Source organism: Wolffia australiana, chromosome 11, assembly GCF_029677425.1.
Source record: "Wolffia australiana isolate 7733 chromosome 11, ASM2967742v1".
Lineage (NCBI taxonomy): Eukaryota > Viridiplantae > Streptophyta > Magnoliopsida > Alismatales > Araceae > Wolffia > Wolffia australiana.
In genome coordinates, this window is record NC_135845.1 from 11,546,930 (window position 1) to 11,689,895 (window position 142,966).

At 41.5% G+C, this 142,966-nt stretch overlaps 11 protein-coding genes and 1 pseudogene across 18 annotated transcripts; 6 read left to right on the forward strand and 6 right to left on the reverse strand.

The window, feature by feature from the left end:
* The first annotated feature begins 5,615 nt into the window (after positions 1-5,615).
* On the forward strand, positions 5,616-8,189 carry LOC144709429 (mitogen-activated protein kinase 4-like). Its single transcript, XM_078582979.1, has 3 exons — positions 5,616-5,881; positions 6,575-6,998; positions 7,307-8,189. The coding sequence occupies exons 2-3, from the start codon at positions 6,579-6,581 to the stop codon at positions 7,994-7,996; spliced, it is 1,110 nt and encodes a 369-aa protein (XP_078439105.1). The 5' UTR covers positions 5,616-5,881; positions 6,575-6,578; the 3' UTR covers positions 7,997-8,189.
* A 25,010-nt stretch (positions 8,190-33,199) lies between these two features.
* Positions 33,200-35,787, forward strand: LOC144709142 (SNARE-like superfamily protein). The gene is made up of 4 exons (XM_078582566.1): positions 33,200-33,419; positions 33,965-34,051; positions 34,224-34,292; positions 35,562-35,787. The coding sequence occupies exons 1-4, from the start codon at positions 33,279-33,281 to the stop codon at positions 35,694-35,696; spliced, it is 432 nt and encodes a 143-aa protein (XP_078438692.1). The 5' UTR covers positions 33,200-33,278; the 3' UTR covers positions 35,697-35,787.
* Positions 35,788-35,853: 66 nt separating this feature from the next.
* On the reverse strand, positions 35,854-39,911 carry LOC144709138 (polyadenylate-binding protein-interacting protein 9-like). 2 transcript variants are annotated; one of them, XM_078582561.1, is made up of 10 exons: positions 39,267-39,911; positions 38,975-39,082; positions 38,851-38,895; positions 38,479-38,551; positions 38,284-38,396; positions 38,145-38,204; positions 37,238-37,285; positions 37,081-37,152; positions 36,211-36,272; positions 35,854-36,126 (listed from the first exon to the last, which is right to left on the reverse strand). In XM_078582561.1, exons 1-10 carry the CDS (start codon positions 39,564-39,566, stop codon positions 36,069-36,071), a joined length of 939 nt encoding a protein of 312 aa, XP_078438687.1. In that variant the 5' UTR covers positions 39,567-39,911; the 3' UTR covers positions 35,854-36,068. The 2 variants fall into 2 exon arrangements, with proteins under 2 accessions (XP_078438687.1, XP_078438688.1); XM_078582562.1 differs by having other exon boundaries at positions 37,081-37,149; positions 39,267-39,910.
* Positions 39,912-40,024: 113 nt separating this feature from the next.
* Positions 40,025-54,315, reverse strand: LOC144709140 (mitogen-activated protein kinase 1-like). The gene is made up of 6 exons (XM_078582563.1): positions 53,950-54,315; positions 53,742-53,871; positions 43,513-43,650; positions 43,025-43,357; positions 42,195-42,375; positions 40,025-40,361 (listed from the first exon to the last, which is right to left on the reverse strand). Exons 1-6 carry the CDS (start codon positions 54,171-54,173, stop codon positions 40,189-40,191), a joined length of 1,179 nt encoding a protein of 392 aa, XP_078438689.1. The 5' UTR covers positions 54,174-54,315; the 3' UTR covers positions 40,025-40,188.
* Positions 54,316-54,598: 283 nt separating this feature from the next.
* On the forward strand, positions 54,599-56,126 carry LOC144709141 (uncharacterized). Its single transcript, XM_078582564.1, has 2 exons — positions 54,599-54,828; positions 55,560-56,126. Exons 1-2 carry the CDS (start codon positions 54,739-54,741, stop codon positions 56,016-56,018), a joined length of 549 nt encoding a protein of 182 aa, XP_078438690.1. The 5' UTR covers positions 54,599-54,738; the 3' UTR covers positions 56,019-56,126.
* Positions 56,127-63,862: 7,736 nt separating this feature from the next.
* LOC144709218 (G-protein coupled receptor) lies at positions 63,863-92,841 on the reverse strand. 7 transcript variants are annotated; one of them, XM_078582683.1, is made up of 19 exons: positions 92,723-92,841; positions 92,066-92,134; positions 91,890-91,981; positions 91,772-91,810; positions 85,526-85,579; positions 84,629-84,703; positions 81,546-81,611; positions 81,353-81,395; positions 70,535-70,583; positions 69,492-69,585; positions 69,334-69,386; positions 69,151-69,235; positions 68,354-68,456; positions 68,178-68,270; positions 67,965-68,031; positions 67,810-67,876; positions 67,668-67,721; positions 66,380-66,474; positions 63,863-63,999 (listed from the first exon to the last, which is right to left on the reverse strand). In XM_078582683.1, the coding sequence occupies exons 2-18, from the start codon at positions 92,130-92,132 to the stop codon at positions 66,385-66,387; spliced, it is 1,191 nt and encodes a 396-aa protein (XP_078438809.1). In that variant the 5' UTR covers positions 92,133-92,134; positions 92,723-92,841; the 3' UTR covers positions 63,863-63,999; positions 66,380-66,384. The 7 variants fall into 7 exon arrangements, with proteins under 7 accessions (XP_078438809.1, XP_078438808.1, XP_078438802.1 ...); XM_078582682.1 differs by lacking the exon at positions 63,863-63,999 and adding an exon at positions 66,190-66,326; XM_078582676.1 differs by lacking the exon at positions 63,863-63,999 and having other exon boundaries at positions 66,239-66,474; positions 92,723-92,839.
* A 2,080-nt stretch (positions 92,842-94,921) lies between these two features.
* Positions 94,922-99,360, forward strand: LOC144709666 (uncharacterized). The gene is made up of 7 exons (XM_078583275.1): positions 94,922-95,316; positions 95,878-96,020; positions 96,746-97,017; positions 97,322-97,476; positions 97,563-97,825; positions 98,010-98,072; positions 99,077-99,360. The coding sequence occupies exons 1-7, from the start codon at positions 95,061-95,063 to the stop codon at positions 99,311-99,313; spliced, it is 1,389 nt and encodes a 462-aa protein (XP_078439401.1). The 5' UTR covers positions 94,922-95,060; the 3' UTR covers positions 99,314-99,360.
* Positions 99,361-118,011: 18,651 nt separating this feature from the next.
* On the forward strand, positions 118,012-121,587 carry LOC144709406 (gamma-glutamyl hydrolase 2-like). The gene is made up of 9 exons (XM_078582955.1): positions 118,012-118,434; positions 118,502-118,588; positions 118,655-118,744; positions 119,122-119,216; positions 119,312-119,372; positions 119,523-119,612; positions 119,696-119,758; positions 121,222-121,310; positions 121,396-121,587. The coding sequence occupies exons 1-9, from the start codon at positions 118,096-118,098 to the stop codon at positions 121,550-121,552; spliced, it is 1,071 nt and encodes a 356-aa protein (XP_078439081.1). The 5' UTR covers positions 118,012-118,095; the 3' UTR covers positions 121,553-121,587.
* Positions 121,588-123,922: 2,335 nt separating this feature from the next.
* Positions 123,923-124,726, reverse strand: LOC144709405 (transcription repressor OFP2-like). The gene has a single exon (XM_078582954.1). It carries the CDS (start codon positions 124,657-124,659, stop codon positions 124,054-124,056), a length of 606 nt encoding a protein of 201 aa, XP_078439080.1. The 5' UTR covers positions 124,660-124,726; the 3' UTR covers positions 123,923-124,053.
* Positions 124,727-125,183: 457 nt separating this feature from the next.
* On the forward strand, positions 125,184-127,380 carry LOC144709403 (U-box domain-containing protein 17 pseudogene; annotated as a pseudogene).
* A 459-nt stretch (positions 127,381-127,839) lies between these two features.
* LOC144709404 (Peroxisomal membrane 22 kDa (Mpv17/PMP22) family protein) lies at positions 127,840-134,544 on the reverse strand. The gene is made up of 5 exons (XM_078582953.1): positions 134,233-134,544; positions 133,992-134,147; positions 133,762-133,894; positions 133,645-133,684; positions 127,840-128,119 (listed from the first exon to the last, which is right to left on the reverse strand). The coding sequence occupies exons 1-5, from the start codon at positions 134,488-134,490 to the stop codon at positions 128,032-128,034; spliced, it is 675 nt and encodes a 224-aa protein (XP_078439079.1). The 5' UTR covers positions 134,491-134,544; the 3' UTR covers positions 127,840-128,031.
* A 499-nt stretch (positions 134,545-135,043) lies between these two features.
* POLD3 (DNA-directed DNA polymerase) lies at positions 135,044-138,808 on the reverse strand. Its single transcript, XM_078583354.1, has 8 exons — positions 138,543-138,808; positions 137,539-137,594; positions 137,330-137,454; positions 136,993-137,152; positions 136,633-136,919; positions 135,759-136,160; positions 135,388-135,466; positions 135,044-135,285 (listed from the first exon to the last, which is right to left on the reverse strand). The coding sequence occupies exons 1-8, from the start codon at positions 138,609-138,611 to the stop codon at positions 135,132-135,134; spliced, it is 1,332 nt and encodes a 443-aa protein (XP_078439480.1). The 5' UTR covers positions 138,612-138,808; the 3' UTR covers positions 135,044-135,131.
* Between the last annotated feature and the right edge of the window lie 4,158 nt (positions 138,809-142,966).

Here is a 142,966-nt window from a genome sequence, read left to right on the forward strand (position 1 = left end):
ACATCCTTCACCAATGATTATCGTTTAAAACCCCTATCTTAAGTATTCTTCTTGTCTCATTACACTTCTTTTGATGACCAAGTCGAATGAAGTGAGGACCTATATTCTCTTCATATTCTCTCATCTCTCTTACCTCCCTCTTCTCAATTCTTTACCCTTATGACCTCTAATGATGTACCCTTTTATTGAGAAAGGACATCAATAGAGATTATCCCTATTCAAACTCGGAGACTTGAAGTTCCCTATGATCATATCTAATCAAGATTAAATATATAAAAACTCCATTATAATTAGCTTAAATTAAATCCTTGAACTCTGCTTCCTTGAGGACGATCCTCTACCTTCATTTACATATTAATATAGAAGATTCATTATAAATATTATTATATAATTTTATTACAAAAAATGATAGTAGCTAACCTAGTTAACTACTTTAAAATTAAGCTTAGCATCCATTAAATAGCACATTTGAACAAGACATCTAAGACATGACAGGGCGGATGACAAGTGGTGATGAACAAAGCTGTGATGTAAGTTTACCATGTCTTCCCTCCCATAACTCTTTCCAAGATTTTTAGAAAATTTGCACACTTGCATCACACGTCACGATCTGTCACGACCCATTCCCATCACCAGATGACGACCTTGTCACACGGACATAATGTTTTGTGAACATTTTTTTTGCGTGTGTATCTTGGTCTCTCTTTCTGGAGCACACAAAAGTGGAGACAAGGAAGACGATGATGGCATAGAGGAGGCAATGGCAAAAGTGAGAGACATGACAATGACGACAGTGCAAAAGATGATGACGGTGAGAAGCACGCTAGTTATAGGCTAGTGAGTGCAGGTAGAGATAGCATTACCACGATAACTTGGCATGACAGTTGCAACGACAACGAGGACTCTTTCTTGAATTCTTCTTCTTCAAAAAAACTTGTAGTTTTATGGATGTCACAAGAGGGTTTTTATACCCCATTTGACGTCCTTCTTTTAAAAAAGGGAAAGTATGAATAAAAAAAGGAAAGAACACTTGATAAATGAGCCTGATCATAATGCTCGGTTATGATCAGTCTCGGTCTCTCTTTTTCTTTTCTCTTCCAATCTCTCTCTCATGGTCTATCTCTCTCTCTCTTTCTCTCACTCTGTCTCTTTTTATCTTTCTCACTCTCTATCCCTTGGCCACTGTCTATCTCTCTATCTCTCTTTTTCTCTTCTCTCTCGCGTTCTCTCTCTTCCACTTATCTCTCTCGGTCTCTCTTCCTCTCCTTTCTCAAGGTCTCTCTCTCTCTCTTATCTATCTCAGTCTCTCTCTGATGCAGGATCACAGGTGATGCAGGTTGATAGGACTAACCGGGTAGGGCAGGCTAACTTGACTAGCGTAGGATAAATTAGACCACAATTCACACGATCGAATTCGAAGATTTAAGTCTGGTGTAAATAATGATGGTGCAGCACCTTTCCTCGTTCAAGGGCGGGAGTACTATCTTTCAACCACAATGGTTAAAATAAAGCAAAAATTTCAATAAAGCGAACAATCGATCACGAGAGGATTCAAAAGTCTAATCAACTAATCACGAGAAGATTCAAAAGCCTAATAAACTAATCCGACGGCAGTGGAAAAATAATCGAAGAACACAAGAGGAAGAACACTGACACCAAAGAGGGTAGAATGTACCTCGGCACTAAAATAGTGCGAAGATGCGATGTAGGAAATTCTTGATGCGTCGTTGGCGAGGGCGAGTGACGTGCGCTTTGACAGGGTGTCACGGATCCAACTACGTAGTCAGTTGGCAGGGGGCCAAGGGGGGAGTCGCTCCCTTGAGAGATTCGGGGTAGCACCCTGAAACCTCAACGATATATGGGGCATGCACTTGCAGAACGAGGGTCTGAAGCCCCTAGATATTGAATGCGGCAGCCGCTTGGGTTGGCAACCGCGTGGGTGGACGGCCGCGTGGGCGGGCAGCCGCAAGGGGGGGCAACTGCAAGGGCGGGCGGCCGCGTGGGCAGGCAGCCTCATGGGCGGAAGTCCGCGATGTCCGCATGGGCAGGCAGTTGCATGGACGGACGTCCGCGACGTCCGCATGGGCAGGCGGCCGCATGGGCGGATGGCTGCATGGGCGAGCGGCCGCGTGGGTGGGCGGTGTGCGGCGACGATACTGGAAGGAAGGCCTCCTCTCGACAGTGATAGCGACAATGGTGGCTAGTAACGGCGAAGTTGGAGGTGGAGAGGAGACTAGGGCAAAATTTCTCTTAGAAAGAAAACTTTAATTCCAAAGGAAAATTCACCCAGTCTTTCTTACAACATTGGCCTATGTATAGGCGTCACACGGTCAAATCTCGAGCTAGGTTTCTTGCTCAGAATTGGCATGTGCCGGCCTCAATGCTTGGAGCAGAACACTGAGCAGCCTTGATCTCTTGCAGCGGAAGCTTTTGCAATTGCTTAAGATAGCTAAGAAGGGGTTAGAGGAGATGGTGGTGTTAGGCACCGTCAGCAAATAGGGTCATTGCATTCATATCATAAAGAGTACATCATCATTGGGGATAATTACATGGGGGAAGACGAGGGGTGATACAACGAACGAGATGAGGCGCCTTGCACCGAGGTAATGTCGCCACACCGCCTCAGGGCCGTTGCTCTGCGCGCACGCGCCCGCTCTACCGCTCCACAAGTGCGCCGAGCCGGGCGTCGCGCGTCCACGGGCCTGGCGATCACACATGCCACCCCTGCCTTGACGATCACACACGCCACCGACACCCGTGTCGACACTCTAGCATACAGTCTGCGCGACGCCGCCGCATTCGACGCCCCTGAGCTGGGCGCTGCACGCCCAGCACTACCCGCAAGAGCGCTACGCACTCGCTGTGTCGTCTCGGCGCTCTCAGTGCACCACATGCCTTAGTCTCCTGGCGGGATGTCTCCCAGCCCCGCGGCCCGCACACGCAATGTGCGCGCTGCCCGCGCGGCCGCTGCGCGGCACCCCGCACAACTCCGTACGTTGCAACCGCGGCATGCCACCCGGCTTGCGCGTCCCGCACCCGCGCGCAGCGCTCGGTGCTGGCGGGTAGCGTTGGCGCCCGCGCGTGGCGCTTGGCATTGGTGCACGGCGCTTGGCGCGCACGCGCACACACTGTTCAGCCCGCGCGCCCAGCACGCGCGGACCGTACCTGATCCGTCCCGCCTTGGGCGCGGACGAGCACGTGCATAGTGTGCCGTGAATCAGCACCGACAGTGGCAATGGCCTGAAAGATCAAGTATTGGGCATCGCTGCCCATTATGACTCAATCCTTAAACTGTCGTGAGCCGAAATACAACGGACACGCCCTCCCAATAAGCACACAGGCCTCTGGGCAGGGAATGCCACCTAGTTAGGGGCCTAACAATAGGCCTTGGAGGAAAGAGAAAATAAGATAACCGTTAATTTAAAAACCTAATATTATTTGATGTTGGCAACGTGTCGACGTGTCACGTCAAAGGATGGTTCTGAAGTTGGCATTGACGACGTGTCATGATGCGGGATGTCTCGTGTGAAGGTGGAGGCACGTCCGGTACTCTTGCCCTCTTCTCTCTCCCAATTTCTCTATGTTTCATCATTTAAAAATATGTCACCACCTTCATCCACAACAGTCGTCCAGTCACATGACATCTGAGATCTTCCATCAATGTCGCATCATCCGTCAACAATATTTTGTGACATCATCTGTCATGTTCATGCCCTTTTAAAATGGCATATGTCATCGCCACATCATTTGTCACGCCTCTATCATCGCAACAATGACGTGAAAGATGACGTTTCGCTATAGGTTGACATCATTCTACTTGTTTATATGTTCTCTTTCCTAGGGCAAGAGAAGGAATATGATAAACTTTGACATATTATTTGTTAATCTATTAGTGTAGAAGTTCTGGAAAATTCTGTGTTCCATACAAGGTGATGTGATCATCTAAGTTCATTAGATTAATTATGAATCAGTTTCCCCCATTTCTGATGCATGGAATATGATATTGAGTTGTCAATCAAAGACATAAAAACCAACACCTTCATCTAATTTAGAGAAAACTGATATTTTATGGCACACATCAAATACAAATATAAACTAGTATTGACTACTTCGTTGGCTAAATAAAATAAGGATAAAGCACCCATCACAGATGATAAACTATGTATATAGAAGTCTGACACTATAAAGACATGTAGATTTTCAAAAGACTATAGAGAGGGGTAATCATTTGCAAAATATGAGTAAAGACACAATAATCGAAGAGAGCAGGACCTTTTCACCTATCTCTAATCATACTATTATTTTCCCATCTTGAGTTGGATATTGTGTTCAAATATCAATAAATATGATGTACTCAATATTGGAATCAGGAAATCTGTTATCAAATTTTAATTACATCCAGGAATCAGATGTTGATATCATATATTTGATACTATCACACTATGATCCATTTTGATATCAACATCTGCCCTTGTCTCAAGGACTAGATGACAATTGTGGAAATCGATATCAAATATCTGGCATATAAAATGAAACATATAACTATGCCATCAAGCTATTTGGTTTTCATATTCTTATATAGATGGATTAGTTTATTCATAGTCAATCTGGTGGAACAGATTGTAATTGTTGGAGGAATACCGAGTGACAAAACAATCATTAATCGTCAACATCAACAAGGAAAATGATTAGCCTTGCCTGGGGCCCAAACATATTATGTATCACAAGCTTTAAGTAATTGTCAATGAGTCATTCATAGCATACATTTGTATTTATACTCGATACTGTTCTATTATTTTTTAAATCAATTATGTATACAACAATTTTCTATTATTTTTTTAACATGTGGGATACTGTCTCCTTATAAAAGTAAACCAGTATATGAATATTGTTGTTTAGTGGATCCGATTTCATCTACCCCTTCAGCTCTGTACTGATATCTGATATTGGTCAAATGTTTGATATTATATTTGATATCTGATACCGGCATCTGGAATCGTCTCAATTTTATGCGGATATTGGATATCTTACCCATCACATCTGGTGGTCAATTCAATATAGAATAAGAACACAGTAAAAGTGTAGGGAATCCACAGACAAATGACGTTGACATCAATGTCAGCATCGTCGTCACGCATCGTTGTAGTCCAGACGCGCCGATCACTAATCCTCGGTAATCCTATCCTACAAGTAATACAGATTTTCCAGGAATGATCCCTTATCCATGGTAATTCTATCCTGCAAGAAAAACAAATTCACCGAAGAATATTCCGTCCAATGATTTTTAAATGATTGCATAAAAATGATTTTTAAATGTTTATTTATTGAGAAGGGACGAATTGAGACGCGGAAGAGCGTACACGGGATTTTCCAAAACTTATACACAAATATAAAAAATACATAAAATATTATATCAAAATTTTGTCCCCAGGAACAGACCCGAAATGTCGGGTCCGTCCCTACCCGTACCCGTTATCCGGTTGTCGGTCGGGTCCGGGACGGGAAACGGGAACGAGAACGGGGGGGGAAATCCCGTTCCTTCTCCTACCCTAAGACTCTAAGAGAGAGCAGGGAAACCAGTAGAATGACGTCAACCTATAAATAGGGATCATGGATGAAGAAGAGAGAGCGAGAGAGGGAGAGAGTTCTATTCGAAAGGATCGATCTTGGAGCGATTTTGAGAGGTGGGTTGCACGGTGCCGGGAATTTGTCGAAAAGTTTGGAACAGTGATGGGACGAGAGATTGGTTCTGGGTTTGACTGGAATCCCATCTCGGATTCACTTTTCTACTCTTAAATCTCGCAGTCGATCGAATTCCGAGCTGACCGACGCGGCCTATCGGTTTGTCTTCCCAGAGAACGATTTGAAGCTGAGATCGGAGGTTTGCGTTTCTAGGCTGAAGGAATTTGGGGGTCTCTCGGATTATTCAATCCCGATTTTCTCGAAATTTTTCGTGAAACTGTTGTCTTGGGTTTTGGAGTTTTTCTCTTTTTTCTTGTTATTAAGATTCTCTCGGGGTCGTATCTTATAGACTCTGATTCTTCTTTCGGGATAATTTAACTTCACTTTCTCCATCTTACAGTAAGACGGAGCGATCTGCTTTGAGTTTTGTTGACTAGATCTTCCATGTTTTTTAGTATGGTCATCTGGTTTTCATTTACCGGATCAAATTTTTTTTGCCGATTACGAGGACTGCTCATAATGAGCGCACAGCTCGCTATTAGGATTTTTAAACTGTTTAATTCTAAACCGTTTGTGATCATTAACCGAGTTCTCAAAAATATAGCCGAGTATATTACCTTTTTCTGCTCTCAAACAGAGATTTTTATTCCGTCTCCATAGATAAAAGCCAGAATGTGTATGAGATTCTTATGCACGAACTTAATTTCATGCGAATTTCACTGTTGAAAGTTCCTTTTTGGAAAATTCCAGGGAGGCCCTAAAGTAAAATTCCAGAATGTGTATCATAGTCTGATGAAAGAAATCAACTTCATGCAGGAAAAACATATTCAAGAAAATATGTCTTGAGTCTTTTCAATATGAATGATTCTATTTTGAATAAAATTACTTGCAGAATCATGGCCATGCCTGTCAACCCTCCAAATGGGATCCAGATAGAAGGGAAGCATTATTACTCCATGTGGCAAACACTATTCGAGATTGACACCAAATATGTCCCAATCAGGCCAATTGGGCGAGGTGCATACGGCATTGTCTGCTCCTCTGTGAACCGAGAGACAAATGAGAAGGTCGCCATTAAGAAGATCCACAACGTCTTCGACAATCGCGTGGATGCGCTAAGAACTCTTCGAGAGCTGATGCTGCTTCGCCACCTCCGCCACGAGAACGTCATCGCCCTGAAGGATATCATGATGCCCGTCTCTCGGAGTTTCAAAGACGTCTATCTTGTCTATGAGCTGATGGACACAGACTTGCACCGGATCATCAAGTCTTCTCAAGTTCTCTCCAACGATCACTGCCAATACTTTCTTTTCCAGGTATTAAAACTTTATAATTCAAATTTTTTCCTCATGATAAACGTCAAAGGTCTTTATTCCATCAGTCATCTGTCCTGATCTCGGAATGGAAGGCAGAAGGAGATGCATTTCGGCCTTCCATTCCATCATCTATCACGGCATTTTTTTTTTCAATTATGATCTGTTTGTTCCATCATCTGTTCTGTTTGGCTAGGAAACTGCATAATTTGTGATAGATGGCTGAAGGAATTTCAGTTTAGTACTGCTTTTTCCATTCAATTTCGTTATCCGTCATCTGTCTGTGAACCTAAATTCTGAGCCCTGCTCAGCTTCTAAGGGCGCTCAAGTACTTGCACTCGGCCAACATCCTGCACCGAGACCTGAAGCCCGGAAACCTTCTGGTCAACGCCAACTGTGAGCTGAAGATCTGCGACTTTGGGTTGGCCAGAACTGGTAACAGCAAAGGCCAATTCATGACCGAGTATGTGGTCACCCGCTGGTACCGAGCTCCGGAGCTGCTCCTCTGCTGTGACTCATATGGCACTTCCATCGATGTCTGGTCCGTGGGCTGCATCTTCGCCGAATTATTAGGCCGCCGGCCCATCTTCCCCGGCTCTGACTGCCTGAACCAGCTCAAACTCATCGTCAACGTCCTCGGCACTATCGCTGACGCGGACCTTGACTTCATCGACAATCCCAAGGCTCGCAAGTACATCAAGTCCCTCCCGTACATGGCGAGGGCTCCGTTGACCAGGCTCTTCCCCAATGCAGACCCTCTAGCCGTTGACCTGCTTCAGAAGATGCTAGTCTTTGACCCCTCAAAGCGGATCAGTGTTGACGAGGCTCTTCAGCACCCTTACATGGCCCCGCTGTACGATCCCAAGGCCTGCCCTGCCGCCCTTCTCCCGGTTGACCTTGACTTGGACGAAGACCTCGCTGAGGACGCCATCCGGGAGCTAATGTGGCGCGAGATGCTTTTCTACAGCTCCCACTCGGAGGCTTCTCCTGTTGCCACGTAACCTCCCTCCCTGTACATAGCTCAGTGTTGTATCCAGAGTTTGAACACGCATGAGAATTTCCCCTTGAGATTATTGTCCGTCTCCTAGTACTTTGAAGAACTTCCTTTAGATGAAACCTTGAAGTCTTCTGCATTGTAAATTGTACGTATGGTATATATTTTGTCTGCAACAATTCAAAATTTCAGTTTGTTTATGTCTTGCTGCTCTTTGACCCAAGTTCTGGATTTTGATAACTACCAATTATTGAGCTTTTGCAATCTCGAATTTGTATGTTATCTTAGTTTGCATGATTGGATTAAAATTTTAAAGTGTGGGCTACGAGACAAGAACTGGGAAGGGAGGGGCCGGGTGAAGTCGCTCTCTGGATATTCTATGACTGGATCCGTTTTTGACGGCTTACAGAGAAGATGTGCACTCTTATATGACATTAAGAACGGCTGGCCCAGTGATTTATGGTGACAGCTACGTTAGTAGTGCGTATTCAATACTATTCTAGCAAATCAAGAATAGACCAGCCAGAGGGAAGAACGAGGAGAACCACAAACTACTTTCTTTTCCTTGATCTTATTGCTCTGCTGATTAAACTAATCCTCTCTCCATGAAAGTCAACTTTCCCCTCACAACATAGATTTTGGAGCGCACTTTTTCTCTCCACTAGCTCAGTCTGGTTCTCTTCATGAAGACAGCCCAATATTTTTGTATGGGTATGGGATTGAATGAAATAAATTGAGTCTTTTGTCATTTTCCTCTGCGCGAGATATTTATCACGGCGCTGAATTTCCTGCAACCTTATCCCCCCTCTCTCTATATATATCTTGTATGTGATATACGAGTGTGTGTGTTTTGTGTTCATATTCTAAGATATCTATCTATCTCTCTGGGATGTTCTTATGAGTGCAATCAAACGTCCAATCACAAAGAAAGTTTTGTTGTCATTTTCCACCACCTTCCAACGTCATCATTACTGCCTTTCTCTTTGTCTTCAGATGCCACGCGTATAAAACATTGTCTTATCTATCGTCTTATCTGGCACCCATTAAAGAACCGGTCATAATCCCATCCAATCCTTTGATCATTATTCGATCCTTGGACCCAGTTTTTCTTCTTTGGATGACTCTGCATTAACCTCTACTCAACCATCTTTCAATGTTAGCAGTTGCGGGTCAATACGGTTCTTTATCAGCCAATGTGCTCGGCTGATAGAGGCAGACAGCCACGGATATATTAAAGAGAATTCATGAACAAGGGAGAGAGAACATTGAAAACCAGTGCATTCTTTATGACATTCTACATTTTGTTATGTATAACCGTTAGTTTTCCTGACTGCAACGTTGAATCTTGAACCTTAGGTGCGTGTTGTCCTAACTACTTGATTTGAGCATATCCCCCAGATCGTGTTCCTTATCGACATTGAATCTACCGCTAGAAGTGACGGTTATGTTATCCGATGTCCGGATGAAATCGAGATGATTCCAGATTTGATATCAAAATGGTTGCCTGATATTGGATTGTGGGAATGCCAAAGGGGTCTGGGCGGTGGCGGATATGATGGCACAAGATATCAGATATCGAAAATTGTACCGAGTACCAGTATCCTGATATCAGTTTATTTTTAGAAGGAGGCATTACCCATGTGTAAAAAATGAAAGGAAAATGTCATATAAATACTTTCTTTAAAATTACGTATTGCATAAAAAGCATCACTCATAAATACGCATTTATACTACGAATCACTTGTCAACAATTATTTAAAGCTTGTGATATATAATATGTTTGGGTCTAAGCTAATAAATTTCCCTGTTGACTTTGGCCATCAATGGATTACTTTCTGTATATCAATCTTCCTCCAACGATTTCAATCTGATCAGCTTAGTTTACTATGAATTCGCTAATCCATAGAGAGTAAGAGGGAAAACAAATAGTTTAATTACATATTTATATGTTTCAATTTATATGTCAGACGTCTGAAAAAACAATATCTGACTGTTATATGTGATATCGTCGTCTGAGCCCTGAGACAAATGCAGATGCTGATATCAGAACCAAAAATGATGTCAGATATCAGTACTAGATCAACCAAGATCTGATATTGTCATCAGATATTTGGATATCAGTAAAGCCGAACATCAGATTTTGCCATTTTTGGTATCCAGTACAACATTCATCCAGATATCTCCATCTCATATCTGAATCCAGACATGCGAACATTACATGTTTCGGAGGGAGGTGAAAACACCCCACTCTCTGCCATCCTTGAAAGTTTTTTATCCATCTTTGCAATTGACCACCACTCTTGGTAGTATTTTGAAAATATATGCATCTTTATAGTGTTGGTCTTTTATTATAAGTAGTTTATAATCTAAAATTGGTGCATTATTCTTATTTTATAGTTGAGTAAGAGAAATGATAAGGTAATGTAGAGGACAAGTAAGTGTCGAGTAGTAAGATTTTAGGAAGAAATTGGGAAAGGTGGAGGTAAGATATTTATAAGATATAATTTAAAGTATATTATTATTATATTTAATATTGTAATAGATATTAGAGATATTAAATAAGTGGACGAATAGAATTTATTTATAGTATTTAATGAAGGGATATATAAAGACAGGTAGTGGAAGAGTTTTTTATATTTTTAATGAATATTTAGGTGTAATAAGCTAGAGAGATAATAGTTAAGGAGAAATTCTTAGTGGAACATATTTTTAATATGATTATTTATTTTAATTAATATTAGGTTAAATGTAAGATAGGAGAAATAGATCTAGTGAGCAAAACAATACTGAGATTTAAGGAGATAGGCAATATATTTATTTAATTTTTATGTAGGAGTTAAGAGTTTGATGATAGTAATAAAGAGTTTATTTCATTATATTAAGATTAATGAAGTGGAAAATGATTTAATATAAGATGAGAGCTTAAGATTAAGAGAGATGAGAGAGTTGAGTTTGAATATAATAATTTAGAAGAATATAAGAAATTTGGTGTAGAGTTAGAGCTAGAAGATGATGGACAATAATAAGGATTAATTAGGGTTTAAAGATATATACAATGATTAAGGAATACAATATATTAAGATAAAAGGCTTTATAAGGTTTAAATACTTAATTGATATTTTTTATTATAAATAAATTTGAGGGGAAAATAAGATAAAATCGTAGAAAATGCCTAAAACAGGCTGGACTACTAATATTTGAAGAATTCAAACTCTACGAACAATTTTAAATCAATATTATGAATCTAAGACTGATAAAAATGTATAGATCTAACAAATAGAGTGTACAAGTTCATCTGAATCTCCTCAATTCAAGCAGGCGGAAAATGAGGACACCAATATCTGCCCCCTTTCTTCGATGTGCATCTCTGCCCACCTTCCTTCATGCTCGCATGAATCCAAGGTGATCTTGACCTCCTATGGGACCTTTGAGAGCCAAACAAGCCTCTCTGGAGCTTTCACAGAATCCAATTTGGCTGGAAAAGATGCCGCTGTCCAATTACATTGAGAGATATTAAAATTGGGATGGAAGTGACATATTTGGAGGGCCCTCATTTGCCATTTATGGCATGAAACGCCCTTGGGGGACCTTCCAGGGCTGTCAGATATCCTGTGGTGGTCCCCCTTAGTTGGCAACTGCATTCTAGCCAAAAGAGGGTGACGACAAGGCACACAGATGAATGTATCTCCCCACGATTGTTAGACCTTGCTTTAGGAGGAGTTAACAGCTGTGATCAAATCATAGCCGTGGACCTTGTTAATCTATGGCTCATCGTTGTGCCACATCAGTGGCCCCAATAGCTGCAATGTCAGCTGCCACGTCAACAACTCATACTTTGGTTTGTTTATTGAGGAATACCACTGCCCCTGTCAACGTCCCATTGTTAAAGAAAAGACCCATAAAATAAATAAAGATTCCTGAAATTATCTATTTTATATATCACAATCCAATCTTATTTAAGAAGATTGGATGGCTGGGAGTATATCATCATACCTAAATCGGTGCAACATGATCTGGACCAGGCTGACTGTTAGCACGGTCAGATTTCCTTTTTGTTTGTTTACAACCCAGCTGTTGGGCTGTTATTCTTCTATTAATCTCACTAATCCGGAGAAAATTATGTGGTTCTTCCCCTTGCGTGTGAGTGAGCCTCGGTGTCCCTTTATGTTGGGCCTTTTGTGTGGGCTTGGGATTTATGGAGTTTTATGGGCTCCTTGTTGTTCCATTTATATTGTGTCCCTTTATATTGTGTCCCTTTATATTGGGCCTTTTGTGCGGGCTTGGGATTTATGGAGTTTTATGGGCTCCTTGTTGTTCCATTGTTCTGCTATGATACTAATGCACATGCGCTCGCCGGCCATGGCGGGCTCGAGCAATGTGTGCTCACTGGCTTGTGGATAGCTTGAACTGATCTTATGTGCCTAACTGGTCAGCTAAATCCCCACTTTTTCTTCTCTCATTTTTCTATTTGTTTCTTTTAAACTCAGCCTTTTAAAATTATAAAGCAATAAACTAGAGAGAAAAATTAATCAAAAAAATATTTTCCACCCCATTAGTACTCACAATGTAAAAAACATTTTGCATGAAAACTACTTGGGCTTGTAAAATATCTAAAAATCCTAATGAAAAATGTGTAGTTTTAACATAATGGTGCGATTAATTCATTAATTGCAACTTCCCCAAAAATGAGGATAATATCAATGAGGGGTGTCAAAATATGTGGTAATTTATGCATCAATTTAGATTTATCACCCATCTATATCCTGTGATAAACAGATTACCTATATCCATGAAAAAATGATCTTAGAGTTGTTGCTACTTTAGTTGGTTGATTCAAAGAAAGTGATTTTGATATACATCGAGTTTTCTTGGTGTTCGTGATTGATCACATTTAGACAAAGTGGAGGAACTTTCCACTTTAGACAAAGTGCCTTGATCTTGGTGAAGTATAAGGATCTATTGTGATTCTTCTTGTGCTTACATTTACTTCTTTTACTCAACATCCAATCATCCCTCCACATCCATCTGTCTGAATCTTATCATACAGATCTATCCATCTCAAAATATTCATTGCACCTACTTATTATTTTTTATAAACATTAAATACATTCATAATGATATATTCATGTATCATCGTTTTCATCTCTAAATATTCAAATATAAGAACATATTAATTCTCATTCCATAACTACCATTTTAAAGGATTTAAATCCCTAACGCACATTTCTTGTGGAAACAAACCAAGCTCATATCTAGGTAGTTACATTCTTTTACGAGTTAAGGTTTTGTAAATTTTATTGATTAACTCAAATATCAAAGACAGATTAACACCCCGAATTTCAGTTCATTAGCCCTAAAGTATCTCACGTCCGTGACAAAAATCATATCATTCAATACCTCTGAGATATGGTGGGACAAAATTATGTGAACTTAAGAAAGAATACTTTCAAGAAACTACACTTGGGATCAATTTGTCTGATATGAACTTATGAGATAGGGATAAAGGGATAGAGGGATAATGAACCTAATGAGGCAGTGTAACACTCCCCCTCAAGCTGGAGCATGTAAGTCGAACATGTTAAACTTGACACACAAGACGCCATAAGATAGTTCACAAAGCCCTTTAGTAAAATCATATTATGGCTGAATAGAAAAATCTGCATGTGGAGTCAACGTGATGCATTGTAAAACCTTTGTACGAAAATAATGATAACCAAACTCAATGTGCTTTCGATGCTCGATCAAAATAGGGTAACCTACAATAAAGATAGCCACCTGGCTTTCACGATGCATATGTGTGGGTACCAGTGAAATGAAGGCCAACATCTCTAGTAAGGAAAATCATAATAATTTCAAGTGACGGCTCATAATTACCACCATATTCAACTTCAGAACTGGAGTAAGATACTACCCTCTACTTTCACGAGTGCCAAGTGAGCATATTCCTATTAACATTAGTGTAATGACAAATGATCAACTTTTGATGTTTTTTGTCTCCATTGTATATAAAATAGGTTTATGCTTCCCAAAATAAATAACAAGTGTTCCTATCAATGAGTGATAATCACAATGAACATGCTACTATTACTTGTAATTACATGTATTTTATGATCTTTTTCTCACTTAAATGATCACAAATGCATATTATCAAAGCTTAAATTAATTATTACCATTTTATAGAAAAATAAGAATTTTCTTAATATTATGGTATTCTAACCTAACTTTATGAGTAAAATGATTTTTGAAATCATAAAATATTTATGGGTAATGATATTCTGATTTTATTAATACTTTAAATGGATATTTAAACTTTTCCACTCTCAGAATTACCTGCCTCACTGGCAATCCGCCGCACAAATCAGAGGAGAGAGAAAATCAGATGACTCATGTTTCTCTCCATCCAAACAATGATATCTAATGATCCAGAAGGCTTTTTGGGCTGAAATTGGAGGGCAGTTCCATATTTACCTCCTCTATCCATCCACCATGGATCTATAAATAGTGTCCCCCCTCCTTGTAAAAGAGGCACCCTTGGCTTTCCTAATTACAATTAGTGGTGTTATTTGCTCTTGTAAAATCTTTTTTAGATATGTTCTTGCATTCTAAAAGCAATGGATTGAAGGGATAATGGTCAAATCAAGACTCGTGAATAAAAAGCACCACTATGCCCCCTAGGCATGCATTAGCGAGTGTGATATTCATCCTTTTTAAAATAGTGTTTCATAATTTTTTCAAGTAATCATCACTTTTCCCATCAAGCATGCCACCTCCAACTCCACTTCTCATCAGCACAATCCACCTCCATATCCTTCACGCCAATGATGGTAAAATCATCACTCATCTGACCATTATCAATCATCACCTGACACTCTCAAAGCTCTAACTAAAGCATTTTGATTATAATTAATTTGTATGTTCAATTATAAAGTTCTATAAACTTTCTGGAGTTATTCTATAAAATTTGAATAAAATTGATTTTACAACGATTAAAATTTTCCGACCTTCCTAGAACTATTTTGATTTGATATTCACTACTTTGCTTTTGTTAACTTGGCATTAATTCCTAGAATAAATAAACAAACAAATCCATAAAATGAGATGTTAAAGCTAAATTTCACTTATTTCATACTCGTCCCTGGCGGATTCAACCTTTGCTCCCCAATGCACATAAGATAAATCATATATTTTTTTATAAACTAGAAGCCTTAAATGACATGTTTAATCCCAATATCTGGTTTATCAGTGACTCCCTTTCCATGACGTCCCATGATATGGACAAGTACTTGAAGGGCACCTTTCTAATGTACTTGGAGAGGTTTCTAAATGTATCCTCCAGGGACTAACTAAATAAACAATATATGGGCAAGTAATGTTGAAGTAAATCAATGCTGCCCAAAATTATCAAATAAATGTCGGCATCATCTAGTATCAGTGCTGTATGATAACATGCAAATGATTGGGTAATAATTTGAAACTTTCCATAATTTTTACACTGGATTAAATATATATTATGTCATCAGTGCAAAATGATTGTGATATTTTAACCATTCATAATCAGAAGATATTTTTTATGATTTGTTGGCATTAATCTATATGGGGTTGGAATATATTTCATTATTTTATTAAATTTCCTAAGTTGATATTTATACATCCATTTTTTAATTGACTGATTTATTCTATGGGTATTATTCAAATTTTTTGGTCCTATTTTCCCTCCTTGCCACATGTCGCCATTTGTTTCACTCGAATGGCAGCCTATCACGACTTTTGGTAATGATTAGCACATCAAAACATGGTGAAAAGGCACCATTATGGAGTTGCACATTGTAAACCATAACGATCACTGATTGGCCGATGCAAATTACTTATTTTAATCCATAGGCAACGTGGATGAATTGAAAAAAGAGGTGATTAAAATTGCAATAAACGCGCGTAGAGACTGAGAAAAAAATCAATATTGTTATGCACTTTTTGAAGAGTAAAAGATGATAAAAATGGCACATACGTGGTGACGCACGGTGACACACGCTTGTCAAAGAACCAATAAGTTGTGTGATGTGGCACATAAATCCACATGGATGTGTTATTGCCACGCGAGTCAATAAATGATGCATTGCCAAGGCATACAATGACTGTGATTTTTTGTCTTTTTTTTTAAGGACACATGGCACTCTTGAAGTTATCATTTTAAAAAGTGAGGAAAACACTCCAAAGATTTAAAGATGAATTTAACGGGATTCTATAACTGGTAACATAAAATGATGAACCAACAACAACATTGACAAGGAGAGGGAAAATAGATGATCAAGATTTCTCCAACTTAAGAGATTGATATTTGACAATCCAAAAGGCTGATTAAGCTAAAATTTTGAGTGAAGATTTGTATTTATCACCTCTAATCATTCATGACTCTGATCTATAAATTGAGGCATGCATCTTTGTAAAAACCATCCTTAAATTTTCTTCCTACATGTGATGGATGATTGGAAGAGAGTGAGTTTCTGAGATGCATCAAACTCATCCTTGGTGTCTTGAGTGTTTGAGAAGAGGCAACACATAGGAGGGGGAGCTTACCTACACTCACAAATTGTCATGATCCTAACAGAATTTAATGAACTATGGTAAGCATCATCGTTTTATAGAATAATAAAGAATCTTCTCAAAAAAAATTATAATGATTTATTCTATGTGATAATGAGAAGGCAAGATGGAATGATTTAATCAATATTTTCTTGGATACATCTCACAACTCACATCACCCTTCTTTTACATCTTACACTTTTACGTCAACATGTCTTCATTATCTTACAATCATCCCACTAACATGAATCACTCTTTCATCACATCTCTATCTATCTACTTGCCTTCTTGTCTCATTCTCAGCACTCCCTTTGTTGTCCAGCTTGTTCTTCTAATATACTCATTTTCACTGTCCACTATCTACTATAATCATATTAATCTTATTAATAATTATCACCCTATAACATTACATTTCCTCGTCTCTTGGCATTTTGTTTTATATGTATCTCCCTCGTCTCTTTAATCACTATTTAAAGAATATTAAATCATAAATTAGTGATCCTTGTGGAGATGGTCCATATTGATCACTATCTTGGTTGACCTAAATTAGTACTGGTTCACATGTTTATTGATTTAACTCAAGCACCAACAACAAATTAGAACCCTATTTTGAGTTTATCAATGTCTTTGGGAAAGATTTTGATTTGCATGCAAGAAGCCTTATCTCTTGAAGTAGATCAAGATGATACTTTTATTGTGATAAGAAAACTCAATCCCAAGTAATTTGAGATATTGCCCTTAGTCTCACATGATGAAGTCTTAATTCCAAAATGACTCTCTCCCGAGGAGATATTCCTTGTAGCTGATATTACTAACCTCATCCCTACAGGTAATAAAAATATCATCAACATATCCAAAAATGAATTAGAGCTCCCAAATGTTGTCTTTCACATCACAAATGTACATGGACTAACGCCAATGAATTAAGAAGATGGGTAGACTTTACAAACCATGCCTGCAAACTCTGTTGGGCTCTATGGACTTGATCTAGATTAGTAATTGAAGACTGAGAATGGACTAAAAAAGACATCGTTAAAACATTGAATTGATCCACTTACCTTTATTGATCATGTGTGAAGACTCTAGACAAATCCATGTCATCAATGGCACATCACATCTCCTCCCTCACTGTGACGAGCTATGTTAACTCTACATCGGTGTTGTTATGTCGTTCCGATTGCATCGGTAATGAACAGGAGCTATTAGTCTTCAAGAAAGATCCATGAACAATTATATCCTTGGCGAATTTCATTCAAGGCCTTCTATTTTTCTAAGTGGGTCTTTTTCATAAGACCCCACAAACTTTATGGACATGTTTTGATGTCCTAAAGACCATTTTCATGTGACCTTCTCGACCCATGTATTAGTCTAGTTAACGACTCCAATGACCTAATAACCTTTATTGATCTTAAAAATTAATTATATCATCATATAGATTAATGTCAGATCTATATAATTCAATCGATAGGTCTCAAGTCGTCAGCCTGAGGGGTGCCAAGTTACACCTCTTTCTCTAAAAGATACAAAGGAGTGTGTATCGACTCACTTACGGAACATGTCCATCATAATTTCCTGTATGTCAAGTCCATCAAATGATTCACACTTCTAGGATGACTTAGGGCTATGGTAAGCATTCAAACCTTAATCAGTCATTCGAATTAGTACTAATGCATTCAAAGATCATTGGCGAACTCTTGATGGAGAGAGCACTCCATCGAAAACGTCATCAGAGCCATCAACCTCATCATCGACAGCCCAGTCGAGTCGTGTCCAGCCTGGTCACACGCCAAGGTGAAGACGCCCGGGTTCAAATCCCTCGAGTACGGCCTTCCCATATTTTGTTTTTTATGTCTGTTTTTGGATTTAAATAGGGGACACTCATTCTTAATAGGCCCCCATAATGGACCTAATCTAAAGGGCCCATTATCTTCTCTATAAAAGGTGAAGATGAACACTTTAACTTACTTAGAAATAAGCGGAAAAGTCTTTGTTGTTGTTCCTCCTCATCGTAGCTTCTTGAGAGAAGAAGAAGAAGAAGGAAGAAGGAGGGGAGGGAGGGAAGAAGAAAACCACTACCATTGCCGCTTGCTTGCCACTGCCACTTGTCACTGCGCCATCGCAGTGCCCGCAACATTGATGATTGCACCACCACTCAACACGCAACGCCCGCGCTGCACCTCACGCACTACCAACGCTGCACTACGGGCGCTGCACCGCGGGCGCCGCACACGCGTCTGATAACATGCATTTTTAGTGCCTTATATTATTATATCTATGCGTCTTTATGCATTAAATTACTCATATTTGCATGTTATCAAGCTTAAAATGATTAAATCTATTTTTAGAACAAATTTCTGAATTTTCTATATTTTTAGGATTTTTCTAATAGTATATTCTAATTTTTTGAGAAATAATATGATTTTTCTGGAATTTTTGGATATTAAATTTGGAAAGATATGATTTTTTTGATTCAAAATATATATTTATACGTATTTTTTGGGCTTTTATTTGATTTAATATGAAATTTTAAGTATTTTGGTTTTTTTATGGCATAGTGTGACGTGGCATGCGGATGCGCCACCACATCAGCGTTGAGAAAGTGATTTTTTCTTTGTTTTTTGTCCTTTTGACATGTACATGTGGCACGGAATATGAAAAGTCGCGGAATACGAAAAGCCACGGAATACGAAAAGCCATGGAATATGAAAAGCCACGGAATACAAAAAGGCATGGAATATGAAAAGCCACGGAATACAAAAAGGCATGGAATATGAAAAGCCACGGAATACGAAAAGCCACAGAATACCAAGTGCTTTGACTTCTTAACAGGCACAAACTGATGACATTGATGAGGAGAGAGAAGAAATTAAAGGCTAGGATTGCTTCAACTTCCAACGGCCATAACTTTTCATCTTCCCCTCTTCTTTCTATCCATACCCTCTAATCTATAAATAGAGGCCTGGATCATTGTAAAAACCATCTTGAACTTGCTTCCCACTTTTGTGGGCTGATTGAAAGAGAGTGAGTTTTGAGATCCATCAAGAGTGTTCTTGGTGTCTTGGGTGTGTGGGAAGAGACAAAAGAGAAGAGGGGGAGCTTACCGGCACTTGCAAATCGCCGTGATCCTGGCGGAACGTAAGGATCTAAGGTAAGTGTCTTCGCCTTACGTTGTTTCTCTCCCAACATCATTGTTATCATAGTTCTAGTTTTTATTATCACCGTTTCATTTATCACTTCATACGTTCCCATTCTCTCATCTCTCCATCCGTGCCATCATATCACTCCATATCCCACCACTATCCTCATCCATCCCATCGTTCATCCTCATATCCATCACAATAACTTACTCTTTACTTTAAGTTAAATTAGCTTATAATTACGTTTCTTTTATCTATATCACTAGCTCACGTCCTCAAATCTTGCTTTCGTCGATCCTCTCGTCCATCATTACTAGTATAAGAAAGTAAATCCTTAATCGTCATTCCCTGTGGAGACGATCCGTACTCATCACTAACTAAGTATTTTTAAGTACGGTTAAATATATTTTTATTGAATAATCTCAATCACCAACGACAAATTTTAACCCTAAAATTGAGATTATCAGCATCCCGCACGCTCAAGCTGCACCGCTCGCCTGCTCACACCACCGGTGATGCCCTTGTTGTCCGTGCCATGACACCGCTGCTTCGCGCCGCTGGTGTCGCCCTCCAGCGATTCCTCACATGCCTTGTTACCAGCCCCTGCACGCGCGTACCCACCATGCATCCGTGCCGCTCGGGCGTCTGCGCCCACGCGCTTGACACGCCGCTCGTCCGCTTGACACCCGCGCTGCTCATACCTTGACGCCGGTGCCCCAAACCGCTAGTGCCGCCCTCGGGCAATCCCCAACCGCCAAGTTACTTGCACCCCCGCGTGCCCACTTCCAACGCCCGTGTGCCCAACTTGGGCCTGCGCTGCTTGACCGCTTGCGCCCATGCGTTTGCCGCGCAACTCGGTCGCATGCACCCGCTGCGAGCCTTTCCACTTGCACACACGCTGCTCAGCCGCTCGCGCCCGCACCGCATTGTGCTCTACGCCGGCCACAACTGCCGCCGGTCACGCCGTTCTACTGCCCGTGTCCCCGAGTGCCTGGCGCCCGCGTCACCCTGTGCGGTGATGCCCCATTTTGCTGGCGTCCATGTGACTCTGCATTGTGCCTGATAACACCCTAATTTTGGTCTTTACTTCAATCAATTTAGTACAATTTTATGCATTTAACGAGATTAAGAGGGTTCGTTATCATATATTTACATTAAATAATATTTTCAAGTGATTTCTGATTTTTCTCTAAATTTCTGTTAATTTTACGAATTTTAAGGGATTTATTTGAGCTTGAAATAATTATTTCAAAATGAAAATGGCAGGTTTAATATTTAATTTTGAGATTTATTAGTACGGGGATGAATTACTGAATTCTCTAGGATTTTTTAGGATGTTATTGGATTTTTCTGAGATTTATTTGAGGAAGAAATGCATTTTTTATTAAGAAAAGGATATATTTATAAGGTGAAAATGAGTATTAAAGTTATTTTCAAACTTTGAGAGGCTTTTTGTAAATTTAAGTTGCAATTATGCCCTCAAAAACAGCTCTCGGGCGTGTATGCAGGCATAAAGCTATTATTTAAACAGTTACAGGGTTTTATTGCAATTACTTAGTATTTTTTAATGGTTTTTATGAGAAATCAGAGGAGAGAGAATGCACAAGGGGTATATACACAATTACTTTTGGGCGGCGTCAGACAGCAATTTCATATTTTAAAAAGGCTTTTTATGCAAAATGTCCAATTGATTTTTCGGGAGTCGACGTGGCCTCATCTCGACCGTTGGATGAGAACCCGACGGCGCTTGATGAGGAGGTCCACCGGGCAGTAAGTTCACCGCGTGCGTTGACGTGGCACCTTTCTACTCGTTAACACTACATTTAAAAGCATGTTAATCGCATTTTGAAATGTACGAGACAAACTTTTTTGATCTTTTCTCTTTGTTTTTATTTTTCGCCAGGGTGTGCATGGAGCTCAGTGATTGAACCCAAAAAAGGAATTCAAAATGCGCCTGCCAATGAGAAGACCAGACATCATGGTGTGTTTCAAAAGAATTTTTTAAATAAATGGATTTAAATCTAATGGTTAAAATTGGTTTAAATTCATTTATTAATAACTTTTGATCCTGAAGTCCAATTGAGATGATTTTTTTATGGATTTTCTCATTTTGATCCCCTCTTTCTATTGTATGTTAGATCATTCCGATCTGGCCTACATTGATGAATAAAAATTAATTACTAATTAAGGGTAAAATAGTAATTTTTACAATTTAGCCTAAGTATAAAAGCCAAATTTCAAGAGGAGGGGGTCATTCTGATGTTACACGATGTTCGGAATTCGATATGCCGTGTAGTGTTTAGAGATTAGGCCCTAAATACAATGAAATAATGTGAAAATTCAACATAGTTGATTTCGAGAAATTTTAAATCGAGAAATACTACAATCTTCAAAAGACGAGAGTGGTAGGTCAGTTAGACGACACGTGACGGGTTAGTCAGATAGAGGGGACCGACAGAACCTGGAATACTAAACACCGCCAGATCAGGTGGTCCGGTAGGGCCGATTGCAACAGGAGAGCGATAGAAAGATTCCAGCAAAATCACAGTGGAGATTGATCGCCAGGTGCAGACAGTGGAAATTCATCACCAGATCGCAGAAAGCATTCGTTGTCGTTTGAGAGAAAGACTCAAAACGCCATCAATCGCACGATAGAGAAGATTCCAGGATTGGTGACCGGGAACAGAGTGGAGGACAATCCTTTGTTTTCCAGAAAGAGCAAGTAACACGGGCGAATGGGCAAAGTGGAGCACGAACAAATGAGAAGAAAATCGCCCACAAAAAGCCGTTTTTTCCGACGACCGTAGGTGGGAAGTCCGATCAGCGGCCTTTCTTTGAAAAATTGAGGCTAGAAGATGATTCTCGACTCCTCTGGCAACGTCAAACATGGAGAATCAATAGTACGGTGATCCTCGATGTTATCCCTCTTTTTTTTTGTATCTTGAGGAAGGAACATCGAAGAGGAAAATTGCCGTCGGTAACACTCGTTGATGGTGGAGGGACTTCGTCAATCACAGAGAATCCAGCAGAAGGGTCGAGCATTCATCAGACGAGCGGTCAAAGTCGACGCCGTCGGGGGAGAAACCGCTCAACCAACAGGGTAATTTGATAGTCGCGTGATGCAGTCCAAAGAAGCACCCAAATGATACGACGACAGTTCGATTCTGATACGGTCGAGAAAACAACAAATCTTCTTTGAGAATTGAAAATACTCACGACGGTGATGCAGCCGACAGCAATTAGAGTCCTGGATCGAATTGCAATTGGCTGATGGCTCTTCAATTCTCACAATGCACAATCAACACCTGTTTATTCAAACAGCGCAGAGGGGGACCTCGATGAGGGAAATGAACTCCTAGAACTCTTCTCGATAGAAACACGATCAGTCTTCCTTCTTCTCCTGCGATGATTTCCTTCCTCTTCCTCAGAAACAAGGTAGAACGATGAACATAAATAATAACTGTCCTGATGACAACGAGATCTAAATTCTCCAAATACAAGTGACTTCTGCCCTCTCCACGTCCACTCTTCCCTTCTTATATTGGGGAAGTGGCAGTTGTGGAGGGGTGGGCCTATTGGGCCCCTCCTCTTTAAGGGAGAGCCTATTGGGCTTCCCTTAAGAGGATTCTTTAGGGGAAGAGAAACCCAACAAGGCTTTCTTCCCCTAAAGAGGACAATACATCAAACTCAAATAAAGAAAACATTGAGGAGGTAGGTACTCGTGCAGGAGGGGCCTCCCGTCAGTCCAACAATGATGAAAACAGAAAACAGGAAAATTACATCTAGATGTAATTGACACGTATCGTGACGATGATGTCGCTTCTCAAGCTTGGTAGTGGAGTTGTAGATTCTTCACGTCCGCTTAGGCTTCACGACGTGGCTGGTGACGGATCTGGGCGTGATCGAGTGGATGGTCCTCCATCACATTCTTGATGGTTCTCTATCACAATTGTAAGACAGAGAAGAGCTCCAGCTTGGATCAACTTTTTTAGTACTTTTTCCTTCATTGTATTTGAATTTTTTGGTGTATTTTGGATGTTTTTAGTTACATCTCTTAATGGTTGTTCTTAGTTTCTGATTGAACTTCTAAATCGCTTGGCTTGAGCGGCATGTACAAGCCTTGACTGGGATTGAGAGGAGTAATTGAGAGATTTATCTGGCTATTCAAGTGCATTTCAAGAAAACTACAAAAAAAACATAAAAAGGGTTAACTTTCTAGGAGATTGAATTTCTCATTCCATTAGTTGATAGAGTAGTTATTCCTGAATTATCAAATCTACAGAATCAACCAAAACAAATCCAAATCTTCTTCTTAATCTCTCTTATTGAACTCTTTGATCCTTTCAATTGGATCAATTAATTTAAATTAGAGCCCCTTATTTTTTCTACTCCTCTCATCTCTTCTACCTCCCTCTCTAACCTCCTTGTCTAATTAGGTTGATTTGATCTTCATTTAAGATCAAACAAACTCTAATTAGGGTCAAATTACCAAGAAAATCATCAAATTGAATTCCTTACTGGCTTCCCTTGGACGATACTCGTACTTACCATTACACATCCTAAGTAGAGTTTTTATAAATTTTATTGTATAAGCTGAAATTGACAACGACAAGGGTTTAAAATTGCATACAATTTACCCCTATTTTTAGCTTATTAGTGCCATCGTCAACCTGTGTCATGTCGCCCGCGAGCCTTCACCCCCTTCCTTCGTCTCCTCTCCCAAGTGTGCGTCTCCTACGACGTGTCTTCGTCGCCAGTCGAGCAACGTCGTGCTAGCTTCTGGCACTCCTCCACTGGGTCTGCCCCCCTAGGTACTACATCAAAGTGTACGAAGACATCGGGATGCCACGGCCCCCCAGGTACACTGCTCCCTCGCTCATCAATTAATTTATCTATTGTCGTATATTTTCTCGTCTGCAATCCACCAAGCTCAGATTAGAATAGGTGAGAGGATAAAACACCTCGAGAGATTTTACTTGAGTGATTTCTTAGGTACGGGACTAGCCCATCTGTTACTTGTGAGCCCCAACAGACTTAGTCCCCTCAGTGCCATAGTCGTCATTGTTGCTTAGACGAGGGTCAGGAGTTCACTGGCATCGTCAATGGGCACTCATTCGGAGCTTGGGTCTCGGCAAAACCCCACGAGTCGGGGCCTACATGTACTTCCAACGAGGACATTGCACCACGTAATTACATCTCCATAGGTTACTACCCGTCGGATGACGTCTCTAATGATGTCCAGCATCAACTCTTCTCTAATATTTCACTACTAGCCAAGGATCATCACATCCTCTTCCTTGAGATATCTCCTCTTATACCAAGGGTGGATGACCCCATCTCGACCACATGTTCCTCTTCGTGAACTTCTTGATGCACTTAAACTAAGATTGTTTTTAATTCCTTGATTAAGATCTCATAGGCCATAGTCAAAGTACTACCATCCATCCACAATACGTCTCTAGTGTCTCAGGTCTAAGAACCACTTACACAAACATGACTCGGATCAATCTGATTAACAGTTTGGTATAATACCATTAAGGGAATCATACAGATCAATTCAGTGAACTCTTTCTACTAAAGAGCACCCCTTACATATCCTTAGTATCTCCACACTAATGACTACATGACCGATCATACTCATCATATGACTAAGGCTAGATAGTGATATTATATCCAGATACTTCGATGTATCCTTTGAATAGGAATATTTAGAAGACATGATCAAATACTTCTGATTTTCATATTATGATCTAATCATATTTCACTAACTCTGATCATGTATTCATGGAATTCATTATAAGCATCACATGTGCACTATATTGAATACATTGTATTAATCTACATGAATGAGACATGGAATGTGGGATTGGCTCAATGGGCACATATATTTTCATATAATTCTTGATATAATGCTTGAGATCATATAATGCCTAACATGCCAAGCACACTTGACAAAAGTGCCACTAACAAATGAACATGTTAATAACTTTGGCACAAATATTCATATTGTTGACTTCTGAAAATCTGGGTCACAAGGGGGAAAGAGTTCACTCGTGCCTTTTATTCTTATTTCTGAAGAAAATATGTTCCTCTATAGTCAACAATCAAACAAAAGAAAATTGTTTCCATAGCCAGACTTGAATAAGATGAAATTTCACATAGTATTTCATAATACAGCGATGACATACAATCATCAAAATAGTGTTAAAATATTACAATTTTCAAATAATGATAATTACATAAACTTTAAACTTTTTAAGGGTATTGAGTTTCTTTGGCCACCATCAAACTGCTGATCGTATTTTCATCAAGGTCTGGCCACATTCTTGACTTTGTTTTCATTTACAACGATTTTCATTTTCATTCACTTATTCAATCTTTGATATCTTACAAACACATAAACATATGAATTGAATCATATATATGGTAGAACTTTATTCCGTCATTTATATGGACATATTCCAAAACCATTATTGTGAAAAATAGACTTCCATTAAGACGCCAAATTTTCCCAATTTAAATAAAACTTTTTAGGTACAATAAGGTGATCACCCAAAAATTATGGCCAAATACATTGTTGAAGGCTTCTAGTTTATACAAAATACTTATAATTTTCTTTAATAGCATAAGGAAAGTACGTCTTATGTTACATGTTTATTTACGTAGAGAAAATATTGAATTATTGAATTTTAGCTTAAAATTTTAATTTTTTGGTTTTTTCTAATTTATTTTATTGATTTAACCAAAATAAATAAATTCAAACTAGAGGAAATTAAGTTATAAAATTCTTAGGAAATAGTTATCCTAGTTAACCTAATTTGCTTTAAGAAAATTTTAAAGAATTTTATGGTAGACAAATACTAATTAAATATAAATACATATCTTTAATGATGCTTCCACAGCGTCAGGTGTTGATTGAGGGGGGTGTGTGTGACTGGAGTGGAGTGGTTAAAAAAGGATACAAACATTGATAGCAAGAGAGATGGTGGCGGATACATCATGAGGAGCAGCGGAGTGGGGTGAGTGACGACAATTTTACATCACTGATGTGACGAAGATGGAGGCAGATATGCATCGACGAGTTGCAGAGTTGGAGGTGGCATGCATGATAGTGAAAACCTTGACTATCAACAATGATAACCTAAAAAAAGGATGAATACATGAATTAGAAAGACATGAATATTATGCTAACCTTGTCTTCACGAGCCCAACAGGCCGAATGGCAATATATTTTCATGTGTCTTAATTTGAAAGTCACTTCTTCAATAGTTCTCTCTTTGAGTATAATAGCACAGCCTACTGATATTTTGAATGAGTAAATACCCCGCTAATCATAAATTAGGAACAAAATACAATGGTAACTTTTTACAAATATGGGGGATTTCTATTTATGGATTCAAGATGATGGATGGATAGAGGAGAGAAAGATGGAACTGCCCTCAAAATTTCAGCCAAAAATCCTTCTATATCGTTAGATATAGCTCTTTGAATTAATAACGGTCTAAACCATTTGAGTGTCTCTCTCCTTCAATTTTCACCCTCCAATTTTCCCTCTCCTCAAAATTTTGTATCAGATAGCCAGAATGGAACACCCTTCTAGGAGCAGAAAAAGTCCATGAACCCATTAAAAATATTTCAATAAATTTAAAATAATTCATGAAAAAATTTACAAATTTTTATGAATTATTTGTAATTTCAGACCCTTAAAGCATTTGTTTTTATTGATTTTAGATATTTTAACATAGTTTTCTGACATTAATTTTACGAATAATTTTATAAAACAAATTCAAAAAATATTTATTAATATTGATTTAAATGTTTTAAGGGTTTATAACTTTTTAAAATGATAATACTAGTTTTCGGGTTTTCTGGATTTCTAATATTTTTATGGAATGTTTTGACATTAGATTCATAAAGAAAATAATTTTACCAGTCATAAACTATTATTTTAGCCATACTAAACGTGCAATAAATCATTTTAAGCAGTATTAGCATGTATTTGTGGTTATTTTAATGAAAATAAGCACATAAAATGCATGATGATATAAGTATAAGTAGCATAATATTTGTGATTGTCATGAGGTGTGGTAGTGTTTTTCTGAAAAAATAGAATATTTTTTATATTTAATATTTTTTATAGTGAGAAACTTTGAAAAATCATGAAAATTTGGTGAAAGAAGGATAATATTTCTTCTGTAAATTTTTTTATTGATTAAAGTTACCTTCACATTGCAAATATGTTGACATCACATGGAAATTATGAAATTTATGTGTTGGGTTATACACAAAGAAAAAATTTCCACAATGATATTTACAAAAATAATAATTTTAATAAATTTTAAGACATGTAGTACATAATTTATACAATGCAATAATTAATGAAATCAATATCAAAGGTGTCGTTTAAGTCTCGATTGAATTAAGTGTAAGATATTGATGCCAGACGACGACAGTGTCTTCGTCCGTGCTGATATTGAGACAATCTTCTGACACCAATTTGATGTCGGACGTCATCTAGGACGTCATCCGGTCAGTACCGAGTCAATCGCTCCATACCTAGATAGTGATGTTAGACGTCGACGGTGTCATCATCCGACAGATAAATAACCCTAAATGGGGTATGTGTAACTACGATGCAAATGAATGCATCCTACGTGTTGTAATTGCAGGCCCGACTAGAGGAAGATGCTGAGCTCTGTGCTCAGAAGGGTTCGCCGGGTGACGGCTACGGTGGCCTCTTAAACCTCGCCAAGGCAGCGACGTCGTCTACAGGCCGAACGGAATCAATCCGTAAGGCTCGTACATAATGGCGGGACTCATCCGTACTGGTAAGATGCTCCAATTTCTCATAGTTATCTCTCAATTTTCCTCTCACCTATTTAGCCCGAGCGCGGTGGAGTCAGTAAGAAAGTATACTGCTAAGGACAATAAAACGAGTAGGCAGGAAACGATGTACCTCGTCGGTGTGTGGCTCATTGTGCAAATTCCTCTTCGACAGTGGCAGCCGCCGCGGGTGCGGTGGAAAGGAGTCAGAGAGGGTCGGCGTGCTCGACTGACAGTGTGGCACCAGAATTCACCGCCTGAGAGGGATGATGGGATGTTAAACACCCTCACATAGGCTAGCGTTGACCAGTCAACCACGCAATGTCGCTGACCATGTCAGGGAATATGGACCTCCTTCATTCAGGCAGATGGAGGGCCACGCTCACCCGATGCCACAAGCGAGGGATGCCAGACAACCAGACCAGAACACCCAAATTGGGGGGCCTAGACCGAACAACGGCAACTTCTGCCAGAGAGTTGTCGCGCCCAAATTAGGGATAATTCGGGAAGTAAAATGCCGCCAAAGATTGAGACTGATGGAAGGGGAAGAAGCCGCCGAACGTCGTTCAATTTGAGGCGTAGGCTGTGCCAAGCAACGTGTGACCGCCACAAAACCGCAAACACGGCTGAAATTTGTCACAGATCGCGGGCGATGACCGGCGATCTTGGGGCGTGCGTTCCCTATGGCGATGGTGGAGATCCTGGGGAGGTAAATTGCATCCTTAGGGGTGGAGATTCGTCTTCTTCCCTGGGCGTTCTCTCTTCCAACCGTCCACGATCTCTTCTGCAACCTCGTCTCCCCCTTCTGCCTCTTTTGTTTTCCCCAATTCGTCCTGGTCTGAGTCCTTAAAGATGCCCCCTCTTCCTTTATAAGGGGAGGCTAATGGGCCCTTGCAGGACCCATAATGGGGGGAATATTAGTCCATTAAGGGGGCCCTTAAATAATGGGCCCCCCATCACAAAATAAAGGGGAAATAGAACATAAAGGATGGGGAAAAGGGAGGGGGTCCAAATGGCTAAGGACCCCTCCCAACATAACAAAGAAGACACAAAAGACGGACAAAACGACAAACATGAATACGACGATTCCAAAAAACACGAAACACAACTAACGAAGAAGACGAGAAATCAAAACACGATAGACGAGCATAATTCACCCGACAGTCGACAACGATGTCGGCAGCGCAGATGATGCCTTTGATGGGTCAAGATGATGTGCACAATCAGATACTCATAACATTCCCCTAACACCTACTTTGGCAGATTGTGATGATAAAGGGTCAAGCCGTAGGAATCAATTAATCAATTAATTTTTCTCACAGAGAAGACGCATGATGATGGAGTTATAAATCGTTAATTGAGAGAGGAAGGTAAAAATGATGTTCAATATCATTTATAAATATGAAAAATAATTAGAGGGAAGTAGAGTGAAAATGGGAGTTGTGTGATAATAAGAATGCATAAGAAAATTCTAATCTGGTTTTCCTGATTTCAAATAAATAGGTGCAAAACCATGCCAAGGTGTGCATCAAAATTTAAAGATTGTTAATGCACCAAACTCTTGATTCATGTCAAACATCACTTGGATTAATGACTTCCCTTTACCCATGAATCAATGTGGAAAACACAAATTTGAGACACAAAATGAGAATAACGAGAGGGACTGCAGTATGGTTTTAGTTGACCTGATGAAGTCTGGGGTACATCAGGAGACATATAAATGAGAAAAAAGACTGAGGGTGTTATAGGTAAAAAAATTTCCCATGATAAAATGATAGATGTCTATGACACTATTTTTTCATCATTCCAACAAAATGTATGCCTAAAAGTATATGGATAGAGAATAACCTACAAATGAGCAAATCACACTCCGTTTGACCTAAATTCAGATCTTGATGGAAATATAGGTGGCCTAATAGTCAAATTCACTATTTAACATGTAATTCTATATCATTAATGGATGCAATGGAAGTTTACTTATTCATTATTGAGTTTATTGATGATGGAGCCCTAGGATTGATGTGGAGATCAAATGAGTTGACATGAGATGTCAACGCATGAATTATTAGATCTTAATCACTCAACCTTAAACTTGTTCCTATTGTTGGATTATTGAGAAGGCCTTCAATCAATCCTGATAAAATAGCATCACTTGATCCAACTCACTAGGTGAGTATGATTGATCTTGTAAGTCATTGGTGTGGAGACACCTGAGACAAGTGGGGGGTGCTCTTTTAAGAAAGATTTCACAGAGCTGGTCCAAAGGTGAATCGCAGAATGGTGGTTAAACTAATATGTCAATCAGAATGATTCACATGTCTTAGTTATGATTGTGATCCCTTGACCTGAATCATAAAAGACATCTTGTGAGAGGAAGGATGTACTTTGACCATAGTAAATGACTTCTTATCAAAGGAGTTCAACTGCTATGTGTTGGGTGCATCAACAAATCTCATGGAGATGATTGAATGAATTTCAGGGCATTGTCCGTCCCTATAAAAAGGGGTATTGACTCATGTAAGAGAATGCTTGAACAAACCCTGGCCAGGGTAGTGATTGATTCAAAGAGAAAGAGTTCTATCATGATGAAACACAACACTAAGCATTAGTACAATCCTATGATGGAATTGGGATTTGACTGTTAACCATATCCCAAGGATCATTAGGGAGTCATAAGATAGATAAGAGATTATATGATCATGGGAACTATGACTGGCAGGTTCCATGAAGTGAGATAACATCTCCTTTGTATTTCCAAGGACAAGAGGTGTAGCTTGGTACCCTCACTTGTTGGAAGTCATCCTAGTCCATAGGATTAGTTGGACCATCAATTATAGTTCATGATGATGATCATAATTGATGATTGGACAAACAAATGTTTTTATGTTCAAATGGCCTTTAACTTGGTTGTACATGGGCCTAGAGAGTCACACACAAATAAGGCATGAGAATCTATGGGATATTATCTAGGGTAATGATCCATTGAAGAAATGTGATTTCTTAAATGGAAGCCCAAGGGTATATGGGCCCAATATAATTAGGGTAATGAGATTTCCCTGAATGGGCCCCTATATAAGGTTAAGCGAGGGGTAAATTTTAGTTCACCCAGGCGAGACCTAACTTGCCCCCTCTCGAGCATTCCTCTCCTCTCACTAGCTTGAGAGTCTTGAATCTTCCCCAAGAGAGTCTTGGCTGGTGAGGAGATCATCTATGCTCTCTAATAGAGATCAAGAGGAGTCCCAAAGTTTGTCTTCTGGTGTGGATACTTCTGGAGGATGTCAAGAGAGCCGTCTTGATCCCACTTCATCAAGAATAAGCCCTGCTAAAAAGGTTCAATTTTTTGAGTGAAGTTTAAATTTAAGAAATTTTATTCCGCTGCATTTCATGCATTAAATCCAACGGATCTAGCAAGGCAATGTGATAGCAGAGAGGGCACAAAAAACTCATAAAAATAATTTTCTAAATTTAGTTTAGTAGTATTTTTATTTTTTTCTTATTATTTTTACCATTTTAGTGAAACATTTGCAAGTATCTGGTTGGTTCAGGCATATTAAAAAATGCGAGCACAGTATAACTTATCGCAAATATGAACACTTTTTAACTCATGAATCAGATGACTCATTATCTAACCTTACCAGAAGCTAATAAATAATAAATAATAACTAAGTATAATCCAACAATGTGTGTTCTTGCCCTTCGATTAATCAAGATTCGACATACTCATCTACTGTGCATGATCACCAAAACAATAATTTTTCCGAAATAAGATACCAAGTATTGAATTTCATGATGAAGGGAAGATATTTCAGTTTATGGCTCTAGTTCGGGTTTTGTATGATCATTAAGTACATGAATTTTCACAATAAGACCACTTTGTTAACAACTCAAATAACCACAAAAAATAAGGTAAAATTTGTCTTGAATTCCTATACACCCCATTCCATTTACTGTTATAATTTTAGGATCTCCAAACTAGGGTTTGACAGTCTTGGTTTTTATAAATGGCATAAACCCTAACCAAAGTTCAATCTGGTTCTGGTTTGATCTTGTTCTGACCCAGTCCGGTCAGGTTGATTAGTTGATGTCAATGTTAAAGTCAAAGTATAAAATCAAGTTGATGATTATGTCGACTATCAACATAACCAGCTTTAGAACAGCGGGAAAAAATGCCCCTTCACCTTCCTCCCCGTCCATCCTGACACTTTCTCTATCTCCCTATCTGGGTCTTTCTCCCTCCACACCTCTCTTTCTTCATGGATACCCGCTGGGGTGAATAGAGCAGGATGAAATGTTTGATAGAGGCATATGTTTCAATGGGTTCTTGGAGCCCGCTTTCGAAGAAGAGCTCCTATTCATCAAATGGGCGCCCACAGACAGTCAAATATGCCCTGGCTATGACGAGCTCGATAGAGACCTCTCTGGCGAGTTGAGTTTAAAATTTTTATAATTTTAATGAAATATTAAGTAATAAGTAAATAATTTTGTTTCGCTTCTAGTTCGGTTTGACCGTTGGACCTAAACCTGCTAACCGGTCTGCCCGGACTTTGGTCATAAATGTAGAACCCTACTCCCAAGGCTTTGAAATATGTTTGTTGGGCCAGATTTTTCTTATCAGTTAATATTAAGAGGCCATCATCATTCTGATTGAAACGGCCCATTCACTTCTTCTTCGTTCATATGATGAGTTGAAGTAGTAATCTCTGGAACGAGCAGGAATCAGAGGAGCGGAGTTGACGGGGAAGAAGAGAAATGGGCATCCGATTTGTCCTTCTCGTGAACAAGCAGGGCCAGACACGGCTGGCGCAGTACTATGAATACCTCACTTTGGAGGAGCGGAGAGCACTGGAGGGCGAGATCGTGCGAAAATGTCTCACCCGCACCGACCAGCAGGTCGATTCCTCCTTTTTAAGATCATCATAATCAGTGAAAAAATCTAGGTTTTCTTCCCTACTTTGACCCTTTTTTAGATTTTGATCGCGTCGGGATTCCGCCAGATTCGATCGATTCAATCGAAGCGGTCGAAAATGTGATTGCACGAGTTAATCTCATTCCCTAATTCATTCTTCAGCATGCGGATTAACTGTAGTTTCGTCTTGCCATGACAATTTTCTGTGCTTTGAGAAATAATCACTGGGAAATTAATCAGGAGATTTTGAATACGGGGGCAAGTAGTTTTTACTCTCTTTGAGATTCAGATCCGGTTAATTTTCAGACCAACCGCAAGATTTTCCCTCCTAGCGCAGTGTTCCTCCGTGGCAAGATTTTTTTTACCCTCTTTGAGATTCAAATCCAGCTAGTTTTCAGATCTATTGCATTTTTTGTTTGATTATTCTCTATATGAAAGTATCGTAACATTATCTTTTATTTCTTTGCCTTGGAAAGAAGATTATTTTATTTGATATTTGTTCATTATTATTATTTCCCTCCTTGTGCAGTGCTCCTTTGTGGAGCATCGGAATTACAAAGTGGTTTACAGGCGCTATGCATCGCTCTTCTTCTTAGTTGGTGTTGATAACGAAGAGGTTTGTTGTCAATAATCTTTATTGCTTAGAAAATGCGTTTAATAAGCAGAAAATAGATAACGATTAGTCTGGAAATTTTATTTGAGAAGAAACGAATAGTCTGGAGAAAGAATCATTTCCAAAAAAAAATACATGAAAAGGAAGACTTGGACTGATCTAATGCCTGTTTCAGAATGAGCTAGCCGTTCTGGAATTCATCCACCTCTTTGTGGAGACAATGGACCGTCACTTTGGGAACGTGGTACTCTCTCTCTCTCTCTCTACATCTCTATCTCTATCTATCTCTATCTCTATCTATCTCTATCTCTATCTATCTCTATCTCTATCTATCTCTATCTCTATCTCTATCTCTATCTATCTCTATCTCTATCTCTATCTATCTCTATCTCTATCTCTATCTCTATCTCTGTCTATCTCTATCTTTGGCTATCTATCTAAATTCCTTCTTCTAACGATTCCGAATCAATCTATCTCATAAACAGTCTATTTTACCAAGTATTTTGCCTTTTTTATCAATCTATTTTTGTGTCTATCTATCTATCAATCTCTTTACAGATCCTTGTCTGTCTGTCTATCTAGCTCTCTCTTCTTCTATCTATTTCTCTATCTATCTATCGCTCAGTATATATCTCTCAATCTATATTCTTTCAAAAAAAAATCTGTCTCTATCTACATATCTTTCGATTTGACCCCATCTGTTTGTCTCTCAGTCTATCTATTTATCGATCTTTGAATCTATCTACATTCCTGTTTGCCTGTCTGTTTGTCTATCTATTTACCTGTGCATCAATCTGGCTGTTTGTCCAGTTACTTATTGATCCATCCATCCCTCTATCCATCTTTTCATCGATTTCTACTCTCTCTTTCTCTCTCCATCTATTTATCCATCTATTTTCCTATATGTCTATCTATATATGGATCCATGCATGTCTGTTTTTCTATCTGTCTCTCTGTCATTCTATCTATCTATGGATCCATGTATGTCTGTTTTTCTATCTGTCTCTGTGTCATTCTATCTATCTGTGGATCCATGTATGTCTGATTTTCTATCTGTCTCTCTGTCATTCTATCTATCTGTGGATCCATGTATGTCTGATTTTCTATCTGTCTCTCTGTCATTCTATCTTTCTGTGGATCCATGTATGTCTGATTTTCTATCTGTCTCTCTGTCATTCTATCTGTGGATCCATGTATGTCTGTTTTTCTATCTGTCTCTCTGTCATTCTATCTATCTATGGATCCATGTGTGTCTGTTTTTCTATCTGTCTCTCTGTCATTCTATCTATGGCTCCATATGCATGCCTCTCTGTCTATCTTTGAATCCATCATTCTATCTTTTTAGGGGTCCATCTGATAGCATGTCCACATAATGATCCATCCATCTATCTATTAATTTTCTCTTTCTCTCTATCCATCTATCTATTAATTCTCTCTCTATCTATCTATCTATCTCTATCTCTATCTATCTACCAATATACAGCTTTTTTACATGTATTTATCTTCCTGTCAGTGCGAGCTGGACATCATGTTTCATCTGGAGAAGGCGCATTTCATGCTTGAGGAGATGGTCATGAATGGTTGCCTGGTAGAGACCAGCAAGACGAACATCTTAGCACCAATTCAGCTTATGGACAAGGCTTCCTGAGCATGAAAGAGAGAGACATAGAGAGGGAGAGAGATACATATATATATGCACATTGTCTTTTCATCAATATATTGAGTTTCTCTCTCTAGTACATACATGATCTTCCATATTGGGATTTCACACTCAAATGGTGCTCAAAGGAAGATAAAAAATGATAGGGACAAGAAAAGTTGACTCTAGTAAAGACGATTCTCATATAGTTCATCCGGAGGTCAACGCCGAGAGATCATACAAAGAGACAGAGTTGACCAAGCCGAATCCCATGAAGTTCCTCAAAGTGACAAGTAGAATAAAAAAAGAGAAAACTTGAGTTAGATAGCTTGACCCTCCCCGTCGACCACGCAAAGGGTTGACCATTGGGTGTGGTCAAAGTCAAGGAGTCGTAGCACGAGTGACACGTGGCCTCACCGGAGTTTTCGACGGGCTCACTCTGAAATTTATTTAGAGTTAGAACAGTCAAAGTCAGCGAGTAAGTCAATGAGGATAAGAGGATATAAGATCGATGCCGCATTACCTGACTGGAAGGGCCCCCAGAAGCATGCCGCTGCAGTTCAGGGCGATCAGTGCGCTCTCGGCCTGCCCCGACGAGAAGATCAAAGGCCCAGATAAGGCGTATTAGGCGAGGAACAGTTCAAAAGGCGCCACGTTAAGTTTTAAATTTCCCTGTCCTTTGATATTAGATCAAATAATTTTATTTTTCAAAATGGGACTTGTTATGAAAATATAGGTGAGAAATTAAGCCAAAAATGTTCTATGAGATTTAAGGATGAAGAGCAGATAAGATAGCCATTGAAGCAATTCTGATGTTCAAGTTAAGTTTAAACCGAAATTGTTAGTGCATGATTTATCATCATGTTAAGGATGCATGGAAAGTTTGCTCAGGATTCAATCGTAATGGAAATTGATTTTTTTCCCCTGTCGATGGACCAAGGTGATCCTGTGCTCTTTGATTGTGATATAAACGTTCATGTACATCACGTAGACAAAAAGAAATTACATAAAAATTTTTACCTTGTAAATATTTTTAATTTATTGTGATCAAGCATTAGGTGCAGAATGGCATGGAAAATTTACGTGAGATACAATATTCATGTTCTACCATGATAAACGTGAATGTATTTATCAACAAGCAGTAGATAAGGAAAATTTGATCTATCATAATTTATCATTATGTTAAGGATGACATGGAAAATTTGTGCGGGATTCTATCTTCATGTTCTATCATAATGTGCATGAACGTGTATATCAAATATCACTAGACGACCTTGACCCACTGATAAGTAAAATTTGATCTATTATAATTTATCATGACGTTTAGGATGATATGGAATTTACTTACGATGAACGATAAAAGAGAAAACAGTCATTTTTAGGCAACTCTTACCAAAACAAACTCAACAAACGCAATCCGTGTGGAGTGCACATGATCCCCTAAGAGCCTCAGGCGAGATACCTGCTTTAAGAGGGAGAAAATATAGGGTAACTTCCCCCCATCACTTTCGTTCAATTCAAAATTAAAGAGGGTGAGATTCGGGATCAACCTCTCCACAGTAAGCTTCAAAAAATGCTTTCACATCTGCTTGAGTCACCTGCATTAATAACAATTTCCAAGTCATGATAACCAGGACCTATGTAATATCCTCTATGATACCATTGATAGAGATCTTGATGTAGACTTCTACAGATAGCTATCTGTTGAGTAAATGAGATAGAATGATTTTTTTTGAATAAAAAATAAGATAGAATGATAGAATAAGGAAATAGAAAGATAACAGAGGTGCACTGGCCGATCATAGTGAGATCTCCTGTCTCCTGCTTCTTTCCTCTTTCCGTGAAGAATCAGGCAATTTTCTACAGCCTCTTGACTAACTTTCTTTGAGAAGGGCTATGGATATTTTAAAGGAAAAGATCAAAAGGATTCTAGTGTACTGAACTGACAGAAACACACTACATATCAAATTGAGGATCATATCAAGTACAGAGGTATAGTGCCTGATCATAGGGATAAATCTCCCACGCTGAACCGACCAATCGCCTTAAACTTCTGGACTGCCATCCTTAGGGAAGGCCTACAGATATTTAAAGGAGAAATACCCAAAAAATAAAAGACCAAAATGACCTAGTGGGCTGAAATGACAAAAACATGCTACCTGTTCTTGAGGATCATATCAAATACAGAGCAGTAGTGACTGATCATAGGGAGAATCTATGATGCCGAATCGGCCAATTCTCTACAACTCCTTGAGTCTCGACCGTCTTTGTTGGGGAATGGCTATGGATATTTGAAGGGAAACTACTCGAAAATAATAAAAGACCGAAGTACTTACTCCAATGGGCTGAGATACCAGAAAGACCATGTTGGTGATTAAGGATCTTGTCAAGTCCCTTGCACTAAGAACATGATCCCAAGAGGAGGGAGAAAAACTAGAAAAGAGGAAATTATATTACCTTCTTGTCGATATTGGTGCAATAGATTGTCCGTGCGCACATCTCTCTCTCATCCTCAGACTGCCCAAAACACCACAACATCATGGTTATGAATGCAGGAGGATGGCAAGCAAGACAAAGTCACGAATATGGTACTGACCCGAGGTAGAAATGTGGGGTTTACAGGCAAGATTGCAGTTTTTGAAGGAAGAACTCGGACTGGGTAATACCCAAGAACAGTTCCCCCAAGATTCAGCGCCGCCCTTGCTCCCTCTGAAAGAAAATATAAAGTCAATTCTATATCTCAATTACAAATTTTGAAATATAAAAGCAAGCGCCTTGGACTGGCACTTACGTTCGTCAGCAAACTCTATGAAGGCAAAACGGAGGATTGAGTGAGGGTCTCCACAAACACGGCAGTCCACCACCTTCCATCCAACAACGGAGTACGTAAATATATTGAATCACTTGGATGAGAGTACATTTTTGCCTCATATGAAGATAAATCTTGATTTTACATCTGATGAAACATCAGAGTCAATCGTGTTTATGCTTAAATTATGTTTAATTTTTGTAACAAATTTGGAGTTATAAACATCAAGCTCTAATTTGATGGTTTCTCAACAATAAATTTTGCTTGACCTTTGTTTAAAAATACGAGATCCCTTTGATTTCTATAGAGAATGTTGCCGCAAGAAAAAAACAAGAAGATTGGGAGAAAACTCACTTGCCCGCAACTCGTGAAAAGCGCAGCAAGCTGCTCCTCCGTCACCTTTCAATCAGAGAAGTCTCGTTAAAATCGATCGCTAAGGAAAATTTAAAAAATTTCTAGAAGAAGCAGGGAGCCCAACGTTGGTATCAATATCAGAAACATAAACAGTTCTCCGAATGCTATCCTCTCTCTGGGCTTTTAAGACCCTCTCGTTGATCTTCCTCCCGCGATTTGCATAACTCTTCTTCTGCGCAAAAAAAAGCTCAATTGTGAGCGAGAAAAGCCTCATCCGCTTCAAATTTAGCGTTTCCAAAGATCCGATCTGATCTCCATAATCTTTTCTCCTTCGGGTTCTAGATCTGGTTGCTAATCGGCTAAGATTCTCTGGTTTTAATCAAAACAATTGAAGACGAGAGAGATCGAGAGACTACCCGACGGGCGAGATTCAACGCATCCTTGGCGGAATCCTTGAGATTTCCGGAATCAGCGACGAAGATAGGGGCATCGGGAGACAGAATTCCGTTAGATTTGGGGCCATTCGCGCTGATCGGCGAGCTGAATTTGGAGGAAGGGACGAATTCCTCGGCCGAAGGATTCAACTTGGAGAGGAGATTGACCAAGTCCCGGACGCCATTCCGGAAATCCGAAACGGGATCGGAAGACGGCGACGACGGAGGAGGAGAAAACTGGCGATCGCTCGAACTGATCGTGTTATCAGCGACGGCGGCCATTTCTCTTCCCCCTCGACCTCCGATCGCGCGAAAACAACTAAAATTCCAACAGAAACGACCCCAAATAAACCTCTCCGACACAGCGGTGAACGAATGAACGGATCAAAAACTCCAAATCAAACCCCGCAATCGACTTCAATTCCAGCCGATCCTCTCAAAATCGCCTCTAACAATCTCGCATTCCGTCAAAAAACACACAATTCTACAGAAAACAAGAGAAAAACGAACGCCGATCTCCTCCTTTCCCCTCTCTCTCTCACCTATTTCTTCGCCCCAAGCTAGAGAGAGAAAACAACCCACCGCCTGCTCGTCAACAGGCGATCGACGAACAAGAGAAAAAAAAACGAAAACAAGAGAAAACGGGTAAGAACATTACGTCGTAAGCTAAGCATTAACGTCATCCCACGTCAGAAGGTTGTTAAAATCCTCTAACGAATCGCGATCTGCCACGCGTCACATCGCGAAATAAAATAATTTACTAATTAATTATAATAGACGCGGTTTCCCTGTTCGTACAAACGGGGGCGGCCTGGGGACCCACTTTTCTTTCTTTCTGGGGGGAAGGCGGTGGAAAGGTCAACGCACGTGCGAGGGGAGGGGGGCACACGTGCGGGGGGGCGCCTCAGGCTTTGTAGTCGGGGTTGAAGGCGAGAGCCTCCCAGCGAATCAGCTCTCTCATCTGGTCTTCGGTCAACGCGTGCTGCTCGAAGTCAAAGCTGAACGGCGTTCCGCACACCGGCTCGTCGCTGATGTCGTGCAACGTGGCGAGATAAGGGTGCGCCAGCGCCTCCTCCACTGCGAGTTTGCACGCCGTAAGATGACAGCCGGTGACCGCAAGCTGGGACGGATGACGACATGGCGCCGACGGCATCGTCGTCGACGTTGACCGCCCGACGATGTCCTCGTCCCAACACAATTGGCGTATGTATGGCTAAAATTGATGCCAGTCTGCGACCCTCTGTCGTCGTTCACCGACGTTACTGGGGACGGAGACGTAGATGTCTAGTTAACCATTGACCGTCGTTGTCATCATTGGCTGATGACGTTGACAGTTGACCGATGGGCGATGATTCTTTGACAGCGGCATCGTCGTCGACGTTGACCGCCCGACGATGTCCTCGTCCCAACACAATTGGCGTATGTATGGCTAAAATTGATGCCAGTCTGCGACCCTCTGTCGCCGTTCACCGGCGTTACTGGGACGGAGACGATGTCTAGTTAACCATTGACCGTCGTTGTCATCATTGGCTGATGACGTTGACAGTTGACCGATGGGCGATGATTCTTTGACAGCGGCATCGTCGTCGACGTTGACCGCCCGACGATGTCCTCGTCCCAACACAATTGACGTATGTATGGCTAAAATTGACGTCCGTCTGCGACCCTCTGTCGTCGTTCACCGACGTTACGGGGGACGGAGACGTAGATGTCTAGTTAACCATTGACCGTCGTTGTCATCATTGGCTGATGACGTTGACAGTTGACCGATGGGCGATGATTCTTTGACAGCGGCATCGTCGTCGACGTTGACCGCCCGACGATGTCCTCGTCCCAACACGATTGACGTATGTATGGCTAAAATTGACGTCCGTCTGCGACCCTCTGTCGTCGTTCACCGACGTTACGGGGGACGGAGACGTAGATGTCTAGTTAACCATTGACCGTCGTTGTCATCATTGGCTGATGACGTTGACAGTTGACCGATGGGCGATGATTCTTTGACAGCGGCATCGTCGTCGACGTTGACCGCCCGACGATGTCCTCGTCCCAACACGATTGACGTATGTATGGCTAAAATTGACGTCCGTCTGCGACCCTCTGTCGTCGTTCACCGACGTTACGGGGGATGGAGACGTAGATGTCTAGTTAACCATTGACCGTCGTTGTCATCATTGGCTGATGACGTTGACAGTTGACCGATGGGCGATGATTCTTTGACAGCGGCATCGTCGTCGACGTTGACCGCCCGACGATGTCCTCGTCCCAACACAATTGACGTATGTATGGCTAAAATTGACGTCCGTCTGCGACCCTCTGTCGTCGTTCACCGACGTTACGGGGGACGGAGACGTAGATGTCTAGTTAACCATTGACCGTCATCATCGTCATTGGCTGATGACGTTGACAGTCGACCGATGGACGATGATTCTTTGCCTGCGTCATCGTTGTCGACGTTGAAAGCCCGACGATGTCCTCGTCCCAACACAATTGACGTATGTATGGCTAAAATTGACGCCCGTCTGCGACCCTCTGTCGTCATTCACCGACGTTACAGGGGACGGAGACGTAGACGTCTCATTAACCATTGACCGTCATCATCGTCATTGGCTGATGACGTTGACAGTCGACCGATGGACGATGATTCTTTGCCAGCATCATCGTTGTGAACGTTGAAAGCCCGACGATGTCCTCGTCCCAACACAATTGACGTATGTATGGCTAAAATTGACGCCCGTCTGCGACCCTCTGTCGTCATTCACCGACGTTACAGGGGACGCAGACGTAGACGTCTCATTAACCATTGACCATCATCATCGTCATTAGCTGATGACGTTGACAGACGGACAATGATTCTTTGCGTGGTTAACAATTTAAATTTAAGATGTTTGTATTTTAAAAGAGACTTACCCGTGATTCTTTGCCGTGGGTCAAAGGTCAACATCTGTTCGACGAGGTCGATGGCCGCGGGATGCACGCGTGGGAATTTGTCAGGGAAAGATTGCCTCGCATGGAAGGGGAGCTGCCGCAGGTATCTCCTTGCGTTCTCGTTCACGCTGCCCAAATCACTCTCGCTTGGCGTCCCGATCAGCTGCATCAACACAAGTTTTTTTAATCTTTTTTTTTCAAATTGAAGAATAATCTCATTTTTCTGTAACAACAGTCGTTTGGGTATTCAAATTATGTTAAGATAAATCAAAAGTCTAAATTTATTATCGAGTACGGCTTTCTCAGCACGTATATGAAGTTTCATCAATTAATTTCTTCGGGTGCTCACACTACGTTGAGATTAACGGAAATTTGAATTTCATCATCTCTTCGGGTTTTCTCACTAACGCTTACGCAGTGTTAACGGTGAAATTCGTTTAAATGTTCTGATCCTCTTAAGATGCATCATTGTTTTTTTTAAAGAAAATAGGGAAGACCGTTGGCCTACCTGCAACCATTATGTAAAAATGAAAATTATGTAAAGTCAGTAAACATTCATGACCAAAATGCATTATGATTAAAACTTTCATCATCTCCTAGGGTTCCCTCACGTACGTCTATGCAACATTCAGCATGCCGAGGGAAAAGAATATATTTGCATGTTTTTATCATGTTGATATGAACGAAAATTCAAATTTCATCATTTCCTAGGGGTTTCTCTCAGACACCTACGCAGAATAATTAGTAAAATCAGCAAAAGATGATGATTGTAATAAATGATATCAAATCCAAAACACAATCTAAATACATACCTCCATTAAAAGTCGAAGCTGGTGGACGTGATCTCTTCCGGGGAACAAGGGCTTTCGTTCCATGAGCTCCATGAAAATGCAGCCCACAGACCAGACATCAATGGCGGCCGTGTATTCCGAAGAATTAAGTAGCAATTCCGGTGCCCGATACCATCTCGTGACGACGTACTCCGTCATGAAATCAGTCTCCGAGGTCGTCCGGGCAAGCCCGAAGTCGCAGATTTTCAGATCGCAGTTGGCGTTTAAGAGGAGATTGCTGGGTTTTAGGTCCCTGTGGAGAACATTCGCTGAGTGTATGTATTTCAATCCTCGAAGGATTTGATACAGAAAATACTGCAAGAGAGAGAGAAAAAAGAGAGAGGCTAATGGTTACTACACGAGTCTATGGCGTTATGAACCAAATTAAAAATACCGGTGGAAAATAGACAATTTCCAGGAATAAACCACTTGACCCAGAAAATAAATATAAAAAATAAAAACTTCTCTACCTGGCAATGCTCTTCAGATAAAGCTTGATTCGACCTGATGATCTGATGCAGGTCGGTGTCCATTAACTCGTATGCAATATATACATCATTGAATGATCCCCGAGTTGGCGGGGGTATTATATCTCGAATCGCTACCACCTGTGGAATGAGCAAAACAAAAAAAAGAAGATGTTAGCATAGAATTTTGCAGAATAATAAATTTGATACGGGGAACAACCATAGAAAACAGAGATGAGATTCCAGAGCCATCAGAGAACATCACTTGGATAGGAATATATTGATATGGCCTTTGAAGTTAATGGCATATACTGAGTGACAGTAAGATGCATTTGTCTAGGCTTCAATCAACTTCCCTCTAAACTATTGAATCTACATGGTTTCGGATAATCCGATACCCTTTAATACCCATGAGTACCATCTAAGCAAACAGTCAAGAAGTAAGAAGAATCCAGCGGAGTAAAACCTCCCAACTACAAAGAATGCCTTGATTTTGTATGGGTTAACAAAAGCTTCATAGCGACTCCACCACAACATTTTGTTTGCTTTTAAATCGTTTTGGAGACTAATAAAAAGAATGCAGACTGTACTCCCATAACAGATATGACTCCAGTCGAAGACAGGACCACAATTATATTTTTAATTTATACTTTTTCTGCAATATGTATGTTAGGCATATTATAACTCTGATACATTCAAACTTGGCTAGGTGAGGACTTAACGTGGTGAGTCATTTGAATCAACGGCATCTTGAATGGAAACCGGCAATCTGCACAATGGATAATCACATGCATTTTTCAATGGACCACTATGTGAACACGTGTCGGTCGGATATCAAGGAGGATCAAGACAAGGTATTACTGCCAATCGCACATTTGTGCAAGAAAGAAACTCTTGCCTTTCTTGGTCATGGCTTTTAAGAAAATACAGTGATATGAATATCAGATTCAGTACGGTTGCAGCTTCTTCCTGGATTGTTGAGTCAGAAAATCGTTATAACATTGCAGGTACTTAAGAAAAATTTAACTCATGCCACTCTCATTCAGACCTTCCTTCTAGGACATTCTATCTTCACCAACACTGAGTTGCGGCAAAACTATATTCCGCTGATTTGAGAAGATACCAATCTAGCTGTCGCCGATCTCATTAATGCCAATCTAGCCAACACAATATAACCAATCCTTATTTCTGTTGGCTCCTTGCATCTTCAGCTGCGTCCTGTACATTCATCACTTTGACCTGAATGACAAAACAAGTTACTTTAAAGATCCAGACAGGACATCTTTCTTAGCTATTCTTGCCATCCAGAGGGATATCCTTGCTATAGACCCCCCCTTTCATTGAGACTTCATCTCGGCTGAGGTCATTCTCATAGAGGGCACACTGTTCTTTAACTCAACCCCTTTTTCTCCTACAGAACTGCCTACTTTGCCTGCATCTGTGGAGTCTGTCGAACGAATAACACTCCGTATACATCAGATGAAATCTTTACGCCCAAAACCTGGATTCTGATAGTCATTCGTTTGGTACCCTTGAAGGAGCACGAATCGCCACTTATTTTAGGGGTGAGGGTTTGCAGTCTACTTCGCTAGCCTTCACTGCCCCTTTTTGCTCCTAAAGTTGCGCACTAAACTTTGGCTCAGGTTTGGCTAGGCTGTATTGCTTGGGTGGTGAAGCTGCACTCATACCGAATAGCTTTTTGGAGAAATACAGGACATCTAAGTCATACAGGTGAGGCAATCTATGCACTGGTAAGAGAAAAAAACGTGAACGGTGATAGGATTAATGATAATATAGAATCCTGGGTCCCACCCGAGCAAATGAGGTCATTCTCTTTGAGGGCACACTGTTCTTAAACTCACCCCCCCTCTTTTTTCTCCAACAGAACTGCCTACTTTGCATGCATCTCTGGAGTCTGTTCGTCTGCATGGGCCCGCTATGAGCCCCACTTGACAACGTATTCATATTGTTTGTTCGCCCCCATAACCCATTAAGAATGTGTCTGTATCATTGTCGTCACTGCCAACGCCTCTGTCGATGCCGCTCTGTGACCCTACCATAAGCCGTCATTAATGTTTTACCATCTGAAGGTCAACCACTTCCCTGCCCCTCCTCAGCCTGTTTCTAGTGCAAAGTCTCAGCTGATCTTTCTTCAACAAATTATGCTTTGACAGGTTCTAACCCTTGCACCCAAGATCTCATCTCCAAGCTTCTAAGTTGTCCTCATCACACATTCCGTTTTAGTAACCAACTTCTCAGAAGTAGCTGTTCTGCAGTATGATGCTAAGGATTTATGCCATTTTAGATGGCGTGCAGCCATGAATGAAATAAAGGCCATGAGGTTGAAAAATCAGCCAAGGGATTTCGTTTTGCTTCTGCAGATACTCGCTCCCTTTCCGGGAGCAACTGGCCCTCCAAAGTTATCATCGTTTCCTTATTTGGCGGTATCTGTTAAAGAATCATACCCCTTCAAACTTAATACAACATTGGATGCATATCCATCATCTTTAAAATATAGGCCTTCCTGAGAACTGTGTAAGTGGTGATCTGGCTAAAATCCTGATTGGTGTGGTCTGGCTCCCTGAAAAAAATCTGATATTCATTGAAAGTGATAGCGTTTGAAATAAAGAAGCCCTTGAGGCCGGTTGACATATTTAACCCTTCTGTGCGTGGGATACCCAGAAAACACACATTTTAAAGATCCTGGATCTATCTTTTATCGTGAGAGAAATGTACATTAACATTGCACATGTATTCAAAATACCCTGGATGGTAGGTTAGCTCGAAGCATCACATCAACGGGACTTTGTTGCTCAAGTGTCTATGTAGGAATTTCAATCATCAGATGAGTGAACCTTGGGAAAGCTTCCCCCAGAAGTGCATAGGCAAAGATCTGGCAGTACCCATAATGAGGGCAATCTTCCACACTGCCAACCCCTTCTGCTGTGGTGTATTTATACCAGATGATTCATGCATAATATCCTTCCATTCAAAATAGGAATTAACTGCAGAATAATCTACCATTATCTGACCTGAACCTCTTAATTCCAGCACTAAACTGAAGGAACGTCTGCCTTGGTCTCTGAACCAGCAACACAAATCATTTATATTTGCATGCAAATAAATGACACCACCTACAACCAGAAAAAAATAATGGATCTATAGATTTCTATTTCTTATAACGGGAATCTCCTAAAGCAACAGGATCTTCCACCAGGTAATCTCCAAATTCCCTTGGCAGAAGAAATATCTCCTTTTTACCGCCTTTCTCCACTGGTAAATCCTGATCCCTCTGAACTTTAGATTGATTGCTGAAAGCATTATTGAGCTTCTCTAACTGTCTGGAGTAAGAACATCTAATGAGCTGACATCCCGAGCCTCCTTCACCATACTGTCAGAGGCTTCTCAGAATCACCCAGCAATCCTTGGAGTGAACAAGAATGAGAGAGCCAATAATGTTTTCTCCTCGATGATGAGACATCCAGAGATCTTACCTGGTTAAACCATGTTACGAGCCCATGAATCAGCTGCTCCCCCACAGTGCTGCCCTGCTCCTGCTCTAGTTTGCAAGGGGATTTGGATGGTACAAAGCAGAACTCAAATCATCACTCAAGAGAAGGAAATCAAAGTTCAAAATTTGCTTCTCACAACATTTCTCATTACAATGCAATCCACTCATATCCAAAGGCTAGGAAAGAAGCTTATAGAATTCTTCACGCTTCTATAAATTTCTAGATACCTATCACTTTAGATCTTCCTTCTTCCTTAATGAACGAAATATTACTGGGACCATTTGAGCACTTCTCTTAACAAGCATAAAAAGAATATGTTTCATGGTAACTACCTCTCTCCTTTCAACACCCTTATCAACCTCTCTCCTTTCCTTTTAAGTCACACTTTTCTTATTTTACAGTTTCGTGGAAATCATTGTTCTCTGTCAAAGCGTAAAAATATTGATATCTTCATCAAAATCTCCAAGAAAGAAAAACACCCTTGATATCTTATCGAGATCCTCAACCATGTGGCAATCTAAGGCAATTAGAACTAACAATATTCTTCAATACGATGCAAACTTCCAAAGACTTTGGACCAACAAACCTTGCAATAGCTTCATAGAATATTTCGGATGATATTGGACAAATAACTTCTACTGATCAATAAAGTTCAAGGGCCGATCTGGGACTCATCCTCAAATGACCTTGCTGTCTAATTTCGTGTTTTTTCCCTCAATTATTGAATACGGGGGAGCTTATCCGCATTGATGCATTTAATATTACTATTATACCTCTCGAAAAAGTCTCCAGGAAATGACCTTACAATGTCCTTGTAGAATGCTTTTTTTTCAAAGCCCAAGACAAGGTATTTTTTCCATTATAACTGCAACTAGTCCTTAGAAGAGTTTAAATATGGATTCTTGTTAGTGAGATAGTCAGCCTTATGGGCTAATGGACCCTATTCTATAAGCCCATTAGCCCTCTTATCATTCTCTCCCTCCTAGGGTTTATGTATACCCAGCCATGTACTCTATTGAGTTATGTCATTATCTTCTTCCTTCCTCTCTTGACATGGTATCAGAGCTCCAGAGCTCTTCCATCTAGGGTTTGACATCACCCTCTCGCTGTCTAGCGAACCCGGAGCGTGACCGACGGATCAGCCACAGCGCGAGCTGTAGCCAGCCCGCGGAGCTTCCGGAGAACCAGCCGCAGCCACAGCCCTAGCCGGAACCGCAGCCGAGTGCCAGCCGCAGCCGCGCGCCAGCCACAGCCGCGCACAGCCGCAGCCGCAACCGTGCACAGCCGCAGCCGCGCACAGCCGCAGCCGCGCGCCAGCCACAGCCGCGCACAGCCGCAGCCGCAACTGCGCACAGCCGCAGCCGCGCGCCAGCCACAGCCGCGCACAGCCGCAACCGCGCGCCAGCCGAAGTCGCGCGCAGCAACAGCCAGCTGCCTCAGCCGCCGCCGAAGCAGCTGCAGAAGCCGCAGCAGCCGCCGAAGCAGCCGCCGCCGCCGCAGCCGCAGCACGGGCCGCAACCTCAGTCACAACAGCCGTCTCCGTAGAGACCACGGCTCTGATGTCGGAGGAACTTTACTCCACGGGCCAGACGCGTCAACCGGCCGTCCCAGATGATGGCTTAACCGATGCAGACTTTCAACGAGAACCCTTGTCACACAAGGTTACTCATTCTCTGCCGGCGGTTCCCGACACGACGTGTCTCCAGGGCCCGAATTTGTTGCAGTGGCGTCACTTTGTCGAGACTACTCTCAAGGCTCGCCAACTGTTCAAGCATTGCACACAAGCCCCGCTTCCATCGACCCATCCACACTATGCGGCGTGGGAAGCCGAGGAACACTTCGTCATTGGATGGCTCTACACGACCTCCCTGGCACCCTCGTTCCGTGAAAGGTTCCCTCGCTGTGCCGCCGTGAAGGGTTTTTGGGACCAGGCCAACAAATTTTGCGGCCGCGAAGGGGACAACTGGCGCCTCTTTATGCTCGTTGCTAAAGCCAGCAACTTTCGCCAAGGCGCACTGTCCATCTCGGACTATGCGCTGGAACACAAGAAGCTGTGGGACGAGGTGGACTACTACTTGCCGACGGATGATCCGACGTGCAAGTCATTCCAGAACACTCTTCGCCTACGCCTCTTGGGGTTTCTTTATGGCCTAAACAAGGACTATGACAACACTCGGCGCCGTGCCCTCCATCGCAAGGAAGGCCTTCCTTCCATTGATGACTTGGTGAAGGAACTCCAGGAAGAGGAGAGTCATTTTCATGTCATTGGCACTCTCTCCTCGGAGGCTGCTCGTGACTCGACTGCCCTCCTCGCCCAGTCTCCCTCGCCCGCTCTTGCTCCCCCCGCGGAGGCGGCCCCCTCCGGGCTGATTTGCTCCTACTGCAACAAGCCTGGACATCTCCGCAAGTAGTGCAAGAAGCGTCAGTACGACAACCGGAAAAAGGAGGCTACCGAAGGGAAAGCTATGGTTGCCTCCTCCTCTACCTCTTCTACCAGCCCGGCGACTATTGAGCAGCTCCAAGCCGACTTGGCCCGTCTCCGTGACCAAGTGGCTACTATGCAGACTCAGACTCAGTCGACGGCACATTTTGGTGGATTTGGTGCGTTCTCTCTCCCTCAGTCTGAACAGTGGTATTGTGGTACGGCTTCTTACTCGCCTCTCGTATCGGATACGAGCTGGGTTCTTGATTCGGGGGCAACCGAACACATGACCCCGTTCAATGACCGGTTTGTATCCTACAAAAGGCATAGTGGGGACCGTACAGTTCTTACAGCCGGTGGTGGACAGTTGCGTGTTGCTGGAATTGGGGCAGTGTTTGTAGACGGCCTCGGAGTGGTCAGCAATGTTCTTCATGTCCCCGCCCTGCGAGCTATACTTATGTCTCCTCAGCGTTTGGTTGACGGTTTGTCCTGTTTTTTTCACCTCCAGCCTGACGGGATGTTTCTATCTGACAAGGTGGGTCGGCCTACACCGATTAGGCGGGAGAACGGGTTGCTAGTTTTGGACGATGGGGGGCGCTCTTGGTGCTTCCTGCTAAACCGCCAACTCCGACCGGCGGATGTGCAGCATATGGGACGTCTCCAGTTGGCTCACCAACGGCTGGGTCACCCGCCATTTTCAGTTTTACAGCGTCTCTTTCCTTCGATGTGTACTGGATTGGACCTTCAGACTATCGTGTGTGATGCCTGTCAACTGGCGAAGCACCGTCGTTCATCTTTCTCTCCGTCCACCTCGCACTCCTCCACTCCATTATTTCGCATCCATAGTGATGTTTGGGGACCCGCCCCGCAGGCTAGCCTAAAGGGCCACCGATACTTTCAGATCTTTGTTGACGAGGCCACCCGCTACACATGGGTCTACTTGTTGACCGCCAAATCTGAGGTTGCTCCGACGGTCCGTCACTTCTGCACCATGGTTCGTACTCAGTTTGGCCGAGGTATTCAGCGCTTCCGCTCCGATAACGCCCGGGACTTTGTCAACACCGAGCTGGCCACGTGCTTTGCTGACCATGGGATTCTCCACGAGTCCTCTTGTGTGGCCACCCCGGAACAGAACTGTATGGCAGAACGTCGGATCGGGTATGTCACGTCGACCGCCCGTTCCCTTCTACTGAACTATTATGTTCCGTGGGCGTATTGGGGCGAGGCGGTCTTAACGAGTACCCATCTCGTAAACCGTCTCCCCTCCCAGCCCCTCGGGTTTGTCAGCCCACTGGATCGTCTCTCCACGGCGTTCCCCCATCTCTCACTGCGGACTGGACTCCTCCCTCGCATCTTCGGGTGCACGGCGTACGTCCACGATACGGCTCCCACTCGCACGAAGCTCGATGCTCGAGCTATCCGGTGTGTCTTCGTCGGGTACACTTCTCTCCAGAAAGGTTACCGTTGCTACCACCCTCCGTCTCGGAGATTTTTCATCTCGGCAAACGTCACCTTTGCCGAGCATGAGTCTTACTTCGGTGATTCTACCTCGCCACGCCTTCCGCTGGTTGAGGCGTCTTCGACTCCTTCTTTGGAACCCTTTCCATTTGTGGGACCCATTCCTCCACCGTCGCCGTCCCCACCCACCTTCTCTCCCTTGCCTCCTACCGTCTCACCTACCGGTGCACCGTATCCTCCCCCTAGTGCACCTCCTAACCTCGGGAAGTCCATCTCTCACCCCGGGGAGCTACCTCCTACTCTTGGTGCACCGTATCCTTCTCTTAGTGCACCACCTTCCCCCGGGGAGCCTCTCCCTACCCCGGGGGAGCTATCTTCTTCTCCCTCCTTTGCTTCCGATCCTCCGTCGGACGATGCGACACCCTCGTCTACTGATGATGATGCTCAGTTGGGATGGCCTATCGCCCTTCGGAAAGGGGTTCGTCAGTGCGCTCGCACACCTCTCTACCCCTTATCTCACTATCTCTCTTTTGATCGGCTAAGCCCTTCCTACCGGTCCTTTCTTTCTCACATCGAGTCGCATCCCCTCCCTCGTCGCCTATCCGATGCTCTTGCTTCTCCTCATTGGAAAGCGGCGTTGGATGAGGAGATGCAGTCCTTGCTCAAGAACCACACTTGGGAAGTCGTCCCACTTCCTCCTGGCAAGAGGGCGGTGGATTGCAAGTGGATTCATGCCAAGAAGCATCATGCTGATGGTACTCTCGAGCGCCTCAAGTCTCGACTTGTGGCTCGGGGGTTTACTCAGTCGTATGGCGTGGACTACTTCGAGACCTTCTCTCTTGTGGCGAAGATGGAAACAGTCCGTCTCCTCTTGGCGCTTGCGGCTCATTCCGACTGGCCGATACGACAGTTCGATGTGAAGAATGCTTTTCTCCACGGTGACTTGACGGAGGAGGTGTACATGCAGCCACCTCCCGGGTATACCCTTGGCCCCCCGGGCACCGTTTGCCGGCTGCGGAAGTCTCTTTATGGACTGAAACAGTCACCGCTAATGTGGTTCGGTCGGTTCTCTTCGGTCATGAAGACCGAGGGCTACACTCAGAGCAATGGGGATGCCTCCCTATTCTTCCGTCACAGTTCCGCGGGTGTCTCCATCTTGGCCGTGTACGTCGACGACATCCTCATCACGGGGTCCGATTCTGCAGAGGCCGGCCGCCTCAGCTCTGCGTTGGCCAAGGAGTTTGAAATCAAGGCCCTCGGGCTTCTTCGCTACTTCCTCGGCTTTGAGGTGGCCTACTCCCCCCGGGGGATCTTTGTGTCACAGCAGAAGTATGCCGTTGACCTACTGGCCTTGACCGGAATGACTGAGTGTGCACCGGTTACTACTCCCATCGACCCTAACGTCAAGTTGGGTAAGGGGGAGGACTCAGCACCGGTGAACGCATATCAGTACCAGCAGGTGGTGGGGAAACTCCTGCACTTGACCCACACCCGCCCCGACATCAGTTTCGCCGTCAATCTCCTCAGTCAGTTCATGCACTCTCCGCGGGAGATCCATCGTCAGGCGGCCAACAAGGTACTTGCGTACCTAAAGGGCTGCCCGGAAGGGCTTGTTCTTTCCTCGGAGTATGGAGCGGACCGTGAAGGTGTACACTGATGCGGACTTTGCTGGCTCAGTTGTGGAATGTCGTTCCACCACGGGGTACTGCACTTCTGTCTTCGGCAGTCTTGTCAGTTGGAAGAGCAGCAAGCAGGACAAAGTGTCCCGCTCCAGTGCTGAAGCCGAATACCGGGCACTTGCCGATGGGGCCTCTGAAGGCCAGTGGATATACGGAATTCTCCATGACCTTCGTGTGGAGTATTCCGGCCCGATCCACTTCTACTGCGACAACAAGTCGGCCATCGCCTTGGCAAAGAACCCTGGCCAACAGGGACGGATCAAGCATATGGAACTCCACCGCCACTTCTTCAAGGAGCGCGTGGACGAGGGCATCTTTGACTTGGAATTTGTTCCATCCGCTGATCAAGCTGCTGATGTCCTTACCAAAGGACTATCTCGACCTCTCCTGCAACGTGCAGTGTCCAAGCTCGGCATGGATGACATCCATACTTCGCTTGCGGGGGGGTGTTAGTGAGATAGTCAGCCTTATGGGCTAATGGGCCCTATTCTATAAGCCCATTAGCCCTCTTATCATTCTCTCCCTCCTAGGGTATATGTATACCCAGCCATGTACTCTATTGAGTTATGTCATTATCTTCTTCCTTCCTCTCTTGAAAATTCTTTAATGTGCGATAACAAAGAAAAAAACTTGCAGAACAAGAAATACAGGGCAAATATTAGTGTGCACGAAGAACCAATTCTTGTTTCATCCATTTCAATTGTTATTAATTCAAAAAAAAATCCATTTCAATCGTTATCAACTCTAACACACAGCCAGGTAGAGAACATTTTTTCAGTCACTTTCTGGAAGCAACATTTAGTTATGCAAAGTATTTCAAACCCGTTTTATAAATGAAGGACAGGAAACCCATAGTCAACAGCCACAAAACGCCGACAATCTCTGTTTTCTGACCGTTTACTTGATAAGGGAAATGAAATCAAAGTCAATTATTTTGCCACACAAGGTGCATCAATGACAATGACGCTCTGTTAGAATGTATCACCAGAGGCTTTCTATCTAAAAATATGATCCTGTTGATAATCAGCGGAAACATTAATAAATAAAAAAGAATGCCAAATCATGCTCGTTTCTAAGAAGAAAAAAGCGGCAGATCCACTGATCACAACCAAAAACAAAATTACGCAAAAACGACGAGACATCCAAGCCAATCGCACTAACATTTTCATGGTCCATATGCCTCAGCAGCTTAATTTCGCGGAGAGTCCTCTTGGCATCGATCCTGTTATCAAACGCGTTGGCGATTTTCTTGATCGCCACTTGCTCTCCCGTCTCGGAATTGAAAGCCGAGCTGAAAACAACAATCCTCCCCTCAATAAACAAAAAAACCGAAATCAAGCACAAAACACAAACAAAAATCGCGCAATACCAAACAAGCCCATAGGCGCCCTTCCCGATGGGCATGATCGGGGGCTTATACTTGGCAGTAACCTCGAAAACGTTCCCAAATATATTATACTGGATGAATCTCCCGCCATGAGCGAGAGTAGCCAAGATCGTCTCCGATCCAACCGCCGCCGTCGACGGCGGCTCCGCCGGCGGCGCCACCGCCTCTGTCATATCCGAATCCCGGCGATGCGCCGCTCCATCCATGCCAAATACAAACCCTAGACGAAGATCAATGCCCCCTTCTCCTCCCTCCGAGGTCTCCGCGCTAGAGAGAGATAGACTGCGAGCTAGAGAGAGAAGCAGAGAGGAAGAAGGAAGATGCAGAGGAGAGAAAGCAATCGAGAAGAGATAGGAGAGAGGAGACTAGCCGTCCAACTATTTCCCCCCTTTCCGGGCCCAGTTCCCTTTTATTAGCCCGTTAATCCGACGGCCCAGATCGCTCCCATCCCACCGTTTATCCCGTGGTCCCTCCCAAATCCCAATAATGAGCCCCCCCACTTGCCCGCCACAATCCCTCGTCGAATCCGAGCCGTCCATTACTCAACTCTGACGATCGCCGCAGATTTGACTTTACTTGAGCTTCCCGCGCAATCCGAGCCGTACATGTGGCGATTCTCTTCCCTTTTTGTTCCTTTCTCCGCCTGAGAAATCGCGAGCTTGCCGCCATCAATCGTCGTCTTCGTTCTCGCAATCGGAGCGAGGTTAGGGTTTGGAGCTCGACGATCGCCATAGCCGAGGAGCTTGCTCGAGGTCTTCTTCTCTTCGTGGCATGGCGCTGCAGCAGAAGCCGAAGCAGAGCTCCAAGCCGCGGCAGACGCCGTCGCCGCCGCAGCTCAAGTTCGCGATCCCGAAAACGGAGGTCCGTTTTCGTCTAGTTTTTTTCTCTGCGCAGACTGATTCGATCTCGAAATTTTCATCGTCGTTCTTGCCGTTGATGAATCACGACGGCTGAGTTACGATGACGGATGTTGGCGCTGGTACCGTCAACGTTTTATTTCTCTTGATTTCGCAATTTCGCCATCACCGATTTCATCGTGATTGACGTTTGATTTCTCTTGATTTCGCAACTCCGCCATCGCCGATTTCATCGTGGTTGCTTGTTTTGAACATGCCGCCAACGATTATCGATGACGTTGACGATCCGGTTGACGCGTTCCGCACTGATATCGGAAAGAACAGGGAATTCATGTACATCGTCATCGTCATCGTCAATAATGCGCTGACGGAAGAGGTTGATAACCTCGTCATCGTCGTCTGGATGAAACTGATTGTTTGAACTTGCCGTATCCATTGTTTGTCTCAACGAATGTCGATGACGTTGACCATTCGGTTGACGTGTTCTGAACTGTTTGCTGCAAGTACGGGAATTGAGAAAATGACGAGCTACCGATGACGATAACCTCGTCATCGTCATCTGGATGAAATTGAATGGGGAATTGAGAGAAATACAGAACGATGACGAATGGGGATCGTCATCTGTTAACCTTCGAGGACAAAAGACGACGAGTAACTCGTCATCGTTAAACTATTTTGTCCAGTCTTCTTCGCCGACTGAGTAGTGAACTCGAGTGGGTTGACTTTTGTGTTCAGTCGCCGAAGAGGAGCCTGAAGAAAGGTGGGGACGTGGAGAAGAAGCTGGCGCAGGCGCAGGAGCAGGTTAAGAAGGTGAGGGAGGAGTTGACCGTGGAGAATGAGAGACTGAAGGGGGAATTGGCGGCGGCGGAGGCGAAGGCGAGGGGCGCCGAGGAGGAGGCGGCAGTGGGCCGGACGAGGGTGGAAGAATTGGGGAGGAAGGTGGAGTCAATGGAGGCCGAGGCGAGGACGTTGCGGGTGCAGACGGAGCAGTGGCGGAAGGCGGCGGAGGCGGCAACGGCGGCGCTGGCGACCGCCACGGGGGAGTTGGGCGGGCGAAGGACGATGGTGGGGTTGGACGGCGGGTCACTGGAGGACGAGGAGGGAAGGGGGGGGAGGAAGAGCGCCGGGATGCGGGCTCTGGGAGAGTTGTGGAAGAAGACTGCTGGGCTGAGCAAGGCTCAGGATAGGAGGTGAGGGTGTGAATTGGAAAACTTTCTCCCCTTGTGCCCCCCTTTGTATTGAACTCTTCTGTCCTGATTTCCCTTTGGAGAAAATATCTCTTTGCTGTGTGTGATTGTCACAGACTCTTGTCATGGAGAAGAGTGTGGAGAGTATAGTTCCGGATTGTCCGGGAGGGGACGAAGATCGTCCCGTCAGACGTCCGGAATCAGTGCAGGGTCTCGGATGGGACGGCTTTTTTGTCCGAGTGGACGAAAACTGCCCCGTCCATTCGTCTAGGGACGAATTTCCGTCCGGGTTTTCGTCCAACCTTGTGGACAGGATGATTTTTTCATCCTGCACTATAGTGTAGAGAATGAAAGAGATAGAGTTTGGGGTCTATGTGAGAGGTTAGGTTTGAGGGGCAAGATGACCAGCCCTGGCAGGCTGGTTGGGTGGACTGAATTGGTCTGCCCAATATCCCATTCCCCAAGATAAAGAAGGTAGGATATAATTGTTTTAAATTTTATTTATTGTCTTTGAATCAATCCTAGTAAATTCTAGGAGATCAGATAAACTCAAGAAATGATGTTGATTAGCATCGTTTCTTTCAGTTTTGGAAGATCTCTTGCGCCTTAGAACCTTACGTTAAGATAGATTGGGGCCTTGTAGCACTCCGCAGATATCATGTTTAATAAGTAAAAGTCTTTTTCTATTAGTTAGTTATGAATAGGATTCTGGATTCAGATAGTTATATTTAGAGTGAAAATATTCAATTGTGGGAGTAATTTGGATTTAGGGAGCGATCAATAGAATTCAAGTTAGAGATAAATGTGATAAATATTTAGGTGATAAATGTACTTCAAATTTTGGAAGGTGATGATTTATAAATGAATGTAGATTACTACATCAATATTAATTGAAAAACACTATTAATTGTCATAAATATTTTTTGAAAAATGAATATTCGAGGCAGTGAAAGCCTACCTTGTAGATAGCCTGAGGGAAAATGTCACCATCATCATCTGACAATGCTGTCCTAATCATCATCTTCACATACTGTCATCATCAAGAATGGAAAGTGAGTGAACCATGACAATGACGACGGCAATGTGTGAGAATTGGATGATGAAGATAAGATGATGAATTTGGATGATGAAAGGATAAACAATTTGAGAAAACTTTAAATTATTTAAAATTTCGATAAAGTTTCAACAACATCTACTCGTGCTTTTGACATCAGGTTCTAAAATTGTTCTGAAAGTTATAATCTCTCTCTATCTCTATCTCTCTCTCTCTATGTCCATTTATACATCTACAGATATGTGCATTTTATTAGTACATCTCTATATATTTCCCACTATCTCCCCATTGTCCTATATTTTTCTTTTCATTACTCTCAAGGTTTCACTTTGTACCTCTCTCCATCTCCCCTAGTTTGTTGATCTCTATCTTGCTCTATTTACGCTCCAAATGTCTCCCCATGTACCTCTAACTATTTGTCTCCATATCTGTCTCTCTATTTATGTTTGCAAAATCTATCTCATCATTATCTATCTATGTATTCTCTCCATACATCTATTTACATCTTTCATTATAAATATATCCAAATGTTTCTCTCCTCCTCCCAATATGTTCCTCTGTTCCTACATCTCTATGTTTTATCTCCATCTATCTCCCTATCTCTATATCTCTAGGTGTGATTTCAATATCTATCTATATGTCTTCATCTTATAGTTAATCTTCTATCCCCATCCTCACTCTATCCACTAGTCTTTCTCTACATGTTTGTGATGGAGAAGACAGTGGCAAGGAGCCAGGGGTTGAGATTCATAATGCTAGGGAGAGAAACATAGGAAAGACAAGAGGATGGGCACAGCAATCTGGTTCTCCAAGGGGACAAGAATCCAGAGATTCTTAAAAGGTGCAAGGTTGAGAGACTCAGAGAGCTGGAACTTGTAGAGGACACTAGGAGTGATAAGGTGGGAAGGCTTAGGAAGGATCCCATAACAAATATATTTTTCTGCAACCTGATCCCCCATCAGCATGATGTAGTTATCAATTGCTAGGGTGTTCACCCTAAATATTAATTTTTTAAATAATTATAAAGTATATCCTTTGCCATTACAAATTGTATCCTTTGTACTGATAGCTAAATAGACAAATGACGAGGACAATAATAACTTATCGTTACCCTTTCATCTTGATTTTATTTGATGCCAGATCCCACTTCAGTTGTTAGGCATAGAGAATGTCATTATTTTTTTCTTAGGGCTGACCTGAATCATCATCTCAGCAAAAATTGGACGATTCTTTTTCGCATTTGTATTCCTTCACAACTACAGGTTTTCTAAATCAAACATAAAAAATGGAAATTTTTATATGAAAACTCATGCTCTCTCTCTTTCTTATCTCTTGTTCTTAATAGATATCAAACTTCAGCTTTTGATTCGTGGAAGTTTTTATTTGCCATTGTATTACATCCAAGTTGGGACTTTGATTCTGGAAACTTTTCACCACAGTTTCTAATGTGCATTCTGATGTATGTCATGTGGTTGTTAAGCCAATCACACCACCATGTTTATTTAAGTTCGTTGAATAAAATATTATGTTCATTAATATTATGTGTGATGTTTATAATGAAGTCCATGAATACATGCAATGACTTAGTGAACTATGATGAGATCATAATACAGTGATCTCTAGTCTTTAAACATGTATTCTAAATATTCATATTCGATGGATAGTTGAAACGGCATCAAATTATCTCGATAGAATAGCACTAGCTGATCATACTTATACGATAAGTATAGCTGATCATGTGGCTATTAGTGTGGTGACACTAAGAAAAGATAGTGGGTTCTCATTGGAGAAAGAGTTCACTGAATTGATCTGTACAAATCCCTGAATGGTATTATACCTAAACGTCAATCAGGTTGATTCAAGTCATGCTTGTATAAGTGATCCACTTACCTGAGACATCGAGGACATCTCGGAAGTGGACGACTACGTTTTGACTATGACTTACAAGCTTCTAATCATGGGATTCAAACAAGTCATAGCTCGGATGTAGTAAGAAGCTCATGAAGATGATTGAGCGATCAAGACAGGAACATATGCCCTCGGTATAAGAGGAGATTGACTCAAGAAAGATGATTCAGAAAAATTTCTGCCCAGGGTAGTGAGGATATTGGAGAAGGCATTCTCCAATGATCCCCCTTATGCATCAGTACTAATCGAATGACAGATCATGGTTTGACGATCAACCAAACCCTAAGTCTTTTGAGAGTCTCCCACGGATGATGGATTATACATATACGGTAACCGATCATGATAAAGGTTCAATGAGAGAGTTCAAACACTACTCGATATCTTTTAGAGCACGAGGTGTAGCTTAGCACCCTACGGGCTGAAAACTTAACATGTCGATTGGGTTAAATTGATCCTTATTTAAGTAATCTATATGTTGAGATAGTTAATTAATAAGGTTGGTCAATAATTGTTATTGGGCTACTAAAGTTATTAACTAGAATGATATATGGGCCTAGAGGGTCATACACATAAGATCATAAGGGCATTGTTGTATATATTTTACTTTGAAGGGTTTTTGAGAAAAACCTTAAGTGAAATATAAAGAGGGACATGAGTCTCATTTTAAGCACCCATTTAAGCCTGACTTGAGAGCCCCTCCCTTTCTCTATTCTCTTCTCTACTCAACCAAGGAAGAGTGTCTTCGTGGTGAGGAGATCTTCAAAGATTTTTCAAGAAGAGTTGAAGAAGAAGACGTGGAGATCCAAGTGCTGAGTGATAGTGTGGATACTTATAGAGGCCTGACACGTGAACCGCTTCAGAACGATCTCTGAGCGGCAAAGTCAAGGGTGGAACGAGTTCCCCAAAAGGTGCATTCAATATTTTGATTTTAAAGATCAATTGTGATTTGATCTACACACATCCGCATCCATGGAATGCGCTTTCCATGGACGAGCCAAGGCACCGAACCCAACAAGGCATAAAATAGGTAGGACAAATTTTGGTACATCTCTTTTCTATTAAGGGGATGGTGTAAACATAATGCCAAAAGCCTTGTATGATAATTTTACATTTGGAAATACATCCCTATTATTAGTTGTTGCCCGTCCAGTATTTTTTTGACATATAGAATTGCACAACTTGTATCCGATATGTGTAGAAATTGGGGCAGTTTCTAATTGAATACAAATATTGAGTATCCATTTGATATCAAATATCGGGACGGATATGGTAGGGCTCCAAACGTGGCAGATGCTAGTACCAGATATTGAGTATGATATTTGTATATCGGATATCAAAATCTGTACGGAAAATGGTATTCGGATAACAATATCAGGTGTCTGGATTTCGGTTTAAAAATATAGGAATAGTGTCCCATTTCAATAAATGTAAATTTTATGGTAGTATAAATACATGTGTCCAATAAATTGTCAAAAAACTCATGTGCACTACCAAATGCCAAACCTAGTTCGTGTATCAGATGTCGGAAAAATCGATATCCGGCGTCAATATCCAAAATCGTCATCCAACCTTTGAGACGATGATGGATGTTGATATTGGGACAGATAACAGTATTGGATATTAGTAATGTTGCAACCAAGGTCCGATATCATCCTCCGGCATCAGGATATCGGTATGAACAGATATCAAAAACCCCTTTCCGAGATCCAGTTCAGCACCTGTTGCGATATCGTCATTTGATATCGAGGTAAGGACAGGCGAACACTACCTATTATTCAAGAGCAAAAACTTACATATGCGTATATTGAGAAAACCTATGGGAAGCTTGAGGATATGATAGCCAAAGTTGAAAATTACCATTTTTCAATATTTAAAATACCAAGCATGAAAAGTAAAGCTCAATAAGCCATGCACTATTATTTTGAGGAGACAGTACCTTGAAATAGCCAATGATTCCACTTATTGGGGAATAATCTCATGGTTGAGCTTAAATTGAGAGCAAAAAATATTGTGCTCATCTCTAAATTGATAAAAATCTTTAATTCTAGTGAGAATGTATGAAGTATTGGAAGAAAGGAATTTTAAAACCTTTCATGGCCTTCCTTAGAAATTGAGCTGAGACTGTTGCCTTATTCCCTAGATTATTCATTTTTAGGAACTAAAAAAGATTATCATTATCAAATCTTCTATCTTATTCTAAGCAAAGGAGAAAGCATTAATTAAGATACTAAAATTAAAACAACCAGCCCAAGTATATGTGAGGATAGCTTTCATAGAGGAAAATGCTAGACCCACTAAGCCTCGAAGATGATGAAATACCATCTGATTAAGAGTTTTAAGAAGGAGATATTTAAATCTTTCAAGTTTTGATTTCCTTATCACATCTAACATAGAACCTGGGTGATAAAAATTCATGCACTACCAAAAGAATCAAGGATGACTACTAAGAATAGAAAATATAGTTAGGACGTGCAAAATATAACATCTTCTATTTGGAGGGATGTATTGATTATAGGAAACTTATTTTTGTCACTAAGAAAGATCACTACACCTAATTATTCGTTGATAATATTTTCCAGAGGCTTTTAGGGAAAAAATTGTAATTTTTTTGAATGGATATTCAGGCTATAATCATATTTAAATAAATAAAAATAATCAAGAAAAAACTACCTTCACTTGTCTAGGGGTTTTGTGTGATGGACCAGATATTTTACAAAGATGCATGATTTCAATCTTTTCCTAATATGTAGGTTATTATCGCGAGATTTTTTATAGGCAACTTTTCAGTTTTTTGGGGTCATCCTTTTGGTTTATTTTTGAATAAGTTTCAAATATGCATGCATGAAAAGTTTGTATTGAGTTGAAAAAAATGAATTCAAATAAATCTGCTAAAATTATCATGTGTAGGAAAGTTATTGGAATTTAAGGCAATAATTAAATTAGAGAACAAAAATTGACCTTCTTCCACGCGTCATGGAAAGCAATTGTGGCAAATTTAAGGTACCCCTACTTGTGGGTAATTTACCTTCATCCCCATGTCTCGAGAAGTAAATTGTGGATAACATAGTAAAATAGATGTCTAAAACTATATTAAATGCACATAATTTAAGATATATTTATCATGTAATCAAATTGACACCTGATAATAGTAGGATAAATATATTGACTTTTTATGTGTTTGTTCTTTGCATCCTAGTGGATTTTTGCTAAATTATGTGTTTGTGTTCACTAAATTTGTTTGAATGAATCTCTAAATGATATTATACTGAAACATCATTCATGTCACAATGATATATTTGGTCCATTGACTTGAGAATGAATGAGGTTTTGCATATAGACAACTATATTTTGACTACGACTTATGCGACCCTAATCACAAGATTCAAATATACCTTTAGCCTAATTATTGCAGAAGTACACCAAGGATATTGAGTGATCAAGTTTGAGGAGTCATTTGCCTCGTTTGAGGAGATTACCTCAATGAAGGAGATGCCATAAATCCCTCACCAAGATATTGGAGATATTAGAGAAGATGTTCTCCAATGCTCTTCAATATGCAAAACATCAATTCCTTAAGTCACAGATAGAAAATGACTCTACATCAACCATTTCATAAGTCACTCAAGAGTTTCTTGCAGACAAAGGAATATACAAATGCCACAACTAATGACTTTTAATATTCCATAGGAGAATTGAATCATTGCTGTGTATCTTTTACAACATGACATGTAGCTTGACACTCCACTCATTGAAAACTCAAACTATCAATTGGGATAAATTGATCTTTAGTTAATCAATTCATATGTTCAGATGGCCATCAAAATTATAAACTAGATTAATAAGTATAAAATTATTAGGATCACACGCAAACTATATGTAAAAGTTGGTAGCGATACTAAAACGATAATAACTTTTCTGAAAATTCCATAAATAAACATAAACAGAGAAGGGGCACCCATTATAGGCACTAGTGCCAGCCAAACCTAGGCATCGCCCTCTCTTCCTTTCTTCTCATTCTACTCACTCCACTTGAGATATTTCATGGTAAAATGATTAACTAAATCTTCAAGATGAGTTGTGTAACAAGAAGAGATCCATTGTCAGCTTTTATGGCATGAATACATCCAGAGGCAAGACACTTGAACATCTTATAGAGACTCCCCCAAAGAGCCAAATAAATTTTACACGAGGTGATAAGGTTAGCATTGAAAGTTTTATTATTCTTAGTTGAAAGTCATTAACTACACTGCAGTTACATTTTTGTTGTTTTAGGCATGCCCTTAGAAAACCACATTTTCAAACTTTTAACTGTTATGTTTGGTCAAGAAATTTCGTGTGGTCCATGAAAAGTAATAAAAACAAGAAATAATATTTGGCAAATTTAGTATGTAAAAGTTAAAGTATTCTGGTTAACAACAGAAAAATTTTAATACTGATGGAATTTGTCACCAAATTAATTCCATCATATTTTTTCAGGTTTCAAAAAAATTTGGGTATAAACTTTATGTAAAAGTTGAAGAGGTGGTTATACATTTTGTATGTACACCTTGCTCATTTTGTATGTATACCTTGCTCATAAATGACATTCAATTTGATTTTTATGACTGCTCTTTTTTCGCTGACAAGTTATATTGCTAATATTGCTTGCTGCCAATTTGGTATTTCCTTGCAAAACTACATCTAGTTCACTCAATCGACTCCAATGATCGGAAAAGGTGGTTTCTGTTAATAGATTTCACAATTTTATTATCTACAACCTACGTAATTAAACTTGCATTCTGGCAAAAATGTCACATACTGACTTATTATGTCATGAACATCCATCAACATAGTTGATATGATATCCATAAATATAGTCAAGTAAACTCAGATCGAATATAACTCATTCAAGTAAAGCTTAAATTGAGCAGTTAATGTCAAATTAACCTTGTCTTTTGCCAATATAACTAAACTTGTCTTTCACCACTTGAAGTCAAAACCCACACAGTTAAACTGAAATCAAAGCCATAACTCCTGAATAACATTCCTACAAATTTAGGCCGTAAACCAAAATCAGTTACTCTATAACGAGACCCCATACTGCAACTGTTTAAGAGTTAATATTCCTATTACAGGTTTCAGAAAGCCTTGTATTTCTTCCGTAGTTGTTCTCCTAGTCTGAAAGTTATTTTAATGTTTTCCAACTGATCTGGAGGCTGAAAATCAAACTCAAGAAAAAAAAAAAAACCTTCCCAAGAGGCCACAATGCCTAGGATTTTTATTTTGTGATTTGTGACTTGCTCAAGGCCAGATTTCCAGGAAAAAATCGTTTTTTTTCTTTAAAAAAAATGATGCGAACCTTCCTGGGGAGCAGACAGAAATCCAACATCCCCGGCCTCCACATCAACAAGAGAAAGCTCCCCATTGCCTAGGATTTTTATTTTGCGATTTGTCACTTGCTCAAGGGCAAATTTCCAGGAAAAAATCGTTCTTTTTTTCTATAAAAAAAAATGATGTGAACCTTCCTGGGGAGCAGACAGAAATCCAACATCCCCGGCCTCCACATCAACAAGAGAAAGCTCCTCATTGCCTAGGATTTTTATTTTGCGATTTGTCACTTGCTCAAGGGCAAATTTCCAGGAAAAAATCGCTCTTTTTTTCTATAAAAAAAATGATGTGAACCTTCCTGGGGAGCAGACAGAAATCCAACATCCCCGGCCTCCACATCAACAAGAGAAAGCTCCTCATTGCCTAGGATTTTTATTTTGCGATTTGTCACTTGCTCAAGGGCAAATTTCCAGGAAAAAATCGTTCTTTTTTTCTATAAAAAAAATGATGTGAACCTTCCTGGGGAGCAGACAGAAATCCAACATCCCCGGCCTCCACATCAACAAGAGAAAGCTCCTCATTGCCTAGGATTTTTATTTTGCGATTTGTCACTTGCTCACGGGCAAATTTCCAGGAAAAAACCGTCCTTTTTTCTATAAAAAAAATGATGTGAACCTTCCTGGGGAGCAGACAGAAATCCAACATCCCCGGCCTCCACATCAACAAGAGAAAGCTCCTCATTGCCTAGGATTTTTATTTTGCGATTTGTCACTTGCTCAAGGCCAGATTTCCAGGAAAAAATCGCTCTTTTTTTCTATAAAAAAAATGATGTGAACCTTCCTGGGGAGCAGACAGAAATCCAACATCCCCGGCCTCCACATCAACAAGAGAAAGCTCCTCATTGCCTAGGATTTTTATTTTGCGATTTGTCACTTGCTAAAGGGCAAATTTCCAGGAAAAAATCGTTCTTTTTTTCTATAAAAAAAATGATGTGAACCTTCCTGGGGAGCAGACAGAAATCCAACATCCCCGGCCTCCACATCAACAAGAGAAAGCTCCTCATTGCCTAGGATTCTTATTTTGCGATTTGTCACTTGCTCAAGGGCAAATTTCCAGGAAAAAATCGTTCTTTTTTTCTATAAAAAAAATGATGTGAACCTTCCTGGGGAGCAGACAGAAACCCAACATCCCCGGCCTCTACATCAACAAGAGAAAGTTCCTCATTCCCTCCGGACAGAAGGGAAAGGAGTCCACCTATCGACATAACCCTTGAGAGGGGAGGGCAAGGAGAGCCGCCAAGAGTCCAAATCAGGCAAAGGCCCAGTCAATGCGAGGGAGCAATCCTCCCTCCTCCCCAGGCCCATGTCAAGAACAAACAACTCCCCAGGGGAGAAGACCTCAGCCATGGCGACAAGGGTCATCTCCATGACCACCTTCCCATCTCGAAGAGAGTCCTCAGACTCCACACAACCTCCCCCACAGTTAACCATGATCCTACCCCCAGGGAGGAGCCTCTCCTTGAAGGCGACCCAAGTGGAGGGGTCCTGAAGCTGAGGGAGGAGGCTGCCCTTGGAGAAGAGGTCGACGAGAATGCCGGAGAAGAGAGGGGACGGGGGGAGGAGGAGGGCGTCTCCGAGATGAAGGGAGAGGCGGTTTGGGAACTGGGATTCGAGGTCGGAGAGGTGGAGGAGTTGGCGGGAGAAGGAGAGGACGGCGGGGTCGATCTCCCAGCCGTGGATGGAGGAGAAGGGGAAGAGGGAGAGGAGGAGGCGGGCGGCGGTGCCGGCGCCGAAGCCGAGGAGGGCGAGGGGGCCGGGGGGGACGACGGGGGGGAGAGTGGCGAAGACGTCGTAGTAGGAGGCGGTGAAGAGCTTGGAAGGGGAGGAGATGCTGTGGATGTTGCCCGGGCCGTCGAGGAGGAGCAGGCGGGAGCCGGCCAAGGGGTGGTCCGCACGCCGGGAGACTTCCAGCACGCGGATGGAGTTGTGGGGGGACTCAACCCGGGCTAGGGTTTTCACCTCGTCGTCGTCGTACTCCTCCCTCCGGCTAGGGTTAGGGTTAGGGTTAGGGTTGGAGGAGAGGGGGAGGAAGGGGCGTACCTGGGTTAGAGGGAGCCGTAGGGTGTGGGAGGAGGGCGGCTGATGAAGGCGGCGGTGGCGTCGGTTGGTTGGGTGGAGCCTCGCGGGCCGGTTATCTGCGTCGGGGAGGAGAGGAGAGAGGTGTGTTAGAGAGAGAACAGACATTTTGGGTCTGCTTGCGAGAGGAGGAGAGAGAAAGAGGGGATATGGGTATAGAGATAGATAGATATAGAGAGAGAGGGGATATGGGTATAGAGATAGATAGATAGATATTGAGAGAGAGGGGATATGTGTATAGAGATAGATAGATAGATATTGAGAGAGAGGGGATATGGGTATAGAGATAGATAGATAGATATTGAGAGAGAGGGGATATGTGTATAGAGATAGATAGATAGATAGATATTGAGAGAGAGGGGATATGGGTATAGAGATAGATAGATAGATATTGAGAGAGAGGGGATATGTGTATAGAGATAGATAGATAGATAGATATTGAGAGAGAGGGGATATGGGTATAGAGATAGATAGATAGACAGAGAGAGAGAGAGAAGGAAGATGGGGGTCTGCTTATATAGGAGAGAGAGATGGGTCTGCTGACTATGATTCTTAAGAGAGAGAGAGAAGACGGGGTATGCTCATGCAGGAGAGAGAGGAAATGGGTCCGCAGGCTATGATTCATAAGAGAGAGAGAGAGAAGACAGGGGTCTGCTTATATGAGAGAGAGAAAGAGAGAAATGGGTCAGCTGACTATGATTCATAAGAAAGAGAGAGAAGATAGGGGTATGCTAATGTAAGAGAGATAGAGCAGGCATGGGTGTGTTGGCCATTATCTATGCAATGAAGAGAGATAGAGCAGACATGGGTGTGTTGCAATGAAGAGAGATAGATCAGATATGGGTGTGTTGGTTATTATCTATGCAATGAAGAGAGATATAGATCAGACATGGGTTTGTTGGCCATGATCTATGCAATGAAGAGAGATAGATCAGACATGGGTGTGTTGGTTATTATCTATGCGATGAAGAGAGATAGATCAGACATGGGTGTGTTGGCCATGATCTATGCAAGGAAGAGAGATAGAGCAGACATGGGTGTGTTGGTTATTATCTATGCAATGAAGAGAGATAGATCAGACATGGTGTGCCGAGAGAGAGAGATACGGGCCTTCCGTCTAAGATTTATGCAAGAGAGAGAGCAGACTGACTATGATATATAAGAGAAATAGAGAGAGAGAAGAACTAGGTCTGCTGATTATGATTTATGAGAGAGAGAGAGAGAAATCAAGGGGCACTAAAGAAAAACTTACGGCTTCTAAGCATGCAGATAAAATGGCGATTCCCGGGAGCGCATCAAGGCCATGCTGAAGAAAGCCAAATGATAAGAGAACGTGACTCTTTATATTCGTATGCTTCTTTATTTTAATGGGTTGAAAGCATTTAAGTTCATACCTGGTGTTCAACTCGAGTCCTGTAAAGGAATACACCGCAGCACAAAGCCGTCGAGAGCCCAATGAAGCTGAATTTCATTTCAGAATTAATCATATTAGAGCAAAACAAATGCAAAGTTGGATAAAACACCACGGCGATCGATAATTAACACGTACACGCAGGAAATTATTCCAAAAATCGCCCAACTTCTCATCGCCTCATCCTCTCTTTGCTGCGTGAACTCTGCCAGAAAACTCATTTACTTCTGACATGAAATCTTAAAATGCAAACTGCTGTAAATTTTTCTTACTGCTTTGGGCTATGAATTCTCATCTGAGTAGGGAAAAACTAATGATTAATTGGTATGAACGAGTGACCAGAGGATTTACCACAATGTTTGGTCAGAGTGAACTCAACGGGATCATATCCTTCAACTGGAATCGAGATAAGAACCTCATATGCTCCTTGGCGGATGACTTCACCTGCGCACATAAAACGTTTGGCATGCTAAATAAAATAATAAAATACAATAAATGAATAAAAGAAAATATCCTCAAATATTTACATCGCCAGTTGATCGTCAAAATTGTTGGGGATAATGTTGTTGGGGGCTTGCCATCCGATCCTGAGCCCGATAGCTTAACTTGTAATCCTTTTTCAGGGAATACCTGTCAAGGAGATCCAGATACTGTTAGTTGGGGTCATCTAATTGGCCTCTCCGGCTACTTCTTTCTCACTTTTGAAGCTTCTCATTCTCATGAATAGCTATCAACGTTTTCTTCCTCTACTCTCTCCTCCCCCCCCTTTCTCCCTCTATCTCCCTCCCTCCTCTCTCTTGCATAAATCAAAGTCAGCAGTCATATTTCTGCTCTCTCTCTATATATATATTGCACAAATCATAGCCAGCAGACTCATGTCTGCTCTCTATCTATACATATATTGCATAAATCACAGCCAGCAGACTCATGACTTCTCTCTCTCCCTGGCAAAAATCATAGTAATCAGGCCCATCTCTGCTCACTCTGCTCTCTCTCTCTCTCGCAAAATTCATTGGAAGTATGCCCATCTCTTCTCTCCGCTCTCTCTCTCCCTCTCTTGCAAAAATCTTTGTAAGCATGCCTATCTCTGCTCTCTGCTCTCTCTCTCTCTCTCTCTTGCAAAAATCATAGTAAGCATGGCCCTCTCTGCTATCTCCCTTGCAAAAATCATAGTAAGCAGGTCCATCTGTGCTCTTTATCACTAACATAAATCCTAGTATGCAGACAATGTCTACCGTATCGATGTTTTCCTCTTCTTTGCTTGATTCAGGGTGGCTTACAGCCTCCCTCGCTTCATAAAATTTCAAATTAAAAGGTTGTTTACCTTGAAGGTGGGCTTTTTGACATGCTTAGAGAGAGAAGCCAAGGCGGTCAAGTAGAGCGACACGTGAGTCTGATCTGTAGGAAAACTGCAAATTGGTAACGATAAGAAGCCAGCGGCATCAAAATACAGCGCCATCAGATCAAATGAAATTGGGAGGGAGGGGAGAAAAATGCTAAAAATCACCTGAATTCAGGGTGAACTTGTTCAAAACCAAACTGGGTCATACCATTATAAACCTGAAAATTAAAGAAGAGAAAACCAAGCAAACCTTTAAGACAGTCTAGTTCAAACATACAGATAGATGACAAAGGGATTATGTTCAAATGAGAAGAAAGGCTCACAATTTCCCATGATCGAGGATGAAATCCAACTGTAAAACCAGCAAAAATTCTGGGTCCTGCCCTACTGCAGGGGATAGCCAGCTCCACAAAAACCCTTGGCCAAAAAAGATAAATCATTGTTTTAAGCTGAGAAAAGTCGAAGGAAAGATTTAAATAGGATAAAAAAAAGCAAATCACTTTAAACTAAGTGTAATCAATGAATTTTCTCCAATCTTTATAAGCAAAAAGAACATATAAATGATATGAATCTTGAAATAATATCCAGATAGAGTCGAAAAAATTTATCGGTGAGTAATGGGGTAAAAGTTAATTTAAACTATATGCTTCTGAATTTATAAGGAAAGAGGGCCCCGCACACTTTGGAAACACCTAAATGTAAAAAGTCTGAAGCAAACGCTAACAGCTCTAAGATAATAGAGATCTTCCGGAGGGAGAGGGAGAGAGAGAGAGAGAGAGAGGGGTGGGAGAGAGAGAGAGAGAGAGAGAGAGGGAAGGAGGCGGGCGGGGAGAGGGAGGAGCGGAAGCGGAGAGAGGGAGAGGGAGAGGGGAAGAGAGGGAACAGGGGGACGGGAGTGAGAGAGAGAGAGAGAGAGAGAGAGAGAGAGAGAGAGGGAGGGGGGGAGGGAGGGGGAGAGGGAGGGAGGGAGGGAGGGAGGGAGGGAGGGAGGGAGAGAGAGAGAGAGAGAGAGAGAGAGAGAGAGAGGGGGAGAGAGAGAGAGAGGGAGGGGGAGAGGGAGGGAGGGAGGGAGGGAGGAAGAGAGAGAGAGAGAGAGAGGGAGAGGGAGAGAGACAGACAGACAGGCAGAGAGTCTAGACTACTCCTTCCACGAGTAAAATAGATAGCCTGCATCAAGGGCAATCTGTACTTTGGCGTTATTATTAAAATGCAAATGAGCAACGATTGGAGAATCAACTTGTTGCAAAGAGCAATACTATTTTTTAAACTTTTTGATAATATTAAAGAGTAAATAAAATTCTGTACATCAGAAAAAGAGAGCTTAAAGTTGATAATCAACTGAAATTTTCCACACTCAGGAGGGTACCTGCACTTCTCTGAATCATATGTCACACTGCAAATGCAACCAAGGTCATCTGGTGACGATGAGAAACCATTTTAGCCAAAATCCCAATAACTCCTTGAATCAGTTTCATTATAAAAAGAGCTAATGCTTCAAATGGGGGATTTTGATGGAGGAAATAGGAAAAAAAAGGTGACTTCTTACAATGAATTAAAGGGCATACGTCAAAATTTTTAAAACATATCAGCGACGTCACAATTTCCACAATAGAAGAAACAATATATCTTATCACAGTGTTTTTCTTATCTTTGATATGCTAAATTTATTTTTTAAAATCTTTCTGTTTTCATTGTTTAAAGATGCCTATATGTGCCCCAGCGATATGGATCTCATAATGTGCCGAAAATGTCTCTACCCTATCTGGGCCCCACAATGTTCCCATACATAATTTTGATTTCACAATGGATGCGACTGAAAAGTTCTTTTTAAAATTATGCATCAGCAAGGGACTCCAAGGGTGATATGATATCAGGCCAGATCTATGAAAAATGCTGGTCCAGTAAGGAAACCCAGCCAAAGAACATCCCAATTCGGACTACTTAAGGCTCAGGAGAGAGCGTCCAAAAGGTTATGGAATGTTAGACTTATGAGCAATAATTGCATCCCTTCCTGTAGGCCCATATTCGGCCATGACTCTATATCTCGTCCCTTGCAGATGATCTTCCCTGCACGGACGATGGCTTCACCTATCATCTAGAGTCAATGATCTTTCAGCCTCTCTATCTTCTCTCATCTATCTCTCTCTGTGTGTTCAGTCAGAGACTGGTAGGCTCCCAATGAAAAACACGAAGGGTTCCAATAGAAATTCAAGTCTCAAAGGTCTGAGGGAATTGAAGGGAAGAGATAGAAGTGAAAATCGGGAACGGGAAAAGGGAAGTGAAGACGAGCAGAGGGACGACGGGGCGCCCTGAACAGTCGCTGCCTGCAGCTGAAGGGCCTGCAAGCACAGAGAGAGGTGAACACGACTGATAGGAGGAAAGGTGACAGGGCAGGATGGGAGAACACTGACTCGTGGTTCATTCTTCCTGCCCTAACCCAGAAGGAAGTACCCTCGGAAGGGGTCTGGGCCGCTGTCTTCCCTTTGGGCTCTCTATTGGGCCTTCATCGGACGTAGACCCGATGTGGGATCATGTCAGAGACTCGTTGAGATACTTAGGCTCATAATTGAAGGTTTACTTTGTGAGAAAGTATATTGTCATCAATAGATCCATCCAGGGTCATATGAGAGGTTCAAACAGCAGAGATAGAATGATTGACATGGTATCAAGGTCATGATGGTGATAGCCCAAGTACATCTCTCTGCCTCAATGTTGTATAGAACCTTCCCCACCATTTTCTTCCACATCACTTATAGACCCAACTGAGAACCAAGGGCGGCAGGACTCAGAAAAAGAGGGGGCATTTTACATTTAGCTGGAAGATATACCGTACCCTGTGAAGGTGAAGACTGGACCGTCACGAGTTCAAGATTGAGTGAGTCTATGCGTTCAGAAAAAAATGATTCTCAGACAACAATCACTGAAATTATCCTAGGCATTCCTGAATCCCTGAAGTATGATAACTTCAACTTTATCCATTGGAATCAGAATATAGAACTCATTCTCAACAGGAGAAGACTGCGTAACCACCTTACAAAGATAATTGATTTTAGCGATCCAAATTTCAAAACATGGAAGCAGGACAATAACAACATGCATGCATGGCTCCTAGAAAATTATGGGAGGACACAAATTCATGAAGTTTCTGACACCGGGACAAAATGGGCGTTTATGTCCAAGTTACTAGTGTCCAATTTACTAAGGCCACAAGTCTTCTACAAGGTGAGAAATCAGTAATGGAATATTTATGTGAATTACAGAACATCTGGAGGGAGATTGACCTTTACAACGAGTTGAAAATCCAGAATCATTGGAATGACTGTATGCAATGAAGGAAACTTTCTATAAGTTTCTTATTGGATAAAATATGGTGTAAGAACCATTAAGGAGCCAAATTCTCAATCAGGAATGGCAGTATACAACGAATAATCAGAGAGATAAAAATCACATAAACGGCCCTTCACGAGTATTTTAACAGATTATAAAAGTTCCTAACCTGTAAGAAGGAATACATATAATGCTGGTGGATGAAAGCCAGGTTATGTGAAAGAATAGTTCCACAATTCATACAGGCTATGTGAGAGAAGACACTGGAATGGGACTTATTGACAAGCCTCAGACTCAGAAGAAAATAATGAAGATAGGTCCCATAGGAGAACCAGAAGAATCAACCAGCAGAAAATAGTGACTAGAGGTCTCATGGGAGAACACAAAAGGAGAAATTGTGGCACTCACACAGGAAGAATAGAATCACTATAGGAATAAATGCCGGAAATTTTATGGGAGACCACTAAGATAGAGCCATGTGCATGTTCTAAATGCTAGAGCATCTGAAAAGGAAGAGTCTGAGACTGGTGGGTAGAATCCCCAGATCAACATCAAAGAACACAACCAATGATATCAGTATCTTGACGGAGAGATTAAAAAATTGATGGATGAAATCATTTCTGCCTTCAGGACCTGAGCTGGTGAGTTTCTTCTTTACTTGGTGTTCATTCCTCTAATGTAAAGGCAAATTAGATCCTGGACTCAGGAGGTACTGATCATATAACCCCAAGCCAACTAAATTCCATACATATTGCATACAAAGTATATATCAACGTACCCACTGCAGGAGGAGAAATACTTCAGTTTCCGAAATGGGAAAAATTAAAATCAAAGAGGTGGGACTACGGACAACGTCCTTCATCTCCTGCACCTTAAACCCTAACTCAATTCTCCTAAGAAACTGGTGAAGGATATTGATCATACACTAACACTAGAATGTGCCGCAGGACTGAAGGTGAAGTGTTGAATGTATGGGCATAATAAAGCCCAATAAACATTGTAATCTCTATCGGGCTTAAAATAAAAGCCACTTAACGTCTTGGGCCCATTACCTGCTAGTTTTCTAGCCGTTATAACTAGCCGTTGTAAACGGCTAGTTACTACCCTATAAAAGGGGTCTCCAATTGTACTTATTAATTACTGATTTTACATACATTTTTCTACTCTTCACTTTGTCTCCTTCTCATGCGATCACTCTTGCAAGCTACTTGAAGAATCGACATGGTATCAGAGCAGGCTTTGTGATCGCCTGTTGAAAGCTGAAGCTCCAGGATTGCCGCAAAGGAGAAGTTCATCCCACGGGAGGATCTTGTTCTAGATCGTTGGAGCTGAATTTCATCTCATCAGAAAAAAAAATCCTCATTATGGCAGACGAAGCTGCAAAAGTTTCTTCTCAAGTGATACCTTCAAGCCATCAAATTCTATTCGCTGATAGATGGCTTACCCAATTTCCAGTGACTGCCAAGTGCAATATCTTCAACGGAAATAATCTTCTGCTATGGGAGAGGAATATCCAGGCGGTCTTGAAGCCCAGGAAGCTTACCCATCATCTCTCAGAAGATTCTCCAGGCGAGACTCATCCAAGTTTTCCAAAGTGGATAACAGAGGAGGAGTTATTGTTCGCATGGATGCTAGATTCGATTGCATCTGAGCAATTAACAAGATTCTCAACATGTGGAACAGCAAAATCCTTGTGGGAAGCAATTCATCTAAGTCATACTAAAAGGGATGATAAGACGAAGATTATTGATCTTATTGTGCAAGCATACACCCTCAAGCAAGGAGATATGGATGTCCTGACTTACTGAAACAAGCTACGGGATATCCATAATGAGCTGGATCACTGTCGACCACCGTCTACAGACCCAGTTGCCAGAGCTCATGAAGCGACAAATCGGCTGTGTCAGTTCCTACAAGGGCTCAGACCTGAGTTTGATTTATACAATAGGGAGGAAGAGCGCACTTTCGACCAAGCAGTGTCCAAAGTTATGCAGGAAGAAAACCGCTTAAATGCAGCCCGTGGCATGGTTGAGAATACAGCATATGCTACAAAGTCTCAGAACCCTGCTGGAACTGAAAGAATAAACAAGGAAGAATTGGTCTGCAACTACTGCACGAAGAAGGGCCATACCAAAGACAAGTGCTGGAAGCTTCATGGAAAGCCTCCACACATTGCCAGAGCTCACCTAGCACAAGGAGCAACCAATTCAGAAAATTTATCCTCAGCCCAGGACTTCCAGAAGATGATCCAAGAATTCCAGACCTTGAAGTCAATCATCTCTGGTGGTGCTGTCATCAGGTCAACGTCCATGGCCAACACTGGTAAAAGGGAAATACTTACTCATATTTCTTTGTTTACTAGGAATCCAGAAAAAGCTTGGATCCTAGACTCAGGAGCAACAGACCATATGTCATCTAGAAGAGAAATCTTTATAACATATGAGAAAATTGCTCCTGGAAAGCATGTTCAAACTGCTGATGGCACACTACTTCCAGTAGTTGGCATTGGTAGTATGAACATTCAGCCCATTGGGAAAATAACTAATGTTCTACATGTCCCAAAATTATTTGTAAGCCTAGTTTCAGTACAACAGCTTGCAAAAATGAGGGAATATACTATACTATTTGATAATTTGGATGCCTATCTATGTCATAAGGACCTCGGGTGGAAGATTGGACTAGCTAAGGTGCAACAAGGTCTCTACTACCAGCCTTGGAAATCGCCCAGCACCCTGACAAACGATGAATCCAAGGTTGCTGCAATATCATCTCAAGCCTCTATTATGGAGATCCATCAAAGAATGGGTCATCCTTCCTTTTACCTTCTGAAACATATGTATCCACATCTGTTTAAGGACATTTTGGTGGAACATATCATGTGTGAAGCCTGTCAGTTGGGAGAATTCAAAAGAGTTTCTTATCTTCCAAGTGACAACAGAATGACCAAACCATTTCAAAACATACATTGTGATGTATGGGGACCATCCCCTCAACCAGACATACTAGGACATAGGTATTTCCTAGTATGTACAGACGACTATAGTCGATATAGCTGGGTATTCCTACTCAAACATAAAACTGAAGTCACTAAGAATCTGCAAGGATTGTGTAATCTTATCAAGAGACAATTTGGTGACCCAGTTCAAGGATTAAGAACTGACAATGCCAAGGATTTTCTTAACAATGAGCTAGTGGAATTTTTCAGATCTGAGGGAATAAGACATGAAACTTCATGTCCTTATACACCACAACAAAATGGCCTGGCTGAGAGAAAGCTTGGAGATATTGTTGATAAGGGAAGAACTCTCCTTATACATGGAAATGTACCTGCAAACTTATGGGGTTTTGCAGTAATGACAGCCACACATCTTATAAATCGACTTCCCTCTAGAGTTTTAGAATTCAAAAGCCCTTTAGAACTACTGGAAACACACTACCCAAGTGTAAGACTGAAAACAGGATTACCTGTTAAGACATTTGGATGTGTTGGATATGTATACAACCATGCATATAAACAGAACAAATGGTCTACAAAAGGATTAAAGTGTGTCTTTATTGGATATTCTGTTACTCAAAAGGGATACAAAATGTACCATCCTATTACTCGCAAATATATGGTTACAAAGGATGTAGTATTTGATGAAAAATCATTTTATTATAAACCCAAAGGTACTGAGGAGCATAGAGAAATATCTCACTTACTCACTAGTGTGCCAGAGGTTCCAACCACCGAGGAAAGTCCACCTAAAAATGGAACAGATACTATATCTATCCATTTGATCGATCCACAGCATGTGGAATCCAGAGTTGAACTTGAAAAGAACAATGAGAACCTATCCAGCGAAACAGGTGATACAATGGAAAGACGAGAAACCTTATGTCAAATATCCCCATACCCAAAATATTATCAGAGGAAGAGAAAGGAAAGAATAAAGAAGCCATGGACTTGGGTGAAGGGGGAGACATCTCTAATCAAGGGGGAGTAATATCTGGCCATGAAGAAAAAGTTACTGATGGTAGAGGAGATGATTGGCTGATTGCACTGAGAAAGGGAGCTAGGACTTGTGTGAAACCAGTCCCCTATTCAATAGTTAACTATTTAAATTACCAGAAGGTATCATCGGAGTACGAGGTTTTTCTTACCAGAATCCAAGACATCCCTATTCCAAAATCTCCACAGGAAGCCATGAAGAATGTCAGATGGAAAGAAGCAATGGACGAGGAGATGAAGGCACTAATACAAAACAATACCTGGAGATTGTGGAATGCCCTAAAGGAAAGAAAACTGTAGGCTGTAGATGGGTATTTACTCTCAAATGTAGGTCAGATGGTAGTATAGAAAGATATAAAGGGGTTCGTCAGTGCGCTCGCACACCTCTCTACCCCTTATCTCACTATCTCTCTTTTGATCGGCTAAGCCCTTCCTACCGGTCCTTTCTTTCTCACATCGAGTCGCATCCCCTCCCTCGTCGCCTATCCGATGCTCTTGCTTCTCCTCATTGGAAAGCGGCGTTGGATGAGGAGATGCAGTCCTTGCTCAAGAACCACACTTGGGAAGTCGTCCCACTTCCTCCTGGCAAGAGGGCGGTGGATTGCAAGTGGATTCATGCCAAGAAGCATCATGCTGATGGTACTCTCGAGCGCCTCAAGTCTCGACTTGTGGCTCGGGGGTTTACTCAGTCGTATGGCGTGGACTACTTCGAGACCTTCTCTCTTGTGGCGAAGATGGAAACAGTCCGTCTCCTCTTGGCGCTTGCGGCTCATTCCGACTGGCCGATACGACAGTTCGATGTGAAGAATGCTTTTCTCCACGGTGACTTGACGGAGGAGGTTTACATGCAGCCACCTCCCGGGTATACCCTTGGCCCCCCGGGCACCGTTTGCCGGCTGCGGAAGTCTCTCTATGGACTGAAACAGTCACCGCTAATGTGGTTCGGTCGGTTCTCTTCGGTCATGAAGACCGAGGGCTACACTCAGAGCAATGGGGATGCCTCCCTATTCTTCTGTCACAGTTCCGCGGGTGTCTCCATCTTGGCCGTGTACGTCGACGACATCCTCATCACGGGGTCCGATTCTGCAGAGGCCGGCCGCCTCAGCTCTGCGTTGGCCAAGGAGTTTGAAATCAAGGCCCTCGGGCTTCTTCGCTACTTCCTCGGCCTTGAGGTGGCCTACTCCCCCCGGGGGATCTTTGTGTCACAGCAGAAGTATGCCGTTGACCTACTGGCCTTGACCGGAATGACTGAGTGTGCACCGGTTACTACTCCCATCGACCCTAACGTCAAGTTGGGTAAGGGGGAGGACTCAGCACCGGTGAACGCATATCAGTACCAGCAGGTGGTGGGGAAACTCCTGCACTTGACCCACACCCGCCCCGACATCAGTTTCGCCGTCAATCTCCTCAGTCAGTTCATGCACTCTCCGCGGGAGATCCATCGTCAGGCGGCCAACAAGGTACTTGCGTACCTAAAGGGCTGCCCCGGGAAGGGCTTGTTCTTTCCTCGGAGTATGGAGCGGACCGTGAAGGTGTACACTGATGCGGACTTTGCTGGCTCAGTTGTGGAATGTCGTTCCACCACGGGGTACTGCACTTCTGTCTTCGGCAGTCTTGTCAGTTGGAAGAGCAGCAAGCAGGACAAAGTGTCCCGCTCCAGTGCTGAAGCCGAATACCGGGCACTTGCCGATGGGGCCTCTGAAGGCCAGTGGATATACGGAATTCTCCATGACCTTCGTGTGGAGTATTCCGGCCCGATCCACTTCTACTGCGACAACAAGTCGGCCATCGCCTTGGCAAAGAACCCTGGCCAACAGGGACGGATCAAGCATATGGAACTCCACCGCCACTTCTTCAAGGAGCGCGTGGACGAGGGCATCTTTGACTTGGAATTTGTTCCATCCGCTGATCAAGCTGCTGATGTCCTTACCAAAGGACTATCTCGACCTCTCCTGCAACGTGCAGTGTCCAAGCTCGGCATGGATGACATCCATACTTCGCTTGCGGGGGGGTGTTAGTGAGATAGTCAGCCTTATGGGCTAATGGGCCCTATTCTATAAGCCCATTAGCCCTCTTATCATTCTCTCCCTCCTAGGGTATATGTATACCCAGCCATGTACTCTATTGAGTTATGTCATTATCTTCTTCCTTCCTCTCTTGACAAAGATCAATACCATCAGAATTTTACTCTCGTTGGCAGTCAACTTAGATTGGCCCTTGAACCAGTATGACATAAAAAATGCTTTTCTCCATGGCGATCTAAAGGAAGAAATTTACATGGATGTTCCACCTGGATATGAAGGAAAAATACATCAAGGAAAGGTATGCAGACTTTGGAAGGCTTTGTATGGATTAAAGCAATCACCTAGAGCATGGTTTGGAAGATTCAACCAAACCATGAAAAACCTTGGGTACAAACAATGTAATGGTGAACATACTATGTTTTTTAAGAGTATAACTCAAGGACTGATAACAATCTTGATGGTATATGTAGATGATATTATAATTACAGGAAACAATCAAGAGGAAATTAAAGATCTTGAGCAACACTTAGAAACAAATTTTCGGGTCAAACAATTAGGGCCCCTTAAGTATTTTTTAGGAATAGAATTTGCATGCTCCGGTAAAGGAATCTTAATGACACAACATAAATATATTTTGGATCTTCTAGAGGAAACAAAGCATATGAATTGTCATATAAATGAGACACCGATTGAAGTTAACCATAAACTAACTATTAGTGAAGATGAACCTAGAGTAGATATTAACTCATATCAAAGTATTGTTGGAAAACTACTATATCTATCACATACTAGACCAGATATCTGTTATGCAGTAAATGTTTTAAGTCAATTTATGCACTCACCTAGAAACTCTCACTTTCAAGCTGTCAACAGAATTCTCAGGTACCTAAAGGGAACATCAGGCATCGCATATCGGAAAACAGGTAAACTTGATCTCATTTTATATACTGATTCCGATTATGCTGGGTCTCGTCTTGACTACAGGTCAACTACTGGGTACTGCACAATACTTGAAGGAAATCTAGTGACTTGGAGAAGCAAGAAGCAGAGTGTCGTCTCCAAGTCCAGTATGGAAGCTGAATTTCAAGCTATGTCCAAGGGAATAGATGAAGTAATGTGGATCAAATATGTGCTAGATGATCTAAAGATCAACTATATAAGCCCAATTGTCATCCGCTGCGACAACAAATCTGCTATCAGCATAGCACATGATCCAGTCGACCACGACAAGATGAAGCATGTCAACATTGGCCGGTTCTACATTCAAGATCACTTGGAGTAAGGAATATTGAAGACAGAACATGTGAATTCTGAAGAACAATGTGCAGATATCTTCACCAAGGGTCTACCTACCAAGGGCCTACGACATTTGATATCCAAGCTTGGAATGTCGAATATACATTCCTGCACTTGAGGGGGAGTGTTGAATGTATGGGCATAATAAAGCCCAATAAACATTGTAATCTCTATCGGGCTTAAAATAAAAGCCACTTAACATCTTGGGCCCATTACCTGATTTGAAATATCAAATCGGGTAAGTCCTAACCGCTAGTTTTCTAGCCGTTATAACTAGCCGTTGTAAAAGGCTAGTTACTACCCTATAAAAGGGGTCTCCAATTGTACTTATTAACTACTGATTTTACATACATTTTTCTACTCTTCACTTTGTCTCCTTCTCATGCGATCACTCTTGCAAGCTACTTGAAGAATCGACATGAAGCATTCGGCAAAAAGAGGAGATGAATCCCAACTGGAACAAAGCTGGATTTTCATCTTGGTTCCCATCTTCCAGACTTTTATAGAAGTGATATGATCCAAAGCTGGATCTATGAATGGAAAAAGACCTTACTACAAACAAGTGTAGCTCAATGGTGTTGTGTCCTTCTCTGGTACATCACTGGGTGGTTTGTATCAGATTAACCAAACACAGTCTATTTGCAAGTTAATTTGTAGGATACTGTGATGAAGTGGGTGTTTCTCACCTAATATAACAGTACAAGGTCAGATTTAATCTAACAGAATAATCCAGGGCGAGAAAACCTTTGCGAACAGAAGCAGAAAATATTCCGAGCAATGGATGAGATGTCTGTCAACTCCCTCTCCCTATGTGGAGGTCTAGACCCTTATGGATGAGCAGAAAAGAAACGCGGAAAGAGACCCTGGTGTTCTGTCATAATAAGTGAACTGCAAGGTTTTCTGCCATACAGTAAAAGGCACTGACCACATTGAGTATACACCCTGAAGAGAAAGACAGAATTAAAAGGAAACAATGTATTCCTATTGGCTTATTCAAACCCTCGCCGCCAGTGTGGTCGCCTGCTGCCATCAGAGAGAGGAGCATCAAAGACATTGAGCCAAGTTTAACATGGTATCAGAGCAGTTCGTTTAGGATGGAACTCTGATACCATGTTCCGTAGCCAATTCAAGCAGTCTGCTCAAGATCATAGAAGCGAACAAGATTATTGTTCAAAGAAAGGTGTTTTGCCATTATTATGTAAAGATGACCTTAGGTTCAGTTCCTTATTTTTAAAGACCCATAGCGTGAGATCAATTATCAAAATATTTGACATGTAAACTTAGATAAGCTATCTATTGTTCCAACCTATTGAGGAAATCAATTTGAGGGAGAAAAAGCAAGTTAAACAGAATTTTTCAAGTAATTTCTTTACACTGAAGCAGATTTAAGACAATCTAGACTGAATACCAATTGCACGCCATGAACAACAGACAAACAAAATCTATCAAAAGAGGCTGCCAGCAGCATAGATCATTTGTAAAATGTTTGTACGACCAAAAAGAGAATAAAGTCAGATGTTGCAGTAAAGAGGTCAAAGAAATAAACCTTTACAACTCCCTTGGATGCATTTTCCACAGATGATATTTACCTGATTGGTGAAAAACATAGATAATATTTGTCTCATCAGAAAAAATAGCTGTGATATTTGGAAGGAAAACAGTTCAAAATAATTATATATTAACCACTCAAAAATGGAGATATTAACTTCTATATAACAAGGAATAGGACGAAATAAAACCTGAGCAGTCCGGCCTAACTTATCGTAGCTGGTCTCACATTTTGCAAGATCTCCACTGAAAAATTCCTGCAATAACACCTATGAGTAAAAAATCCATGTACAATATCAATCATGAAACATTTACAGTACAGATTCATAGCATGTGTTTGAGGAAATCTAACTTCTTGATCAAATCCAAAAACAGATATTCCATCCTTTGAAATAGGAACAGGACATAGCTGTGATTTACCACAGACAACAAGGATAAAGACAAGTTTTCTATCCCTACCAAATGGTATAAGGCTGTGCTCTGATACCAGTTGAATCTAAATCCAATTACTGAATGGCGTTGTAATACGGTTCCCATTAGAGTATGTGAGAAAAGAAAAAGAAGGGGCCCAAATAAAGAACGTTGACCGGTCAACAGGCACCAGGGGACCTGATGGCCCATGTGGTGATGACAAGACCACTAAATCCCAGTCTTGACTGGGAGTGGTAGGGGAATAAAGGATGCCTATAAATATGAGGTGGGCCCACAAAGAAAAGGATCGGCTGGCAGTTAGACTTCTTGGAGGGTGTGGGAGATCTTAGAGAGACCAGCTGTATGCAGCAAGGGTCTTGGGCATTCATACCACTGGAACTTCTGAATAAGGATCTGACTTTGGAATTGTGACATTACATCTGTAAGTTGTATTTCATGATCTTTTTCATACCAATTCGATACGGATCGTATCACGTTGTAATAAACTTCAAGTTTCTGTTTTTATCAAAAAGTGTGATTTGGACTCAGGAGTTTGTACGAAGGGAAGGAGCCAGAAAAAATAATTAGATGGGGATGGATCGATATGGACAGGAACCAGATGATTGCCCAGTGCAACAGGTAAAATCAACTGGACAGAGGATCGTGAGGACAAAGGGATTGAGACAGAACAGACTAAACTGATACAGGAACCAACCTTCTTCATACTTCTTTGCTGCCTTCCCAAATTGAGAGGTAAAATCTATTGTAAAAGAACTATATTAAAAAGGGAAACTACCAGAATACCCTTGAATGAAATGACCAAAATACTCCTATATATGCGATACGAACCTGGATCTAGGTTTGTATCTGAAGGAGGTTGGAGGACGAAGGGAGGTAGAAGTTCCCAGGGTAGAGAGGAGAACGGGAATGGTCCGGGGAAGGCCGAGCTGAGGGGGTAGGGATCGGCAGGGAACGAGCCACCTGAAGACGCAGTGAAGTAGAGACGATCACGAGGGCAGGGGATCGTAGAGGGAGAGAAGGAGACCAGACCTAGACGAGGAGAGGGGAGACAAGAACTTCTTTCTTCTATCTTCTTGACTGCCCTCCTAAAGGGAGGGCATCCCTATTTAAAGGAAATACAGAAATCACTAAATGACTGAAATGCCCCTGTGGGTTAACATGACTAAACTACCTCTAGTATCCTATCAATATGATGGGAATCAGATCAGTACTTCCACTTCTCCGGACCCAGACTTTTCCACAAGCTGGGGTGTCTGTCCTCACTTCATTATTGACATGGTGTGACAGCAGAGCTTCCATGACAGTAGCAGATGCCCCTGGAGGGACTGTGACAGCCTGACAGATGTCCAGGAGGTGGAGGCTATTGATGGCTACATGGACGCGGTTGGTGGCAACAGCTATAGAGTAATTCTGCAGTTACATGGAGGTTGATGATGCTGGCAACGAGGCCGATGCAGATGCAGTAGAACTGTGAGCATTTGGACCTGGGGCATGAGACATTGAAAATCCCCTTTTCATGACCCACAAATGCCACATTAGAATGATTACATCATCTGATCTCCATACAATATAGATCAAATCTGAAGGCTTTGGAGGAGTGTCTACCAGTTGATGGTTGAACCCTTTTCCCAGAAGGATTAACTCCACAATCTTGAGTTCACTGAATGAAAATTTTCCAATCAAACTTAGCTTTTCCCAACCCCTGGACTTGCACTTTTTCATTTTCAACCACTGATTTGTGAGTCTGCAGCAAATGGGGACAATTGGCTGGATCTTGAGGCACTTGTTAGCTGTGCTCCACTAGAACCTGGTTTCTTGTCCTCCTGCCCTTTTTCTTGAGTTTCCTATCATGGTTGTAGTTCAGCCAAAGAGGCAGACATCTAGAAGAATAGGAGACTCTTTATAAAATCTTCGAATGTACATGGCTGGGTTAGAATATATCTGATACCATACCATGATCTCTTCATCAACCCTCAGTTGCGTTGAGCTGTCAATAAAAACAAATGCCGCGAAAAGAACTTACCATTGATAGATCAACATTCGATAAATACAGGTAACACCAGAATCTTATGTGCCGACGGCCATTTATTAGGTTTGTAGAAAAGATAAGGCTTGAACAAACAATAAAAAGGTCATCAGGAAGGATCCATATCAGCTTTATAGCTACCCAAGGAAAAGGAAGGCGTGTTCATCCCAACGAAGATTCTAGCTGCGAGGTGCAATGATCTGGAAATTCCCAACTAAAGGGACTAAAAATTACTGAAGTAATTGTCAGCAGACGTCCATCTTCCTTCTCTTTATACTCTCTTTCTCCCCTAAACCATGTACTTCTTGATATTGTATAACTACCCTTATGGAATCCGGTTATATCTGATCCATCATATCTTGTCCACAAGACCCAATCAGTGTAAACCCAGTATAAGTATTGGGTAATCACGTTAAACGTAAGTGAGTCATATTTTTCTGGTTGAATCTCCCTTTCTCTCTCTTGGCGACTAGGATTTAGACAGGTGGAGAAGGAGCCAAAGGGAACAAGAAGCTTTCAGCCAAGATCAGCTGAAAGCTGAGAGTAATGAGTACAGGGAAATAAGATTTAGGAAGATGGTATTTTGATTATTTGGTAAGAGAGATTCTCCTCTGGTGAGGCACATGACAGCGGATTTGTGCTTAAGGGAACCAATAACTTCTACACCTCCAGCATATATAATTGGTAGTCTACCATAAAAATAACTTCTATCAGGCTTCTACCATAAAAATAACATTTGACAGATACTATGGAGGAGCTTTTACAACATTCAAAAAGAACTTACCAGCAAGCATTGTTAAACAAAACGAGACTGACCTGAACAAACGTTATTGGCCCAGAGCCAGCAAAAAAACTATGAAAAGGTGAAAAACGCCCAAAATCCAGATACCCCTGCATGTTTTTGAAAGAAATAAATATTATTAAACACTATTCAGAGTAGTTGATATCAAAAAAAAAAAACAATGACACAGATAATTTTTTGTAGCATGTTGACCGGGTCACCTTGCTGGTCATAATTTAAAAGTAAATAGTTTAAAGGCAACACAAATGGTGATCATTTCAAAAGGTTTTTTGCGTCTTCCTATACAGTGACCCGGTCACCACAGAAGAAGGACAACGCAAAAGCTAATATTTTAGAAGCTTGACCTCATTGTGGAAAACTATTGAAATAGAAACTATTGACCCGGTCCACCTACTATACAGCGAAAGGTGATCTTCCCGTTGCAAATAACTATCAAGATGTGTTGAACAGTATGCTTACGACACCAATTGATAGCAATCTATAGTGATGGAATAGTTTGAATCATTATGCTGTGAAATCACTGATAAGAAAAGGTCCAAAACGAACGTAGGTGGACCTTGTCACCGTGAAACATAATAACCCAGATATTGTCAAAATAGACAAGGGGAAAATTAGACAGGAAGAAATATAGAATCTCCGTGCAAGTTAGGCAAGATAGGCAGAAATCTTTCATAAGCATGATGCTTAATTAAGATATATTAAAAAATATTACCAAAAATTATCCCAAAGAAATTTAGGAAATTCTTCGAGACGATTAAATGTCAAGCAATAGGAAATATGTGATATTTGCACATTGGACAAAAGGCGAGAGGGAAATGCACGGGAACCTTAGAGAGAAATGTAGAAACATTTAAAGTAACATTAAGAATGAAAATATCAAAATAGGTAAATAAAAAATTAAAATGACATACCGACTGAGATCGTGTCTCCACGTCTTTACAAAATCGAATGACCAAGTCTGTTTCCTGTACAAAAACAATGAGATTACAGTTGGACACCTATTGCGTATGCATGTATTGCAGCTTTCATGCAGAAAAACAACTAGATATTCATGAGAACAATCCAGCAACATTTGGCTCATTTTCTTGGATTAGATAAATGGCATGTTTACAATTTTTTTTTGATAAAACATGTCCTTTCCTCAAGCATAGAAGTTGAGGAATCAATCGCAGAATACTGCAGCAAGAGAAAGAAGCTAAGTTGGGATAGATGGCTTTCCGGACTGTGATATCATAAAACATATAAGCTTTGACTGGACTTAAACACAAAACGAGTCAGATAAAGTTGGAATCAAACTGTTCTACTGATTAGTATATTCTATTGTGATGTATCACGTGGCCATCACGTCATATGTCCACTGAGATAAGAGACTAGCCATTGTGATGGTACCTGTATATATTCTTCTATTAAGAGAAATAGTAATATGCCTTTCTTTTCTTCCGCTGCCTAAGAATACCTTCTTCTTCCCCATAGCTCTCTGTGTCGGCCTCTATCTTCTCAGTCTGAAACTAAACAGGAAACATGGATTTTGGCATGGTATCAGAGTGATCCTGGGAGCTACAGCTACCGGCAGATCACCTACCAGCGGCCAATCTACCGGCGGACGATCTGCTGGCGACGTTCTTCCCAGCTTCCTCATCTTTGGGGAAAGATGGACAATTTTGTTCCCAGCTTCCTAGGTACCTGCATAGCTATTGTGGTACCGGCAATTTTGTTACCAGCTACCTCAATGCAGGGGAAAGAGGGACGATTCTTGTTGAAGGACTATCATCCGATTGTGATACGATACGGCATCGTATCTATGAATGCAGGCCCAAGCCCACGCGGGCGGCCCACTAGGGTCGCCTATTTCACCTGGACGGCAAGGAGCAAGAAAGGGGCTTTTTGACTCTGTAAGTGCTTCGTGCATCTTTCTCCATCGAAGGCCATCGCTGACCCTTCTCGTTGCAGACGACCACCCCTGCGCGTGACGGTCACCAGAACGAGTCCAAGCGTGTCCACTCCGCTTGCTCTTGCGTGTCTACCCCACCACCTTCTTCCTCCTCTATCCCCCTATCTTCTTCTACCTTTTCTACTTCGGCCTGCTGGCCTATGGATCTTACGTGTTGAGAACTATTTGGACTATTTGGAATTACAAAATTTCGTTTGGAGTTACAAGAACGTAACAGATTGGAGGTCCACATCCCAACTGAATGAGATGATAGATTCTTCAAGATGTCCTTGAACACATCTACCAACAGATAGGCAGTTGATGAAGCTCTCAATATCTGTCAGAAGGCATCTCTACCGACTAACTGGTAGATTAACGAAGTGTTCCTATGGATGAAGAGCTAAAATCATTCTTCTCATTGTTGGTGGATTATCATCAACAGATTTCCAGGAGTGAGTTCCAGTTTCTTTTCTCTACCTCAAGAATTATCTCTTTGCATTACAGTATTTTAAACTCAGTTCATGCTTGACCTATATGGCCAAAGACGAAGCCAAGTGTGAGATGAATGCTGGTCCTAGGGTTGGAGAGATTCATCTAGGGGAGAGATGGTACACTTATTCACTGGACACAATTTACATCAATGGACTAAGTACATTAAGGTCATGTTCGGACCTCATGGGCAACTTTATCACCTTACAGAACTCCCACCTGCAGGATCTGATAAATCCTATCACAAGTGGCTTTGTCAGAAAGATGTTCCATTTACCTGGCTATTCACCTTTATGTCCTCCGATTTGAGCCATCATTATATGGACTTTGATACTGTCAAAGATGAGCGGGACGATGCTCAGAAACACTACTCAATGCGCAAAGATGAATCCCGTATTGCGGATCTAGTTGACTTCTTTAGCTTATGCTAATGAACTTCAGGCATTGTGGAAGGAGATCGACTTCTACCGACCTCCTTGTAGCAACTTGGCGGAACGTGGCTACATCGAACACGACTGGATCTTTCATTCTCTCAAGGATCTAAGACCAGAGTTTGAATCCATTTGCGCCCAATTGTTCAACAGAGAAAATAAACTGAATTTTGAAGATACCATTATTCAAGTGTGCAAAGAAGAAGGTCGACTTGGTATACCCATGGGGCACAGTCATGGAGCTGCAGAAAGTACAGCTTGCACTGTGAAACAACCCCACAAAGAAACTAAGACACAACATCAAAGCATACAACATCAACGGAAACAAACACAGTCTGGTGCTGGTCCTCAAGATGGATGTCAGCCTAAACCACCATGAGGGAATGAGAAGGATCACCTATGGTGCAGTCACTGTGGTTGTTCACACGACACTAGAAAGACATATCTGAAAATACATGGTCGTCCATCCTGGGCAACAAATCAAGTGAGCAAAGGCCAAAGTGTTATCTCGACAAGTGAAGGACTTAAAATAATTGAGCTGAATAATACTTGACTTCAGGAACAAAGCTTCAATCTTAGTAAGAGGAACTTCTCCAACTCAAGAACCTCCTGAAGTCTACTACTGACAGTATTGGATTGACATTCCTTGCTCACTCAGGTAACTATCTGTGCTACTCCCTTACTAGAGCACTTTCTCATCGCTGTCATGTATGGATCATTGACTCAAGAACCAATGATCATGTGGCTCCATCTAGAGATCTTTTTAAGACCTATGAACTTTGCACTAACTAGTGGTCGAAAGGTTCAGACTGCCGATGGTACCCTGCTACCTCTAATTGACATTGGTATCATCGAGGTTGCACTTATAGGGATTCTTAATTATATTCTTAACGTTCCAAAGCTATGCATCAGTTTACTCTCTGTCCAGCGTATTGCTCAATTGTCATCTTATAAGTTAATTTTCTATGGTATTGACGCATTCCTTTGTGACAAGGTGTGGGCCTGAAGCATGGGTTTGCTAGAATCTTGGAAGGAATTTACAACTTGCGCCTGCCATATGGGACAACTGGCGCCTTTCCAAGCCTCGGCCGCAGCAACTACTGGGGACTAACATTTCTGGCTCCTACATCGGCGATTAGGACACCCATCATTTTTTGTTATGAAAGACACGTTTTCCAACTCATGTTCTCATTTGAATATGACTACCTTAGTGTGTAATGTAAGCCAATTGGCTAAGCATAAGCTCACAACCTAGCCCCTTTCATTCCATGGAGGCACACACGTGTTTGAGCCAACACGCTGTGATGTGTGGGGACCAGCCCCACTTTCGGATCTTCGCGGCTTCCGATGGTTTTTGGTTCTTACAAACAATGTTAGTCATTTTTGTTGAATTCACCTTATGAAGCATAAGTCTGAAGTTAATAACATTATCCATGGTTTTTTGAGTATGGTTTATCATAAGTTAGAGGTAAGATTTATGAGATTCCTCGCTGATAATCGACGTGAATTTATAAACTCTGACGTGTTACACCTATTTTGCGATCAAGGAATTATCCATGAAACTTCAAGTTCATATAAATCTCAACAAAACAGAGTGGCTGAACGGAAATTAGGGCATATTTTTCATAAGAACAGAGCCCTCACAATTCAGAGTTCTGTCCCAAAACTATTTTGGGATGAAGCTGCTATGCATTCTGTCCACTTGATTAACTGCCGACCCACACCTCTCTCAAGGTAAAACACCCACAGATATGGTTCAAGCATCTTACCCAAATGTGCGATTCCAACCCAACCTTGAACTACGTCTATTAGGATGTGAGTGTTACTTTCATCTACATCCACACCAGACCAAGAAGTTAGCTCCATGCCTTAACCTGTGCGTTTGTTGGATACTCAAATACGCAAAAAGAATATAAATGCTACCATCCTTTTACAAGTCATATACTTTTAATGAATTTAACTTTTATTATTCTCAACCAAATGGGGAAGATGATAATAATCTCTATCCAAGTTCAGTGTCATTATCACCAACTTATTTATCCCCCTTAGACCAACTAAATAATGAATCACAGCTTTTTGGCCCAGTAAGTGATAACATTGCGGATTCTCTTCCAGCGGATCATACAGCACTACTCTTACTTGAGTGTGTTTCTCAACTTACTCGAGTAACACCATATCCTTTCCACTACACCCGCCAGCAGATTAGACCTACCCCCATCGATCACCAACAGTGTCTCTAAGGTCCTATGTCTAAGTCAAAAGAACCAGCCATTGCCTCTAACACTCATGCCAATTAATGGATAGTACCCAGCTTTGTCGTACCATACCCTTCCCATTGAGTGACCTTCTTACCTACCAGAACGTCACTCCAACTCGAAAATCATGGATCTACAACAGCTTATAAATCCACAATGGCGCACAGCTATGGATGATGAAATGGAGGCTTTACATTCAAATCAAACTTGGGAACTCACTCCTTTACCAGAAGGGAAATGTGCTTTGGCTGCAGATGGGTGTACAATGTAAAGTATAGAGCCGATGGTAAACTTGAACAGTACAAAGCAAGGCTGGTTGCCCAAGGATATGTCCAGCAGTATGGTATCGATTACAAGGAAACTTTTTACCCCATGGCAAAAATGAACACTATACGTATCCTAATATCCTTAGCCGAATGTCACAATTGGGAATTTACACCCAATATGATGTAAAAATTTGTTTTTGCGAGGTGAACTACAAGAAGTATATATGAAGCCACGTCCAACCATCCAGACAAGTTTGTCATCTATGCAAGGCACTTTATGGTTTGAAACAGTCTCCCCTTTCCTGGTATGCAAAATTCACTGAGGCTATGACTGACCTCAACTATAATCAATGAGATGGTGACCATACACTATTTTACCACCGAAATTCCTCTCGCCAGATTGTTCTTCTCATTGTCTATATAGATGATATCTAACCGAAGATGACTCCCATGGCATTGCAACTATAAGCCAACACCTGAAATAAAACTTTGACACCAAAAATTTAGGAATCCTCACTTACGCATTGGCCTATACTCTGTAAGGCATCATCCTATCCCAACAAAAGTACGTTTATGATCTACTAAATGAAACAGGTCATCTACAATGTTGACCCAAGTCGACTCCTATGGAGATAAATCTGAAGCTCACCTATGAGGCTGAAGAAGCCGATAATGACACACTAGCTTATCAAAGACTTGTGGGAAGACTTAAATATTTAGCTTACAGAAGAGCAGATATCTCATATACTGTTAATGTACTTAGTCAATCCATGACATGCCCAAAAGTATATCATTTTCAGGCTGCGCACCATGTGCCCTGTCACATAAAGGGCAATATGGTTCGTGGGCTGCCCTTCCAATGAGGTAAGTCTCCACTTCTTGAAGTATACACTGATGCTGACTTTTCTGGTTCACAGGTTGATCGTAAATTTACTACTGGTCATTGTTCTTTCTTATGTGGCAACTTAGTCACTTGGCGCAGTAATAAGCAAAAAGCAGTCTCCCTCTCCAGCACTGAAGCTGAATTCCATGCCTTAGTTAAGGGCATCTGTGAGATCGTGATTCAGAACCTCCTTCAAGAATTGAAACTACCTCTTGAACAACCTGCTATGCTCCTATGTGACAATAAGTTTGCTATTAGTCTTGCCCATGACCCCGTTCAACATGAACGAACCAAGCATATGGGTCTTCGATGTCACTTCATCAAGCAACATATGGAGCAGCAGGCACTTCAAATCTAATATGTTCCTACCAAGCACCAATTGGACGATTTGCTGACCAAGGGCTTGACCAAGTTGCAGCACGATTACCGTGTGTCTAAGCTGGGCATGGATAATATCCACTCTCCAGTTAGCGGGAAGGTGTGATGACGTATCAGGTGCCCGCCACATGATACATCCACTGATACAAAACTAGCCTTTGTGATGGTACCTATATATTCTTCTATTAAGAGAAATAGTAATATGCCTTTCTTTTCTCCCATTGCCCTAAGAATACCTTCTTCTTCCCGATGGCTCTCTATGTGGGGCTCTATCTTCCCAGTCTGGAACTGAGCTGGAAACACAGATCTTGGCATATTCTACCATCCAACAAGCTCCAGAGGAACAAAACTGTCGTTTAATATGTTTAAAAATGACATGAGAGACAAATTACGATTTAGTTCACAAAAAGTCAGTTCCAGTTAAATTTCACGCTAAAATCTGAAATTCGTGATAAAATGCATTTTGAAGGGAAGCATGCAGCTCTAAATATTTTTCTAAGAAGGTATAGAGCTTCAGTAGAGTACCTTCCCGTCATACTCAAATGGGTGCCCTACCCATTCTGTCTGAACATATGTCAGGGCTTAACAGATTTCATTTGCAAGAACTTAATCATAACAACCTTACAATAACAGCATAGGATACAAAATCAAAAAGGCGGCTACTGTTGTCCAGGGCATAACAATGGGAGCTTGGCACGATCACTGCTACAGATGGAGGGATAAGAGAGGAAATCACTGAACAAAAATAACACTGATAGGTTAGGGGCACCTTTCAATTGAGTTTTACAAGTAGAGGAGATATCTGGAGAGAAAATTCACCTATTAGCACAGAGAGACAAATTAATCGGACCAAATGAGATATCAAGCTCACTTTCACCGGCGCCATTTCTGCAGGTGGCTAAAACACAGTTCACCCAAATGTCTCGCAATTATGAAATACATGTTACAGAAGAACGAATATCAATCATCAGCTTCTTTTTCATTGAGAATAAACCACTCGTCAGGATAGAAACGGGCACAAATTTAATGAGTTAAATTAGTCAATTGAAAATGGATAGAGGACAGATGTAAACTATAAAGACAAGAAAAGAGAAAGTCTCAGTAAAAATGGTGCGGATAATACTCCGAAAAATATAAAAAAACGGTCAATCTGTGTACAATTTTCCCAAAAATCCCTGCGAAGCAGCCGAACAACTCTATAGTCCGAGAATAAGAAAATTGTAGAAGTAGATGATAAAACACGGGGGTAATCCGTGCATCCTGAGCTTTAAATCCGGGAGAATACTGCAATCTTTAACACAGAAGTTTCATCGAACTGACGGGAAAAGAGGTTGACGAAAATGAACTGAGCCCGAGGAAGCTTTGGTGAAAAACAAAAGGAACAAAATTAACAAGATAAATATCAGTTCACTGTAGTCTATTCAGATGTCCAAGATCTGATTAAAGTAGAAAAGATTACTAGATAGAAGAAATCACCGTTCCTCGGCGGATCTCCGAAGAGTCTTCGTCTGACACCAAGAGAAACGGAATAGAAGCAGAAACAATGAAGATCACACACAAAAGTTTATATAGTTCATTTGTGCATATGTCGCGAATAAAGTCGAACGATTCACGGACGGGACGGGACGGAGTTACCCTCTTTCTCTACAGTAGTGGCCCCGTTAGCGAGCGGAACGCAAACACAAACATATATTCTCAACTGTCCATTTGATAACTAACACAAACATATATTCTTTCATTGCCAAGCAACAAACTTCCCATCCCTAGTTTGATGGTCCCTAATTCATCCCGGCTTTTAGCAAATACCTAAACATATATCTGGCTCGTACTGGATCTGAGCCGACCGGCGAGCCCAGCTTGAAATGGTGAACCCCATACAGGACTGATAATGAAATTATAGTGCGGGGACGCAGACCAGATATTTTTCCGTTTTAGGACGAAAAAATCATCCAATGCAAGGGAATGTTCGAAAATCGGGGTGGAAATTCTTCCTGGGGACGACCGGGGGGACAATTTTCGTCCCATGGGACCATCCCGTTCGGAGGTCTCGGACAATGGACGGTCAGAGAGGGACTAAAAATCGGCGGATTCACATCCACGGTTGAGATCTAGCCACGTGGCCTCGTTGTGACATTTTGCACTTAGTCCCTGGATTTTTACGTGCACGCAGACTCAGGCTGCTTAAAAGTAATTGTACATATGTCCCTTTGTATTCTTTCTCCTTCGTATTTCCCTAAAAATCTTAGAAAAATCCATATTAACAGGCTTTTAACATACCTGTAATGTATAAAAAATATAATGGGTTCTTTTCGTCCGGGACAAGGGACGGATGGTTTTTTCCTCAAGGGGACGGAAATTCTTCCCAGGACGAATGGATGGGATGGTTTTAATATCGTCCCGTCCTCGTCCCTGCACTGAACCTGGACGTCGGGCGGGACAAAATTCCTCCCATCCACCATCCACGTCCGGGACGATCGGGAACTATAGATGAAACTGTGACGATGTTGAAATATGGAGGGAAGAACGTATGACTGATGTTAGGCCCCTAATTAGGTGGCATTCCCTGCCCAGAGGCCTGCGTGCTTATTGGGAGGGCGTGTCCGCGTTGTAGGCTCACCATATTAAAGGACTGAGTCATTATAGGTAGCGATGCGCAAACATGATCTTTGAAGCCATCGCCCATGTACGCGACGATACACTACAGATGGTAAGCGTGCTTGTCCACGCCCAAGGCGAGACAGATTAGGTGAAGTTCGCGCATACTGGGCACCCGGGCCGACAGACGTGTGAGAGCGCATGCGCGCCAAGCGCCGCATGCCAATGCTAAGCGTCACGCGTGGGCGCCAACACTAAGCGTCACGCGCGGGCGCCAACGCTACGCGCGAGCGCCAAGCGCTGCGCGGGAGCGGAAAGCACTGCGCGCGGGCGCGGGACACGCAAGCCGGGCGGCGTGCCGCAGGTGTAGCGCGCGGAGTTGTGCGGGGTGTTGCGCAGCGGCCGCACAGGCAGCGCGCGCATTGTGTGTGCGGGGCGCGGGGCCAGGAGACATCCTGCCAGGAGACTAAGGCATGTGGGGTGCTGAGAGCGCCGAGGCGATAAAGAGGGCGCGAACCGCTCCCACGGGTAGTGCTGGGCACACAGCCCCCAGCTCGGGGCGTCGAATGCGGCGGTGTCGTGCAGACTGCACACGAAGGTGTTGACACGGGTGCTTGTGGCGTGTGTGATCGTCAAGGCAGGGGTGGCGCGTGTGATCGCCACGACCGCAGGCGCACGGCACGGTGCGACGCCACTACCCTGGCGCAAGGCGCCTCGTCTCGTTCGTTGTATCACCCTTTGTCTTCCCCCATATAATGATCCCGACGATGATGTACTCTTTTACGATATTAAAGCAATGACCCTATTCCCTGACGGTGCCGCGTCCCCACTATCTCCTCTAACCCCTTCTACGCGATCTTAAGCATTTGCAAAGACTTCTGCTGCAAGAGATCAAGGCTGCTCAGTGTTTTGCTCCGAGTACTGAGGACGGCACACGCCAGATTCGAGCAAGAGACCTAGCTCGGGATTTGACCGTGTGACACTGAATATAGGGCAGTTCTATATCGTGCCGTCCCGTCCGTCCATAATCGTCATCCGTCATCCGTCATTAGTTTAAAATGCCAGGGATGTGTTTAGCGTTAACTGTACTCATGGAGAGATAGAGGTAGAACAGAGGGCTCGTTCTAGCCCGGTGATCTCAATTCAGGGATCTGGACTGGGAATCGATCTTCAGATGTGAGAAGAGATCTCCGGCTCGATCCCTCTGGAAGCTCGAATAATGGCGAAGTCGGCTTCTGGATTCATCTCTTTGTCGAAGAGACGGGTTCTTCTGTCACTGGTGATCTTCTCAGTGGCGACAGGGTTCGTCTTCTTCGTCCGGAGCGCTGTAGACACCTGTGATTGGGGGCGGTCAGTCTATGAAGATCAGGGAGTCGAGTACATAAGAACGCCGGCCCCAAAAGCAGAGAAGAATCCTCTGGATTTCATGAGGTCGAGGACTGTTCTTCTCGTCTCTCATGAGCTGTCCCTTTCTGGTACGTGTACGGGTTCTTGTTAGTTTTGATGTGGTAATGTTAGATTTTGAGTGCCGATGTAGGCGCTTTTGTTCAGCATTTTGCTTGTGCTGAAGTAACGTTTCAGCATGATCCTCCATTTTATTCTACCAATCGATATTTCTTTTCTTCTCTGGTTCCTTGTAGACTGTATTGTTTTTTATTGGACTAATTTCCTAAATGGTTCATTTTAGTTACATTTTTGCTTATTCAATCGTTATTTATCTCCATCACCGTGTTTCTTTTATTGATCCATGGAAATATCTATCTTCGTAGATTTTTCTGCCGTTTTATTATTGTTGCAAATTTTCTTCTCCTGGGCAAGCCACTTAAAATTTCAATTTAGATCCTAAAGGTTGCTTATTATCTGTATAAAAGATAGATTCAAGAAAGATAGATGGATATGGGTAAAACCCTCGCAAACGTGAATCGATCTCCTGAGTTATATTCCAGAAAAGGAAATAAATAAAACGTATGATTGGATGCTTCTCAATCGTTCTTTCTCTTCTGCTGTCTATGAAACGCATGTTGTTCCTTGTGCAGGCGGCCCATTATTGCTGATGGAGTTGGCTTTTCTTTTGAGAGCTGTCGGAGCTAAAGTTATATGGATTACTGCCCAAAGACCGTTGGAAACAGATGCAGTTATTTACAGCCTGGAGCACAAGATGCTAGATCGAGGAGTGAAGGTCCTCAACTGGCATGAGTAAATTTCCTAGAAATTTCTGCTTTTTTATTTTTTTCGTTGTTTCTACCTTAAGACCTACTTATTAACATCGGGTGGATGTGAACATTTGGCAATTTAGGGGAACATTTGTCTATCTTGATCTGTTCTTCTGGGCCTTTTTCATTTGATGTGTGTGATACACCTTGGTAGTATCAATGAAATATTTCTCATCTTTGAATTCAAGAAAACACCAGAAATCATCAATGTAAGTCTGGACTCGGTCAATAGAAAGAAAAATATGAGAAGTAAGAACAGCAAGACGTAGAGGTGGCCCCTCCCTCCACGACGAAGCTTCCCTCTAGATCAGCAGGCTGACTCCTGCTGCTCCGGCCTTTCCGATGGGCTGAACCATTTTCCTCCTGATTTCAAGAAAAGGCCCGATATCTTTCCCGTTCTTCTCTACTCATATTTATAGGGGTTTTGTCCCCCTGTGTCAGCACATACGGTCAACAGGCCGTTGACCAGCTCTCTTCTTATTCTTTCTTCTGTATTTCTTTGAATAGAACATATCAGTTTGTCATCTTTGTTGGGATTAGAGAAGGGTTGATTTGTTGATTACTTTCTCCAGAGTTGATTCCATAGTATTTAAAATGTAATCCTGGAATAAAAATTTTCTGTTTAATGACTCGTGGACCCTTTTCTACCTAATGGGCTTGCTTCTGATTCTTCCTTATGGTGTTATCTCAGGTCTCTTCTTCGAAAGGAAAAGAAGCCGTAGATACAGCCATCAGCGCTGATCTCATTGTCCTAAACACTGCGGTTGCAGGGAAGTGGCTTGATTCTGTTCTCAAGGATCATTTAGGCCAAGTTCTTCCCAAGATTTTGTGGTGGATTCATGAAATGAGAGGGCACTACTTCAAAGTTGACTTTGTCAAGCACCTTCCCTTTGTTTCTGGGGCAATGATTGACTCTTATGCCACTGCTGAGTACTGGAAAAACAGAACTAGAGAACGTATGGGGTAAGAAAACTCTTCTTAATTCAATCCTCCGGCTTTTAGATCTATTGTCAAATCTCAAAATTTCGAGACAATGACTATAAATGACTGAAGAAATTTTTTCTTCTTCAAAAATTTCTCATTAAAGGTTAAACATTCGAGATTTTAAAAAACAAGAGCACCATGACAGATTCACGTAGGACTATTAAACTTTTAACTAGTGCAAAATCTTTTCTCGATTAGAAATGTTAAGCTTTGTAATCTTTTTGTGTAACTAACCCTTGCTATGATTGTGTGGGTTGATATATATGTATGTGTATTATTTTAGGATAAGGATGCCACACACATATGTTGTTCATCTTGGAAACAGCAAAGAGCTCATGGAAATAGCTGAAAATGATGTGGCAAAAAGGATTCTCAGAGATCACGTTCGAGAATCTCTAGGAGTGCGGAAAGAGGATGTTCTATTTGGAATCATCAATAGTATGATGTTCTTGCCCATCAAAGTTAATATCATATTCTTCAATTCATTTTATCTTTTGGCTGACTATCACATTGGTTATTTGCAGGCGTCTCTCGTGGAAAAGGCCAAGATCTTTTTCTTCAGGCATTCAATGAAAGCCTGCAGATGATCCATAGAAAGAATCTGCATGTTCCAGCACTCTTTGCAGTTGTTGTAGGAAGTGATATGAATGCACAAACGAAGTTTGAAACAGAACTGCGCAACTATGTGATGAAGAGCCAGATTGAGAGCTATGTAAGATTTGTCAACAAAACATTTAACGTTGCACCATACTTGGCTGCAGTGGATATTTTAGTACAGAACTCGCAGGTAGACTCCATGAAACATTATTCATTATATTTTAAAAGATAGTTCAACATTACAATTAGAATGTTTTTGAGTATACGTACCTCGCATTTTATTGGATGCATTTACAGGAATAATGATGAACATGCAAGAGTTCATCTTTTTACTTTCCCCAACGATAAAGGCTAAGATCTTTTTCATGTCGTAGGGTCGCGGAGAATGCTTTGGAAGAATCACAATTGAAGCCATGGCTTTCAAGCTACCCGTTCTTGTAAGTGTACAGAATTTAGTATGCATCAAGAGAAAACGATAACAATTTTTAAAGACCTAGAAGTGAATTTATAACTATCAGAGGCTTGAATCGACCAAGCTTGCCAACATTATAAAGGATGGCTTCCTCTCTCCTTAATACTTCCAAGCTGCAAGACCCATGTTTAGTTTTTTGTAAATCTACTCCTGATTTACTAACCTGTATTTTTACAAGTCGATGTTTAGTTTCATGTGAACGGGCGATAAGTAATGGTTGAAGATGCTATCCTTATTTGTTCCACAAAACATGGTTCTCCAAATCACGGGTCTTTTAAAATCCATATTTTTACAGTCATAGAGGCAAAATTGTCTCGATAAGATGTACAAGACAAAATCTCATCTTTTTCGCAAAGAAAAGGACAATTTCATTTGCTTATTTAGGTCAGAATTCAATTATGGATTACTCAATTGCTCTTCTCCAAGATGTTTATGTGCCGAATATACCTGTTTCTTCACAATCCTGATTGGACCAAATGACCAATGGGATCAATAATGATCAATTAGTCCTTCCTATTCTTAGTCGATCAATTTAGTCTATTGATTATGGTCGAATTTAATTTGGTCTAATAAATTTAATTTGATCCATTTTAAATTGGATAAAGATTTGTCAGTCTGAATCTTCTCAGATTTCAATTGGATCATTTTGATCAGATTGCTGAAACCCACCAATATGTTTATGCCAGCTGTCAAATCACCTTTTCTACTCCTCATCGTTGTCTCATCATCATCATCATCATTTCATTATTTCATCATTCCATCATTCATCTTAAATCAAAAAAGATTAAGAAATCCGGGGATGACAATGATGATGAATTACTCATCATTGATCAAACCAAGTTGGCCCTCTTTCAATTTTATGCCACTATGTTCAGAGTAGTTATTTATATAGTCTGTCACTTGGGGTGGAATTTGAGCCCTTATATTGGCTTATTAACTACCTGTTTAACTTCACATGTAAACTTGTAGGGCACTGCTGCTGGTGGTACAACTGAGATTGTGGTAAATGGGTCAACTGGCGTGCTGCATCCTATTGGTAAGGAAGGCATCTCACCCCTGGCAAGGAATATCGTTGATCTCGCCATAAATGTAGAAAGACGAATTGCCATGGGAAGGGAAGGGTACAGGAGGATGAAAGATACCTTCATGGAACAACACATGACTGACAGAATCGCCAATGTTTTTAAGGATATCCTTCATATATGAAATGTGTAAGACCAAATTTTTATATCATTTTATTGTTTTTATTTAAATCTATCTGATACGTTACTGAATTCCTCCTTGAGAGATGTCAAATCTATTGAGATCTTGATTTCAACCCTGTTGCTGTGTTAGTGCCACTAAGATGTATCATTTACCATGATATCAGAGAATCAGCGAAGGCTCATTTTGATTTTATTGTCCAATGGAACCCGAGAGGGAGGAGCTGTGTATGGTGAGTTGTATTTCACCCAAAAAAAGAGCTCAACTTCTCATCAGGATATATGGTTAGAGAATTCATTTGGTAGAGTCATATGACCTCAAGTAAAATTAACTCCCAAACTGAAACTTTGGTTATGTTTCTCCCCTCAAGTCTTGATATTCTCTGGTGCTCTTTCATTATGTTTCTTCCAAAGATGTATGTAAAGATTACAAGTCAAGGCATTTGCTTGATGATGCCCAAGTACTTTTATGAGTATTTAAAATGTAAAAATTCAATACTCTACCTGCCCAACCCTTGGTAATTGCAGTTTGGCCTGCAGTTTCATCAAAAATACAATATGCTCGGACTGAATAAATTCAAGAACTGTTAAAAGAAGTATTTTTGATGAAGTTATCACTTGGTATCCTTACCTTCATGTTTATACCCATGAATACTAGAATGTCTTTGATATGATCCTGGCTTGGGGTCGTGATTCCTCTGTACTTGTAAATCGATGTCCAAAACAGAAATGATGTTTCAATGATCTTGAAGTGTTCATAGAGGGAGAGAGAGAAAGAGAGAGAGAGAGAGAGAGAGAGAGAGAGAGAGAGAGAGATAGAGAGATTCCTGAGGTATAGAGAGAAGATACATGAATTGTAGAGAGGATGGATATGGATCGCCTGAGAAGTTGTTGCTTGGTAGGGGGAAGATGTTAGATGTGCAAGCACGAAGAGGGAGAGTCACAACCGGAACAGGGCAAGGAGATGCTACTAGAGGGCCTCCCAATGCATCATTCTTCCTGCCCTACATCCAGGGAGGAAGGACTTAAGTAGGAGACGAAGCGGGCTGGACCTGCACTTCCAAAATGGGCTGTTGTCAGTGCCTCCAGGCATAGAAACATTGGCAGATCATATCAGTCTTCTATCAGAGATTAAAATTTTGATTGATTATAACTTATCTAACCATTAAACTGACAAGGTCAATACTAGTATGTAGAACTTCTCAATATTGATCAAATTATTTAAAGAAGGAAAAATATTTCTCAGTTGGAGAATGAGGAACATCATTTCTGGTTCTACAGTATATATTTTGGGAGTTTTTGAAGTTAGATTTAACAATACAGTGAGCTTTTTTCATAATTTAAAAAGTTTAAAAGGGAAAATGAAATAGATCATTCTGAATCACAAAATTCACCGTCTAGTCATGTTAAATCAGCAAATTCACCATCTAATCATGCTAAATCATAAATTTCACCATCTTGTCATGCCGAATCAGAAAATTCATCATATAATCATGCTAAATGATATAAATGAAAATATTAATGACATGAAAAATATTTCCTAATAGGAATCATTTATATTAAAATGATCGGAAAAATCTGATATCTCATTCACACATTGTCGTGAGTCATAAATCCGATATCTGTAATTGTGTGGATGGTCGTGCAGATGAAGCATGAGAGAAAGTTAAAAAAGAGAATTAGAAGAAATAAATTATTGGGTTCATCCACGGTCTTTTGCCAATCTGAGCTATCTGAAATGGAAGAAATATGAACAAATCAGACCTTTAAAAACTGGAAACTAAAATGCATGATGATTCAAATCACCTAGGGTGAATTTGAATCTGCTACTGTTTTGTTTCTCAAATGAGTCACTTCTAGTCATGCAGCTTTCCAAACTCTAGATGAAACCATATTATCCTTGCTGCATCAAATTTCTTTGTCTTCTACTCAATGTATGCAGTTAGAGATCCATAAGGATCTTCTCACCATTTAAGTCACAACGGACTATATATATATATATGCATGTCTCTCACATAAGAGTTTGGGTCCTTCTATATTTTCTCACATAGGATAAAATTTCACTTTAAGTATATCCTTTGATGTCCAATAAAACTTACATGTGTGAACCTCTAGGCACATGCATTTATGGAACATGACCTAAAATTAGTAAGTGACACCATAGTCCTAATTACTCTTTTTTGGCTTCCTAAAAAAGTAACTATTTATATAATTAGTTAATCATTGATCTATTTAACCCAGTCAATGATTTCAGTTCCCCAACATGTGAGGTGCTAAGCTACACTGTGTGTCCCTAGAGGTAAAGCGGAGTTCATCTCTTTCATGGAACCCGTCTGACATAAGTTATCATGTGTGAATTATTTATCGTACCACTCTTCAGGCATGTTTGACCAAAAAATTCTAATCGGTAATCCTAGTAAGTATTTATGCATTGGTAAATCATATAGATCTTTCCAGTTATCAATAATCCTAGTAAGGATATAAGTTATCATATGTGAATTATTTATCCTTGAGAAATATTCTCCATAATCAGTTGAAAGTGCATCAGAATGTCATTTGATTTATTTACTGATGTCACAATGAACTTCATTATATACCTACAATGTGAAACAAAAATAGAGCATAGATAAAATATCAACAAATGTATTAGTAGTAGGAGAGATAAAATATCAACAACCATATTGTATGTTTCTTCCTCACACTAAATGATAGAGTGGTAGCCCATTAGTTTGGACTGAGTTCTATGGTATTCACCTTGAACTTCATTCATTTGATTAAGTTCTTGGACTTCACTGAATGCCTAGATCCTACTTTTATGGGACATAAAGTAGTGTTACCAGTTTTTCAGCACAAGGGTAATCATCACGGGCTGAGCTCTCACTTTTACATCAAACAGGTTTTTTTATGTGAAGGAAACTTTAATAGAAGAAATTTTATTGGTTGGTCTGGACGCATAAAGGAAAATCTCACTCCTTATAAATTCATAACATATCAAATCATGGATGAATTGAAGAAGGATACGTAATTGTGTTTATCAAATTGAAATTTCATTAGCATAAAATGCAATTAGAGAGCTGTTTGTTAGCATGAAGACTTCTTTATTAAGTAGTTGGACCAATGACCAATGTCCATTAATTGAATATACAGCTATAGGCAGCGATGATACCATATGGGTCCCATAAATATCACAATTTGATGGATTTTTTCATTGCTGCCAAAGAAAAAATTTCTTAATGTTGATTAGTCCTTTTGTGGTAGTCTAGGGTCAAGCAGATGTGATTCAATTTATCCATATGTTCTACTTCTATGTTGTTATAAATAATAATGTTTTTAAATATGATGACGACACATTATACTATGAATTAAAAAATGATGCATAAGAGCATGCAATGTAGAGGTAAAATATATACAGAATATCATTATATATTTTTAATGGCTCTGATAAGTGTGAATTTTAACCTTCCTAATATTATCTTCCTCCATTGACATAACTCATACAGTGGATGCATTTTAAAATATCATGAACCATTCTGATTTTTCAACGGTTGGGGATTGTGCTTAAAAGTTGATACATAAATCAAATCATTATCCTTCCCTATCACAAGTAAAGACAAGTTTGAATATGGATTGCGATATGGGTAAATTACTCAACCTTGAAAGTGTTTTCGGATTAATTGCTCGAAGTCATTATGGGAAAAGAGATACGGTGACATTTATGGGTGATTTTGTAGGCTGTTGACTATCTGGTGGTTGAATTCTCTCTTTGACATTACCCTCTTTTGTCGATCAAATACCTTAAAAAATTCTCTCAATTTTTCGGCAAAGTGACTTTAGACTAGAAATGTGGAGGCAAATATTTTGATCAAACTCAGATAAAAATGTATACAGTATAATTTCCCAACATGTCACAAAGATAGCCCCTAAAGGTATTTTCAAACTCTGTGTATATTGATACTAGCTTTCTACAACAGATTTGAAAGATATGTTACACAAAACCTTGTTATTTAGTTTAAGATGCTGAAATAGGATTCAAGTTCATCTATTTAAAAAAGCTACATTATTATTCCATAAGTTAAACCTTCATGGTGTCATGCCCTCTGAATCTGGAAATAAAAGGTCAAGGAGGTTAGTTCCATTTGAGGGGTTCCAATACAAGTTTTACTCTGCCTAATGTAACCAAAATTTTGGGTCATTTCTATACAAAACCACTGGGATACTGTATGCATTAGGATGCATTAACTTTGGTTAGAATGGAAATTATGAACCACCAATTATAGGTCCATATTTAGGGGTTTTATGTTGTTATTTTAAATCATCCCTAACCATCAATTATTCTTAAAATTTTACACTTAGTTACTCTAAATAAGGGACATAAGATATTGAGCCAAGTATATTTTTGAGAATTTTCTGGATTATATATATTTTATGATTTATATTCCTGCACAAATGGAAGAAGAATTATTACATATAATTGAAAATTTTCCCTAATTTTTAATCATGGGAATGTTATAAACAATTCAATATAGTTTTATAAACAAGAAATATATTTTTAATATTTTTATGATTTTGTATGTATCAGATTAATTATAATATTGAATCTTATCATAATTATATTATTTCATAAGAATTATCATTTTTTGAAAAAAATAACGAATTAAAATATTAAAAAAAAAACCTCAGAAGCGATCATTAATATTGGGCATCCGTGTGTGCAGGTGCATGGTTGGTGGTGTTAGGGTCAGGGGTAAGATGGTTTTATGTATTCCACTTGATTATTTATGGACTCAAAAGAAATTTTCATAATATTGGACATCTGTAAGATGTCTGAATGCATGTAGTTCATGTGCTGATGCGGTGGAAGCTATGGCAGTAGGCCCACATTCGTAGGCAGGTGGTGTATGCATTTTTCACCTAGTTAATGGTGGATGAACAATGGGTGACTATGGGCTTTAGAGATAAAATCTAGACATGGTAAATGGGGTTTATAGAGATTGGCATTTTTCAGAGATTGAGCCCCCATGTATTCCCCACTTGATATTATATGGAAACAAAGAAATTTTAATATTGGACATCTCTCAAGATGTCTGTGAATGAAACAAATTCATCATGTGATGAAAGCATTGGAAATGGCCCGTGAAGTACATTCAGGTAGTGGTGTATTTTCAAGCCCTCATGTATTCCACTTGATTTATATGGACACTCAAAAGAATTTAATATTGGACATCTATTGTAAGATGTCCAATGCAACGAATGTCATGTGCGGTGGAAGGAAAAATGAGGAGCCCACCACATTAGTACATGGTGGGGCTTTAGAGATAAAATCTAGACAGGGTAAAATGAGGTTTTATGAGATTGGCATTTCTAGATAAAATAGAGAAAATGAGAGAAAAAATAAAAAAGGATGTATATCGTGGAAAAAGATGAAAGATCCTAAGATGATGATGAGATGATGTATTGAGCTCTCATGGCCTCATTGATTACTTTATTTATGGACTAAAGAAAAGAAATTAATATAATATTGTGTGATGTCTAAATGCATGTGCATGTTCATGTTGTGGATGTCTTGTCTGTGTGGGAAGGGCCCAGCAGGTGGTGTATGCATTTTTCACCTAGTTAATGGTGGATGAACAATGGGTGACTATGGGCTTTAGAGATAAAATCTAGACATGGTAAATGGGGTTTATAGAGATTGGCATTTCCTAGATAAAATAGAGGTAAACGAGAGAAAAATGAATAAAACGGATGTAGATCGTGGAAAAGATGTGGATCCGAATTCCTAAGATGATGATGATTATGTATTGAGCCCCTCATGAATCTTCCTCAAAATTTTTCCTTATATTTTTACAATATTAGATTTTTTCTTGTAAGAAGAGGATGAAAAAGTGATAAACATACTAAATAGTTTATTCGATCTGGTTATATAATTGGGTTCTAGAGAACATATGTAAATATATGTGGTTGGAAAGTCAATCATATAGTAAATGCCTCTCTCAAAATGCATGCGAGATGCTTATGATGAAGTCCATGAATACATGATCTAATTAAGTGAATTTTGATGAGATAATAATACGAAGATCAATATTCTTCAAGCACGTTCTAAAGATTCATATTTAAAGGATTCTTGAGAAGGACATCAAAATATCTTGATAAAATAATACTATATATTTTCACTCATATGATGAGTGTGGCATATCATGTAGCCACTAATATGGAGATTCTAAGATATATACTGGGTGCTCTTTAGTAGAAATAGTTTAGCGCATTGGTCCGTATGAATTCCTGAGTGACATTATACCAAACTGTCGATAAGGTTGATTCATGTTATGGATGTGTAAGTAGTCTTTTGACCTAAGACACTAAAGGTGTCTTGTGGGAGAAGGGAGAAGAAGGGGAAGGCCCGTGAAAAATTCTGGACTAGGTGAATTTCATTCAACGACTTCCTCTATTTATACTAAGTGGGTATTTTTTTAAAACTCCCAAACTTAAGTAAATCTACAAATGTCCAAACGACTATTTGTATGAGACCCTCGACGCACATGTATTAGTCTAGTTAACGATTGAAGTGGCCCAATAACCTTTATTGTCCTCCCAAATTAATTAACTATATCATTATATCTATTAATTAATGTCAGATTGATTTAACCAATTGATAGGTTGAGTTCTCTAACCCGTAGGGTACCACGCTATACCTCATGCTCTAGAAGATACAAAAGAGTATGCATCGACTAACTCATGGAACTTGTTCATCATCGATTATAGTGTACGTATAGTCCCTCATCCACTTGACGCTCCTAGGATGACTTAGGGTATGGTGAATTATCAAACCCTAATTGGTCATCCGAGTTAGTATAAATGTATTTGAAAAATCATATGAGAACTCTTCTTTAATATTTTACTGCCTTGGCCAAGGACTTCATAGCATAATCTCAAAACTATTTTTATTGAATAGTAACAAAGACGAAAAAAACCCTATTTTTAAGATTATCATTCTTCTTTGATATTTCACTTCCTTTGTTAAGGATTTCATTATACCATCTTCCTTGAGATGTCTCAAAACTCAAAAATAATAAAGACGAAGAAAAACCCTATTTTTAAGATTATCATTCTTCTTTGATATTTCACTTCCTTTGTTAAGGATTTCATTATACCATCTTCCTTGAGATGTCTCATCTTATACCGCGGGTGGACGATCGCATCTAGACCCCTCAATTGTCTTCGTGAACTTTTTGATGCACTCGAGCTAAGATTATTTAGAATCCCATGATTAGAAACTCAGATGTCATAGTCAAAGTACACCTGTAGTCTAGAAGACGTCTTTGGTGTACCAGGTCTAAGGACCACTTGTACAACCTTGACGTGAATCAACCTGATTAATAGTTTGGTATAATACCATTCACAGATTCATAATGATCAATTCAATGAACTTTTTCCACTATAGAGCACCCAATGTCTATCCTTAGTGTCTCCACACTAATGGCTACGGGATTAGCCATACTCATCATATGAGTGAGGTCAGATAGTGTTATTATGTGTGGATACTTTGATGTCCTTCTCAAGTATCCTTTGAATAGGAGTGTTTAGAACACATGCTTAAGACTAGTGATCATCGTATTATGATCTCATCATAATTAACTAAATTTGGTCATGTATTTATTGACTTCATTATAAGCATTACATGTGCCTTATAATAAATATATTCTATTAATGAGCATGGAACGAGATACAAAATGTGTGATTGGGTTTCCAGCCACATATATTTCCATTGGACTATACAGTAGATCATCTTAGGAGTGTCATGCATATGAAGGACTATGCATACACAATAAGTGATGATAAAAATGGTCTATGAGTGAGTCGATACACACTTCTTTGTATCTTCCAAAGCATGAGGTGTAGCTTGGCACCCCACGGGCTGAAAACTCAACCTATCAATTGGATTAAATTGATATGTGACTAAATAATGTGCAATGATATAGGTGATTAATTTTGAAGGCCTTGGAGTCGTTAACTAGGCTGATTCGTGGGTCTAGACATCACACACAAATTTTCAGTAGACGTGGGAAGATATACTTAAAGTTTCATGATTCGGGAACAATAATCTCTTAGTATAAATAGGGAAAGGCCCTAAATGTAACTCACCCTCTGCATAATTATTTAGAGTCCTGATCTTGTTCTCCCTTCTTTCCTTCACTCCTCCTTTATGTGATCAGAACAATGTAAATATGATAGTGGAGTTAAAATGCAGATCTTCAAGATGGAGGAGATTCAAAATGACAGGGGTTGTGTGGATACATCCAGACCTGACTCACTCAAGGAAATAATAAATCATGAATTATATCTATGCATGTGATTTAATCATCAATTTGGAAAAGACATTATGATTCTGTTAGTTATGTTCTGTTGCATGAATTGATCAAGTTTCATCTCAATCAAGACCTTAGAGCACAAAAATAGCATTTTATTGAAGGCTAGCCATTGCTGGGGAATGTCCAGAATGAGAGAAAAGGAGAGAGAGAATATTGAAATATAGGCATGATTACTGAAATTCCCTTCTATCATTTCCCATTTTCTAGAATGTCATTTACTCCTCTTATGTTAAGAGCCCAAAAATGTGAGAGCACAAAAATTCCCTTCTATTGAGAGCCCTTAACATGAATTTAGGAGGGAAAGAAAAAGGGATAGTAGATAGATTCGACATATGGCCCACACCCATCTTCCAAAATGTGAAAGCCAAAGTTAAAAATGATCCTTTGGGGGAAATATCTTTATGATTTGACTTCAAGACCTCTTGAATTCCTAGAATTCTACCAGGTTTAGGTAAAACCATCCACAATATGAAGATATTTATTTTCTTATAAATTTAGGAATACTACAATTTTTAAATCAATAACAACAAAGATTCATGATTTGGATGTTTAAAAATATTTTAAGTGCATAGACTTCTAAGCAAATTTATCATATTTTCAATAACCTTTATGATAGAGATAGATATAGAAGATTCATATATCCCTTGCACAGATTTCTTTCATGGTGTAGTACTCAAGATGAGGAAAGACCCTTGGTGGCTACTCCCTATACCTACTCGTGTGTCATTGAATATCCCAACCCTTCACATTTGATAGTGAACCTTTTAGTACTACTACTGAGGGACATCACAATTAATATACGAAGACATAAATAATGCATGTTTGTATTCATGGAGCTGATTACTGGGATCCCATGTGTGTCTATCCCAACTCTATATCAGGTTATGATTTTAAAAGGCAAAAATTACTCTTGCACGAAGTCACATTTAATTTTAGGGGAGGCTACATGATCTAGAAGTGAATGGCATATCTTTCCATCAAAGAGCCCACATATATATTGGGCATGAAGGGCATATTGTTGGACCTTTTTAAGGTCTTGATGGTTCAGAAGTCATGCACCAATCATATCTCAAAGGGGTTCTTAGAGGGCCCCATAAATTGTGTGTTTTTTCACTCAGACGAGGCCCATCATCCATATTAGGTGTGTGCGGTTTGGAATGAGCTGAGCATTTTCATGTTTTCCATTGTCCTTTTTCTCTTTGAGATGGCAAACATGATCTTTTCAAATCTCACTCTGCGCTTGGTAGACATGATTCTTAAGTCTAGTAAGCGATTGTAATTGTCATCAATATGGGGAGCATGATGCTCATGACATGAAAGAGATATTTGTGTCTAGATGGGGATCATTTTTGTTCTTCCCTGCTTATTGTATTTTCTTCTAAGGAAGATGATTTTAACCATGAGGTTGTTCAAGCAGTAAATCCATAGATGGTACAGACAACAGTGGAGATGGTGCAAAATATTTTTATGCAAGAATTTTCCCACAAGTTTGAAAGGACAGTAGTGGAGATGAGGGACTAGAGAATTTTCTATAGGTCGTGTATTCATCTATCTTTTATGTTCTTTTTTCACCAAATTATCTAAAGCCTTTGCCATTTCGGAGGAGACTTTTCCCAGTACGTTGCATTGGCATGTGACAATGGTTTAATATGATAGGTCCAGGAAAAATATTGCAAACCGTAAAGCAATTTAATATGATAGGTATGGGTCAAATGGATAATAAACATTAATGATGAAGTTGGGTGTCAAAAAAATGATCACGCCAATAAGTAAAAATGTTTTGAGTCAATTTTCCAATAATTGACAAGTATTGAGCTTTTTTAGCCTTTATAACTTCTCTCCAAAACCTCTATGGTCGATCTTCTAAACATCTCTGATGAATTCTTTCATAAAAATAGTTTTCTTTCAATATATCTATTTTATATATTATATTATCGATACTCACAGCTAAATTTTTATTCATTTGTTTCAAAGATACATCATTATCATTATGTACCAAAGAATGATACAGAACATCATATAATTCCCTGGTAATCATATGATCATTAACATTCCCGGGTACACTCATAAAAATATCATTTTCAACATCAAAAAATGGTATATAGAAATCAGAAATTATTTCATGTTCTTTAGATATGCTCAAGTAGAGAGCACTTACTATATCAGTTTCTTCATCCATAAATAACATATGAATATCTGAAATGATTTCTTGAAATAGCTCTTCATTCAATTCTTTATCCAAAGATTCTTCATCCATACTTTCCTTGTCAATTTATTTTTCAGAATATTTACTCATCTTAGAAAGATCATCATTACTGATAGAAGACCTTTGAGGTTCACAATTTTCAGGATTTTCTTTTCCACTATCTATACAAGTACCATGTTTCAAAGAATCACAAACAGTAACACATTCAATTGAATTATACTTTGATATTCCAGAATGAATATATTTTTTAAGAGGAACATGAGTTTCATGAAGTTCTGGATGGGGATCTCTTTCAATTGTTTCTTCTACCAGAACATCAGTCTGCTCATTCTCCTCTCCCTCAACTTCATCATTTGGAATTTTCATGAAAAGTGCAGATGATTCTTTTGACAGTGTTATTATAGGGATAGCATGAATGGATTCCCACTTTTCTCATCAATTGACGGCAAGGAAGATGATGCATGTGATTCAACATGAGAAGGCTGATAAGAATGACAATAATTCTGAGTTCAGGGTTGACCTTGATTGGCACACATGTTGCTTTGTTCATCTTCCATGAGGTTGATAAGAGAATTTTTAAGCTCCTCATGGACCCTTCCATTATTTTTGTAATCTTATCTAATATCCTTGCATTCTTCTCCATCATCAACTGCATTATGCAACTCTCAAAATTCTGATTAGTTAAATGCACAATCTGAAATTTTGATTGATATTCAGATTTGAGGAAATTCAATGTTCTCTGGTGAAATATATTCCTAGATTCACAATTGAAGTTTTTGCTTGATTGATTTCCCGTTGCACTCCATTGGTGATGACCTTGGTCAACATACATTATATTTGGCTCCATATTATGGCATGACCCACTACCATGGCCACATCTAAAACAAATTGTACAAAAAGAATTTTGCATATGATGGTTAGAATAGATTTAATCCTGATAATTTTTCATAGAAAAATATTCCATTGTTTCATATTAAGGCTGTTCATGAGAACAATAAGCATCATACTTTGGATCGCCAAAATAAAGCATGAATCTGAGTTAAAGATCCACAACTTATATTTATAAATTTTAATTATTTTTTATGAGACTAATTGATTTCCATGCCTCCATTAATATCGTTAGCTATATCTGTAATTATTGTATCTTTTTGGTATTAATCTCAAAGTGGCACTCTCATTAGTACATTTAAAACTCTCTCTATATTAGCTATAATTAATTTTTCTTATTAGTTCCTGCTCCAAATATTTGTATTAAAATATCATCCATGCAGTACTTACAATAGCTATTCTTGAGGATATATTATTATTAAATTTAAATAGATACCTTATGTCTCCAATCTATTATAATTTATTTCACTTAGTTTCATATTTTTATAAGGATCTTCAATGCCACCTTAATCAGATATTGTCTTCTCTAGAATTGGTAATTAATTAGTTGTTTGATATTTGATCATTTGGCATGTCCCCCTCAGTCTACTAATACAATATTTGGCAGTATATGACTAATAATCCATCATCCGTATCCATATAAGTAGGATTTATCTGTTGGGTTCTATGGCATTGAATTAGATGAAATCAAAGCTATTCATGCAATTTGTGTCGTCAAGTTGTGAGTGAAGTACTAACTAGTGTCTCTTTAGTTTTGTATTCCCTTTATAGATATATAGGGAAGCATCATTTAAAGACATAGAAAATGAGGTGATGACATGGACCATTCATTGGGCATTTTTTATGAATAAAGTAATAATGTGACAGTGATGAACCAGAAATTAGGTTTAAATATGGCATTTCAAGCTTCTGGTTTATACACAAATATTGATAATTTCCTTATGAGCATAGAGAAAACAAGGGTTGAATCCACAGAGAGCAAGTATTGAATAGGTGTATTTTTCTCTTTGATTTCTATTTTTTTAGAATTTTTATATTGACTTAAGGAAAAAATCTAATTTAATGAAAGAAAACAAGTGAAATAAAATTTATAATAATTATAGGAAGGTCGGAAAAGATCAATCAAATTTAGTCTAATTTATTAATATTTTAGAGAATAAATTTGAGAATTTTAATATGACTTTATTGTAGAAAAATACGCTTAATGCTAATTATAAATATCTTACCCGACACTTTGGGAGTATCGGGTAGCAGTAGACGGAGATGGACGTAAGTGGAGTAGACCAGATGAAAGAGATACCATGCTGATTGCAACAGAGATGATAGCGGTTACACATCGATGAGCGGCAGAGCTGGGGCAGATGACGATGATTTTACCGTTGTTGGTGCAACAGAGATGGAGATGGATAAGTGCCAACGAGTGCCATAGTTGAAGGTGGTGTGCGTGAGAATGGAAAACTAGGTTATCGGTGATGATAACCTAGGAAAAATGATGAAAATGTTAGCTACCAAAAACGAAGATCACACTAACATCATCGTTATGTGCCCAACGGGTCGAGTGGTGCTTTTTCTATGCATGTCTTGATCTGGATGTCGCTCCTTCAATCTTTCTGAACGGACCCAAATGAGATTTGAATGAGAAAATCACTCTGTTGATCATAATTAGGAAAAAAATCCAAGTGTGTCTTTTTTTTAACGATGAGGGGCTCTATTTATAGATTCAATATGGTGGATGGATAGAGGAGGAAAATTTAGAACTACCCTCAAGATTTTCTCTCTCCTCTTAATTGTACACCAAATTGTCGGCTAGGCACAAACTTCTAAGAGCAAGAAAAGTCTACGAATTCATTAAAAAATTAAATAAACCCAAAATTATATTTTATCAATTATAAAATTATTTTATTTATGAATTTAACCTCAGAAAATTCCATTTAAATACTAGAAAATTCATAAAATCAGAATATCATAATAAAAATATAACAATCCCCTTAACACATTTAAGTAAATCTAAATAAATATTTTCTGACTTTTCAAAATTTCCTATTCATGAAATTGATGTCATAAAATAATGTGAAAATATCATAAAATTATTTAAAAAATGGAAATTCATTATAGAATTGAAATAAATCATGTTAACTCTAATAACATGGATTTATGATAATGTGAAGGAGAATATACACATAAAGTGCATGAAATTACTATGAAATATTGCATGTTGTTTGTGGTTATCAGATAACCTAACAACTGATTTACAACAACATAGATGAGAGAGAGAGAGAGTGCCAAATATCAACGTCCCAGAATTGTAGGAGAAGTGTGATACCTAAATTTCTATCCTCCTGAGTGGGTCAACATTTTATGAGTATTTTTGTATTTTGACCCTCTATCTATCCATACATTTGGATTCATTTTTAGGTGTAAAATATGCATAAAAACACTATTTTGGAAGCTCACCCTAACTCAGTAGTTTATGAAGGATGCAGCTTGCATCTAGAGTTGAAACTCCCCATGATCTTGAAGTTACTTTTAAATTTGTTCTTAATAAATTTGAGTTTTTTGATTGGTTTTATAGTTCAAATGCATGAGCAGCATGTACATGCCATTTAAACATCTTGATGATTTTGAATTTTATTCCAAAACATGATAACTCCACATAAGAAGTATCTTAGAGCATTATTTCCTCCCAATCGTAGCATAAATAACTTAAGATAATTCAGGTTATTTCTCAGAAAAAATTCCCTCCTATTTTTACTTCACTTTCTCTGTATTAGAAAAAAATTGATATTATTTTTTTTACTTTCTGTCTAAAATTTTAAAATAACTAATGTTTTTTTAAGGAATCCCATTTATTAAATTATCTATAAACAGAAACACCACAAGTTATTTCTCCAGAGATAGACTCTAGTAGAGGTAGTGGGGCGCATCGAATCTTAGGCATTTGGATAAGCTGGACTGGTTCAGATGGTTTAGCCTAGTTAGAGGGCTTACCTATTTCTAGACAGACAAATTAGATATTTTGTAGTTTTCAGAGGGAGAAACTAGAGATGTGGTGGAGGTCTAGTGAGATAAAGGAATGTATTATAGAGAGGTAAAGATGTGTGTAATGAAGAGATAGACAAAAAATTGGAGCTGCAATTGTTGATTTTATGAAAATTTAAGAGACTAAACTAGAAATATGTATGATGTTATAGAGAAACAAATATCTGAGTGACAAAGATGATGTCAATGGAATACAAAACAAAAAATGGTTTAATTTTTTGATAAAATTTCAGATTTATAAACTATAGATATGGATGAAGCTTTAGACTGAAAAAATATGCTTCAATGGAGCTAAAGAGTTACAAAGTAAGAGATAGACTGAGAGGGGGAAGAAATAATGAAGGAGATGATGGGAATGAAGGGGGAAAGGGATGGGAAATAAATAAAATGTGGATCTAAGTTCCCTCACCACATCCTCTCAAGTCTAGATAATCGTATTCCGCCAAGATCAGACTTTCAATGTGAACTAAATAAGATTTGAATGAAATCTTTACAAAGCTCAAATTAAAAATGTTGAGTAACTTGGATCCTAGGGAGCCTTTTCCTTCTGGTCATATCCAGAATAATGGAAAAATAAAGGAAAATAGAGTATTTACACAAAGGGAATATTAACCAAAATACACCTTCAAGATTTTCATTTACCCTTTGTTGCCATTTTGCTTCCTTCTATCATTAATCTTCCCTCTTTAGGAAGTAATTTAGGTTTAAATTGGTGAATTAAGATATGGCCCATACTCCTCCGATGGCCCTTTTGAAAACCTAAAACAATATTTGACCCTTTTAAGCTGATTTGCCTCATAAATTAGCTCTAGCTCATTGATATGTCCTGTTGAATTCCTATAAAGTTCTACGCATGGGGATATCAATTATTCTAAGAAGGGTCTGTGAGAAATGTCCATATTATGTGGAAACCAAAAAATTTTAAGTGATGCAAGAGTATTCATCTAATGTAGGAAATAGCATGAAAAAGTGAAGTTTAATGATTTCTAATATGATATAAAATGAATTTAAATAAACAATGCATTTATCATGTTATAAACATCTTCTTAGGATTTATGAGAAAAAGCTTTCAATGCCTATTTCGATATCCTCAATCACATTGATAGTTTATATAGGGATTGTGAGAAAGAGATACTTCTTGAAAAGAAAAGACCAAATACGGAATCAAGGAACAGCCTAAACTTATGTAAAATTATAATTATTATATGCATATCTTCTACGAATGTTATTTTGATAGAAATAGATATACTTCAAAAATAATTTAACTATCTTAATCCTAATTGTAAATTTTAAATTACTAGTTTATAAATTTAATCTTAAAAAATTATCAAAAATTAGTAATGAAATGACCTTAATTCAATAAAAGTAATAAAATAAGAGACAAAGCCATGATGAAGAAGAAAATTATACTCTAGTCTTTGGGATTTTGGAACATGAAATTTGGGTACGAGCCTATATGTGGGTATAAATAATGTGAAACTCTTCATGCACGAATATCTATTTTTTTCATTTTATTCATTCAGTTCCTCTAAAATGTTTTTAACTGGAGAATAGTGTATAACGTCCCCTCCTCACCAACATTTTTTTATTTTCTAACACTAGAAGAAAGTCAGTTAATGAGACAATCCTTACACATGAGTTAGGTAGCCTCATGATATCCTAAACATCCTTGAAGTTACATAAAATAATTCTCAAGTTTGGTTTGAAAGACAACATTAACTCAGGGAGCCGATTCTTGATGTTATAAAAATGTCATGTCCACCATTTTTCTGAAATGTTCCTATGAGGGTACTTAATTCAACAAAAAAAGGATAGGAGAAAAGACATAGTTTCCCTTTTTACACAAGAAAGGGAAATTGTATTATTTTAAAGGTGTTTTAACATGGACTTCCATGGAACTTTTAACTTTGATAGAGATGCAACAAACAAGGTGAGAAAGAAGATGGATTATCTTGTGCATGAATTTCAAGATTTGGAGGGTTTATTCAGAATTTTCTTCCAATTAGTAGTGCAATGTTTTGAACTTCAAGTAATTGTCTTTGGTATGTTAATTTTTACGCCATCATTTCAACAATTAGACTAATTGATGAATCAGAGTTTCCTTTCATATTATTTTTGTAGTCTCATAATATTTCAGACATCTACCTAGTTACAAATTAATCTTCAAGTTTATGTCTCATGAAGATAGTCCAAAATTAGGGAGCCATGTCTACCCTGTAATGCAATGATTCAATATAACTTACAATATTAACATATAGAGCCAAACCTTCAAGTCAGAAAGTAAATAAAATTTCACTTGTGAAATCAAATAATTATATTTCTCATATTTGTTATGATTGAACTTTTTAAATAAAGTTATTTTTATTTCCATTTTTTTCTTAAACAAAAAAACTGTTCTTCGACATTTTTTGGCAAACAACACGCTGCTGGGTTTGACCAACCAAAGGGTTGTGCCCGTAAACTAATCCACCTGCCCCTGGACGCCACCTAGGGGTGTTTTATATATGTCATGGTTGAAGTTTCGTAAGAGTTTATAGGTGCAGCGCAAGCATAAATACGCCACTTATGAGGGCTGGGAGATTCAAGGGTCCAGCGTGTGCTGAGGTCGGGTAGGCCGAGTGTCTCAATTCAAGAGTTTTCGCAGACATCTCAAGAAAGATCCTACCAAATAACATAGAGGGATGGCATGTGACCGCGTACGAGATGGTTGGCGAATGCATCTGCCATATGGTTTCCCTCTCGGAGCTGGTGGCAAAAGCTGGTAAGGTGCGCTCAACACCACTGATGCCCTGACATAAAAACAGTAAACACCATCAAGTGCATGAACATGCACAGAGCATATCAACTAACATATGTGAGTCTGATTCTACAATGATACCGTGAAGGTTTTGCTTCTCAAAGAGGAGCAAGCTGTTGTATTACAATGACACCACATATCACCATAGCCTCAACTGTTGTATTAGTTTGATCACTATAGGAATGAGAAGAAAACAAAAAATGATATTCCTTGTGTGTTCTCAGAGGATGCCACTTCCACCAGTGGGGCCCTAGTTCCCTTTAACCTTATCGTCCACATTGAGCTTGAGAGAGCCCATTGGTGGTAGGTGCCAATGGACAATCTGTAGCCGGGTGGTGATACGGTCCAAAAGATGCTCTAGGTGTGAATGACCTCACACGTTGATAGTGAACGTCATGCCATAGAGAGGACAAGGCGATGGGTTTGCCATACCCATTTCTTGACGCATCACATAACATTTGACACACTCATGGTGGACCTTGCAAAATGAGAGGAATTTCACCCTTTCCGTATCTCCTATTGTAAGTATGCTATGGTGGTGTGTAGATAAGGGCTAAGCTTAGAGCATTTTCACAAGGTAAAGATCCTATCAAAGCACTCTAACGATGTGAGCGTAATAGGGGAATGTAAGATTGGGCGCCTATGATGAGTAATTTGGTGCCATCATTCTATAGCGATCTCACTATGGAAAAATAGGCATTCCATAGTCTAAACTTGAGGAGAGATGGGACAGCAGAGGCAGAAGGAACTGATGTCGTGGGTCACCCGATCATCACTAGGTAGGCCATGATGCATGAGTTTCCAAAGAAAGAATGAGACGCGAGTGATAATCATCAGGTGCCAGATGAGATAACCCCAAACTTGCATGGTGAAGCTCTCTCGGAAGTGATCACAAGGGGAACGATAAGAGAAGTTCCCATCAAGCGTGAGTGTCCATCTAGGGCAATCAGAGAAGGGCGCCATCTCAGTTGCCATAGCGGCTGGTAAGGAGCCAAGCAGAAGTCCATGTTGCTGCCATAGGAGTCTCATGTTCCTCGTTAGCAACGAAGCCCTGGTCAACTAGGGTTGATGATGTATAAAGATAAGGCGTTGGGTTAAGAGGATAGGCGCAAGCTAGGTATAGTACCAAGTACTAACTGTGCCACTTAATTCAACAAATTGTTTAGAAGTAAACATGTTTTTTCAAAAGGAGTTTTAAATCAAATTTAGGGCGTTTGTCATGGTTTTACGCTGCTACTGGCTTTTAGAAACAGCAACCAAGAAAAAACTCCACTCACACGACGTTCACCAAGCCATCAGTGTTCCCATCAAAATTCTGAAAATCCTGAAAAACCCACTTGAGTTCCTCAAATTGAGGCGTAAAAATATGTAAAAGACAAAAAGAAACTTTGGAAAGACCCATTTTTTTCTTTATCAAGCCTGCACCAGACTTTCCGAAGCACTGCCCAGAGCCGTTTCCATTGAAAGCTTCTGGCACCAAGCAGCAAACCATGGCACAATACGCGCCGTGGAAGTGGGCGTGCATTTCCATACTGATTGCATTCTCCGAACTCCACGACAACGCCGCCTGCGATCTCTTACTCTCCTCTAATTTTCTCTTGAGATGGCAAGACGGGATTCGAGATGGAGAGTGCTCGATAGCAGACCCATCTCTCTACCATCGACCGGTGATCGGAATACTTAGTCATCCTGGCGATGGTGCTTCGGGCAGGCTTAGCAACGCCACCAACGGCTCGTATATCGCCGCTTCCTACGTCAAATTTGTCAAGGCCGCCGGCGCAAGAGTCGTCCCCTTGATCTTCAACGAACCCAGAAAAATTCTCCAACGAGTACGACACCCAACATCTTCCGCCAGTTCATTAGTGTTGATTTGTCCCCATTTATTGGTCTCCGCAGAAGCTTAAGCTCGTTAATGGCGTGTTGTTTACGGGAGGATGGGCGAAGGAGGGTCTTTATCTTGAGACTGCGAAGGAGATCTTCCAGGTGCGCTGTTTGATCATCGGGTTTATGCTATTTTGGATTTTGGTTGGCTGATTCTTGCGTTTTCAGCATGTACTGGAGAGAAATGATAAAGGGGAGCATTTCCCTTTGTTTGCAGTTTTCCTGGGGTTTGAAATCTTAACCATTATAATAAGCCGGGTAAATTTTCTCTTCTTTTTTTTCATTTATTTGTTCTGGATCAGTTGGTTTTATCGGTAGAAATCTTAAAATTTGGTTAGATTTTTTCCTGTTGTTTTTGGCATGGATACTCAGCTTTAGGGTAATAATGATTTATGTCGTTCCTTTTCTAAGCTTGATCTTGGCGTTTTTGCCTTTCCCTTTTCCTATGAAAATAGGACTGAGTCGAAAAATTTAATAAGGGATTTTTTTGTGGCCGCTGCGAAATTTTGTGAGAACTGATAATGAAGTTGCTTATCTTGGGGGGGGGGAACGTTTGATTCATTCTTATGGTAGTAATAATTTTGGTGATGGCCTTCGTGTATATTTATTTATTTCGCAGTATTCTCTTTTCAAAGGATATGAATGTTCTTGAACAATTCAAGGGGAGAAATCAGGTTACGGCGCTTACATTTGCGGAATATGCGTCATTTGAAGGAACTGTTTTCCAGAGGTTTGAAATTTTCTATTCTGAAGACGTTTAACTTTTTCTTACAAGAATAAAAGTGTTCAAAAGCTACTTTCCAAGTAAATTGATTACTGTTTCAGATTTCCCCGTACTCTGCTGGAAAAGTTGAGAACCGAATGTTTGGTCTTGCAGAATCATAGGGCGAGTCTCTCAATATCATAATCTGTAGAACGAATTCTGGGAAAAAATTACATCTTACATAACAGCTCGAGTGGGGTTTGAATCTAAATATTTTGAATTCTCTTAAATGATCTTCTGACTAAATAATCTCTCATTTTTTGAGAAAAACAGTACGGTATTTCTCCCAAAAAGTTGGTAGAAAATCCCGATTTATCCAAGTTCTTCAAGATCTTGTCCACGAACAAGGACGAAGAAGGCAAGGTAAAACTAAAGGATTTTGAAATGATATTGTTCTTGGTTCTGAGACTCAACATTGGCTGCGGTTGCTCAACTCTCTGCTGCAGATTTATGTGTCCACAGTACAAGGTAACAGATATCCAGTCACCGCTTTTCAATGGCATCCAGAGGTAATTAAGTAAATTATTTTTCTTTTTCCTTGAACAGATACTTTGAATCATGTGCAAGTTTCTTTACTCTTTTGGAAAAAAAAAGGCTGTTCCAATGGCATATCTTTTTTTCTTCTTATTTAAATTAACCAAAAAGTATATTTAAGATAAATTGACCAGGCATGTGGGCATTAATCCACTGATCAATTATTTTCTGGGTTCTTATGCTGCTAAAAAATAGAAGGGTCAAGAACGATTTTGATAGACTCAAACTCAATGAGTCGCCAATATATTGAAATGAACAATGATAGATCGTTGATAGATGTCTTCAATCCAAGTTTGAATATAGAACGATAATAGGAATTCTTCTCCCTCGGTGGCGCTCCTCCTTGGACGACGAGACAGCTCTTCTGGGAGCTCCTTCCCCTCGATCAAGACGGCTCCAGCTCCGACGGCGAGATCTTCCTCCAGGCGGCTCCCCTTGATGGCGAGCTCCTCCCTCCAAGCAATCGACGGATCTCCCGCCCACTCCTTGGCCCTCCCGATTCAAATGAACGGGCACTTCTTTCAATTAGAAAACGTACGTGACCCTGCTTGTGTGGGGTCTTTATTTATAGAGTCGAGGAGTCTTCCCCCTCTTCACTTAATGGTCTCGGTCAAAGGTCTGTTGACCAGATCTTGACTTCTTCCTCCTTTGGTATTTCCGAAAATGGAACTTATCAGATTTTGATCTTGACTTTGCAACGAGCGTGAATGGGTGACATAATAGTAGTACTAACCTTTTCTGTCCTATTTTTTGATTGGTTTGGCTTGTTTTCTTTGCTGACTGAAAAGAACAACAGCTAATCATCCACCATGAACTTAAGGCCATGGCAAGAACAAATGGGTTCCATGGAAGGGTATTTCAGTAATTATTGAATAGGAGCTGTGATGGCACTCTGTTGGATTCAAGTGCTTTGCAATTGTGCTAAAAACTATAGCAAGGGCATCACTTCTCATCTTTAAGCAGGATGTTATTCTAATCAGAATAAATCAGAATAAATCTAGAGGATCTTAGTGGGGCACCTCGGGGCTGAATTAGGGCCCGAGAGTCAGGCTGAGTTGACCCAGCCGACCAGGGGATCTACTAAGCCAACCTGTGGGTTGGGCCCGTCCGTGCTGACCGGTGGATCTCCTAAGCCGACTCTCGGGCTTAAAGATGGCAGATTGAGGGGTAGGCCCGCCGGCCATCCTGGCCCGACCGCACCGTCCGAACCACGGTCCTACACCTGATACTGCTTCCACCATTCCATTTCAGCCCAATTTCCTTGTTCCTACTCTGGGAACTGTCTCAGCTTATGATTGGGCAACTAACATTTTTTGATTTAAATACAAGAGAACTCTGCAAACAAACTGTTTTAAATTATCTACGATTTATGACAATGCTTCTTTTCTGAAGAACATATTTCCTTCTTAGTAGTGGATTTTAAGTCTTAACTATGCAGAAGAACGCTTTCGAGTGGGGTTTATCAGCAATTCCCCACAGCGTAGATGCTATCCAGGTGACTCAACAGACGGCCAATTACTTCATCAGGTCACTAATCTTCTTCTTTGCTCATCCTCTCTCTCTCTCTATCTCTTCTACCTCTCACTTTCTCTCTCTAAAATCATGGCTTCAGCGAGGCCAGGAAATCTTCTGCCAGACCGCCGGCTGAAGGAGTGCTGGCGAATCTGATCTACAACTTCAACCCAACATTCTGCGGGAGAACTGGGAAAATACCCATCATAGTTTATCTATTTTTTTGTGGAAAAAACTTAGAAAGATTAATTTTTTAAGCTTAAATCTCACGTGAGTGGATGTTGATTTTGCACCAGGGGGGGATAGGACGAGGTCTATATCTTCGTTTGATATTCTGTAAATGGGTAGTCAAGTCAGAGTGGGAACCAGTAGTCTGTCTCAATCTCTCTTTCTCTATCATTGTTCTTGGCTTTTTCTCTCTCTAATACCCATCAATCGTTATCTCTCTCTCTCTCTCTAGGGTTCTGCGTAGTCTGTAATCTATGGGTATTCGAATAATTGTGCGCCGCAGAATCAATAAAAAACGTCGCAGGGAGTAGAGAGAGAAAGCCAGAGATGGATAGAGATGGATGTTGATGGATAGAGATGGAGAGAGAAAGTTGGTGATAATGGGTTGAATGAGGATGACGAAGACGCTTGTGGGTTTGCTTCTAGAGGGAGAAAGTTAAGAATGGGTCCAGTCTAAGACCCTAATAGCGATTGAAATTAAAGAAGAACAGAGATGGAGGGGAGAGAGATAGACACGTGGAGATATTGATGAGGAGTTTATTTTATCCTTTTCAGTGGATGAAGATTATCTGCTCTAGTACGCGAGAGAGGGATGAGAGAGGGAGAGAACTAACGGGAGCGAGGGTGAGACGGAGAGGAGAGAGAGAGAGGGAGAGAGATGGAGCAGGAGAGGGGGAGAGAGGTCGAGAGAGAGAGAGAGGGGCGGAAAGAGGGAGGACGAGAAAGAGAGAGGTGATGAGAGTCGGAGAGAACGAGAAAGAAAGGGGCGAGAGGGGGCGAGAGACAGAGAGCGCGAGAGAGGGATGAGAGAGGGAGAGAACTCGCGGGAGCGAGGGTTAGACGGAGAGGAGAGAGAGCGAGGGAGAGAGAAGGAGCAGGAGAGGGGGAGAGAGGTCGAGAGAGAGAGAGAGAGAGGGGCGGAAAGAGAGAGGACGAGAAAGAGAGAGGTGACGAGAGTCGGAGAGAACGAGAAAGAGAGAGGGCGGCGGCGGCGGCCAGAGACGGGCGCCCGCGGTGGCCGCCCGCGACGGGCAGCGACGGCAACGGCCAGCGACGTTCAAACAGCTGACGTGGAGTCCACCTGGCGTGGATGCCATCGTGGAGTCTACCTGGTTACCAGGTGGACTCCACGTCAGCTGTTCGAACATCGCTGGCAAAAAAAAAAAGAAGACGCCAAATGAAAAGTTCGGGCTACTTTTTGAACGAAACATGGAGTTGGGGCCGTTTCGTAGTATTTGCCCTTGATTTTACAACACCAGAGCATCTAGAGAGAGAGAGTGCATGATTTCAGCTATACCCACAGCAAAGAGAAGCGATTAAGAGGCACAGAGAGAGAGAGAGAGGAATGAATGCTTTCGGTTTCAGCGGAGCATGTAGAGAGAGAGAGAAATGCATGATTTCTGCCCTACCAGATTAAGGGCGGATGAAAGAGAGAGAGTGCATGATTTCTGTTCTACCAGAGGAAGGGCGGATGAGAGAGAGAGAACGCATGATTTCTGCTCTACCAGATCAGAGAGAGCAGATGATAGAGATTGATAGATGAGAGAGATAAAGGAGTGCATGATTTCTGCCATCCAATAGCAGATGAGAGACAGAGCGGAGGAATGCATGACTCTATGGAGGGCAACTCTGCTTCCCTATAGCAGAAGAGAGAGAAAGAGAGAGAAAGAGAGAGAAAGAGAGAGAGAGGGAGAGTGAGAGAGAGGAAGAAAGAGAGAGAGGAGAAGAGAGAGAGAGGGAGAAAGAGAGAGTGAGAGAACGGGAGAGAGGGAGAGTGAGAGGAAGAGAGAGAGGGGAAGAGAGAGAGGAATATAGAGAGATAGGAAGAGAGAGAGGAAGATAGAGAGATAGGAAGAAACAGGGAGGAAGACACAGAGAGGAAGATAGAGAGGAGATAGGGAGAGAGAGAGATAGATAGACAGAGAGAGAGGTAGATAGAGAGAGAATAGAGAGAGGTAGACAGTGAGATAGATAGATAGAGAGAGAGAAGAGAGAGAGATAGAGATAGATAGACAGTGAGAGAGATAGAAAGAGAGAGAAGAGATAGAAAGATAGAGATAGATAGACAGAGAAAAAGAGAGAGATAGAGATAGATAGACAGTGAGAGAGATAGAAAGAGAGAGAAGAGATAGAAAGATAGAGATAGATAGACAGAGAAAGAGAGAGAGATAGAGATAGATAGACAGAGAAAGAGAGAGATAGAGATAGATAGAGAGATAGAGATAGATAGACAGAGAAAGAGAGAGAGAGAGATAGATAGAGAGAGAGAGAGAGAGAGAGAGAGAGAGAGAGAGAGAGAGAGAGAGAGAGAGAGAGAGAGAGAGAGAGAGAGAGAGAGAGAGAGAGAGAGAGAGAGAGAGAGAGAGAGAGAGAGAGAGAGAGAGAGAGAGAGAGAGAGAGAGAGAAACTGAGCTTTGCTATACCAGTAGAGACGAAAACGGACGAGAAACAGAGGGAGAGAGAGAGAGAGAGAAACGGAAGATACAAACCGCAGTCGAACATAGTAAACCGCAACAAAAATTATAAAACTTCATGCAGCCCGAAGATCATCCCCGCGGCGCCAAGAGCACGCGACCAACGGCGGCGGATCGAGCTCCAGCCAAACCTGCCGGAAAACCTTCACGATAATCGCATGATACTCCTCCGCGTTCAACGCCAAGTAGCAAGCGAGCAGCCTCTCCAGCTCCTCCGTCCTCCCCATCCTGTTCTTCTCGATCATCTCCATCATCGACTCCTTGAAATCCCTCTGCGGATCCGTCGATCTCTTCACCACCGCGAAGCTCTCCAGACTTCTCTTCGGCGGCGACTCCAATCCGCAGCTCCGGCGGAGCTCCGGCGCAAACCTACTCCGATCGAGGGATCGGACGTCGTCGGCGGTGGCGCAGGAGTGGCGGCGAGGAGCTTCCACTTCTCGATCGAAGATCGCCTGCGATACGAACATGCGATCGGACGAGCAACGGCATAACTCCGGCGGTATCTCCGGGGCAGGATCGGATCTCTTGCTGCTCTTCCCCCGCCGGATTTTCGAAATCCACGAAATCGGCAGCCGCTTGAAGAACGAGGCGATTCCCGAAGCAGCCTCGTCTTGATCTTGCTTCCCAACCGGCTTCGACTTCCGATTCCTCCGCCATTTCATCTTCTTCTTCTTCTTCCTTGTTCTTCCCCGTTGTTCTTCTTCGACGGGCGGTTACAGTCTCATATCGTCTAACGTCAAGAGGAATTATACCTTAGGCCCCTAGAAAAAATCAGTAGTGACAAAATTTACCCTGGAAGAGGGATTTTTGCGGCCCTTGTCGGGCCCGATAAGGCCCATTAAATTCGTCTCCGCCGTCGGATCGGTGGACCGATCCGAAGATTCTTATAAAAGGACAAAGGATGTCGGGAGCTTCACGTGGCCACTATCCTCGTCGTACAAGTCTAATCCGACAGTCCCGGGCCCATCGGTCCCATCGGACTTTGAAAAGAGGAGCCGACGTCTTTGTAAGTCAACCCACGTCATTAATTGACTTTTTCAGTAGTATTTTTTCTACTGCGGCAGTAACAAAAAATAATGACGTTAGTAATTTCTAGGTCAACGTATCCGACGTGGGGCCATCCTGGCCGTCGATCGTAGCGCGAGGATCGAGGTGGTGTTTTTAAAGATTTTTCTGGAAGAAGGCCGAGAGCTTGTTCATCTCTCCGGAAGAGCTTCTTGTTCATCTCTTCGGGTCCGCTGGCGGCGAGCGGCGCCGCCGGTCTACGGCGGCGATCGGGAAGAGGATCGAGTGATTCTCTCTCGCAATGGCGTTCTCGTCGGCGTTCTTCACTCGGTCAGGGAAGAAGAAGCGGCCGACGGCGGTAACGATGTTCAGAGTGGCGGAGCTCACGGATCTAGAGCTTCTGGAAGGCCTCCTCAACGTCGCCGGCGATATCTCGAAGATCGGCAAGAGTTGCGGCCGATTTCAAAGGAAGAACGCCAGATCGCTGGTGAGGAAGACGAGGATCTTGCTCGGCTTGTTCGAGTCCGCGACTCCGGATCGACTGTCGTCTCCCGCGAGGCTCTGCTTCAACGAGATCCGCATCCACCTCGATCGATCGCGGGATCTGCTGGACTACTGCGCGCGGGCGAGTCGGATCTGGCTTCTCCTCAAGAATTCGCTCATCGCCGGCCATTTCCTCGAGTTAGATCAGGAAATCTCCGCTCTGCTAGGCGTGCTCCCGATCGGAGACCTCTCGATCTCCGGCGACGTGCAAGAGCAGATCGAGCTTCTGCAAAGGCAGGCGAGCCGGTCGATCCTTTGCCTCGATCCCGAAGAGGAAACCCTTCGTCTTCAGATCGGCGCCTTCCTCGACGATTTCGAGAACGCGAGGACGCCGGACCTCTCCCGCCTCCGCGATTTCTTCCACCACGGACTGCAGATCAAGGACGGGGAACTGTGCAAGAGGGAGATCGAGGCGATGGAGAGGCAAATCTGCGAGGAGGAAGAAGAACCCGCGGATCTAGGGCTACTCCAGAGCGCCAGCGCGCTGGCACGGTACGCGAGATTCGCACTCTTCCCCGATGACGTGGAACCGTCACCAGCATCTTCGTCATCGTCATCGGGGGTCGTCCCGCCGGAGGACCTGTGCTGCCCGATCTCGCTGGAGCTGATGCGCGACCCGGTGGTGGTCTGCACGGGGCAGACCTACGACCGGACGTCGATCGAGCGGTGGATCGGGGACGGGCACGGGACGTGCCCGAAGTCGAGCCAGCCGCTGCGCCACGTCGGGCTCGTCCCGAACAGGGCGGTCCGGGGCTTGATCGCGGGCTGGTGCGCGGCCAACGGCGCCGCGGCGGATTCGCCGGAGCCGGCGAGTCCGCCGGCGGCGGACATCACCGCGCGGGCGGCCGTGGAGGCGAACCGCGCTACCGCCGGGCTGCTGGTGGAGCGGCTCCGGCGCGGTGGCGCGGCGGCGAAGGCGGCGGCGGCCATGGAGCTGCGGCTGCTGGCGAAGAACGGCAGCGAGAACCGCGCGGCCATCGCCGAGGCCGGCGCGCTCCCCTTACTGCAGCCTCTCCTGTTCTCCTCCGACGGAGCGACGCAGGAGAACGCCGTCACCGCCGTCCTCAACCTGTCCATAAGAGAGGAGAACAAGGTTATGATCATGGCGCAGGCGGGATTGCTGCGGGCCGTCGTGGGGGTGCTCCTGCGCGGGCGGACGGCGGCGGCGCGGGAGAACGCCGCCGCCACGCTCTTCAGCCTGTCCGTGGTGGACGAGCACAAGCCGAGGATCTGCGGGGAGGCGGGCGCGGTGGAGGCGCTGGCGGGGCTGCTGCGCGCGGGCAGCCGGCGGGGGAAGAAGGACGCGGCGGCGGCGCTGTTCAACCTCTCCACGCGGGCGGACTGCTGCGAGGGGATTCTGCGGGCGGGGGCGGCGGCCGCCATGGTGGCCGCGCTGGAGGACGATGCCGTGGCGGAGGAGGCGGCGGGGGCGTTGGCGGTGCTGCTGAGGCAGCCGGCGGCGGCGGAGGCGGTGGCGGGGGACGGCGGGGCGGTGGCGGCGCTGGCGGGGTTGATGGGCCGGGGGAGCGACAGGGCGAGGGAGAATTCCGCCGCGGCGCTGCTGGAGATTTGCCGGGGCGGCGCCGCCGAGAAGGTGGCGCAGGCGCCGGCGATGGCGGCGCTGCTGCAGCGCTTGCACGCCACCGGGACGAAGCGGGCGCGGCGGAAGGCGGCGGCGCTGACCAGGCTCTGCTACCGGCGCCGGCCAGGCCCCAGTCCTGACTCTCTTTCCTTGTCCTCGTCTTCCTCCATCTTCGTCCCCGTTCTCTGACCCCCGCCATGGCTGTAGTTTTGTCTGTACATCAATCCGCTGAAGAGTGCCCGGTCTTGCTCTACCTTGATGAAAATTGCCACCCCTGCTAAACCTCGAAGAGAATTCGAATTGATTAGAGTGAATAACACAGTAATAAGGCAAGAGATTGTTGAGTTGGGGATAGATACAGACAGACAAGAAATATAGTAGAGATAGAAATCTTGATGTGAAGTAGGACGAATTGAGATGGTGTCTTGAATATGTCAAGGATTTCTAAGAAACGGACTAAGGGACTAGACTAGAGATAGGGATAAGGATAGTGGTAGATATGGACCTAGAGAGTTAAACGTAGAGAGACAGATAACATCACTTCAGAGAGAAAGTACCTTTTGCGGGAAGAAAAGTTGATGGGTTGGGAGATGAACTAGATGGTGAGTGTGTGTTCATCTTTCGGTGCTGTCTAGAGAGAGAAAGAAGAGTCGAAAGTAAGGGGAGCGAAAGAGGATGATAAAGAAGATTATGGATTGCCACTCAGAGAAGATACAGCATGTAACATGTACGGCACATCTTTGAAGAGTCAAAACAATGAGGCGCAAAAGGCCAAACCGTCAAAAAACAATGCGCAACTTGAGTTTTTAAATAAAAATTAACTGTTTGACACATAAAAACAAGGCGGGTGGAAAGATCCAGGAGGCCCCTCTTCTTCCTCCTCTCTCTTTCTCTCTCTTAATGATCATTTGCTTAGAGCAGAGGAAAGATAGAAGTTCCAGAATACCGAGCAAGTGGACATAAATGCCACTCGAGCCTGAAGAGGGATCACCCTGAAAATTTTCATGCCAATCTCAATTTTAGTTTCATCACAAATAAGAACGAATGGATGTTTATGCAGTAATTCAGTATAACATTTTTTTTTTGAAGAAAGTAATTCAGTAAAACATAATCTTGGGTGAGCATTCACGGAGAATGTTCAAACGCATGGCATACTGCAAGCTAGTGCAAAATAGTGCGACTAAATTCTTTTGCTGTTAGACTTTTTTCAGCTATTTTACCTATATATATTCTTTTCTATGCTTCCTATCTCAATCACATAATAGGCTGATATAAATACCAGCCCTTTACAAAATACTTACGAAACTTCATTTTTCTATAAAAAGACATGCAGTGGTCAAATAGTAAAAGAGGTCTAACAACAATTCACGAGATTAATATTTCTCCACATGAGATGACTATTTCGTATAAAAGAATCGTGATAGAAATATATCCACAGGAGGTTCAATATGCAGGGCATTAATTCACAGGCTAGAGTGAGTCTCTACGAACAAACGTTACTTCAATTGACCCAAATAAAAAACATTACAAGGGAAAAAGATAAATAAATGACCTTCATTTGAAAAAAATCCAACTACAAGGAATCTGAACGGCGGGAAAGCAAGGATACAGAAAAATACATCACTAACTTATATTAAAGGAGACTGGAAGATCGCCAGTCCCAACTCGTTTCGGAGCTTCCAGGATATGAACCTTGATATAGGTTTGTATCTAGGAGGGGGGATAGAGGAGGAGAAGTAGATGTTCCAGGGGGCCAGAGAGTCAAACTGGGAATGATCGGAGGGGTTGAAAAGAGGAGACAGGGATCAACTGGCGACAAGCCACCTGAAGACACTGCGATGTAGAGACGATCACGAGGGACGGGGATTGCCAAGGGAGAGAAGGGCTTAGACATCAAGAGGAGAGACAAGGACCAGATTACCAGAACGGCCCTAGTTGGATAACATGACAAAACTACACCTTGATAGGATGGATATCATATCACACACTTATCTGCTGATAGAACATCCAAAGGATGGCCCTTGTTATCCCCCCAACTTGGACGACAAATTCTTTGGCAGAGAGGATGACACTTAATCTACGATCCTACAACATGCTGGTAATTCGGTTATTAGGTTAATTTTCCTCTTTTGCTTTAAATAGATGTAAGCCTCCCCCTTGGAGGTTACGAACTAAGTCTCGATGGAATGTTTTTGGGTTTATCCCTCTCCTCCTCTCACCTCGCTGCTATCCCTCCTCTAGCCTCCTGCAGATGATTTTCCCTGTAACGATGACAATGTCTCCTCCCTCTCCCCCGACGATGATCTTACTGCCTGTATCTCCTCAGTTCTCTTTTGATCACCAATGCTTCCCTGCCTCCTCATGATCATCACTGGATCTTCACCTGACTTTCCCACTATCAATCCTACCCCTTCAGATTGATACCCAATATCTATTGTCAACTTCATCAATACTGGGAAATGATTCCTCGATAGAACTCTAGGAGTCAATCGCCATAACTGACGCATAGTCCAGACAGTCACCCTCACCCTTAGAAAAAATGGGAAATTGTCGTCTGGATGATTTGCTAGCGAGTAGGGGTGGCAGAACTGACCTCAACAGGCTTCCACAAGTACTGTTATGGCACAACAGGGCAGTGGACCAGTAGTATTTATACAAAGATGCAGATACATCCTTGTCGATTCCTTCCATGCTCCTTGACTTCCCAATACATAGTGATACTTTTGGGCTCGTCCCATAAACTGCTCAATGAATCACCAACGCACAGCTGATATTTCGCCTTTCCTTGGGGCAGATCCATATTGGCAGTTGCAGTCAAAGCCTAACAATACTTGTGGCCATACCCTGCTGACAATAGGGAAGATTGGAAACGAGCTGGCTTCATTGTCGTTCTGCTTCATGGACAAAAGAACTGGGTTCTGGAGTTGGGAAGATTTCAAATGACAGTTTCAACATCACTTTGGTCTCAAACTGAGAGAAATATACAGCTTCATTTTCAGGATAAACCAAATTGCTTCCATGGATGAACTTATAACCGGGGTTCATGGAGGCTGGATAACTGCCGGACTTAAGGGAAGAGAATGCAACGGATGACTTTTATACACCATTCTGGTCCACAACGCTGGGGAAAATAGAGTGAACAGAAGAGAACTGGAATGAGATATCAGGGCACAATGAGAAGCAAGGGTCCTGATAAGATCCTGGTTGCCAGCAGCCAATGCCACCCCAGCAGACGAAGGCAGCATCCTGGCAGCGGCCACTGACGAATGAGCTCCAACAGCATCGCACCCTCTTTGGGCTGCCCAAGGGCTGGTGAAGGGATGACAAAGCTGCAGCGGTGGCCTTGGTTGGGACAGCTTTACAGATCTTTTTTATACCCTTTTAGCCAACTGATTCTTGACATAACCAGAAAGCCATCACTCTTTTGAACACAATTCTTATGCAATTCATCTGTTCTGATGTGCTACTCCCTATATTCTGATACAATCAATTTTCTTTGGTAGAGGATCTTGAAGACCCAATCACCTATTGTTGGTGATATGAAGAGGCATAAGGGCACATGAAGAGGCACAAGGCTCTCCACATTCCAGACCCTTCATATTCTCTGAACGTGTGTAACATTGGCCCTCTATAAATAGAGGGTAAACCTGTTCTCAAGGGATATAGTGCTTTTTCTATTCTTTTCTCTCTCAGTTCTTTTTCTCTGCTTTTCCTTCTTCACTTATCATTTCTTATCACGTCTCCATTCCTTTCCTTCTTCACTCCTACTGATCATGGTATCAGAGCCACTACTTTCAGAACCTCATGAGGCTTCTGAATCCAATGAAGCAATTGTGCGGAGGCCTCGACAGCAAAGAATGAGGTCCCCTCAACATCAATTGCAGTCGGTACCCATCCATATCTGCCCATCAGTCTAAAATTGACCCGTCACAACTATCATCTTTGGCATCGCCAGGTAATCGCCACCGTGCACGCACAAGGATTGGGGCTGCATCTTACCCATTAACGACCATCAGGAGCACCTGTATTCTCCGATCCAGAAGACCCATGGTGGAAGATACGGCGGTTATGGCCATAATCATGTCACTGATGACAGATGAGGCCCTGCCTATCATTCAGGCCCTTGAAACGGCAAACGCAGCATGGACTACACTCAAGCGTGAGCTAGCCTCCGGTTTAGAATCAAGGGTAATGGAGCTGACCAACAAACTCCACAACATGCGACAAGGTGCGCGCACTATTGACGACTTTGTCCAGGATATTCTGAATATCGCAACGTCCCTATGGTCTGTTGGATGTTCGGTGAATGAACACATGGTACGGACCTTGATCTAGGCTCGTATCGGAGGGACAGTAGAGGGCAAGGTAGGGTAGAAGTTCCCCGGGGTAGAGAGGAGAACGGGAATGGTCGGGGGAAAGCCGAGCTGAGGGGATAGGGATCGGCTGAGGACGAGCCGCATGAAGATGCGGTGAAGTGGAAACGATCACGAGGACGGGGATCGTAGAGGGAGACGGAGCATGGATGTAAGAAGGGACGAGAGGGAAGAGAGGACCAATATTCACTTAAGCCAATAACATTCTGTCTGCCCTCCTCCAAGGACGGATGTGCTATTTAAAGGGAACATTGGGGGAAAGGAAACATAGCGAATGACAATAATGCCCTTCACGCAGACAGGGGATCTTATCAACACATCCTTAAGTTTGTTCCTCTTCGAGGCCTTGGATCAAAATATCAAGCCTTCCGCACTAGTATCAACACCAACAGGTCGCACATATCCTTCGATACGATCATTGCAGTGGTACGATCTGAAGAGAACATACTACTATTTGGAGAAGACGAAGATATTGATGAACCATTCCTTATGGAAAATCAAGCACACAACAGACATGGTCTTTACAACAGAGGTCAAACTGGGAAAAATCGAGGGAAGGGATGACACAATGGGCAACATTGAAGCAGCTCAAGATGTCAGATATGTGGTCATATAGGATATAGAGCAGATGTATGCTTTGACGGATTTGGAATACGCCCAGGACATCTTACAGCAACAGCTGCTACTGCACCACTCGCTGCACTTCCACCGCTATCGAACTACTTTCCTCATCAGAATCAACCTCGGGCTTACATATTACAACAAGGACTTCAATCAAGTTTGACTTCAACAACCTTGCCCATTACCCCTCACTAGTATCCAGATAGTGGTGCCACACATCATGCTGTTATCAGATGCACAACTACTCCAGCCCACAACGTACCAGGGACAAGACCAACTCTATGAGGGCGATGGATCAGGTTTGCACATTTTATCTATTGGCTCGTCGTCTATTTTCACTCAACCAAAATCTTGATCTACGTAATGTCTTTCATGTGCCAAACACAAAAGAAAATTTTACTTTCTGTACGATGACTTACTCAAGACAATAATGTATTTGTTGAATTTCATCCTTAACATTGTCTCATTAAGGATCGCAAGACCGGGCAAACGCTTCTCAAGGGCAACATAATGGAAGGGCTCTATAATTTGCTCCCGTCAACATCTGAAGTGCATCTCAGCTGGAGAATCTTGTCCAACGATTGGCATCACCGTCTCGGACATCCATCTCATCGTATTTTGAACTCTATTTTGTCTCGTATTGGGTTTCCTGTTACAAACTTGCCTCAACAGCAAGTGTGTACATCCTGTTGCATGGCTCTTTTGAACACACTTTTGCAATTCATCAGTTCTGATGTGCTACTCCCTATATTCTGATACAATCCAGTATCTTCTTAAAGGTTGAACAGAACTTCTATTTAGTAATGATATGGTAAGGTTTACCTTTTCTGGCAACTTTATATTAGTGTTACCTCATCAAGGACGATTCCATGCTAGTTCAATTGAGAAATTCATTTTCCTTCTTAAAAGACAATTCTCTGAAGATAAATCATAACTTCATGCGTCTAACAGAGTCAAAGCGACCAATGCTTCCATGATGTGAACTAGGTACAACTAGAGAAGCTCAACATATAAAGGCAAGGAGACGGACAATAACTTGTTGTCCCGATCAGAGAAAATGAGAAGGAGAAGGGAGAGATGATCAATCAAGTGTATAGGTAGGGGTCAACTCAGAGGTAGCTGGCTGAAGATCAGACTCAGGTGAGGTATAGAAGATCTCTGAGGAGAGAGGGGAAGGGTCTGAGAATGAGCAACGACCATGGGGGACAGATGGATGGATCAGCGCTGCTTCCTTTCTCAAATCTTGGCTACCTCCCCAAGGGAAGGGGCCGCAGACGTTTAAAGGGAATACCAAAATGCCCAATTACCAAAACTATCCAAAAGATCAATTACCAAAATTCTCCTAGTGGGATCAAATGATAGAAATAACCCTAACTGGGATGGGGGTTCATCAGAAAGCAGGATCCCCTAGTAACCTATTCTGGGAAACATTCAATAATTATAATAGGGGAGTCATCTAATTAGAATAACCAGCGTAGACTGGGAAGAATAATGGCATGAATGAACTTTAGAAGAACACTAACCAGAAGTTGAGGACGCTGACGGGAACCCAAAACCTGAAACCTGCAGTCAGCACGACGAAGTTTAGAAACATGAGACGAGGCATTAAACTGGAAGCTTGACAGAAGGACAATTTTCACCGTATAATAGAGTTGGAAGGGCATCATTGCGATACTTCTTCGGGAGCTGGGAAATCTGTCCCAGCCACAAATTGTTCCAAGCAAAGATGACAGCAATCACACAAGGACCAAGTACAACCTGGTTCAAAATAACCTGCCACCCGAAGAGTAATAAGTCGACCTCAATTCAAGCTCATCGAATTCTCTGAAACGGTAAAGAATGTCAATCGATTCTCAGACACAGACCGCACCTTCGCGGATAAGTTCGCAATTGTCTGCCCGGGGAATGCGCGATCCAAGAACTGATACCACGCGTACGAGCCGGGCCCATAGAGTAAGAACCCGTACGAGGCCATCCGAATCGCGCGCGTCCAATCATGATTAAACAACACAGCAGAAGCAATTTCCTGCGCCGACGAAGAATCATCAGTCAAATAAACTCGCAATTAAACGACAGACAATTGAAGCAGAATTGAGGGATTCGGAGACAACCTTAGAACTGAGAGAACTCGATTCATCAGATCCAGCGCGAGCGGCCTTCAAGCGGCTGCTAACCTGAGCGATTGTGTCACCAGCAAGCACGAGCGCGGAAGCAGTGGCCGCCTGCTTGAACGGGAATGGCGATCCCCGCTTCCCTCCGCTTCCTTCTGCTCCATCGGAGCCCTTGCAACGACGACGACGGCGAGGCGGACGAGATCGACGCCATTCCGGCAACTTCCAGGGAAAATCCCCCTTCCCTAGACTCAGCATTCTCCCTCTCTTCTCCTCCCAACCACGCAAAATTGAACTCTGGCCAAGTTGGAGAAGGCGCGACCTGTATTTATATCCGGCCAACTATCGTAACAGAATCAGAATTTAAATAAAACCCAAACTTCATCCCACTTAAACCCTCATATCCTCGCACTGTGACTCGTTACGAGTTCACTCAACTGTCAGATCTTTGACCGAAAGGTTGACTTCAGTCAACTAATGGTCCAGTTGAACTGACCGTCAAAGATTGACCGTTGACTTGCAAGACCTTAGGCATCAGGGTTTGACCACAAGGTATCATTAGGGTTTGCTTTTTTAAGAAAACCTAAATCTTAACAGGTATCCCCAGATTGGGAAATTTTACTATTCCTGTAATGAATCCATGATGAATAGGACATATTTACCTACCGAAGTTGATTGTTTTGCACTTTGAATTAATCTTATCACATAAATTTTGACCTTTGATTTTTGAACTTTGAATTCGCCGAATCGAGACGCTGCGGAAGTTTATGTATAGGTTTAGGTTTTTGCGACGAATCCGTACTCAAGGTCATTCTCAAGGTATCATACAGATTGGACGGTCTAAAATGTTCCAATAGTCAAAGGCTTGGCACAGTCAAAAGTCAAAGTCAAGAATCCCATCAGGCCTTTTTGAAGAAAGAGAAAATGTTGGGCTGCTTGGTGTCCTTGGCCCCCTTTGCCTTAGCTGTTTTTCCGCCGCCGGCCTTAGCGGCAGCGGGAGCAGGAGGGGCGTGACGTGGCACTGCCGGAGACGAGATGGCAGCTGACTTCGGCCTGAGGTCAAAATTCAAATAGATAAAATAATAATTCTCCGCTTGGGGACATGATAAACTACTGGGCCAAACTTAATTGGAAGAAAGGAATTAAGGCACAAACCCCTCTTTAGAAGCCGTGTCAGACGTCTTGAGCTCAGCTCTCTGTTCATCAGGTTTCCCCTCCAAAACAACCTCGGTCACTGTATCAACCCAGATGCCCAATCTTTAGAGCACATCAAATTCGTGTCGAAATTACGCGAAAGGAAAGAAGGTTAAAGACTTCCGCGGTGTTTAACATAGGGCCTGAATCTCCTCCGGAACAAAAAAAAGAGGCAAATGAGAAGAAAGAGGCCAAAAGGTAGGTTAAAGTCTCGTGAAGAATGGATTATGCTCTAAATCCCCACTAGATCGATTAGAAGAGAGAAAAAATATGTATTTTGAGAAAATAATATTAATGAAATTAAAGGGTTCTTTCTAAATCAGATCATTTACCTTCTCTCCCGCGTTCATCAATCCTGGTCTTCAAGATCTTGGACATCTTAGGAGACGTAGCCGCACGGTTGGTCACTAGGTCAGTCGTTGACCCATCATCATTTGACCTTACACCCTCTATGACATCATCTTTTTTTCCATTTTGGGCCTCTGATCCCAATCCGGAAACGCTAATGCAACTTTTCTCTTCAAAGATTCTAGCTTTAGTCTGGCAGATTGATGGCTCTGGAAGGGTCAAATCTACGGCTTTGACTTCATCCTCTTCATCAGAGGAATCAAGAACCATTCTCCTCTTTCGGCATGCAGGCCCAGCTGCTTCCCTCTGAGTGCCCACCTGCCACTCGTCATCACTGCTCACAGACTCCAGAGCTTCTTGCGCAGAAATCTGACCGTCTGATGAGGCTAGTAAAGTTAATCAAAAAGTCAGCCATTAGATTTCAGTATTTGACCGAAGTTAGTGACTGAATTGAAATCTAACAAGATTTGAAAAGGGATCGGCAATTGATCGGGTAAACCCATTTACCTAATCAAGTTCCAAGCAATCCAATCACATCTGATCAAGATTTAACATTTCAACTGTTGACGCCAGCGATATGGATCCACGTTGATTGGATTCAGGGTTCAGACTTTAAGGTTTAGCATCAGTCTGATCATGATCAGGGCAGATGGATAGATTGATTCTTTTCTTTCTATCACCAAACCCTAGTCGTAATAAGGATCCCTGATCAATCTGACCACAATCAGGGCAGATTGACTGAATGACGATCAGGACCGATCCATTGATCTAATCTCTTGAAGCAATCCGATCAGATCTGATATGACCCTTTTTACAACACTTCTTTTTAAGGTATCTATGAGCAGAAGAGGAACATACCACATACTCTTGAAATATCACTGGCGACCATAGCCTGAGGCTTTGACTTGGCAGAGGCACGGCCCCACATGTTGGTCAACGAACGGCCAACATCAGCTTGGTTGACTTTCCCGGAAATCGACGGGTCCATCTTTTCCTTTTGCGATTTTGAGTTATCAGGAAGGGGTTGTGGAGCTTTTGGACCAGCGATATTACTGCCATCAACCTTTTTTGACGTTGGCGGTTCTACAGTTATTGACTTCCCATCTATAGTACGCGCCACTAAAGGGTTTGAAATCCCACAAAACCTTAAACAAACCAAAGATGACCAGCTTAAATTTCATGGCATCAAAAAAGTCCATGAAAGCAAATTCAGCAAACCTGTTGTCTCGCAGACAGTTTTCCACAGACATCGGCTGATCATAAAGTTCTTCGGATTGCAGGAATTCAGAGTTCCAAATTGCAGCTGGGTCTTTAGGAATGCTAGCCTGAACGCTGTAAACATGTAATGCAAAGTTCTCTCTAAATTTTTGTTTAGCCCCTGCAGGATGTAAGGCCAACGAGAAAAAATAAATCAGAGAAATAGGTAAAATTATATATATGAAAACGATGTGCCTCAGGAGTGTATGAACAAGGGAAAATAAAAGAAAATAACATTACAGCTAAGTAATCAACATCAATGAATAATTGAGGCTGAATGCCTACTGGATACACCTACCTTCCAGTTCAGAAGCAGAAACAAGTTTGATATTGTAAATTTCCGGATTCTCCTTTAGCCAGCCAGACACTGCGTATATCACTTTAATTTTCTTCCCATGCTGGTCAACAAAATCTTCAAGTAGCCTAAAATGAAAAGAAAAATTAGGATACAAGCTTCATCTTTCCGAAGAAAGGGGTTTAACTTTTGACAGATGAGAAGTCAATAACCTCTTTGCTTCGTTCGATGAGACTGAAAAGTTTCTGCTCAACCACTTATAGGAAACCTGAATAATAGAGATGAATGAGAAGTCAAACTGCCTTGGGAAATACGATAATTAATGCTTTTTGCAGAAATGATGCCCAAAAGAAATCAAGATGATCCGCAAGACAATGAAGGAAGCAATCGCAAGGGAAACAGTAAGAATCAAATACATGTAATCTTTCAATCAAACTTACCGCATTCTGAATGATAAGAAGGAAAATATTTGTGATTACTGCCTAAATATTAGCGGGGTCCTTAGGAATTAGTTTAGATCTAATCGTAAACCCTTGTATGAACGTGTAACGAAGCAAAATCTTGATTTTACAAATAAACTTTCGCCCGTTCAATAGTACAGGCACAATAACTAAATATGCTCATCACCTCTTCATGAAAACCATATACCTACAAATGGGAATTTTATCAACTAAGCCAATGCAAAACCATTTCCGTTCTGAAGCGAGAACATCCCCAGTGAAATGACTTCTAGTTGGATGAAAGCCAGAATAAATCCATAAATTATACTTCACGAATTGAATTAATGCTAAACCATTTTTCAGCGAAATGTTCAGCCATTAAATGACTTAGTCTAGAATGAAAGGCAGAGTGAAACGAGAGACCCCTTATTCATGAATATCAAATAAAACATAATATAATCTATCCTGCGGGTCATCACGGGAGATGATTCTCACCTCGTCGAAGATCATAAAAAACGTAACTTTAGCACAGATCCAACACATGACGAAGGCTATATCTCTGGGAAGATATATTCATATCCGATAAGATATGCTCATACACGATCAATCACTATATTTTATACCGGAATAATGGTACATATAATTTTCACAAATCTAGAACAAGTTCCTCACGGAATCCCTCAAATCGACAGCGAAGCAAAACAGCGTCATACAAGGTTGATAGATCCAGCGAGAAATAATCACGCAGGCATCTACCGCATCGAAGAGAAACTCACCACTTGGAGCTTATCTGACACCAGGCTCTGGATCTGCCCCACAACGTTGAGACCTCCGTCCGCCCCCATCGATCGGCGCAGCTCAGAAGAGATTACCAGCTCGATTCGAGAGATGGCACGTCGTCTATTGCCCCTCAACTCTCTCTCCCGTCAGTCAAATCCAGACCCCTGAGAATCCATCGACTTCCCTCCATCTTCATTTTTTCCCGCCAGAGCTCCCCGTTGAAACAGTTTAAGCTTTGGATACCCTGCAGGAACAACACACATTTGCAGGTACAGGAAAAAAACCGAATAAGGTGAAAATTATAAGGTATACACAGTCCAGGGGTATAATGGAGATTTCACTTGAAGTCCTATCCAGACAGTGAGAGTAATGGATTGGATTTGTTTGGGCCAGATCAGGATCTAACTAACAGCCTAGATCATGACCCTGATCCATCTGATCATGATCGCCGTGTCTGATCATTATCTACTTCGATCCGATTAGATCCAGTCTGATCCGATCATGAGAATAGATCTATATTAGATGGGTCGGATCTAGATTAGAGCATAGCTCATGAGGACACTTCAAATGTTGATGTGATAGTTTCAAGCTGTGCAATGCAAAAAAGATGATGGTGGTGATCTGATCAGATCACTCATGCTTTATCTGATTTGATCATAGTACTCAAGAGTAATCACCAGAGGGGTGATCATTATCTGATAGGGCCACAATCTGATTCAATAAGATCAGATCAACCCCCAACCCGTAGGAGCCAGGATGGAGATTCAAAGTGTGGCAAGCTTCAAGGTATCTTTTGGAAAGTCTTCCTCTTTCAAATATCGTATCCTTATCTAAATAAAACTCTGGTAATGCAATCTTCAAAAATTCCTTAAACCTTCATTAATAGAGGTCTAAACTCTCTTACGCTGTACTTTATCACAACCATCTTATCATCTTTAAGGTTTTTTTCAATATATAGAAGGTTCATGTGTTGTATTTGCATCTAAAATATTAGTAAATACATTTTCCTTCAAATGTAAATGAAAATAATCTTTGTATATTATTTATTCACACATCTTAATTCATTTCTCTTTGTTTTATCAGATGAACCCTTCCATTGGGTTTCCTAGCTCCTTCTCTTGTTCTTTCTGGTTAGCCCGACAGGTATTGGGCCCTCTGACTATCACACATTCTAAGAATCACATGGCTTGATTCTTGTGCTCTGATGGGAACACATCTTATCCTCCAACTTCTGGCTCACACACATCCAAGCTTTCCGTATTTAAACTCACTGGGCTCTGATTCAAATTTGTAAGAGGGGGAAAGCTCTTCACAACTCCTTAAGAAAAATTAGAGGCCCAAAAATGGAATCACATATGTCTAATTCAAATCACACACATATTGAATTTTAACTTGTTAAACAATAATAGATACAATAAAACAATGTGCCTACGTAGTAGCCGTTTTGTAGCAAAACAAAAATTTTATAAAAAAGAAAAACCTCATGCTGTAAAATTTATGATTTAAATTAAATATAATCATCTACTTTTTAGCAATATTAATTCATATAAATAATTTAAATTCTAAATATATAATAAAAATTTCAACATTGATTAATAGTGAAAACCTAATGTTCCAATTAAAATTAATGTTTTTATTGCTATAAGATTATGGAAAAACTATGTACTGACCAGAAATATTATTTAAAATATATATTTCTTTTTGAATTAGAAATGATGCTTTATGTTTGGTGACAGGCCATAATTTCACCTTGCAGATTTCAGATTTTGAATATGATTCAGCTGAGGTTCATAACATATAGTTTATTTTTATTTTCCATATGATGTACATAGGCGAATATAACACATCAGTCTACATGTACAATAAACACAACGGAAATATTTCAAATCTATATGATGAAGATGACCATCAGGCCAAGTTTTTGCCAACTGAGATTTGAATATGGAGTACGCATTAATTCTTTCTTTGGATTCAAGGAGTATACAATATGAATTTCCAGTCACCAAACTTAATGATTTTTAATAAAATATATAACAAAGGGGCTCCACATGCTGGCAAAACAGTTTGAGTCATCTGTTACAACATTAAAGTGCAGTGTGGCTTTTGATAGACATTCATACTTCATTTTATGGCCCGCACTTTAAAACAACTCAACATCTGGTGAAATTGTCATTTATGTTTTCCCTTTGTGTCACATGGTCAAATCTTGAGCTAGGAACAATGCTTGGATTGAATGCGTTCCGGCATCAGTGATTGGACAGGAACACTAAGCAGCCTTCGATTGTGCAGCTGAAGTCTTGGGCAATAGCTTTAGAATGCTTGGACATGTTGAGATTCCAAGACTCCATGTTGTAATGTTGTCAACGTATGCATTCATATAAACACATATGTACCCATGTTTCTCCATTCACCTTATCTCTCCACCACTCGTACACTCGTTTCCTCAGTTCTCTTTTATCGTTTTCTGTACACACAACTCTCTATCCTCGCATCATGTAACTAATTAACTATACGCCGTCGAAAGTCAATAAATATAACCTTGCCTTCTCAGCCATTCCAACTTCTCTCTATCTCTTTTCTCAGAAAAAAACATTATACTCCCCTAATCACCATTTAAAGAAACTTTAACTTCCTAGTTTCTTTTCTGTTCTCTGCACATATGATCATATTTTCTAAGACTCAATGATATGTATAAACATTATTGAGTAGCTGAATCATGGCCACAAATTAGACAGCCTAAAATCATGAGGTAAAAGAATGCCGTATTGCCTCCTAAGCAGCAGGCCCATTTTTTAAGCAACAACCCTGTCAAAACTCAAGAGCCAAACAATCTGAATTATGTCAAGACTTAACTGTTGAGACTATCCAATGACTATTATTCTGACTCAGATGATTACCATACAGGGGCTCTTAGAATATTCTTCAACTATTCCCGCCCCCCCTCTAGTGCCAACAACCATTTCATTTAATCAAGAATAACCGATATGGTTCTATGTTTCAGCATTATTAGGAGTTCACATCAGTCAGGTAGTGCAACTTGATCAGCACGTTCCCAACTATGTTGGCAGAAAATTGCTCAATCACACTCTCTAGTAAATTTGTCATCTGCTTCATGCAGGAACATTCATCACAAACCTATATTGTTTTATTCACAACTCTGTCTCCCTCCCTTCTGCTCCCGTTTGCTTTCCCTCTTCTTCTGTCTCTGTTTGTGTCCCTCCATCCTGTTCTGTCTATCTCTCTCTATGTCTCTGTCCTCATTCTCTGATGGCGCACGCCATCAAGAGTCGTCATCGACATCATCAGCACCGTGCGCATCCTCAACGTTGAAGACCGGGTGAAAGATGCTCATTATCGCCCTTTGATTTCGCCGTTTCTTTCTCGTGTTTTTATGTTTCCCGATTCGTAGTCGTGTTTTTCATCGCACCCGCAACAGTCATCTTTTGTTGTTTTTCCGTCGAGGGGAATGGGTCTTTATCCATTCCCCCTCTTCCCCTTGTTCTTCCCCCTTTTCCTTCTTTATTTCGCCCTTGTTTCCCCCTAGTTCTCCCCTTATTTCCTCTTGTTTGTGTCTTGTGTTTGTAAGGGGAGCCAATTTATAAGGGCTCCCCAATTGGACCAGTTATGGCCCACTTAGGGCCCAACTCTTCTCCCCGTTATAAGGGAAGAGAGGGCGCCCTAGGGTTCTCAGACCCTTGTTTTTTCAGTTAGGCATTTCATCGAACAGAACGTGGGTCTCATTCCTCGTTTGAGAAGAACAGAAAGAAGAGGAAGAAGAAGGAAGAAGAAGAAGGAAGGGAAGAGGGGAAGGGAAGAGAAGGGAAGGGGAAGGATTTCCCCCGCCGCCGCCGTGCACGCCCGCGCGCCGCTGCCGCCGCCCCGCGCTTCACCACCGCGCTCACGCGGCGCCCACGCACCGCCGCCGCCGCCTCGTGCGCCACCGTGTGCCGCGCCGCCGCGCGCCGCTGGGTCGCACCACGCCGCCGCGCGCGCCGCCACCGTGCCGCTTCGCCGCACCGCCACGCCGCCCGCCGCTGCGTCGCTCCGGCGCGCCACCTCCCCGCCGTGCTGTCGCTCTGCTCACGCCCTCGCCGAGCTGTCCGTCCCGCACCGCCCCGTGCCGCCCCGTGCGCACCCCGCCATTTCTGTTCGACGGTTTTCATCTGAGCCGTCAACGACCAAACTTTACGAACTGCTCCGGCACCTTTCGCTGCACGTCGAGCCACCGTGACCTCTCCGGCGCCTGTCATCCAACCCTCTCCGACATCGGCTGTCAACGAACCACCGCATTATGAGGCCGTCGTCGAGGTATGCCATACTCTTCGATGCTCGTTTATTTACTCCTTGCAGTGTACTTTCGTTTCGACTCCACCACGCTCGGGCTAGGTAGGTGAGCGTGGTAAAACGAGAGAAAACTACG

Bases quoted from the DNA above. Each gene is read 5' to 3' on its own strand.
- LOC144709429 (XM_078582979.1), top strand. From the start codon at position 6,579: ATGGCCATGCCTGTCAACCCTCCAAATGGGATCCAGATAGAAGGGAAG. The intron at 6,999-7,306 runs GTATTAAAACTT...AGCCCTGCTCAG, and splicing joins GCCAATACTTTCTTTTCCAG to CTTCTAAGGGCGCTCAAGTA.
- LOC144709142 (XM_078582566.1), top strand. From the start codon at position 33,279: ATGGGCATCCGATTTGTCCTTCTCGTGAACAAGCAGGGCCAGACACGG. The intron at 34,052-34,223 runs GTTTGTTGTCAA...TGCCTGTTTCAG, and splicing joins TTGGTGTTGATAACGAAGAG to AATGAGCTAGCCGTTCTGGA. The intron at 34,293-35,561 runs GTACTCTCTCTC...TCTTCCTGTCAG, and splicing joins ACCGTCACTTTGGGAACGTG to TGCGAGCTGGACATCATGTT.
- LOC144709138 (XM_078582561.1), bottom strand. From the start codon at position 39,566: ATGGCCGCCGTCGCTGATAACACGATCAGTTCGAGCGATCGCCAGTTT. The intron at 38,552-38,850 runs GTGAGTTTTCTC...GTTGGATGGAAG, and splicing joins TTTTCACGAGTTGCGGGCAA to GTGGTGGACTGCCGTGTTTG. The intron at 36,273-37,080 runs GTAAGAGTTGCC...TCGTCGGGGCAG, and splicing joins CGTTTGTTGAGTTTGTTTTG to GCCGAGAGCGCACTGATCGC.
- LOC144709140 (XM_078582563.1), bottom strand. From the start codon at position 54,173: ATGGATGGAGCGGCGCATCGCCGGGATTCGGATATGACAGAGGCGGTG. The intron at 43,358-43,512 runs GTAGAGAAGTTT...TCTCTCTTGCAG, and splicing joins TATCTGAAGAGCATTGCCAG to TATTTTCTGTATCAAATCCT. The intron at 42,376-43,024 runs GTATGTATTTAG...GTGTTGATGCAG, and splicing joins AGCTTCGACTTTTAATGGAG to CTGATCGGGACGCCAAGCGA.
- LOC144709141 (XM_078582564.1), top strand. From the start codon at position 54,739: ATGGCGCTGCAGCAGAAGCCGAAGCAGAGCTCCAAGCCGCGGCAGACG. The intron at 54,829-55,559 runs GTCCGTTTTCGT...TTTTGTGTTCAG, and splicing joins TCGCGATCCCGAAAACGGAG to TCGCCGAAGAGGAGCCTGAA.
- LOC144709218 (XM_078582683.1), bottom strand. From the start codon at position 92,132: ATGGCGCCGGTGAAAGTGAGCTTGATATCTCATTTGGTCCGATTAATT. The intron at 91,982-92,065 runs GTGAATTTTCTC...ATTTTTGTTCAG, and splicing joins TTGTCTCTCTGTGCTAATAG to TGATTTCCTCTCTTATCCCT. The intron at 81,396-81,545 runs GTTTTATTTCGT...TTCACCAATCAG, and splicing joins AGTTAGGCCGGACTGCTCAG to GTAAATATCATCTGTGGAAA.
- LOC144709666 (XM_078583275.1), top strand. From the start codon at position 95,061: ATGGCGAAGTCGGCTTCTGGATTCATCTCTTTGTCGAAGAGACGGGTT. The intron at 97,018-97,321 runs GTAAGAAAACTC...GTATTATTTTAG, and splicing joins AGAACTAGAGAACGTATGGG to GATAAGGATGCCACACACAT. The intron at 97,826-98,009 runs GTAGACTCCATG...TTCATGTCGTAG, and splicing joins TTTTAGTACAGAACTCGCAG to GGTCGCGGAGAATGCTTTGG.
- LOC144709406 (XM_078582955.1), top strand. From the start codon at position 118,096: ATGGCACAATACGCGCCGTGGAAGTGGGCGTGCATTTCCATACTGATT. The intron at 118,589-118,654 runs GTGCGCTGTTTG...TTGCGTTTTCAG, and splicing joins CTGCGAAGGAGATCTTCCAG to CATGTACTGGAGAGAAATGA. The intron at 119,759-121,221 runs GTAATTAAGTAA...TTAACTATGCAG, and splicing joins CTTTTCAATGGCATCCAGAG to AAGAACGCTTTCGAGTGGGG.
- LOC144709405 (XM_078582954.1), bottom strand. From the start codon at position 124,659: ATGAAATGGCGGAGGAATCGGAAGTCGAAGCCGGTTGGGAAGCAAGAT.
- LOC144709404 (XM_078582953.1), bottom strand. From the start codon at position 134,490: ATGCTGAGTCTAGGGAAGGGGGATTTTCCCTGGAAGTTGCCGGAATGG. The intron at 133,685-133,761 runs GTGAAAATTGTC...TGCTGACTGCAG, and splicing joins CCTTCCAACTCTATTATACG to GTTTCAGGTTTTGGGTTCCC. The intron at 128,120-133,644 runs GTTAGTGTTCTT...GAAAATTTTCAG, and splicing joins GTCAGCGTCCTCAACTTCTG to GGTGATCCCTCTTCAGGCTC.
- POLD3 (XM_078583354.1), bottom strand. From the start codon at position 138,611: ATGGGGGCGGACGGAGGTCTCAACGTTGTGGGGCAGATCCAGAGCCTG. The intron at 137,455-137,538 runs GTTATTGACTTC...TTTTCATTTTAG, and splicing joins TCATCGAACGAAGCAAAGAG to GCTACTTGAAGATTTTGTTG. The intron at 135,286-135,387 runs GTTTGTGCCTTA...TTTTGACCTCAG, and splicing joins GACACGGCTTCTAAAGAGGG to GCCGAAGTCAGCTGCCATCT.